This window comes from Periplaneta americana, chromosome 4, assembly GCF_040183065.1.
Source record: "Periplaneta americana isolate PAMFEO1 chromosome 4, P.americana_PAMFEO1_priV1, whole genome shotgun sequence".
NCBI lineage: Eukaryota > Metazoa > Arthropoda > Insecta > Blattodea > Blattidae > Periplaneta > Periplaneta americana.
Window position 1 is genome coordinate 99231658 of NC_091120.1, and position 135702 is coordinate 99367359.

At 33.9% G+C, this 135702-nt stretch overlaps 2 protein-coding genes across 3 annotated transcripts; one reads left to right on the top strand and one right to left on the bottom strand.

The window, feature by feature from the left end:
• Positions 1–26108: 26108 nt before the first annotated feature.
• Positions 26109–27567, bottom strand: LOC138698940 (uncharacterized). Its single transcript, XM_069825138.1, has 2 exons — positions 27159–27567; positions 26109–27048 (listed from the first exon to the last, which is right to left on the bottom strand). Exons 1-2 carry the CDS (start codon positions 27167–27169, stop codon positions 26109–26111), a joined length of 951 nt encoding a protein of 316 aa, XP_069681239.1. The 5' UTR covers positions 27170–27567.
• A 9222-nt stretch (positions 27568–36789) lies between these two features.
• Upf1 (Upf1 RNA helicase) lies at positions 36790–118212 on the top strand. Of its 2 annotated transcripts, none has more exons than XM_069823788.1 (18): positions 36790–37111; positions 37277–37387; positions 61264–61413; positions 67009–67181; positions 67590–67802; positions 68249–68421; positions 69365–69572; positions 74431–74590; positions 75288–75571; positions 82053–82311; positions 88487–88700; positions 88808–89034; positions 90806–91039; positions 93382–93637; positions 96280–96453; positions 96924–97069; positions 97559–97744; positions 115780–118212. In XM_069823788.1, exons 1-18 carry the CDS (start codon positions 36926–36928, stop codon positions 115786–115788), a joined length of 3363 nt encoding a protein of 1120 aa, XP_069679889.1. In that variant the 5' UTR covers positions 36790–36925; the 3' UTR covers positions 115789–118212. The 2 variants fall into 2 exon arrangements, with proteins under 2 accessions (XP_069679889.1, XP_069679888.1); XM_069823787.1 differs by lacking the exon at positions 115780–118212 and adding an exon at positions 102666–102812.
• Positions 118213–135702: the final 17490 nt, after the last annotated feature.

Genomic DNA, 135702 nt, shown 5'->3' on the forward strand with positions numbered 1-135702 from the left:
TATAACAAAATATGTAATTATTTAAAATGATTGAGAGATAGGATTTTTAGTGTTAATGTTTCAACAGACATCCTATACAATTCCAATTTTTAAGTTTGATTGGTGATGAACATTTAACATCGGATAAGCATATGTTGGCTGTCTGTAACAAAATTGCTCCAATTTCTGGTATTTTGAAAACGCTTAAAAGATCTTTGCCTATACCTTGTCTCTTGAATGTATATTGTGCTTTTATCCATTCTCATTTAGTGTATATGCCATTTATTTTGAGACATAACAAGAAAACTGCTTTGAGACTTTTATAAATTATTCAAAATAGAGCTTTAAGAAATTTATTGGGTTTTCATTATTTTATTCCAGTTAAATATCTATATCAATTATCAAATTAGGTGCTGCTACTTTCATGTACAAAGTTATTAACAATTTAATACGTAGTAATATTATATTTCAGTTTAATGAAGATATACATAATTATTTAACAAGACAAAAGAAATATATTTTTTTTCTCAGCATGGCTCAGTAACTTACGGAACGAAAGGAATTAAGCATTTTTCAATAACAACTTTTAACCAACTTCCTTTAGAATACAAAATTTTACCAAATTGCCGGTGTTTTAAAAATTGTTTAAAAAGATGTTTTTGAGAAGATTATTTATTTTAGTTCTCATTTGATTTATTTATTTCATGGTTTCAAACTTTTTCTTCTTTCTGTCCAAAACTTTATGTTATCTTACTGTTTGTTCTTATTTTGCTTTCTTTCTTTAATTCTTGAGATATTCTATGTTTTCCACAGACTGTAGTTTCATGACTTTTTAAATTATAGTGTACAACATATATATGCGTGCGTGTGTGTGTGTGCGCGTGTGTGTGTGTGGTGTGTGGTGTGTGGGGTGTGTGGGTGTGTGTGTGTGCGTGCGTACGTGTGTGTGTTTTTTCCTTGTATATACTCTAATATGAGTTATACTCGTTGGGGCATACTCAATCAATTAAAAAATTATAATAGATAAATAAAAACGTGGTTAAATAAAGCAACGAAAGGGCATCACGCTACTGCACTGCAGCCTAATGCATAGTTCCATGCATTCCGGTTTTCCGACGAATTTTTTACTCTTTCCAGACTTTCTCTCCACGTTAGTTATGTTTTAATTAATTGCAGCTTTCTTTATCTCTGAACAATTATCTTATCCTGTAAAATTCCCTATCTTACTCAAACTCTAGAGCTAACTGCAGGGTGCAACTACTGACTTCAGAAGGTCTAGCTAATAAATAATCTGCAAATACCCATAACACTATTTACTGTGTAGGTCTTATTCATATTTTAAAATAAGAAATTAAGTTCTAGAACTTAAGCAATATACCCTAATCGGCTGTAATGTTGTAATTATTAATTTCATTAAAAAAAATAAAATAACAATAGGCTAGTCGATAGCAGGAACTGTCCACACCTGTGGAGTAACGGCTAGCACGTCTGGCCGCGAAACCAGGTGGCCAGGGTTCGATTCCCGGTCGGGGAAAGTTACCTGGTTGAGGTGTTTCCGGGGTTTTCCCTCAACCCAATATGAGCAAATGCTGGGTAACTTTCGGTGCTGGACCCCGGACTCATTTCACCGGCATTATCACCTTCTTCTCATACAGACCCTAAATAACCTAAGATGTTGCAAATCAAGCTTTCAGGTATAACTCCCTGTATTTGAATAATTTCGAGGGAAAAATTGTTGCTGGGCCGAGTATCGAACCCGGACCTTTGGTTAAACGTACCAACGCTCTGCCAACTGAGCTACCCCAGAACTCTATCAGACACCGATCCAATTTTTCCCTCTATATCCACAGACCTCAAAGTGGACTGACAACCGTCAAGCAACCAACATTGAGTGCACACCAACTCTGTGTGACTTAAATTGTGGTTTTCTGTTAACGAACAGAGACGTGTATTATGCAAATCAAGCTTTCAGGTATAACTCCCTGATTTGAATAATTTCGAGGGAAAAATTGTTCCGGGGCCGGGTATCGAACCCGGGAGCTTTGGTTAAACATACCAACTCTCTGCCAACTGAGCTACCCGGGAACCGATCCAATTTTTCCCTCTATATCCACCGACCTCAAAATGGGCTGACAACCGTCAAGCAACCAACATTGAGTGCACACTAACTCTGTGTGACTTAAATTGTGGTTTTCTGTTAGCGAACAGAATTCAAATCAACTTTACAGGGAGTTATATCTGAAAGCTTGATTTGAATAATACACGTCACTGTTCGTTAACAGAAAAAAGCAATTTAAGTCACACGGAGTTAATGTGCACTCAATGTTGGTTGCTTGACTGTTGTCAGCCCATTTTGAGGTCTGTGGATACAGAGGGAAAAATTGGATCCGTGTCCGGTAGAGTTCCCGGGTAGCTCAGTTGGCAGAGCGTTGGTATGTTTAACCAAAGGTCCCGGGTTCGATACCCGGCACCGAAACAATTTTTCCCTCGAAATTATTCAACCTACGATGTTCATGTAAAATAACCTACTAAAATAAAAAACAGATAGCAGGAACTCAGAAAAACCGTTCAATCCTTGTGAACTTACTTTCCTTGTAAACACTTCTATTTAGTACTGGTACTCATGTAATTGATGCCTGCAAGTACATACGCAATTTAAACCCTTAAATAGCCTACGTTTAAATGTTAAACAGAAAATTTTATTTGTTACTATTTTAAGATAAATTGGTCTTTACTTTATGAAAAAAAAAAAATCCTTCACTCTAAAACCATCCTTATTCAATTTTCTTTCTCCTAACCTAATAGGATTATAAATTATATTCAGTACATAGTATTTCGTTTGAATACATTGAACTCTTAGCTCATTTATATATGCCTACATTTAATCGTACAACATTTTCATTTCATTACAGATTTATTATTAAAAAAAAGGACGTAAGGAGCAGTTTTAGTTTCTATCGCAGTGAATTGGATGTACTCAAACTTTTGCTGGTAGTGGCACAAATTAACTAATCAGATGATTCCACTAGCCAACCAGACAATAATGTGTACAGAACCCAAAATAGGTTTTAAAAATACATTAACATGTACACAAACGTACAAATATTCATAAATACTTACGTACATGCATGTATAGGCTACTCATATACATAAATTTATACGTGCATACATATACATACATACATACATACATACATACATACATACATACATACATACATACATGCATACATACATACATACATACATACATACATACATACATACATACATACATACATACATACATACATACATACATACATACATACATACATACATACATACATACATACATAATTCATTCATTGCAGTACTATAATATGCTATTCTGTAATGTAATTCATAAATGTATAATACTGGTATTTTTTTTCCTTTTTATTCACTATGCTCCATTTCAGTAATTCAATACTACACACATTTATTGCTACACTATTTTTACATTATGTCTGAACTTTAAAAAAAAAAACTAATAGTAAACTATTTGTAACAATGATAGTGCTTTGACTATTTACAATGTTTACAAGGATGTAAAGTCTGCTGACTGAATAGAGTATATGAATTACTTATAATTATTTTAGCATATATGACTTGAATACTAATACTAGTAGTAATACTAATACTAATTTTAACCAGAGTAGTATTTTCACTGTTTACAATAATTACACTGCTGTGAAGTCTATTGACTTAATAAAGTTCATAATTATTTTGAACTTTATTAATAATACTTGTATATAATACTAATACTAATGATATATATAATTATTTATTTATTATATATAATACATTAATAATACTGGTATATACTACGAATAAATTGAAAGCAGTAAATTCTTGATGGGATTGTAAGTGTAAGTCGATATGCATGCAAATATGATTGCAAACAACTACATGGTAAATACGTATGAGAGTAAATTACGCTCCAATTCAGCCACGAAACAGACATAAGAAGAGTTGACGTCTGTTGCTGTACGCCAAGCGAGTCGCAGACCGTTGTCGCTTGCACTGAAGCAGCAACGTGGTGTCTCCTACGCTAGCGTCACTAATCGCTAATTGGTCGTCACGACAGTCTGGTGATTACATTCCAGTAGTGAGAGGGAGCGTGCACCCATACCAAAATGTAAATTTGTTCGCTTTTTACAATCCGCATGTATATAACATCAACCACAAAATAATCTGGTTACTGGACAGAAACATATACCTGAAAATTATATAACGATTTCATCTTGGTTTTGTGGTTTTTCAAGAAAATTTTGAAAAGGTCCATGACAGACCTTTACGTGTAAGAACAGGATTCACTGTGATAATTCCATGTTTTTGCAATACGTACATATTCTTTCCTGAGCTACTTAATGTGATACACTATGCCAATGAGAAAATTAATGACTAGAAATTAGTTAATTTATGACCGTACATTAGATGTTAAATCACTAAAAATGCTTTTCAAGCACCTAAATATGGATCCGCCTTCACTTCCCGTCATCCTGTGGGTCTTCACGGCCTGTAATGGGGGCGACAAAAAGAGAGAGAGAAAGGAATACGTGCTTAAAATGAGACAAGCTAATTAAATACAAAACATATGGGTATGGATAAGCTAACATTGTGAATAAACCATGATTCACAGATGAAGTGCGGGAATTAGCAAAAGGAAAAACAGACATATATATATATTGGTTGCCATTTAATACATATATATAAAGTGACATAACAATAAAACTAATCAATCATTTATTGATTATAGAACCTTAAGGAACAGAATCAATGCAAAAATGAAATTACTAAAACAGAATATTGCCAGTCCTTCTCTAAAAGTCTCGAGAGAGAGATTTTTATTGACTGCAAAAAAAAAAAAAACTGAAACATGATGACTCGTAGATAATTTTGAACTAATAAATATGTACAATTCAATGAAACTGATACAACTCTGGACTGAATATTTTCAAAAGATATAGACATTCCGAAGGATACATTAATCTAGAAGAAATATTCTACGCATCACGACCAATTTAGAAATAACAGAAAATTATGTAAAAGTAAATATAACAATGCTAAAAAATAAAAAATCGCCAGGGCGTAATCAAATCGCGAATAAGTTATTAAAACATGGCGGCACAGAACTCGTGACATAAAAGTACAGTATTAGCAGAATTGCTCGAAAAGATCTTCATATTCCAACAAATTCCAAATAAATGGAAAACTAGTATTTTAACACCAGTATTCAAGAAGAAAGATTACAGAAAACGAGATAACTGGAGGAGAATATCTCTTCTAGACAATATTTTAAAGTTATTTATAAAATAATCGTGGAATGATCACATGAAATTAAAGTACAATTAGGTGATGACAACAACGTTCCAGAAGAGGTAGGTCCTGTACAGATGCTATATTTGTACAGAGTGATTTATATAGAACTCACACATTTCTTTCATTAATTGTTTCAAAACGAATTGTGCTAGCGACAACTTATTATACCTAAAATGTAGAGGAATTTTGGGAGATTATTTACCTCTATAGCAAATGTTGAAAATGTCCTCCATCCTGCATAAGGCACAACTCAACACGTCGTTCCATGTTACTGGCCACTCGTTGGAGGACTCTGTTGTCAATAGCTTGAATCTCCTGTGTGATGTTGTGCTTCAGATCATCCAATGTCTGGGGACGTGTGGCGTAAACCCTGTATTTTAAGTAACCCCATAGAAAGAAGTCCGGCGTTGTCAAATCCGGAGATCTCGGTGGCCACAGGTTCCTGGAAATTATTCGGTCGTCAAAGAAACTTGCAATTAGTTCCATGGATTCATTTGATGTATGGCATGTAGCGCCATCTTGTTGAAAATATCCTTGACTCAGTTCTACATCGTCCAGTTGCTCAACAAACTCCATGAAAATCAGTCCGTACTCTGCAGTGTTCACAGTCTGGTTAAAAAAAAATTGGCCCTTTTCACTCACCAGAGATCCAGTTGTTTCCAATTTGTTTACCAGTCCCAGTATTGTGTTTCTTTTGGGAGGATTGCGAACACCAAATTCTCTCTGGTATGCCCTTTGAGTAGCTGTAATTGAATTCGTAATCCAGTATTGCTTCACAAGGAAGAGTCGTTGATTTAATGTGTACTGAATTTTCACGTTGACACAAAATGTCGAAAACAGCTGCCAACAATAGGAATAAAACATAAACATCTGCGCATCTAGTGATAAGGAATCGAAACTCCAGAACATTCTGCTTAATTTGGTGCTAAAATTGGGTCATTGAATGAATTTCTAACGGAATAATTAAAGAAATAAATGTGTCAGTTCTATATAAATCACTCTGTAGTTAAATAACAGAGAAAGCTTTATAATTAAAAAACCTGCGTGCATGTGGTTTATAGATCTTAAAAAAACATTTGACAGAGTATAACTGTATGATATAAAACTACTAAAATTGCACAAAGAATTATCCACATTAATAGTAGATACTCAACAAACCAAAAACGCATACAAGTAAATGACAAAGAACATGGTCATATTCATATTCATTAACATTCGTACTGTTAGAGGAAATGTAATATACATGCAAATATGTCCTTAAAAAGCACAAAATATGCCAATAAATATGCACTAATAAATCAAGAGAAATTATATTTCCTCTAACAGTACGAATGATAATGAATATGAATATGACCAAGTTCTTTGTCATTTCTTGTATGCGTTTTTGGTTTGTTGAGTATCTGTTATTAATGTGGCTAATTCTTTGTGCAATTTTAGTAGTTTTATATCATACAGTTATACTCTGTCAATTTTTTTTAAGATCTATAAACCACATGCTAAATTATGCTATATTAAATGGTAAAAGAACTGTTGTAACCGGACGTGACCGGCTATACTAAAACTCACATTATATTATTTGGAGAACTTTAAAAACAATATTTATTTCAATTGTAATATATGAGAGCCTCACAACCAGAGTGGACCAAATACACCAGTGGTCAGTTTTTGGATTAATACAATCTCAGATGAAGAAAACTTAGATTTATTCATGCCATAACAAACCAAGTCCATAACTCATTTGTTACGCCACAGAGGGCAGCATTTCCTATGGAAGGTGATTGTTGCTAAGCATGAGCCAGGAACTTAAAGACTCAATTTCTCAAAATTATTCCATAAGGACTTGGTCCACTCTGATTGGGAACCCCTCATATAAATCCTACTGTAAGGAGAAAAATATTTGACAAACTTAAAATTCTATTTAAATTAGTAAGAAGGTACCTGTTTCAACAGATTCCATGATTCACAACATAATAGATCAGTAACAATTGGTCTCTTTCACACACATGCTAAGCCTCTCTGTCTACGACTAAACAGAAGTGTTAGAAAGAACTTATTGTTCATACCCTTCTAAAAATATCTTGCTGCTGAAAGCAGTAAAAGCTATTTATTTATTTATTTGTTTTGCAAATAGCTAGTACATGACCAATGGAGTAATTGACTACAAACAACAAAAACAGTAATAAGAAAATTACAGTAAAAGCTATTCCTCACAACATTCTCCAAATATTAAAGAACATGAAAATATATTCACCTATGCCTAACTAAACAGTCGAAATTTGATTTTTGTCCACCTAGATTGGGAAAATTGCACACTGTGCGATGGTGGGCTTATGTGAGGGCGGCAATGAATCTCCGGGTTATTTAAAAGCCATTTGTAAGTAAGTAAATTTTATTTGGGTAATGCTTTCGATGAAAGCTGTAAATTTCAATGGTATCTACACACTTCGTTTAAAACAACCTTACTTACTTATTTACTTACTCACTCACTCACTCACTTACTTACTTACTTACTTACTTACTTACAAATGGCTTTTAAGGAACCCGGAGATTCATTGCCGCCCTCACATAAGCCCGCCATTGGTCTCTATCCTGAGCAACATATTCCTTTGCTATGATAGTGCCAAAGATTCAGTCTCATTCCGAGGCTTACCGGTATTTTGGGGTTCCGTAACCAGCTCTTTTTTTACGGTGATGGATTATTAGCCCTTTGCTCAACCCCCAAGCTGGAGGACTACCCCTTATCGGCTGTTTGCGATTGCTTATTCAATATATTCACAGTTACCGTCCATACCTGGAGTCAGTCTCCACTACCCTCAACCCGAGGACGCACCATGCCGTGCTGATAGGGCATTTAGGTTAATACAGGGACATTTTATTTTTACTTCAGTTTTTATTGTACCTGAGTTTTTTAATGTACTTCACTCCCACCCCTTCTGCTAATGAAGTTCAACCGTACTCCACACAGATCCAAGACCGCATATGCAGTCATAGTAGTCTTACGGTCATAGTAAACAGTAGGCCTACGTTCCAAAAATATGTTCGCGTTTTCCAGTGACGAAAGAGCTTTCAATATTGCATCATTTTCCAGTTGCCTACGTCGCATCCCGGTTTCCCCCACCTGCTTGTATTCGCCTCTCTGTAAATGCTAGTAGCTGGGCTGTCTTAGCTCTTTTCTGAGAACGTTAATTTCTGTTAGGGATTGGACGTCTACGTAATACTATACCCATACAATTGTTTAACATAACTTAAGTAAAAGGGCCTCGTTAAGTAATTAACTGTCACGTGATTTTCTCCCTTTCTACGACGCTGCGAGTAACCACTTGGACGGACAGTAGGTAGCATGTCTGAGTAATTTTATCTTTTCGGATCGGGCAGAAGTGAAGATTGAATTTATAGTACGTAAGATGCGTACTCTTTTATAGAGTAGGTACAGAATTATTTCAACATGAGTTACTGATGCGAAGTACGAACCTGGTAATTGGAATTACGTACAATAGTCCATAGTGCGATAATATGCACATTAGAACTGAAGCCTGTATCGAAATGAACAGCCACCATTTTCAAAAATATGTTTAAATATCCATATTATAATTATTTTTCAATTTAACTTCATTCTCTATAGTGTATGCTAATGTGCTGTAGACAGTATAATATACACTGCATAATGAATACGTCCGCATGGAAAGCTCAGTTCGTGAGTAAAAACACTCATTGTTAATACTATACTGTATTTTGATTCAAGAAAAACCTAATGAAAATTATCAAACTCAAAAGCGTGATATTTCCTAGTTTACGTAAATGGATGAACTACTTTTCTTCCCTCCTATACCTAGTAAAGTGATTTGTTTGTATATTGCGCCAGTATCATCGAACTCCAGTCGTGGAAGAGGTAGCAAACGGTGTTTCAGGTTCTTAATCGTTGATCCAAAGGTATAGCCAGGTTAATATTAGAAATGTTGGTAAAAATGAAATGATGTCCCTGTATTACGTGCGATTTATATTGCACAAAGTTGATACCTATGTTATTACTCAACCAAGGCGAGGGGAGCCCTGGGCGTAATGTGAACTATCGCGATGCGTTATTACGCGAAAGCAGGAGCAGTAGCGCCACGGCTCCGGGTTGCAGGACTCCACTAGCCTTGGTGGAGTAAAAAAACAATCTACAGTGGCTCTGTTTAGACAGTGGCGACAAGGCAGCATAAACTCCGCCCATCGTCATATTGTAATAAATTCAAGCACAGGCGATAGGGATATAATTTTCTATATCTGGAAATGGAAGCCCTGTTATTTAATTTCAGGTAATAGGAGATTCTGGAAAGAATATTTCGTACCTCAGAAACTTTTTTTGAGAGGTCTCTCCATTTTCAATATCTTTAAGTACTTAGACTGAGCTCGAAAAATAACATAAAATCAACATGTAACTTCTACGTTTGATGAAAAGAAGATAAAATATTAGTTCATATACTCTTCTAATATTTTTATTGCCGATGCATTTTTATTGTCAGTACCAGTTTAAACACTGTGAATGTGTACCTGCAAAATAACGCTGATATTGCATTACTACATAGTAAATTGTGTATATACAAACTCAGGCCTATACAAAATTTTCCTTTTAACAGTGCTGAGCACTACTAAAACAAACCTTAAGCCAAGTAATTATACGTATTCTGTTCTCTGCTCATAGATCTTCATTTTTATACATTTACCATTTTTAAATTTCGGTACCATCATACTCGTATTTTCAGTATGAATGTCTAAGAAAATTAATACTGCACTAAAAAAATATATATGTATATATATATATATATATATATATATATATATATATATATATATATATATATAAGCATACATATAAGCAGCAAAATTATATTTCATAAATTATATGAAAAGAGCTTCTGTAGAAGTGCTGAACACTTACAAAATTAGAAAGTATGGCCTAATGACATTTCATAAGAAGTAATTTATTATCATAATTCTCTTGCCAAACACAGCATGTATGTACTTTTTAAGTAAATTGTAAATGTCAGTGGTACCTACACACTTCGTTTAATACAACTATTTAGACCAATATTACGTGCGATTTATATTGCACAAAGTTGACACTTTGTTACAGCAAATTATTCAAATGTGCCACTTACCACTGGATTTTGCAACTACATAAGTAGATTGTAGAAATTGTAGTGACTGTATTAAATTTGCTGGGCGATAAGCTCCAGATAAAAATTCAAGGTTTTTGCTATCAATGAAAGTTATTCACAATAACATGGACTGGCATTGCTTTTGTGTAAATATGAATAGTAAGATTTCTTTATTTGCGCATTAATCTGAAATAAGTAACACCGTTTGTGAAGAAGGCAAAATATCTTGTTCCAATTAGCTTGGTGACAGTTGAAGTAAGACTTTCTTTTAATATTTTCAAGCATTTCTAAATCGATTATAATTGATTTTACTATAACACTGTAAAACTGTTGCATCGCGGTAGTCCCTGCAAAGTGAAGAGCCCTTGCTAGAAGAGGCCCTAAAATTCCCGTCATTCCTAATTTAATCATATACACTTAAATTACTCATTATTTGTTGTACTATAAAACTGATGTTGTCTACATGATTAAGAAAAGGCAACTTAGATGTCTGCTAGTTGGTAAATTAAGGACGCCCAAAAGATAACCTCAGGGGTGTAGGAGGAGGAGGAGGAGGAGGAGGAGGAGGAGAAGGGCGAACGTACTGACGTAATGATATATAGGTCTACAGGTTTACACTTATTACAATTTCTAATATAAAGAATGTGTTCGAAATCTTTTTATGGTAAACAATACTGTATTAACAAAACTTTCTACGAGTGTTATTATTGTTACTATTATTTATTTATTTATTTATTTATTTGTTTATTTATCCATTCATTTATTCATTTATCCATTTATTTATTTATTCATTTATCCATTCGTTTATTTATTTATTTATTTATTTATTTATTTATTTATTTATTTATTTATTTATTTATTTATTTATTTATTTATTTATTTATTTATTTATTTATTTATTTATTTATTTATTTATTTTGCTAATAATTGTAACATGAAATATAATATAAACAGAAAGCTTTATCTCGCCCCTGAAAGAGTAGAACTCGTGCTCAGGGGCGGATTCCTGAATTGAAATTAAGAAGTATATAATACAATTTGTCTTATGTCTACTAAGCAATAAGAGTATATAAATTTAAATTTACAATTTTTCTTTTTTTATAAAATCCATACATAACTTTTTTAATTTAATACTAGAACTATTAGAATTGACAAGATTAGGGTATTTAAATATAAATTTGTTATATCTGCAGTGCTTGGGAAAGGTGACATAAGTCAGTTTTCACAAACCTTTTTTGATAGTTTATTGACAACTTACACTGGTTTATGTCGATTTGATTGTTTTCTGTATGAATTATTGTAATGGGAGGAATACCTATGTATTTTTTTCCAAGCGAACAGATGTTCCGTAAGTTGTCAATAAATTATCAAAAAAGGTTTGTGGAATCTGACTTGTGTCACTTTTTCCGAGCACTACAGATATATTCTTGGGCCTAAATTACTACTATGATTAAATACTGTAGCAGTGTTGCATTTTGATTCAAGCAATCTTAAAGAATTCATACCTTTTGTTTCATAACTATGAGAATACAATTCAAAATTATTTTGATTTTATATATGAATTTTATTAATACAATATAATAATTTTGTCTTATTTCAAGAACATTAAACTCTAAAAACAATTTTGAGATGGAAAATCAATAGGTTCATGAAGACATACTTTAATTATTTTCTTATGTAATAAATAAAGTGGATTGAAATTGGATTTAAATAAGCTACCCCATTCTATAATTCCATACATAATTACCGATTGAAATAAAGTTAAGTATATTGTGCGTAATAAACTTATTGCAAGTAATTCCTCAATAAAACAAAATAATATATTATTTTACGTAATTTATTACAAAGGTTATTATTACTATTGGCTAGCGCATTGAAATTAATAATTTAAAAAAAAATAATACAAATAAATAAATTACTGTTATAGATGCTATTATCAATAGCAGTATTAACATATAATAATAATAATAATAATAATAATAATAATAATAATAATAATAATGATATCACCATCAACATATATTTTTACTTTATTCTTTAAAACCACTGCTGATTGAATTTTCTGTTCCACCCCTCCAAGCCCACCCACTCTCAGTTTTGAATTTCAAATTACATCCTATCTTCACACAAACACAGTGTTAGTGGGAATGACAAACCCTATCCACATTCCAAAAAAGAATTAATTCAGGCCATCCGTTTCTGAGATAGAGACGTAATGACACTTTTTATTTTGAAAGTAGTAGTGTCAATATTCCTATACTTGAATATAATATTGTTTTTCTGGTGAATTTGACAAAAATAAATTTAAAATGTTGTGAGTCAGCTTTGATGGTTCCAGATGTTGGATTTCAGTGCGAAACTCGCCATTAAACTGAGGCTTATTATCTTCCTTATTATAACAAAACGAATTAAAGTAAAGTAATCAGTAATCACACTTCATAGGAATGAGTTTACAATACGGCACATTAGAGTTGCCGCCATTTTCCTCATGTCTCTTACAAAATAATTCACTGCTCATCAAAAATGTTACATTAATCTACCCATTTATTTAAAGAACAGGTAATATTTATCAGTTATTATCAGAGACCGGAACTTTGGCAGAATGCCTTTTTAAATGTGTTAAATCTATCTTCATTTTGAAAGTAAATCTGTACGAATTATACCTTTGTGATTGAAACGTCACAGTTTTATGTTGCCCTTTTCTGCCTTTTTTTAATATAAATGCCTAATTTACAAAATAAATGTTTTTTTTTTGCCTTTATTTGATTATTTGTCTATTATTTATTAATTTATTATTTAAAATTGCCTACAGGTATATTTTAATTTATTTCTATAACCGCTACACTGAAAATGACTTCACCGAATGTGTATTATTGTCTTTCAGTCAGTTCATATTCTCTTTGCAACAATGAGTGCTGCCGTGCAAAAATGTATAACAGTAAGCGTTTTAATTATCGCTTGTGTTTATTTGACAAGGCAACAATGAGTTATTTTTTACGGTTATTTTTCTTTCAGTTTTCATTGCGACGTTGTTGTAACTGGCAGCAAGATTCCGAAATTCAGTGTTCCTTTACGCAGTAAATTGCAAAGTTACTTTAATACTTTTGGATCCGGCAGTGAAGTACTTACATGCAAAATATGTGAGCAGTCAGTGAACTACGAAAAGAAATATTTCATATCGCAACATATCAGTACAATTAAACACAAAAATTCACTTTCCAAGGCTACTGGGAAGAAGATTTCTTTGCTTCCAACAGCAATTGCAACATCGAGTCAAAAATCTCAATTTGCATTCGACTTATGTAAAGCTTTTCTTGCTGCAGAAATCCCTTTGTGGAAAGTGCAAGGTTGTGTGTGGGTTTAGTGCAAGATTTTTGTAATTGCCTTTTATTGCGTATTTTAGCTATTTATAATGCCTTTTTGCCTGCCTATTTTAGCTATTTATGATGCCTTTTTGCCTATTATTTTAGCTATTTATGATGCCTTTTTGCCTGCATTTTAGCTATTTATGATGTATTTTTGCCTGCCTATTTTAGCTATTTATTATGCCTTTTTTGCCTGCCTATTTTAATGATTCATAATGCCTAAACTTCCGGTCTCTGGTTATTACATACGTGAGCCACAGCAAGAGTGAGGACAGTACATATTTCTAGAGGTATCTATAAGCATCGTTCAGGCAGTAATAACCAAATTAATCGAGCGTGTGTTCCGCATTGTTCAAGTTGTTCACCGTAACCATTGAATTTCTCACTCGAAGCGTAACAAAACTGATTGAGCTGCTGTGTCGTTTCTCTCCTCATAATAACACAGCCGGATAAAATGTGTTTCCTCGGTTTTCAAATATAATAAGTGAAGAAGATCGCGCTGCATGACTAGAATCTTTTGCGACGCTTTCATGTTGATAAATTTATCTTAGTAAAGAGTGACCGTCCGAATCACCTCGTTCAAGCCAATACTCTCCATGCATCATTACACAGATAACACCTACATTTACGGAAGCAGTTGATGCGATAGTTCTGTCTATACCTGAGTGACAAATTCGACACATCTTAACGTGATGTGAAACCTGACAACTCTATCTGCTCGTTAATATCCATTGTTGAGATTTAGAAAGTATTTTGTTTTAAATTGATTTTACATGCATGTAATATAGCTATTATTTTCTACAAATATGAAAACAAACATATTTAAGTAGAAAGTTAAGTGCATTTTGTGATTATGAGTTGTGGTCTTTATCACTCGACTCGATTTCTCAATAAGGCTTTTCCTAGAGAAATGTAACCGGAAGACGAATTACGTAATAATTGGAGCCCGGATTTTATGTAATTAGATATTCTGTTCCTATATACGGAGTGTCCCAAATTGATGTATACACTCTTTGAAATACTATTTCACAGCAAAGAAATGAGATAGAATACAGTTTATGATTCAGAAAGCAGTGGAAAGCATGGAAACATGAATTAAATCCTTCGAATAAAATCCCGCCAAAAAAGTATACCACATAAAGCAAAATTAGAGATACATAAGCAAGTAGAAGTTAAAGACATTTGAAATGATATACAATATTACCTATAAAACAAACTACATACTATTGGAGTTAGGGGTATAGTTTTAAAATTATTCCAATCATATTTTAGTAACAGAAGGCAAATGACCAAAATTGAAGATCAATTTAGCGAATACAAATATATTGATATAGGTGTACCGCAAGGAACAATTTTGGGACCTATTTTATTTCTAATATATGTTAATGATCTGCTAAATATAAATTTAGAAAAATTTAATGGATCTATATATTCATATGCTGATGATACAGTAGTTATTTTCAGTGGTTTTTCTTGGCAGGAAGCATATAGAAATGCTAATATAGGTGCTAACATTGTTAAAAAATGGCTTAATTCCAACTTCCTTTCTTTAAATATATCTAAATCAACTTTAGTTCCTTTTTCGTTAACAGCTGCCAGTGTTCAAAATTTAAAATTTAGCGATAAATATAGACTAATAATACACAGTGAAAATTGTTTAGATCCCAAAAGTTGTAAATGTCCACCTTTGAAAGAAGCCACGTATGTCAAATATCTGGGTATCATTATTGATCAGAATTTAAAATGGCCTCATCACATTACTTATCTTTGTAAGAGGCTTCGTAAAACAATTTATAAATTCGTTAATCTTCGATGCTACTTACCTATTAGAGTTCTACGAAATGTTTATTTGGCCATTATTCAGTCTATCATTCAATATGGTATAATTGTTTGGGGTGGAAGTACAAAAATTAATCTTAGTCCGTTAAATTTACTACAAAAACGAATAATTAAAATTTGTTTGAAGAAACGTTTCGATTATCCAACTAAATTAATTTATTCTGAATTTAATGTATTTAATATTGAACAAATTTATAAGTATACGCTCTTAAAATTTTATCATAAAAATCGTAATAAGTTTGTATTACAGACACACAATTATGACACAAGACGAAATATTAATTCAACATTAGTAGAACCTAAATGTCTCACATCTGCTGGTCTAAAGCATAGCATAAATTTTGGCCCTCGGTTGTACAATGCTTTAACTAAATTACACCCAGAACTTCTAACATGTAACCCACTAACATATAACAAGAAAATTAGAAACGTGTTAATATCTTCAATTTGATTAAATAAATTTATAGCCTATGTGTATGAATTAATCAACCTACATTATATTTGTATTCCATAATTTTGAAATATATTTTAGTCCTACTTTTCACGTGCGATATTATTCTTCTCTAGTGTTAATATTATATTATATACTTAATTCCATTGCCGCTGTAATTATATTTTAGTTCCTATTTTATTTTACTTATTTATTTATATTATTAGTATTATTATTATTTTATTTTATTTTTTTGTTTTTATTTATTTATTTTTTTTTTATTTTAATAATATATCTGAACTGCGACCGAGCACGAGCGCTGCTCATTCGGTCTCAAATTTTGTTAATACTACTGTATCTTCTTTTTATATTGCTTGTATTATTTTATTTGTATTTCTCAATGTTTGTTTTTGTAATTATATTTCTTTATTCTGTATATTTGAATTTAAATAAATAAAAAAAAAAAAAAAAAAAAAAAACGAATATCTTGAGGATCCTTTACAACATGAATTACTATACCAGCACACATAAATAGTAATGCCTTAAATAATGCATGAGTCAACAAGTGGAAAAAGGCAAAATAGAAAAACCTATAGATAAAATCGCTGCCTGATGGATCGCATCCTATAGCTGCGTAAACTGCCTGCCCAATCAACGGTTATGCGCAAACAGCCGCTAGGTGGCAGATAATGACATTACATATACTGATAATATTAATAGTGGTGGGCACTACCTGCCACCTAGTGGTAAAATAACTTTGATTGAGCAGGCAGTATAAGGAGCCATAGGATGTGATCCAGCAGGCAGTGGATAAAATACTTTTATTAAATCTAACTTCATCTGTTTATAAACAAACATGGCGGTGTAATTATCGTTCGATGAACATAAGTGGATACTGAAATGTTATTGGAAAGTGAAAATGTTGTTGAGGAGGATTGAATTTTTTAACACAACCAACAAGGTTAACTATCAAAGAATCCGAGACAAGTTTGAAGTCGACGGAAGGCTGCAAGATGTGTTGAAATGGCGGTGCGGAAGAAAGAGAAGTTCCACCGATAACGAAAGTGTTGATGTAGTCATGCAGGCTTTCGCATATTCCCCAAAGAAGTCAATGAGGCAATGTTCTCGTGAGATTGGTATCAGAAAATCCAGTGTGCATCGAATTTTGCGAGCTCAAAAATGGAAGCCTTACATTTCGAGACTTGTCCGAGCACTAATGATGAACCGGATAGGGGACAGGAATTTTTTGAGTGGTTCTTGAACACGTGTGATGAAAGGGAAGATTTTTCAAGACTTCGTTGATTTTTGTCAGATGAAGCCACATTTAAGCTTAATGGCACAATTATGTGTATTGGGCTAACGAATGAGTGAAGAAAGAATGATGCTGAAACTGATTAGGAAAAGAAAAAGGAATTGGCTGGTCACTGACTGAGAAGAAACTGTCACTGGAAGGAATGGTAAATGGAAGAAGAGTTCAGGGCAGAAGAAGATATGGGCCACGCTGTGCATGATGTGTATCTGTGGAGAGTTATGTTGTGTAGTAGAGTGAGAAGTTTAGTGCAGGTAACACTGAATAACAAAAAAACACTTTCGGTGGATATCTTGGTATTCAACAAGCGTTCTAAGACAACTGGAACATGCTGATTCCGAATATGCAAACCATTTGTCTCTATTACCCACCATTCTTGAGATATAGGACATCAACCATTATGTTTAACAATTCACAGACAGGAATTTCAGTAGAGCATTTATTGCTAATGGAGTAATAATGAACATGGCTTTAGCTAAGAAAATGGTGCAAATGCGCCACATGGCACATAATTATAATAGTAACATAGTTGAAGGTATAATACACATGTAAAATACATATGTATATATATATATATATATATATATATATATATATATATATATAAATATAGAATATACTTCCTTAATTTAATGTGTGTTTTTGTTTGAATTTCTTGGCTGTAGAATTTCATTTGTGCTGAGCATTTGTCATGTCGTGCTCAAGCGTCCAGCAGTAGTCAGCCAACATCGCTGCACTCCCATCGACCATGATAGCGAGATGTCTTAATGAAAACGTTCATCATGTTCGTCGCTGACTGAACTTAGGTTCTCGAGGAAGAAATCAAGATGTGAGTCGAGGAGATGTATTTTGAGGGACGTGTTGCAACCTAGCTGTCTGTACGCATTGATGCACTTCTGCACAACATTCACATAGTCAGCCGATTTATTATTTGCAAGGAAATTGGCTACAACTGCCTTCAATGCCACCCATGCATCTCTTTGAGTATCACCCAATAAGTCTTGGAAGTGACTGTCAGCAATGATCTTCCTCATTTGTGGACCTATGAACACACCTTCTTTCACTTTCTCGTAACTCAACTTCGGAAATTTGTTACACAGATACCCAAAAGCATCTGAGTCATTGTCTAGTGCCTTCATGAAATTCTTCGTGAGCTCCAGCTTTATATGAAGCCGTGGCATAACTTTGTCATGCTCAACCAACGGCACACGAAGGACGTTTATACTTCCTGTTTGCATTCTATCTCTGACTGGCCAATTTTTCTTTATATAGTGGTTCTTTCTGTCTCTGCTGAACCACTCGCAGATGAAGTAGCAGTACTTGGTGTACCCTGTATGTATTCCCATGAGAATTGTGATAACTTTTAAATCACCACAGATACGCCAATTGTACTTGGAATAGCGTATTTTTTTTAAGAAGTGGAGATATGGTTTCGTACATCCCTTTCAGGTGCGTAGAATATGCAACCGGTACTGAAGCATTTCTGTTTCCATTGTGTAATAATACTGCCTTCAAACTTATCTTATATGAGTCTATGAATAGTCGCCATGCTTCAATGTTGTATTCCACCCCGAGGCTTGACATAAGACCTTGAACGTCCGTGGAGTAGCAACTTCAAAAGTTCTTTGTGTATGTGCCGAAACTGTGAATTCGTTGTGCAAGGAAATTAAATTCTTTAAGACGTACCGAGCAGTTCAACTTGACCTTTCGTTAGTGCCAGGTTCCGTATGAGATCGCATGATCCCGTATGAGTTTAACATTATTCATCAAATGAATATCTTCTTCAGGTTGATAGTAATCAGAGTCTGAGTCGTTGGCAGGAGATGAAAGAGGACAATCTTCATGCGTTTCTTCAGTAACTGTGTATTCTGCAGATGCTGTTGGTATTGGACAAGTGACGGGATCATATGGAATTGGTTTAGAAACTGAAGAAACGTCAGGTTACTTTACAGATGCACGAGTTTTGGAGGAGAAGTGACGTTTGCCAAACAGAAATAACAGTCTGTGATGTGGTTGCTTCATTCACGCCATATCATAGGAACTCCAAATACCAGATGGTTGATCTTCTTTTCCTTACTTAACCAACCGCGCAAGTTGCATGCACAGGTCGAATAGACTGTGGTGCCTACGTCTTACTACTATCCACCTTCGAATCAAAGTATAGTTTATATGCTTTCATCGCAAACGGCGTAAAAGTCTTCCGATGGGATTTGCCTATTACATAGCCGCACACGTAGCAAAGCACTTCTGGTGAATTTCTACAGCCTCTGGATGCCGTAATATCCACCGTCCACTGTCATTGTCAATGAAAATAAGTAAAAAAGAAACAAATGAAAGTATATTAATGCAACAGAACACAAACGACGAAATTTTTCAGCATTACATTAAAAATAACGAAAAATGAAAAAAAAAAAAAAAAAAAAAAATCGACAGTGTTCCATGTAAAAATAAATTTTCGTCGATAATTTCAAAACCTGACGTGATAGAGCAAAACGGTTTTCAGATTTGAAATCAGCATGAAAAACTACATTACAAACAGTAAACATCACGTCAGATATCTACCGCTTGTTTATCAGTGTAATGGGTAAGCATGATGATGAAAAAGGGAGAAAAGGAAACCGGATGCCGGCACGTAGCCTACTCCTGTCAAATAGCACCAAAGGGACTGCCAGGTTTAACCTTCTCATCCGACGGAAGAATAACTATCAACAGTGACATGGGCCTATGCTTTCCCTTCATATGCACTGCGGAGAGATTTGGAATTTAACCCAGGCATATTGGCCCACAATTAGAAGTTGTGCGCGGTCACCTCTCCTAGTCCCGAGGCAGAAATTTTACACGAAAATCTCTGACCCCGCCGGGAATCGAATCTGGGTCGGCTAGTCTACGCTAACACAGAACTAACTCGACAGACTCGACAATGTGTAGACAAGAATAAAAACCAATACCTACCATTGACGAATTTGAACCCGTGACATCCAGTGCAAAGGCCCATTGTTGTAACCATTATGCCAGGAGAACCGCTTGTAGAGATGAATAAAATCACATGATGGGAAGAACTTCAGTGGAATTAAAACAATAACAGACAACATTCCTTTCCTTCTCTTGTGGCCAATAGGCCACTATCGCTCCACAGATTGTATAAAAGAAGGGTGGAGGAAGCGGTACAAGTACTGTGCTACAGAATAGCTGGTAAAAGAGTTGAGGCAGACCATGAAAACGATGGGCAGAAACTCTGCGAAGTTAATTTTAATAGTGAAGTCGGAACGGACTTCAGCTCAATCCATAAAGTGAAGAAGAAGAAGAAGAAGAAGAAGTTGGTTCTTTTAGCGGGAAATATTATGTGCTTATAACCTGTTTCCCGAAAGACGAGATCAAAGATAATGGCTAATTAGTTACAAATCTTTAACTTTATTCCCCCGTAATTTTACTGCTCAATGTGTCGAAAGTTTTGTTGATTTTTTTAAATAAATTGTTCATTGATAAGCTAAAGGATTTAACGAATGTGGACGTACTCGTAGTTCCACTAGATTCAGATACGCAGAACTTGTAATGCATGATATAAATTCGAGAATCTAAGCATTAACACAATCTTATTCGCAAAATAAAAATTGCATAAATTCAGAAAACGATTTGTACTTTGACACTTGCCTCAAAGGATAACTCTCTTGCGTATTACGTGATAAGCAGGCAGCGCATTATTGTGTTCCCAAACGTACAGCGGACCGAGTAGTTTTTTCTGGTACATGTATTACGTCACGTGAATGCATAAACAGGGTAAAATTTATTACAAATAGGTACGCATAGACTATGAATCATAGTACAATACAGGCACTCCATCGTCAGTGATGTTTAGATAAAACATTAAGTTACGACTACATTGTGATCTGATTCTAATACTGAATAAGTTGAATTTCCATTCAGACTTTTGTGTTAATATTATTTTAATTTATCAATCTATGTTAATTGTGTTTAATTTTGATCTGTAGTTTTTAAAATAATTTTCTAATGGGCTCGTTTCTGGACACAAGTTTGTCCCATTCCAATTTCGCTAGAGCCAAAATTAATTTAATCTAATTTGTAAAATATACAATATTTATTTCTTCTTTAATTTCTTCCTTTCGAAAGAATACCTTCAGAAAGATCTACGTTACAGTTGGTTATATTCGAATTTCGGAAGTACTATTTCAGCATAAGAAATGGAAACATATTATTATTTATGTGAAATTATGATCTGTGCTGTGATGTAATGTATTATAAATATGGCCCTGTAATGTCATGTGACATTCCCTCAGTTTAAACAAATTTTATGTGACGTTCGTAAAAGATTTGCATTTCATAACCTCAGAATGTGTGTTTTCGTTCACTGCAACGCGTAGGCCTGTAGGTTTTGGTAAATGAATTATTTGTATATATTGTGTAAAATATAAATATTGTTAAATTGTATATTAATTTTTGTTATTATAATTGTGTCCCTGTAACGTAGGAAGAACATTTTCTTAGCTTAAACAAAATTTTTACTGACAATTATGGTAAAAGATATGAATTTTATAATCTCAAAATATATGTTTTGTTCACAGTAACAAAACTGATTTTGTTACATGAATTAATTGCATATATTGTATATAAAGTATATACAGTTAATGTGTGTCATGTTTACTGTTACGTTGTATAATATATATATTCTATATACTAGTTGAGCATTATTATCTAATTATATTTGCTATTATATGTACCACTAATATATTGTAGAGCGCTAGTTTCGAAGTTTTAATGCATTGATGTGGTTAAAAAGTAGCTGGACAGACCATTTAAATTTAGTAGCAATTCCACTTACAGTTGTCATGATCCATTATATTTATTATTATTATTATTATTATTATTATTATTATTATTATTAGTATTAGTATTATTATTATTATTATTATTATTATTATTATTATTATTATTATTATTATTATTATGTAATGACCTATAATTTTCGTAGTCAACCTGGTTGGCGAGTTGGTATAGCGCAGGCCTTCTATGCCCAAGGTTGCGGGTTCGATGGCATTTAAGTGTGCTTAAATGCGACAGGCTCATGTCAGTAGATTTACTGGCATGTAAAAGAACTCCTGCGGGACAAAATTCCGGCACATCCGGCGACGCTGATATAGCCTCTGCAGTTGCAACCGTCGTTAAATGAAACGTAACTTTTCGTAGCGTCCTGACGTAAGCATTTAGCGTCAGAATTTCAATTCTGAACGGCCAGGATGTACTAACCGATAACTTCCTTCACTTGTTTGGGAACGAAAATGCGCTGCTGCTGATAAGCTATCTTGTAACTTTGTTACCAAATCCGTGACTGCAGCCTTATTCAGGTGAAAACGTTCCTGAATCTCTTCTACACTATATTTTGTAAAGAAATCAACCCGAGTTCTGTACGCTATTGGTCTATTAATATTACATACAATATCGAATATTTCTTCATCTGAATAAGATAAACTTATTCTGAAGATTTATAAAATTGATAAAATTGCTTGAATGGAGATACTCCTGCTCGAGTCTGCTCAAGTTGCGATGTCGCTTACGAAAGCGAATGGACTATAACGTACATTGAGCTTTTAGGCTTTCACGATGACTGTGATTGGAATTCGACTTTTGGGTAATCCAATGTATCCTGACACTTGACAAAACAACTGGTCTTTCTTTCATCGTCCTTAGCAACCTGAACAATGGCTTTATTCACTGCAGTGAATTAGAACTTTTCCCATGACAATCAACACATTAACAATCATACAATCCAGCAATTTTTATATATAATAGTTAATTTGATTTTATTTGAAAAAAGCCTTCGATAGAGTAAACAGAAATAAATTCATTCATTTATAGCTTCTACACAAACACATTACGAAGAAAAGGCGTACAATTTAAAATTGAATTTAAATACCAATAATGACATTTAGATACCAATGGATAAAATATTGTATAGCTCACGAGAGTAAACAGATTTTATGCACTCGTGAAAATTACTTTCTACTCGGACATAAAATCGAATTTTACTCTCTTGTACTATTAATACAGTATTTATTTTAATATTGTATAAACTAGGAAATGTACGAAGTATGAAACAGATCCATAATATACCGTTCAACAAGGTGTGTCCATTAATTTGAGAATGGAAGGATTTGCGGACAGGAAATTCCCAATTCTACAGAACATTTTAGTAACAGAATAAAATTGTTTCAATGCAAAGAAAATTAATTTGTTACATTTCCCCACTGTGCTAACATCGAGATATTATATGCTAAATAGATTATAATTATGCTAGATCTAGCACCAGGATGTTTAATCTGGCAACACTGATCATCTGCAGCTGTTGAGTTAGTACAAGAAGAAGAAAAAAGATCTCATTTGAACTATTTGTTGCTTTTTGTAACTTTCGCGTCTTTTTTTTTTTTCTTTTACAGCAACTGCACTCTCTAACCGGTCAAACTGTTCAAATAAAGTTCCAAAATTATCACACCACACAACTGATAATAATCATTAACTTTCCGCAAAGAAAGCTCGTTCGGATAGATCGTTAGCACTCCAAATTCTTATTGGTATTGGAATTTGAATGAAGGCCCATTCATTGTTGGTAACACAAGTTAAATGTTTAGCAAAATTTTGCATGATACGATTTCAAGTAGTGTGCGGGGGATGTCTGTGGACCCCTAATTCCCAGGCCCGCCTTCATTGCAGGCGTTGCAGGCCCTAACGTCTCGCCATATGTTTACTTACATGAAATCAGGATCTGTACATTAACATCGCTCCACCATTAACTATCTACATAAAAATATAGTCAAATATAATGTTTAATGTATTTATATTCATATGTTGTTATATAGGTTCATCAACGTATGCTTCTCTGTCTATCTAAATACCCATCCATCCATCCGTCCAACCATCCATATACTCGTTGTCAAAAGAAAAAGTGGCCGCTCTTTAGAAGCTAAGTTCCCTTCGGGAATCTTCGTTACAATTCGAAAACAGCCGATGTTACATGTTGTTGGACCACGTTGCCTGATATGACCAGTGGCGGCTCGTGGGTATTGAATTCAGGGGAGCTGCATACAAAAATAAACCATGCAACTTACCTTATTTAAATATTAGTTCCTTGCGCCTTGTCTTGTAGGTTCCAAACTTTTGAATCATCTTCTTATTAAAATCCGATATGTCGTTTAACATAGTCTTTACAATGGAAAACATAGCTAATGCGGTCAGTCTCTCTTCTCTCATCGTATTTCTAAGATAGGATTTTACTCTCTTCAAACACGAAAAGCAACGTTCTGGTTCGGAAATTGTCATTGGTATGGTGATAGCTATGCGTAGTAGTTTCACAACTTCTGAAAATGAGGCCTGCAAGTTCTCAGATAGAAGAAACTGCAAGAGCTTGACTGCGTCACTGATATTTTAGGATTCTTGCCTCTGATACAACACAGTGTGTTCCGTTTTTAGTTTGTCTTTATCGAACATTAGAAAAAGTTTCACACATACATTTAGGTCATTTTCAGCAAATGAGCTTTTATAGCATTCAAATTTTTCTTGACACAGAAGAGAAGATAATATCAGATGATCTATGAACTGGAATCGGGTGTTAGCTTGTGTGATAATGAGGTCACACACTTCCTTGGCTGCCGCAACCCTTGTCTGAATCCCTTCGACCTTACGACGCTTTTTAGGGTTTTCATTTTCACAGATCTAGCTGCTCAACTGTGCACTGTTCCGTATTGTCTGTATGGCATTAACAAAGCTTGATATGCAGAGTCGACCTCAGTAGCATAGTCGGTTGCGGGTTCGATCCCGGCCCAGGTTGATGACATTTAAGTGTGTTTAAATGAGATAGGCTCATGTCAGTAGATTTACTGACATTTAAAAGAATCCTGCGAGACAAAATTCCGGCACATCGGCAACGTTGATAGGGGAAGACCGTGTATATTGGACCACCTAAGTTTGAATGGCCGTAACTCACTTATCATATTGAGAAAAATGTCCCTGAATTTTTTATGATGGTAGATTGCCATAATAAATCTCTAAGTAGAATAAGACTTCACTAATTTTAATTCTAGTACTTCAAAAATAAAATTTAATCAAAATTTTGAAGCCGTGTAACTTGAGCCAGGGTCGTGTAATATGAACCAGAGGATCGTGTAACTTGGACCAGGCATATTAAACACATTTAACTCCTATAATGTTGTTTATTCAAACAAAAATTTGTGTCAAGCAATGATTTCACATACAACAGTAATAAAATAGTTCATCTGTAATTGTTGCACATTCTTCGTGGGCCCATTTTCCACACCGATTGCACTGAATCCAGTCTTTGTTCTCACTTTCACCACAAATAACACAGCGTGTTTTGGATGTCACCTTAACTTTCGAATGAAATAATGTTCTCTTCTTTGCGGTCTTCCCATCTGATTGTTGCTGTAGAGCATTCTTGTGTGGCGTATCGGTCAGCACCACGCCAGATGCATTGTATCTCGTTCCGTATTTTCTCTGTCCAGATTTTGAAGACGAAGGCAAAGGGCTTATTTCCTTCACTGACATATTCTGTGAGACCAGAAAGTAGCTCCACATTGTCTCCCATCTTTTTCTCTGCTGATGCTGCTGTTGTTGCTCCTTCCACTTCTGCTGCCCGAGATGCTGATGGTGATGGCTCACCATTCAAAGGCGATCGGTCACCAAAGAAGGCTCGAAATCAGCCTCTGAAAACACATTTCGGTCGACAGCCAAAGACCAGTGTGCCTGAAGCCATTCATTGCAATCTGCATATTTGCTGCTCTGTGGAATGCCACTCCTACCAGTGAGGCAATGTGCTGGACATTCAGCCGCTGTCCTGGAAGTGCCCTCATCTTCGTTGATATGGCAGCTGACATGAATGTGTTCAGAGGTTTGAAGAACGACACGTGCAGCGGTTGGAGACGGTGCGTGCAGTGCGACGGTAGAGATAACATAATCACACCGAACTGACGGCAGATCTCAATCGCTTTCAGCGACTGCGTATGGCTACTGTGACCATCTAAAATCAACAATACTTTCTCCTCAGGGCTGGGTTTGACAGTTCTAATGAAGTGCCTAATCCATTCACAGAATGTGTCAGAATCCATCCATCCCTTATCCTGACAGCGGAAGATGGTGTTAGGAGGTGCTCCAAATGTGAGAGACTCCATCATTTTTTTCCTAGCGTAAATCAGCATAGGAGGTACAAAGAAGCCACTCGCACTCATGGCATACACTCCTGTAACATTCTGACCTCGCTCACACGAAGAAATGGCTCCAACCTGATGTTTTCCCCTCTGTGCCAGAATCTTCTCTTGGCGTTGAACGACAGTGTGGGATGTCTCGTCCATGTTGAATATTCTGGCAGCAGTTAATTTGTGTTGGTCGACAAGTTGTTCCAATGTGTCAAAGAACTTGCCGACTACAACCCTGTTGAATCCTGAAGCCCTGGCAAGTGATGTGGCTTCTGGCTGCCTAAGGCGAAGTTCGGGATGGCGCTTCATAAAGCCGGAAAACCATTCTTTGCCGGCAGACTTCGTTTCCTTGTTAAACCGAGTGGCAAGTTTATTCTTCTCTGCAATCTCGTATGCTAATTGCATAACACTTCTCTGTGTCAGTCTGAAATTAAAGAATAAGCAGATTAAGTATTAGGCCTATATTAAGTTTGATTGAATTAAGTTGTAGGCCTAATGTAGGCCCTAATATACATTTTGCTGTAATGTATTTACCCATAGAACATTTTTTCTAGCTGCAGAAGATGTGTCACAAGATCATTTTCAACCTCTTGTGACAAGTCAAGTGGGTGACCGGGCTGTCTAATTTTTTAGCATCCTTCCTTTTGTTGTATCTTTTAAGGGTGGCACTAGGTATATTATACCTTCGTGCAGCCTCATTGACGCCAACCCCTTCCGATATTGCAACTAAAGCGAGTTGCAGATTTTCTTCTTTCCACTTCCCATACACTCCCTTCGCTTTTCTTGCCTGTCTTGTAGTCATCTGTAAAGAAATGGCGAAAGCAGAATTCGCTAAAAAGTTGTAATTGTCGACCCACCAAATGAAACGAAGTCTTATTACATAATTTAAGAAATAAAATATTATTAACATTGAAATAAACTAAAGTAATGTTTTATAATATTATTATTTATATAATATTATATAAATAACATTATAATTATATGTCCTTACAAAATTTTCATCCACTGACCTCTGATTTTTGGAAATTCACACTAGTGAAGAAATAATGGACAATTTTATCTTCTAAATTTGTTATATTGTAAGGGCTGGTACATTTTAGCATTGGCTCAAGTTACACGCTTTGTGATGGTTCAATTTACACGCATTGTAAAAGAAACACTTAAAAATTATTTACGTAAAAACTACTTTACAAACATTGATATAAATTTCACTCAACTTACCTCAAACACAGGTATTTCTTCGTATGTATAAGGCAGTCTTGTATTTCTAAACGTCTTCGCACAACACGCTGTCAAACTATTGTGAAAAGATTTGAAGAATTTGGGGACAGAATGTTCGACACCGTTATGACCATGTCAAGCCAACCCTTCATAATGAGATTTATGGACAGTTGCCTACCATGTAGAAGGTTCAAAGCGCTGTATAAAGTACCTTGCAAACTATCCTGGAAATAGTGATTGCATCGGTGGATCAAGTTACACACTGATCCAAGTTACACGGACTTCCCCTATAACCCTTGCAGTTGCGAGTGTCGTTAAATAAACCATAATTTAATTTTTATATGCAGATTTGAACCTTAGAAATATCTAACTGGCGATGTTGTAGTCGGTTATATAATATATCTACATGATACATCAATAAATGAAAAAAACTGAGCCAGAAATTGAATTCAGGATCTTCAAGAGCACACACCAGGGCGCTTGTCTAATTTATTGTGAGATGTTAGATGTTTCAGATTCCATTATGGTTTGAATACATTCTAGCAATGGCTCCTTCTTCTCATGAAGAACATTTATTGTTCTTATTTTAAAACTCCTTCTTGTTGCCCCAGCTGATGGAATTGTCTTTGAAACACATTAATCTAATACGGACTGTATGGAGATCGAGAGAAGAAAGCAGGGATACTGTATAAATCAGGAAAAAATATGCGAGCCTTTGTATTTTGTTTAGCAGCTCTTTCCATTATGAGATTCAACTGATGGGCACTTAATTTCACATTTCTCCTGAATTGGTAAGGTTCTGAACTTAATAGACTGTAAATATTGTATAGAATTAAACATTGTTGCACTTCTTGTTATACTCACAACATTAAGGAAAATATATTTAAAACTGCGCGCCACTGACAAGCTGCTGCAAATTTTGCAGCTTCTGGAAACTGGATTCTTGGCCAGGGGCAGAAGGGGGAGGTGTAAAACTAACGCGCAAAGCATCGGAGACGAGTCTGGCTTCGCTCTGGCAGCACCAGGGGAGGAAATGGCTTCATCCATAGTCCTTATCTCTGGCTTCGCTCTGGCAGCACCAGGGGAGAAAGTGACTTCACTAACGATTGCGTGCATGTCAATGAGAGCGAAATTTTAAAAATTCGAGCCGCTAAATAGAGACTGTATAATAAGTTCTTAAATGTATTTTACAACATAAAGCGAGACAAGAGCCACAAATGTCTGAGGGTGCTGCAGCTCCGCAGCCCCTCTTCGAAAGCCGCCCCTGGTTGTGACCATAGACAAATAAATAGGTTGTTACTACTAGCCTACGTCATGCAGTCCCTGTTCACATTCAGCATAAGACAACTACCTATTACAATGATCTTAAGGAGGGGTGTTATATGAAGGTACCGAGAGTTCAGTTGTTCAGTGCATACAGCGGAAATAATGTGCTCCAACGAATATACAGAGTGAGTTTTAAATCCGACAAACTTCAGGGAATGATTCCTGACTGAAAATGGAGCACAAAGGTTCATATCACCTTGTGTCCGGAAATGCATAGTTTCCACGGTAGATGGCACATGGCACTAACGACATTCTCTCATACATGGCCAACTTGATGTTCCCTTCCCTTTTTTGTATACGGCCTTGACAATAGTAACAGAGCCTTCTTTAGTTACAAGCCGGAGCCATACGTCGGCAACACTGTAATTAACTGTCACCCGGAGGCCGACCATACAGGACACGTGTTTCTGCTAATGCCGATTTTCAATGTAAATTAATGTTACAATATAAGTGTGTGTTGATGGAATTATGTTCGCGGTCGTACCAAACGTTAATTGTTGATGTATTATAAACTAAATGCGAGTTGGTGATAAAAAGACAAGACAATAAATGGAAATAAAATGGCTGCAGCCTTTGGGAATTTTCACGGTTATTGATGACAAAGTAATTGACTATTCTACTAAATATTGTATAACTACATTTTTATAGTCTTATTTGTGGTTTGTGTGTATCAGAATTCTAGTCAAATTGTTGGGTCTCGCCTGCTATATAAATAAAGTTACGCCGTTGGTTTTCAAATTCATTGTAAACAGCTGTGTTGTGATCCCATAAATGTTGCAGTTTTGTTGAAGATTCGGAATGCCTGCTGTACGTCAGAACTACCTACAATTTGTAGATGCATATAATCGCTTTGTTGGTTTTCAAGGTTTGTTTATTAATATTATTTATTTTGTAATAAATTAGGTATAAACATGTTTCTTTTCACTTCGTATTTTTTTAGAGGATTTAAAGTTCACTGAGTTTACGCTAATTGACACATACATGTACTTAATAGATAATGTTGCGTTTTGTTACGTATTATGTTGAAGGTATGTTTTTTCATTTTTTCATAGATTTCTTTACTTTGCTTAACTGTATTTACATTCTCATACTTTTATTATAATAAGTATGTCAATAGTTTCTTCTGTTTACATTTTATTTTAGGCCTATTTGCATAATTTACATTCTTAGCTTGTTTTCTGTAGTTATATTTATTTAAAATTATATTTTAAAAAGTTTATAACAAATAATTTAGGATAACAGTATTGTTATGGTGACTGGCCAGATTCAAACTAAAACTGACTTCCTGGACATCTGAAATATTTATAGAAAAGCACGACATAATCACATGCAATTAAAATGCATGTGATATCCTACACCTTTCACGTCAGAGGTGAAACAATATTAAGCGGCAAAACATTGTCAATTTACTAGCCACAAATTTAACTGAATGGAACTTACGAATACTGAGTAGGAACTTACGTCTTTATTGCATTATTGATTTTATTATTTTCGGTGCAAGGAATATCTTTTTATTTATTTATTTATTTACCTTCGTACTATCAATAAAAACATGTATTTTTTGTAATTATTTTAAGTGGTAGCCTTTGTATGTAAGTAGCCTACTTACGCCGTATTCTGAAGTATAGCTAATTGATTGCAATAAAACACTATTTTCGAACCCGTAATAATTTACATCACTACTCTGAATCTTGATCTTACCTTTGTGCATGAAGTAATATTGAAAAAATACGCGTTACGTATAACGAAAGCAATGAGCAAACACAATATCACTTTAAAATCTCCCGCCTCCACTCTGCGTTGCCAAACCTATCCGTGCTCCGGCTTGTAACTAAAGATAAAGATAATAATATTTTCTTGAAATTGGATAATTTCTCAATTCCACAACGAGGCGCTGTCTGCCAAGCTCTGGTGTCCACAGAAGAAATACTCCATATGAATTAAAATAAATGATTAAAGAGTAATAACACTTACAAATAATAAATAAGAAAATAATAAGTATTATAATAAGTATTATTATGTTTAGTTCTGTTAATTATAGTAAAAGCATGAGTTTAAAAAAAGGGGAAGGTAACACATAGTAATCTGTTCAGTTTAAGTAACATGATGACAGAGGCGTAATTTTGTAATTCATTCGCTGAGTAGCACCCCTAGACTAAACTGCGATGTTTCAAAGTAATCACTTGGGTAATTATTTACCGTAACTTGTACTGAGTTTTATAATTTCACACACTGCACTGATACATTCCACTTGATATTGCAGATTCAAGAATCATAGTTTCAAGATTTTGCGACTCAGTGGATTATAAGCCACATTCTTCGAAGGAACAAGCTTTTCAGTTAAAGCTGCTGCAATGTTCTCTAGAAGCGGCCTAACAAATTTCACAGTAATGATATTAACAAGTCCGTTTTGGCCGTCTTCATCACACATTGGCATTGCAAGAGAGGGCGTCTATACAGTAACGGCTCAATTTCTGAACACAAATTTTTCTAATATATTCTCGTTTGGTATTCTCTTTCGATCATTAAGCAGCTGATCTAGAATCAATTTTGCATGAATACTGCCTTCATCGGCCTCTTTCCATACATTTTCTTGTTCTTTATGTGACGGATCTCTTTCAATTAGTTGGAGTTTTTCGGTTGTTTTCGTTATCTCATCTTGCTTCTCTTGTAACACCTGATTAAGTTGTGTAATTTTCACATGCAATCTGTTAATTATTTCCTTTTAGCTCCACAAAGTTGACAACGTCTGTTTGCGTCGCTTTATGATCATTTTCAACTGGCAAGAAGGGAATGTCATTAACTGATGCTGAGCCACTCGGAACATCTTGTTCAAATAGTGAAAAACCAATATTACTAAAAGATTTGCGTTTCTTGGGTAGAGGGAGATCAGTTTTAGTAACTGTTCGTCATGGTCTTCTGATATGTCACTTATACCTAGGATAATGAGAGAATATTGTTGGCACAGCATTTGGTTTTAATAGTCTAAAGTTCCCATTATTAGAATAATCTTCTTCCCTGAAATGTAAACTACAAACGACCTTGGGAGTCAGTGCCATCTGGCGGGAATTTCATATTTTCTCGATTACAGCTTTAACACAGGGATCAAAATGAATTGTCAAGGCCGGTAAAGGAGAAGCGAAGCGAGCACATCAAGTCGGCCGTGTCTCATAACTTGCAGTGTGCGTTTTGTGTTGCAGATAGTGTGATTTAAGCAGCATAGGAACACAATGGTCCGGTATTCATCCCAGGAGCATAAAATGCAACATGCAACTAATCTAATGTCGAAAATTAAGTTCATACTACGTTCCTTTCTATTGTAGAATTCCTGTTGGTTTACGGCATATATTTGGAGGATGAAACCACAGTCTAATATATACAGTCACGAAGCTTGGGATGATTTTTTACATTTCTCGCGATAGTTGCTAGCCGCTTGGAGCGCTGAGAGTACTAGGAACAATAGACGGTGTCACTGTCATCGTGATCTAATACAGGCCGTAAGGCAGACCATGTGACTTGCTTAACCCGATCACGAAGGGCGGCGTTTCAACCATATAAATTAGTTGGAATGCATAAAGAGTAACATATTATATTTCTTTAAAATGTAGTATAATTGCATTAATAGAATTTAAAACAATGATTATGAGATACTTCAGACATAATTCACTTGCGAGTTAAGGTGTAATATTATTTTTGGTGTGAAAATTACGTTGTTCGAAAGTGTAATACCATTTCGATTAAATATTGCGAAATTCTTGTACATTCATTTATGCACGATTCAGTAATTTTCAGTTGCACCGCACGAATATTTAGATATATTGAAATTATAGGTTATGTTTACTGTACCAGTTGCCCCTTTCTCTCTAATTTTAGTGGTCTCCAATGCCCTGCCCCTACATAATGTATGTTATGTCATATGGAAATTATAGGTTATGTTTACTATATTTAACTTATATTCCTATATTCGCAATTATACATTATAATTAAACATAATGTCATGTATGACATCCCTCACATTCAATTTGTCTGTATTTTAATACTACAATTGAGTATTGAATTGTACTTACTACCTAAGAGACGAAGTAACACAATCGTACGTACCGTACACTAATTTCATAGGAGTGGTATGGTAAATTTTCTGTCTACAATTAAGGAAGGTAGATGTGCTAAATTAAAACCACAATATAAATTATTTTTTATTAAACCTCAAAATAGCTTGAATTCTAAACTTAAAATGTTGATGCAAACAGATTATGTTAACATGTAAAATTCTCTTCATATTAAAATAACACAGTTTTGTAATTATTTCTGCAATATACCGGTAATATGCAACAAGAAGCAAACGGAGCTTATGGACACATTACACTAAATAAAACTTAGCAGCGATACGCAATTAAGTTATAATATTATAATATTTCACTGAGCTACATATACTGAAATAGAAAACCCGAACATACATTAGTTCGAAAAGGCATTGACTGTGCCGTATTTCACATTGCTGTGGAAAAGTTGTGTAAACTGTGAAATGTTTGTTATCGGTTGTAATAACTGTAAATGGCTAAAATACAATAATTTGAATAATAATATGGGACAAGAAGACGTTTGTAGCACTATAAATTGTAAGAAAAAGAGATCAGAGTTACCCTTATTCCGAAAGATTCAGGAAGATGAGTTTATAAAATATAATGTGACAGCGACGTGAGAATCGAACTCACGACCAGCGTCCCGCAAGAAAGCAGATCGCACAGGCTCCACGGAACATTGAGTGACGTCGCGCGGTGATGAGAAGAGAGAGGGTGTATTACGACAACGCGACGAGTCTGCGCGCGCAGCTGCTATTTAACGCAGTGAATGTGGAACGACCTTCCCGAATATTCCAGAAGTCTGTCGTTGTAGAGATATCGAGATAATTCTCTACACACCTGTAGAAGGTTCTCGCAACTATGATTTTGCTATAAAAGAGCAGGCGCCAGCGAGCGAGAGTTTCAGAGTTTTCAGTTATTCAGTCAGTGAGAAAGCCAGAGCAAGCAAGCCAGCCGGAGTTCGACTCGAGTGTGCGTCCGCATCTGCGTCAGCATCCGAAGGCCTGAGTTCGAGTGCAGTGGACCGCAGTTGGAGGGACCTGAGTTCGAGTGCAGTGGACCGCAGTTGGAGGGACCCGAGTTCGAGTACAGTGAACTGTCTCTGAAGGTCTGTGGTTCGAGATACTGTGAACTCGAGTGACTGAGATAGAAGAACTGTGAACTGAGAACTGATAGTTCTGATTTGTAAATAGTGCTTTGTAAATATTAGTTAAGATTAACAGTTAATTGTTGTTCGTACTAGTCCAAGTAAATTGTCATTGTCGTCGGTGGAGTGCTATAACGAATACTGTGTGAGTGAAGATCCAATTGTTGACGAGAGCCTTTAAGGTGAATTGTAGAAAGGAATTATTGTTGTGACGAATAAATTACATTGTTGTTACCAATAAAATTTACAATAATATATGCTTTATGAAAATAATATATAAACCTTATGTATTTCATATTTCAATAGTGGAAGGAAGGTGTTAATTTTTTCAAAAGAATACGATATCAATAGTACAATACATTTTATTGTCTTTTAGGGTAAGAGTCTGTGATGAGGCGATAGTAGCGATTCTGGTGGTTAGCAACTATCTATGGATGCATATTTCAACTGTCTATGTATGCATATTTAGTAAGTATTGACCTTCGTGACTGTATATACTAGACTGTGATGAAACTATTGTCATACCACAGTCTAGTATATACAGTCGCGAAGCTCAATACCTAATAAATATGCAAACATTAGATAGTTGCTCACCACTAGGATCGCTAATATCGCCTCATTACAGGCAATGCAAAATAGAATTGTCACAGTCTATTGTTTCTAGCACCCTCAAAACTCAAGCTTCGTGACTGTATATAGTAGACTGTGGTCATACTCTATCCTGTGACATTTTCTGTTGCACGCACAGTTTTTCCCGCCTTTTGTTCTCTGATTTATAATCAAATGTAGACCTTTCCAATCGTTTCCCTAAATTTTTTCTTTCATATTTTTCATAGAGAATGGATTAATTAACAAACTCTTGACTGAATTCATTTCAGTCCATAGAATAACACTAATAGTAAAACGCAAGAAGATAAGAAAAAAGATAATATAATATATTTGTTAGCCTTAATAATCACCATGAATTCATTGCATTGTCTGCTGTAATAATAATAATAATAATAATAATAATAATAATAATAATAATAATAATAATAATAATAATAATAATAATAAAGGTGGTAGCAGTAGTAGTAGTAGTAGTATTATCTGTTTTAACAGAAGATATTAATGCCATTCAATTTGATTTCTCAGAGAGAGAAAAGTATATCTACAAATTATATACAGTATAGTCACTTTTAAACAATATTTGTTTTTAAACTTAATTGTAAGTTCGGCATCAGCTCGTAGTTATAGCTGACTAGTACTACTGATGCTCTCAACCAACCCCGGTTAAGGGTTCTACTGGGAAAATAGCGCACTGCTGATTAGTTTCTCTTGCTAATGCTGGAAGAATACGTCATTCGCCTGAGAATATGTTAACCTCCGTAAGCAATCAACGGTCGTTCATGGTCCTTCATGGGCTATCGTGCCTCGTATTATTATTTACTCAGCACACTGTATAATTGTTTGCAACCTAACGCCGTCTAAAAATGAGCCGATTCGTAATGTTTTTATAGAATAATATTACTTGCGTTTACAGTATCAACAACAACAACATTTATTTTAACAAAATTACGAGTGTGCTATAGCTACCGCCTGCTGGATCGCCTCCTATAGCTGCTTCAACTGCCTGCTCAATCAAAGTTACTTTGCCGCCAGGTGGCAGGTAGTGTCCACTACTATTAATATTATGTACAAGGTCTCTTGGACCCTTGCCTTTTACAAAAATATAATTATACAAATTGAAATATAAAATAGGTTACATTAAAGAAAATTTATTAATAAGACCGTCAAAGACAGAGGTATTTGTTTGAATTTATGTTATGTCTCTTAGTAAAGGATTGGCATGAAAAAGTAGCTTATTCCTGTATGTAGTCTGTAGATATTGAATATGAGCAACCAGGAAGGGTATATGAAGCATTGATTGGGCAGGCAATGTAAGCAGCCATAACACATTAGGACGAGCCGCCCCTGGTTATATCTCTGTCCTCTGATGAGCCACCACTGATTTAAAAAAGTTAGAAAAACAACTTTGATAGTGTCAATTGGTGTCCTCTAGCGGGAGATTGAGTGACTAATATAAATTGTGTATATTTGCCTTATCAGTACAATGTCTTGAGATCAGTTATGTAAGCATAGACTCAGAAGAAATGCAGTTTAATAATCAGCCATCATGTAATAGTGATTAGTTTTAGTTTTTCCATATACGTCACAAATAAATTAATAATGAGGAATTTGTGTAGCGCATTTACGATTCTCTCTGGTTAACAATATTACTCTTCGAAGAACATTGAATATCAAAGGAAATATTCCACACGAACAGAGACGCCACATGGTGGGTATTTTAGAAACTAGCATGCCAAGATTGCCAAGTGCCAAGTGCTGACGTAATGTAAAGAACTAGAAAACATGGCGCAAGACTTTTAGATAAGCGCAAGTAAAGAAGTAATTTGCCAGGTATATTTGAAGTGACCTGTATAATCCAATCTTCAACTGCATAGTGTGTGTTTTGTTGTAAATATTTTGAGAAACATTATCACAAAATGAGTGTAGATGCTTATGGACCAAGCTCTCAAACGCTAACGTTTTTGGATACGGAAGAAGCAGATTTGATTGGTGCGGATACTCAAGGATCCGAGTTTGATTTCACAGATTTTACATTACCGTCACAAAGCCAGACACAAGCTTCACAATTGGATGCTGGACAAAGTCAAATCACACAAAGTCAGGTAATTTATGTTTTGAAATTCTTATTCCTAATGTATTTTACTTCCGATTTTTAACATAACCTCACTGTGATAAAATGAATTTCTATATCACGCAGTAGTGTCTGTTGTTTTTATATATGAAATATTTTTTAACGCCTAACTTAATTTTGTTCATTTCAATACTAGGTGAATGGCGAGGTTGGTGAAAATGGCATTGATGTTGATATAACTGCAACAACAAAAGCATTAGGGGAACTACAATTTGAAGAAGAAGAGGATGAAGCGTATTACAACAAGGTTCGTTTTATAAGTAAGCTAATTGTATAAAAGGGGCACTGATAGTAGAACTCACAGAAAATCGTGGGAAAATAATATGAAATGTTAATTAATGGAAAATCTTATAATTAAGGTATGTTTTTCCACGTGGAGTTTAATGTAACTTAATACGAAGTCCTAACATAGCATACATTTGAGTTAATCTATCGATTTTGTTTATAAAAGTTTTGCCATACATTTGATAATTTTTATGTTCGGTATGTACTTTTATTAATGAAACGTATGATGCTTATTTATTACAAAATAACATTATAATCACCAGTTTTCTCCTTTCCTTTTGGCTGGTGTAGATTGTATAGTACCATAGTTTATCTACAGTCCCTTTTACATTTAAATTATTATTGTAATTAACTTCATGTGAAAACTTAATTTCTATCAGACAATTTACATAAAACACATAACGTCACCTGTCGCATCACTTATATGATTAGATCACTGAATTTAAAGAACTTATTTTTTAAATACATTTAGTCTAACATAACATGAAATTGTCACTGCTTATAAGGAACTTATTTTGTACGACAGGTAATATAATGTATTACATGGGCAGTTCAATAAGTAATGCACATAATTTTTTTCTGTACTGCTGTTCATTGAAAAATAGCGGAATTTTGTACACATCATCTTTAAAGTTTCCTATATTTCGTCATATAGTTTCTCAGTTTTTCGTTAGATGATTGTGATGTAGGCCTAGTTTAGTTTTAAAATTGAGTGAAACGCGTAGAAAGCAGATAGTTATGATTTAATTTCTCTTTACGGAGCAGGAAACCATTGCAAACATTCACAGGTGCTTACAACATTTCTATGGGGATCAAACAGTGGATAGGAATACTGTCAGTCATTTGTTAGCAGAGTGTCAGCGACAGAACGAGGTAAAGCGAGACTGTCAGATCTTCCAAGCTCGGGACGATCACATGCTGCTGTAACACTGGAGACAGTTGAACGCATTGATAGACTTATTCGAAATGATAGGCGAGTAACATCCAAACAACTTGCTGTTCAAGTCTTCGTCTCTGTGGGTAGTGTTGACTCAATTATCCATCGCGTAGTCTATTCAAAAGTTTGTGCAAGTGGGTCCCTAAGTGCCTAACTGACAATAAGAAACAAGGAAGGATCATTTGTGCAGAGTTGCTTGGATATCACGAGGTTGATGCTCATTTCTTATCCAACATTGTCACAGAGTAAGAGATATGGATTCACCATTTTGAACCTGAGACCAAAAGACAATCCATGGAGTGACATCACAGAAATTCCCCTAAGAAGAAAAAGTTCAAATCCGGAACCTCAGCCAGCAAGGTTATGGCCACAATCTTCCGAGATTCTGAAGAGGTGATCCTGATTGACACATTGCCAGGTCGTGAAATAATAAACTCAGAGGTTTACATCAAAACTCTGAAGAAGTTGAAGAGACGATTAAGCGTGTTCATCCCCATAAAGACGTCAGTAAAATTCTCCTTCTCTATGACAATGCAAGGCCGCACACAAGCTTGCACACTCGTCAAAAAATCACAAAACTTGGGTGGACTGTCCTTCCTCACTCGCCCTACAGTCCGGTTGTCGCACCATCTGACTTTTATATGTTTTGTCCCCTGAAGGATGCGATCCATGAGAAGCGATATCACGATGATGAGCAGGTCATAGGAGATGTCAGGACGTGGCTGAGAGAGAAGACCAGCTGAATGGTACCGTACCGAGATGGCATACAAGTTCTAACATCTAGATGGCATAGAGCCATAGATTTGAATGGAGACTATGATGTGCATTACTACAGTAATTGCATTAGCTGTTATCATATAGCCATAGGCCAGTTTAAAATGTTTTGGTACTAACATGCTATGGAAGATAACATTTTCTAGTATTATCTGCGGTAGTCTCTTAGGCGCAATATAGCATTGTACCTCAGTATTTAAGAACTCCGTCTTCTAGAAAATTTTGGTGGTTTTCTATAGTCTTTGTAAATAGATATATAAAAAGATAAGGGTGAACTACAACTGATTCCTTCCATATCTTCCTGGGATATTCTGTTTACCATTTCATACCCACACATATTATATTACACTCTCAATAGATTTGCAATTGGAAAACATTATTAAAGAACTTACTAGCTGTGAATATAGACAATCGTTTTAGTATATAATAAAATGTTGGTCGCAATAACAGTCCATATCTTTAATAATTTTTTGGAAGCCTAATTTTCAAGCCATAATTTTTTTTCGTTTATTAAGGGGTTAGGTACAGCTTACAGCAGTAAAATTTTTGGAAATATTCAACATTTTTTTCCTCTAGTAAGTTAATGTATCTTGTACAATAATGAAAATTGGTATGTGTAAAACACTGCCCTTCTGCTACATGAAAAAAAAAAAAAAATTACGATTTAAAAAAATTGTTAATATACTTATTTTTTTTAATTCAAAATGATGGCAGTTCACTGTACAGTGATGAAGTGGTTTCCTCATAACTCATAAACTTGTTAAATTTTTCATGTTCTCTCTCTTATTTTATTGCTGAAACTCATGTTTACAATATCATATTCTTTCAACTATATTCCTTAATAAATAATTTTTTTTTTTTTTTTTTTGTGTTAGAAGAAAATACTGATAATTGACCATTTTTTTCATGAATTTATTTTTTATCAGACAATCTGTCAAAGGTAGAGAAGTAATTTTGCATAATATTGTAGATATGACATGCACAAATACACAAAAAATTTCATCACAGAATGTTGGATAGTTTTTGAGTTATGAGGGAAACACTTTAGCACTGCACAGTGAAGTGCTACCATTTTGAATTTTGAAAAAAAAATAATAAATAATTTTTTAATCGTAAAAAATATATATATTTTTTTTTTCATATAGCAGAAGGACAGTGTTTTACACATACTAACTTTTATTATTGTACAAAATATAGTAATGGAGGAAAATAATGTTGAATATTTCCAAAATTTTACTGCTGTAAGCTGTACCTAACTCCTTAAATGACTGATAGGTTATTGGTGAGTGTTCTTTCCCTAGAAATACTTTTCTATTATTTTTATATTGCAGTGTTGCCTTAGTACCTATTGCAATACAGAATGTGCTACGATGTTGGAAAATACTGTTTTTCATATATTTATTTAAATATATTCTGATTATCATCCTCCAAATTGTACTGAATGAACAATAATCCTGCATGCCTGCTTCCACTGTTTTCGGATCTTGGGCGAGTCAAGTCACTGTGAACAGGTTTCAGGAAGTCCGCAGTAAATCTTCCTATAGTTTGTCGTGTAAGGTATTACTAATAAACACTTAAAAAGTAAAGTAGAAGTGATTAACTCACCCATATCAAGCAAGGATTTTTAACTTCAGTTAATAGAGCCATAGGAAATTTCCATTTGCTGAGAAAGATATTGAAGTGATTTTCTATAGCAATTTTTCAAAGCCATGTCCAATGTTTTGTTATGTTTCACGAAATTTATTTACCAATATTTGAATCGAACTTCAATTCGGAACTTGGACCCAGGGAATCCTTGAAATAATCTTCTTACAGCATGAGTCGATTCTGTATCCACGTATGAATCATGCATGAATACTCTTTTAGAAATAGAATACCTGAATTGAGCTATGTTAATTTAATTAATACACTATATTACACACACTGCACTATGTCACCTAAAGAACATGTGCTTATCTTGTAATGGTCTTACTCATAAACAGTGTATAAATATTACACGTGACTTATGCACTATTGGAACACAAAATGTTACCAGTTAACAATGTATTAGCTATCTTGTGTATACACCTTAGGGTGGCCTATTATTTTGAACTTTCGAATTTTCTTTGGGACACCTCTTAAAGTTATTACATATAATACAAATAAAAGTCGTGTGAAGTTTGAAGTCGATCCGACGAAGTAAGTGGTGGCGCATCTTTTCTGAACATTGACAGCGGAATACTTTTTCTCGAATAGAGAGTTTTATTAGAGGTTGAATTTATGACTTAATGTTCTTTGTGGTGTATATATGTGTGTGTGTGTGTGTGTGTGTGTGTGTGTGTGTGTGTGTGTGTGTGTGTGTGTGTGTGTGTGTGTGTGTGTGTGCGTGTGCGTGTGCGTGCGTGCGTGCGTGCGTGCGTGTGTGTGTGTGTGTGTGTGAGAGATTGGACGGTTACAATTAAATTGTCTGGATTCTAAAATAAACATTAGATAGAGATTTCCTGTTTACTCGACTGGAAAAAAAGTGTATTTAGATAAGTGAGATTAGATGGAGAGAACACATGTTGCATAATTTCGAGTAGGAAACTCCTACCTGACAAGAGCTGATTGTGGCAAATGTTGTGGTTTGCTAATGCTGAATTTTTGACAATGAAATCATTCTCTCGCTCTCCAGTATTTTTCACTCAAGAATGCCAAGTGGCTGGGCAGTGTTGAAGATGATTTTGATCTATTTCTTCTTGAAGATCACATAAGGGGCAGAGTGGTGAAGGAGATATTTCAATCCTGTGGAGATGCTTGGCCAAGCAGTCGTGGCCCATAAACAGTCTAAAAATTGCAACTGCATTCTTCCTTGGGTATCCAGGGACATTTTGGGTTGAGACAGATTCCCACCTTTTATTTTTGGAAATTTGGAGATGATGATTTGTTATAATTTTGTGGTATTGTGAAGTAATTATTCTTTTTTGTTGTATAATAGGATAATTGTGTAGCAGGTTTCTGAATAGTACCACAGTCCTTTTTGGCAAGATAATCAGCAGCGTTGTTGCCAGTCAATCCTCAATGTGCTGGTATCCATTGAAAAACTATTTTTTTCTTTAGGTTGCTGAGGTGACATCCAACTATTCCACTTGCATTTCTAAATCGAAACTACAATATTCCACACATGGTTGGCACAGCTTACCTAACAACTTGTGATGTCACAAGGATGAGTAACCGTATCTCTTCTATGGCATTGCATTTCCTTACTGATATCAATTACAGTAATAGTTAATACAAGCATAAACTAATATACCCTCATAATTTTATTTGCTTTCCACCCCCGAGTGGTGACGGGATTTTTCTCGTTGCCAAACTTCCAGAACAGCCCCGAGGTTCACTCAGCCTCCTATAAAATTGAGTACCGGGTCTTTCCCTGGGGGAGGGGGGGGAGGGAATGGCAGTTGGAGCATGGTGCCAACTACACCACCTCATTCTAGTGACAAGGTCATGGAAAGCATGGGACTCTACCTCCATGCCCCCCAAGTGCCTTCATGGCATGTGACAGGGATACCTTTTTTGGTGTTAAAGTAGATGTTAAAGCTAAAATGGCTGCTTTTGAGTCAGAAAGAATTACTGCTTGCTGGAATTGAGCTATTCTGTATAGAAGATTTTGAAGTGTTGTACATATGGCAAATATGTAGGCCTATTTGGTATTGTGTAGGTACAATGTTGTACTGCTAAGATGTTGATGGAGATTGATACAATTTAATGTTTATGGTTGAAAAGTAATAGAAAATGGAAACAATAAAGTCTGATACGTTGTTTCTTTTAGGAGACAATGAGAAACAAATAGTGGGTGCAAAATTTCTTGTAATGGCCAGGTTTTTAAAGTGTTGTTCTACATTATACGTACAGTAAAACTGAACTTACGTTCTAGTGCACATCTGGTTATGAAAGAAGTGGAAGTGTTTTGGGAGAAAGAACAAATTCCTACAAGAAAGTTTGAACATAATGTCGAAAAACTGGGAGTCATTGTATAAAGAGTTCTAATCGCAGATCTCAACTTCAAGAACAACAAAAGTAGGTATTTCTGGAAAATTGAATGATCTCTTCTATATTACACATGCAGATGCTCCTCAAATAGTCACCATTGAAGAAGGTAAATTTCTTCTGAACCAAAGGAAGAAAGGTAGGCCAGGCCCAAAGATAGGAACAGATCACATATTGATGAAAAAGAAATAAAACATAGCCTAAGCAACAAAAAGAATCCAGGTGATCACAGTGGCTCATTAAAATGTCAGTGCAAGGTAACCTTTATTAGAAATTCTTAAAAATTAAAATATTGTTAATTCATTAATTCAGTGTTGGCTCTATAATGCATAATATTAATTATTAGTGGTGATGATAATCACATTCATAGTGCAACTGACACAGTTAAATAATAATTGTTACGATACACTATGCTTACTGTTGAATATAATGAATATTACCAGAATTAAGTTTATATCACATTAACATGAACTTACATGTAATTTGTTCACAAACTATTTAAAATAACTGAATAAGTAGTAAATATTTTTAACATACACTGGTTTTTATTTACAGAGGGAACAGAACATAATGAATCCCTTCATACACAGAAAATGATTCAATTGAAGTTAGAGAACCTGGTCCAAGTAACAGTAAAGTCTCTCAACCTAGTGACTTAAGTCTAACAGATGACCCCATTGCTTCACAAGGAACTGAATGAGCAAATAATCATGCTAAAACGCTTAGGTCATGACTTGAGTGACATTATTATAAACCACAGTTCTATAGTGCGATGTTGTGTTTGCAAAGTGAAATAATTACAAAGCTCTTCAAAAAGTGCAAAAGTTCCCGAAATGCCTCAGTAAATGGAATTACACCATACCTGGATCTTATGCACCACCATCACCTTCGAAATAGTCTCCTTGTGAGTGTATACACTGTTCCCAGTGCTTCTTCCAAGTATTGAATGCCATCTGGAAGTCCTTTTTTGAAAGCTTTTTCAGCACCTCTTGCGATTTTGCTTGAATTTCCTCAGCTGTATGAAATCTTCGACCTTTCAAGTTGATTTTCATCTTGGGAAACAAAAAGAAGTCGCACAGAGCTAAATCTGGCGAATATAGTGGATGAAGAACCGTTGTCATTTTGTTCTTCCCAGGAAGTCTTGCACATGAAAGCTATATATGGCCTTGCATTATTTTGATGGAAAAACTAATTGCCTGTGTGCCACATTTCTGGAAGTTTTCTCCTCACATTCTCCCTCAACCGCCTCAAGATGTGACAATAGAACACCACATTCACTGTCATAGGAGGAGGGACAAACTCCTTTTGAATAATCCCTTCAATGTGCCATATGATAGTCCAACAATGTCGCAGACATCATGGATGGTCTGCCTGCGATCTTACACGATCACAGCCTGAACAGCAGCGACATTTTCAGGTGTAGTGCCAGTTGATAACCATCCAGAATGATGATGATCATCATCATCAACCTATGTTCGGCCATTTTTGAAACACTTGAGCCACTTGTAGGTTTAGGTCTGGCCTGGAGCATCGTCTGCAAATGCTTGCTTTAACATTTGATGTGTTTCTGCAGAAGTTTTCCCGAGTTTGAAACAAAACTTTACGTAGATGCGCTGCTCCCTCGCAATGTAAACAACACGTAATAATGGAAAAATACTCTCAAAAATATTAAATGCGTCAGAACAAAGCTGGTTGGCACACTGCCTCACAAGAGATGTATGAAATGTCACCTAGTGGTATTTTGTCCTACTAACGCTCAGTCGCACACTACTTATGAATTTCAGGAACTTTTGGGTAGCACCTCGTATAATATAAAATGTTATAAAGTGATGGCAATCTTTGGGTTGACGTAATGCAAGACTTGGCATTAAAAAGAATTGGAAAAAGAAAAATCAAATCATTCGAGATGAGTTTTTTATACATCTTGCAAGTTGCACTGTAGTAGTTTAAAATATAAACAATCATACTGCCCATGTCTCACCTCCTGAGCCGAGAACTCCCTAATGCTTATACCTATGCCTCTAAGATCTGTTCGGACTGTCACGGTAGCTGCAGCATGCGACACAGTAGCATATTACACGTTCTGAAAACATTATCCTATGCCATTCCACGGGTCTTTACTGTTTATAATACTGGAGACTAATCGTGATTACCACAATCGCTATTATCTCTGATGGCGATTTCAGAAAATTTATGTGCACACTAGGTCACTCTTCGTTCAGTGTGTACAACTGCTGAATTTTATTACCATAGAGCAGTGTTTCTTAAAGTATGTTGCCGGGGTTCTGTGAGTCCTATATGATTTTAAATTTTATTTTATACTTAGTGGGTACTATAAAAATATGCAAAAGTTACGAAAATTTGAATCAATAATTACATGAAACCACCAATAATAATAATAATAATAATAATAATAATAATAATATGCGTAATTATTATTATTATTATTATTATTATTATTATTATTATTATTATTATTATTATTATTATTATTATTAAACATCTAAAACGGAAAATAATACTTACACTTTCATCACTGGATTCTCTGTGTATGTATCCAGTAAAACAAAATACCGAAACAAATAAAATGCAGAAGTAGAAATGAGACTACAACTTTCTGCCATAAAACTAGATTGCAGGCTTAAAAACCAAACACATTCGTCCCACTGAACAGAATTATTGAGATACTAGCTTTCACTTGTCTGTTAATAATTATTTACAAATGGCTTTTAAGGAATCCGCAGGTTCATTGGCACCCTCACATAAGCCTGCCATCGGTCCCTATCCTGTGCAAGATTAATCCAGTCTCTATCATCATATCTCACCTCCCTCAAATCCATTATAATATTATCCTCCCCAACGTCTTGACCTCCCCAAAGGTCTTTTTCCCTCCGGCCTCCCAACTAACACACTATATGCATTTCTGGATTCGCCCATATGTGCTACATGCCCTAGTATTACAAGGGTTCTGCAGTTACACTTAGGTTAAAAGTGTTTTCACGGTGGAAAAAATTTGAGAAACACTGCCACAGAGGAAAGAGTTTACGGATGTGTACACACGACAACCGTGATCGCGATTAAGTCAATAATGTCGAGTAGATACTGTAGTCTACCACTGATATTAGTGTTTAGTTACAGGAATTGATGAGAAGGACATAATTTGTTTTGTGAGGGGATGCCTATACAGTCGCTTGTCAATGACTGTTCTTGCTCCATAGCTGATGAAAGCAATCCAGAAAAGATCTTTGTGTTGAACGTAGGTTAGTAGGCTACTAACTGCACATGAGGTACACAGAACCTCCCACTCTCCCTCTTTGCATCTTGCCCTACAAAGAAACAGCTCAGGAAGTGAGACATGGGTAGTAAGTTATAAAAAGTTGAATATTTTCAGCCTGAATGAATATTTACAAAATCTTCACATAAACTGATATGAACACTTACAGAGAATTATTTATAATTATAAGCCAGCTGAATGTAGAACGAGAAGAAGTTTCATATGTCTCCTGATCTCAAAACAGGCCACAAAGTTTAATCCCTGTTGTAGATAGTGATAGAACTACAACCTCTGTAGCATTAGAAAAATAGCACAATATTATGGAACATCAGTACTGCACACTGTTGTTTCCTTTTCTCCTACACTTTCAGATGTTCATATGAAATTTCTTAACTTTATTCGTTTTTTTGTGTATGTTGATAAAATGCATTATCTTTCAACTGTTTGCTATAAGTTGTTAAAGAACTCGTGAGTTATTTTTACACATTTTAGCCTTGAGGTTGTCAAGTACAAATTGAAACGTCGAGAAAGAGAAGTGACCTTGGATTTATTATTTGTTTATCATCAGACTTGTATTACTGTACTGGTACTCTGAACTGGGAAGTTTAAAAATTCAGATCTTTTACCTATAATACTTATATTCCTAATATATGCTTTAATCAGAGAACATCTTTATATCTTGCTGGTTATCGCAGTCACAAAACTGTTTCTTATAGTTTGTTGACATTTATTAAGATCTCTTTAGCAGATATTTTTGGATATTCTAATTCTTCCATCTCTTTCGGTACTGGTATACAAACTGGATTCAGCAAGAACAATGTATTCTCTTACAAAGTATGGTATATTGGTACTGAACAAATTTTAACTTCTAGCCTTAACCCAAAATAAAAATATTTGTGTGGCCTGAATCGAGTTTGAAATTCATAATACTCGCAAGCATTCTAAATGGTCAATATTAATTGAAATGGATGTGCAGAACACATTAATATAATAATGTCACGGAACTTCAGTCACTAAAATTAATTGTTCCTGCATGCATATACAGCAGAATTTGATTTTTACGTTTTTATGAGGATCTGAAGGAAAACCCCGCATAAGTGAGAAAAATGTATAACTGAAATGACTTTTAATAACATCGGAAATAACATTTGAAGATAATGTGATACCGTATATGAAGAGAATGAGTTAAGTCAATTTAGTCAAATTTTCACAAGAGAAACACAGTTAAGCTAACTTTGAGTCTATAATACAGTACTCGGATTTATAACACAATATATTCTTTAAGAATGCAAGATTATTTGTAGAAAATCTTGGCTGCTTAGAGTCAAAACTGGGTGATATATTACAGTTCAAACTCCAATCCTGGAAATTTTACAACTTTGACTTACCTCGTTCTTCCAGTGTGATCTTCATTGAATAACATGTGATTATTTTACAAAAAGTCAGTAATGTTGGATTGCTTGCTCCTAAGAAATAAACATTCCCTCAAATTGTGATAATAGTTCCATAATTTGTTCAGTTACATCTCGGTGTGTTAACAAAATGTTGACATACACTATTTCTAAAGCAGTAGCAGCATCATTAAAGTACACAAGATTGGTGGAGGAACCATGGGCAGCTTGGAATTTCAAAGTGGGCCACATCTTAACAATGAATACTTGTTGTATTCTCGCATTTTTACTTTTTCATGGCAAACCTTATTTCGAGAAAAATTAATTTAGAACATATAAATGGCGTTTTGTATCTCCTGAAGTATCTCCTATTATATACGTAAGTTTATTGTTTGTAAAATAACATGTACAAAAATGCTGTCTTAATTATTCCCTGAAGGAGTAAAAACTCGTGCTCAGGGAGTTATCAAAACATATACTTAACACAAACAAAGATAATTATACATCTTGATTACACAACTTTTAACACTGTATCACTTCGGAATATGTATGATAAGAACTTTCTTGTGTTAAATATTATTAACGTACCTTGTTAACATGTTTCGATCTATTTCCGGTCATCTTCGGAACTGGTCTTTGTTGATATTGGTGCCTCTTGTTTCCTGTTTGGGTGCGTTCGTAGTGTAGAGTCAAAGAGTGTATGTGTTTTGAAATTGAGTTGTGTGTTAAGAATATCGTTGGGGGTGTGTTTTCGTGTGTCTGTATATTTCATATTGTTCTAGTGTGTTGAGTTTCTGGCTTTTTGGTTGGATGTGCAGTATTTCCATGTCTTTGTTGATGTCTCCGTAGGTGTGGTTGGCATTTGTGATGTGTTCTTTGTAACGTGTTTGAAATGATCTGCGTGTCTGTCTTGTGTAGAAGTTGTTGCAGGTATTACATTTGAGTTTGTATACGCCTGTGTGGTTGTATTTGTTTGTTTGTGTGTTGAGATGTTTTGTAGAGTGTTATTTGTTCTGTATGCGATGTTGTAGTTTAATTTCTTGAATGAGGTTGCAATTTTATGTGTGTTTTTGTTTTCGTATGTTAGTGTGATGTATTTTTTGTGTTCTTGTGTTTGTGTTGTATTCTTCTGTTTTTTGTGGTTTTGTTTTGTCTTACGTATTATGTTGTCTATTATGTTGGGGTTGTATCCGTTTTCTTGTGCTATGTATTGATTGTGTTTAGTTCTTCGTTGTAATCCTGTTGGTTCATTGGTATGTTGAGTAGTCTGTGTACCATTGTTCGGAATGCAGCTTGTTTGTGTTGCGTGGGGTGGTTGGATGTGTTGTGTGTGTTGTTGTTGTTGGTTTTCTGTATACTACGCGACCAAGGCAGGACCCGTCGTGGCAGAATGAGGAACTCCATGCTCGCTGCGTATGTTTACTGCTGGAGTGTCGTCACATCCAATACCTAGCATTTCAATCTGGTCGCAATGCTGCGTATAGGAAGACGTGTGTTTCGTAGCCAAGCACGGAATGTTATTTATAATGCCATAAAGTTTAGAGATGAAGAAAAGACAACTGATTTATTCCTACCTCTGTTGAAGGCAACAGAGCGTGCTGCAGCTATTGTGAAGGCAAATAAGGAAACAATTAGTAGTCCACACCTGTGGAGTAATGATTAGCTTTTCTGGCCGCGAAACCAGGTGGCCCGGATTCTTTCCCGGTCGGGGCAAGTTACCTGATTGAGGTTTTTCCGGGGTTTTCCTTCAACCAAATATGAGCAAATGCTGGGTAACTATCGGTGCTGGATCCCAGACTGATTTCACCGATATTATCACCATCTCATTCAGACGCTAAATAACCTAAGATGTTGATAAAGCATCGTAAAATAACATACTAAAAACAATTAGTAGGATTAGAAAAGAAGGTAAAGAATGAGAAATGCTAAGGTAAGAAATGATATCAAATGCAATATTGTATAAAATACGGTAGCTACTTTAGTTTACATTACTTTCTATTCATGTTCTCTCCTTTACGAACACCGATGTTGTGATGTTTTTTCTGAATAGATTTCTGTGTGTCTAAGCATATGATAAATAAAACTAAACAATAAACTATAAACTTATACGAATATATAACATATAAAGCGTATTAATAATAACAAAACAAGAGCGCAGTTCAGCATATGCTTCATTTTGCATCTGATGCTGACTTTACAGCTCGGCCTGTGTTGTAAAGCGAATCGCAGCGCCACCAAACAAAACGGTTCCCGCCTTGGTCGCGTAGTACTTTGAATGTGTGTTTGTTGTCTACTTTTGTTATTGTGATGTCTAGAAACTTTATGGATTTGTTGTTTTCAATTTCTAATGTGTAGTGTAGCTTTGGGTGTATTTTGTTTATGTGTTGATGTAGGTTTTGGATCTGTCTTTTGTTTCCTTTGTATAGTAATCGTATGTCATCTACGTATCTGTGCCAATATAGATAATTATTTGACACGAAGTGGGTCAAGGAAAAGAAGAATTATAGGAATAAATTAACTTTAAAAATACAATTTCAATTTTACAATTTAACTCATACAAATACATATACATATTAAATCAATATATATTCTTTAAAAATTAAATTCCTAACGCTATTTTTTAAATTGCTCGTACTAAAATTTTCCAAATTTGGGTATTTTTCAATTATTTTATTATATAACCTTGGACTAAAGTAGGTACCATCGCTAAGAGCTGTGCTTATGAAACACTTTAGTTCCTCTAGTCCAGAACTGTAGCAACTGAGAGCGACTGCTTTACTCCCCTTTCTTACCCCACCCACCTTTTCTACCAGTGCAGTCATGATGTTCTAGTTACGCTCGGCTGCATCAACATTTATTCTCGCGGCGGCAGGTATACAATACGCTATCAAGAATTACAAATGAACAGATAATAAAATCCTTAGGAAATACCTTTAGAAAGTAAGAGAAAAATGAATGAGGGAAATAAATAAATTAAGACATGTAAAATAAATTTTAAAATGTATGTGTGCATATAATCTAAGAAGGTCTACCTATGTATATATCATCCTATTACTAGTAAAGACGATTAAATCCACTTTTTGTGTAAAATAAGTTAAGTACAGTCCCCAACTTGTCTTTCCGTGCTCTGTATTCTACTAAAATGAAATAAGTCCGAAATGTTGCATGCAGGCAACAAACCAATTACTTTATTTGAAGAATTTATTATGATTTTTCGTACATTAATAAAGTTTTAATTCCTGTTTTTACAAAACTTGTATTACTGGTCTTAACTAGTTTTACTAGTAATTAAACGATAAATAAATTGTACGTTGATAAGTGAGTGATAGCAATATGACCAGATGTCAATGCTGTCATTAAACATTGTAACTCACTCCAGCCAAATAAATAAATATTTACATAAATAAATAAGAAAGAAAATAAATAAGTAAATAAATAAACAAGTAAATAAGTAGGCCTAACTAAGTAAGTAAATAAGTAAACAAACAAACAAATAATACGCATATTGCAGTTTAAAGAGAACTGGAACATGGCAAAATCTAAACCTACTACTTCCTAAGAAAATAGGAATATGATTATTTTGTTGTTGAAGACGAAAGAATTGCTTGTTTACTGTGTCCCATCCAATTTATTTCTACTCGTCATTTCAATATTAAACCACATTTCAACAAAGTCCATATTAAGAATTATGGAATGCACAAACTTTCGGGTAAGTTCATTATTACGAACTGTGTATTGATTATTTATTTATATACTGTAAAATTAAGGACATCACTCATTGTGTTCATTTTGAATTGAAATTAATATTGACTTTAAAGGTTCATTATTTAAATGCTATAAATTTATGTTTCCGTAGGTGGTGATAGGAGGAAAGTTTTCGAAAATCTAAAACAGGTTAGGTGCAAAGAAATCTCAAAGAAACTACCGATGGAAATCTAGCATAATTGTAAACCTTGAAACAAGATAACGCATTATAAAAACAATGAATTTCTTACAATCCTTTTTGAAAATTACATGCTGCCACTGATGGACCTTTGACGTCCAGAGAATGTAAATAACTCTATGCGGAAGTCAATCATCCCCAATAGAAGTGGAGTGAGGCTGACGTCATATTTCCCCTACTTACGAGTTCTGCAGGCCTGCTCTAATCATATAAAGTCGGATCTTTTAGTTCCATATTTATGATGATACAATTTAAATTTATTGCGATTTATGTGTAAAGTTTAATAAGGCAATATAATGAATTTGTTTAATTTTCAAAATATTAAAATCAGTGAACAAAGCTCGGATGAGTAATGAATTGTTTTATTAAGGCATATTTTAATTATTATTTTCTGAAGTATTAGTGGAGTGAGATTAGAATTACAAGCATTTCCCCACTCTAAAATTCCATACTGGAGAATGGATTGAAATAAAGCTAAATAAATTAGACGTAAAATATTAACTGGTAAATATGACCGAAGTATAACAAAGATATAAATTGTTTTACGTAACCTATTGCATAAATATGTAATATGTTTATTTCATCGTAAGTGTTGGTCGATTGTAATGCCTAAATATTTAAGTAACTTCTTAGGATTCGATTAATATGGGACATTCACAATTTTGAGAAGAACAATCAGGATGATGAATTTTGAGCCTAAAAGAAGATTGAGGAGTTTTAAGACCACTGAACCTTAGTGAAAATGGAACAACAGTTGTTTTGGATGTGTTTAAGGAAAGAACGTTTGAATCAAACCACTCTTTAATTACATGTAATACATTATTCGCATTAATATAAGTGCCTTTCCAAGGTGTTTTGTTAAAAAAAATTACGGTATCATCCGCATATGAATATATAACCCCATTATATTTGCGTGAATCAGTTAATAACAAATCATTTATATAACTCAAGAATAAAATTGGACCAAGAACAGTGCCCTGAGAGACCCCTACTTTTATGTTTTGAGTAAAACTAAATTCATTATCAATTTTAGTTACATGATTTCTATTATTCAAATATGACTTAAATAAACTTAGAACATGACCATTAATGCCTAACAAGTTTAATTTCTCTAATAAAATATCATGGTTAACGGTATCAAATGCTTTTCGAATATCCAAAAATAAACCCAAGCATTTATTCCGTTGGTCTGACTCACATATGATGTAAAAAATTTATAAATGAAGAATGTATAACTAAAATCAATTAACATGGAAAGTGTATGAATTTTACCAGCACTTGAGTGTGAAACATATAAAATAAGTTTTACTATAATTACATTTAATCAACTAGGCATTAATGGAGCATGCCGACACCTTGATGGTTCCATTCTGTATTGTCCTTGACCAGTAGGTGAAACTAGCATTGAGATAGTTCCGGTGATTTTGGAAGTGAAAATCGTTGAATTTATAAGGGATTTTTTGTGGAGATGCAGTTGATCATATATCCAAGGCACAACAAAAGCTTAAATTATCAAACCCAACCTGTCACAGATTTGTATATACAAGATGTATAAGCGGAGTATGAAGGGAACAACCTCAGCGCTATTATAATTACAAAAACTAATAATTCTACTTACAATAATTTTAAAGTGATTTTCTGGAAGACTTTAATTTGTAGCTGGATCCAGGACTCTTTAACAAGAAACCAACATTAATTAGGAAGCGTGGGTGCAATGCCGGCCCGGGTCGACGATATTTAAGTGTGCTTAAATGCGACAGGCTCATGTCATTAGATTTAGTGGTATGTAAAAGAACTGTGGGACAAAATTCTGGAACACCGGTAACGCTGATATAACCTCGGCAGTTGTGAATGTCGTTAAATAAAACATAATTTAAAAATAAAAAAACAATTCAAAATTTAATTCTAAAGCATGCTGGGTGACCATCTTTCCATATACAGTCCCACCTTTCAATTTCAGATATATCCTCTACCTGTGCTACCTGTACCACCCGTTCCAAGGTTCGGTGGAAAGAAATTTAGATGGTAATGCAGAAACTGGATTTTCAGGGACATATTGCAGCCCATTACCTCAAATAACATTAAAATATTTTATAGCAATTCGTTATAATTATCTGTCCTTCTCCCACCCCCTCGAAAACTTGTCTTTTAAATATTGAAAACCACTCCATCTCTTAAATATTGAAACACACTCCCCCACTTGTCCATTGTTTTAACCATTTTTTTTAAATCAAGTCTAACTTGGTACGAAGTGATGGAAGAATTTTGTTAGGATCTGCAAGTGAATGATACTCCACTTCACACATATTTCTCCAGACACTAAACATTTTCTCAGAACACCCACTCCGATCTTGTAATGATTAGCCTATCTCAACTGCCTTATTCACGCAAAAAAAAAAAAAAAAAAAAAAACAACAGCAAAACTTGGTGTAATCTGGTTGCATTCCAGTTAGAAGTTCATTGACTTTCAGGTTCCAATGTTTTTGCTATTTATGTTCAGAGAAATTCACAATTTTTTGGAGAATATCCATATTCTAATGTAGTCCTTTCATATGATGTCATACTATAGCGACACTTTAAGTAGAAAGATACTTTAATGTTGAGCTATAGAAGTTGCCATCCTTGTACACAGTTGAGAACCTGATGGAAAGTGTCAAGAGTGAGGGAAGGTCCAGACTTAGAGTGGGTTTATCTTGTAACATGTTGGACCAAACAAATTGGATATTTGAACGTTCATTTATCATGAAACATTTTGTCAGCCCAACATATCAGAAATGCTGGGAAAGTTAAGTCATGGACCACTAATTAAAATACTCTGTTCCATGTCATAACAGATGAATACACTGCTTTGTCAGATTTTAAGGTGATTTCATTCATTTCATTTAGTGTTCTGTCGACGGGCAGGTCTTTCACTGCAAACCCAGCTTTCTCCAGTGTTTCCTATTTTCTGCCTTCCACTTTGTTTCTTCATATGATCCATATATCTTAATGTCATCTATCATCTTCTACCACAAACTCTTCTTCCGTTCACCATTCCTTCCAGTGCATCCTTCAGTAGGCAGTTACTTCTCAGCCAGTGACCCAACTAATTCCTTTTTCTCTTCCTGATCAGGGAATCTGGTCCTAAATTATGACCAAAAAAAATTGTTGAAAAAAAAATTGTTCTAATCTATCATTGTCGCTTTTTATACATTCCTCAGCATACCGAGAATACTGAGATTTAAACACTTGTACCAGACTGGCACTCTTTTCTCTTTCAACATTTATCATTCCATAGCATTCCCGAACACCAGCTGGCAATGCACAAAGAGAAGCTTCACTGTTCTTGTATTATAAGTAACTTACCTTTTATGTGCAGTCAGCTTTGATGTCAATTGCCTTAGTATATAGATCTTTAAGATTTATTGCAGTACATTTTTTCCCTATGTTGACAAAAGATTTGTATGAAGTTCAGTTTAGTAGGATTGAGATACAGCTATATGACTTGAGTACTGCAAAGTTAATATGTATGTAATTGAACGTTACTATTTACACTGTTTATGTAGTGTTTAAATAGTAATGTCCGATTTTGAATGCAAGAACTATTATTAACTGAGTGTGTTACCTCAGGTGCTTCTGTTTGAGCGTGTATTCGGGAGATCCTGAGTTCAAACCCCAGGGCCAGCCAATCTGATTGAGGTTTTTTTCTTTTTCTTTTTTTCCTGAATCTATTATTATACTATATATTTCCAGTAATGAAGGTAAATGTTGGGTTGGTACCCAATTTCTACGAAAAACAGATTCATAACCCTCTGACAATAGTATTTTCTCTTCTTGTTTTGGATATTTATTTATTCTTTTTCCGCCTCTTCACATAACTATGCTAAAGCTACTCTATGCGATCCATTTTACACTGCAACACACATCTGTTCAGTTCAATTCCACTAGATGTGAGTGACAACAGACATTTCGATTCTGCTAAGTGGGAGCTGGCCTTATTTCTGCTTACACTCAACAACAGCTTCACAAAATAATATCAATAATAGTAATAATACTAATCCTTGTACATGGAGTATACTTCCATGAATAGGATTTGAGCACAACTTCGTACACACCCAGTATATGTAATTACTAATTATATAAGCATAATTGCGAGTTTTAATAAATTATGATTGATAAATATTATTTCTACAAATAATAATGAGCGACCTGTATGAGCCTACAAATAATGAGTGTTTTGTAGAAATGTCACTAAGGACACTGAAGTTCGATTCCCAGCAATGGTATGATGTGTGGTGAAAGCAGGTTATCCTGGACATTTTAGTATACCTTCTGTAATTTATGTAACTGTTGTTGCACCATTACCTCCGTTTTATGATAGTAATATGAACAAGTTTTATAGTTACAAAAGATAGTGTAAGACTAAATGTTTCTGCCATCATTCACTGTTTGCGATAGTCTTACCTGTAATTGCAATTTACAGTAAGAGTAAGTAAATTGGTTTCATGTGTAGTTCCTCTTGTATTGTTACTTGCATTTGTTTTAGTAGCTCAACCACATTAATTTAATAAGAGAAGTGTCTGGTGATTGTTGTCAACTAGAAAGATTTAAAATTAATATTATGAAGTGCTACAACTATGACAGAAGAAGAAGGTATTTAGAACAGTGGCATGAAATATAGACTTGTAACCTGAGACTGGGGAAGGGAGGATGTGAGGGTGCTGGAGGTATAGAGAGATCTGTTAGCACAATGTTACTTTGTGAGAGCACTGTCTTTTTTTTTTTTTTTCCTCGGAAGAATCAAGAAAAAGATGAAAGGGACTATTTAATTCTAAGGAAAATAAGTTTAAGGAAGCATAAAAAATATGTGTGAAAATTTCGAAAAGTCTATTATTAATTGAAATTACATTTGAAATATCAATTACATATTTAATATTCTGTATTAAAACAATATTTATGTATAAAATAAATAATACAACCGTCTATATTAAAAAAATGTGTAAGTTTCCTAACAAAATTTACATGATAACATGAGAGCTAGGTGGAGAAGAGAGGTAGAGGAGACGCTGTCTTCTTAAACAGTGGAGGAGACTAAGTGCAACCAAACCAAGTTTCATCCTGAGTTAGAGGCAAAGTATCAATCCTGAGTTATTAATTAGTGCATTGAATGACTTCACATAAGAAATCACAATATGGTTGACTCACTAGGTACATTTAGTTTTCGGAAGTTGATCGTCTCTATCCCATGTTATTCCAAATATCTATACACATTAGCCAAATTTCCTAGGTGTGTTGCTTAGACACAGTGCCAGATAATGTTATTTTCTTATAAGCTATCATTCACTTATCAACATACAATTTTGTACATACGTGGAATTATTATTATTATTATAGTGCTGTAATTTCCCTCAGCCAAAGTATAATACATAAAAATTATCATGTTGTTCATTTAATTTTTTCCTCCATTGCTTCCTATCTAATATGTCTGGATTTTGTAGTCCTTTCAGTTTCATATTTTTTCTTACTCCGTCCATACAATTTTCATTAGATCTTCCTTTCCTGTTCCTTCTTTCTGGTTCCCATCACATGATTTCCTTGGTATTCTTCCTTCATCCATCCTTTTAACATGCCCTTACCATTGTAATATTTTTTTCTTTTATGTCTTCCTAAGAATTCTATTATTTGTTCATTTGTAATTCTTGATGTGTTGGCTAATTCAATTTCATAACTAAAATGTAGCCATTCTTTTTTTTTTTTTTTATAAGACTGCATTCACTCCAATCTATCTTAATAGGCCTACATATATATGGTTTATATCTTCTATTTCACTCATGATGCACATCTGTCATTGTCTGTATTACCTCTAAAACCTTTCACACTCGTAATCTAATCCATTGAAAACCAATTCTACCATTTCTATCGCAATTTCTTATATACAGTCGACTTCTGATAATTTGTGTATGGTTAATTGGTTTTGCGGGTAATTCAAAATCCTTTTTTAAGGGGGAGAGGTGAAATAACATTGTCATTTCCGTTTTTACTCGAATTATGTTGCCTACCTCCTCTCAAATGGTTAGTTGACAAGGAAGATCATAGGTACAGACAAGAAAGTGAGGATGATATCATACAAGATTTGACTGCTGTTTGTGGAAGAGATGACAAAGATTGCAAGAATGAAACCAGGAAGTTACGAAAGTTGCACACACCCAAGCTAGTATTACTTCAGACACGCTTTTGTCGTATATGTAAAATTGTGGTGATTTTTCATTTACAGAAATTTGCCATCTAAAATCAGACAAAATTAACAATTCTTTGAGAAACAAAGATGACAGATTAATTATTTTGTTAAACTAAAGTGTCTTATGATATTTTGTAAAACCTGTGTTTCTTGATTCAAGGCTCTAGTCCACTGCAGTAGCTACTGTATAATGTTGTGTTTCAAGATGTTTTGCACTGATTCACATTTTCAGCTTGATTTTGAAGAGTATTTTAGTAATTAAACCTGTTGAAGTAACTTTTACTAGACTTTAAATAATACTGTAATAAAAATGTTGCACATAATTCGCGGCTTTCGATATTTCGCGGAAGTTCATGCATCAATTACCGCGAATTATTGGAAGTCGACTATATATGGTTCTTGATTCCATACCATTTTGACTTCCCTGTAATTTTGTTGTAAATTTTTGTTATTCACGTAACTAAACATTTGTTGTTTTTCTATATCGTCACACCTTTGTCTAATAATATTTAAATTGCTGTTTTCACTTTAGTGATTTTCCCTCCGCAGTTTTCCCAGCCTAATTTTATCCAATTCATTTTTTAAATCACTAGCCCAATTTATTTTATTACCATTCATTACCAAATATCTATAACAAACCATAACAATTTCGTTATCTTCCATTTTTAAAACTGTAAACAAAAACTTTACTATTTCTATTTTATTGCTACATCTATCACATTCCAACATTATTGTTCTCCTGGGTGCCGAATTAGGGAGTAGATAATCTTTTACCTGAAGTCATTATGCATATATGAAGCATATACTTTAAATGAACATACCCTACTTTGTGTAGGGTATTATATAATAAAGAGTTGCATTTTAACCGTACTTCTGTCATTACTTTATTGATAAGAGGTCTACCCATAACACGACATGGCCACTTGCAAATGAATAAATTGGATTGAACACCTTTTATAGCTGTAGTTGAGTGCTTGCATAAAGATATAAAATGTAATGGACCGATTACGATGTTAGTGGTGGAACTGCTTTATTAACACTGGAAATTGAGAGAGCATAGTTTAATTCACGTAACTTGATCAGTGAAAGGGAGAGAAATACTAATGCACGAAAAAAGTCATTTGGGGAAACAGTTCATATGAACAGTTTCTCATTTTTCAAATGTGAATAAATTTCTATTTTTATCTTCGAAAATATTGTTGAAAAATAGCTTAAACACTAACCCATTAAATTATTATAATGCACTGCAAAACTTGGTATGTTTCATTTAGTAATACGATGTTAGATATAGGTACATTTTGACAGATTTAACTGTTCAGTCAATCATACGAGTATCTAGAAACATTACACGTTATTCTATTAAGAACAAATATAATTTCCATGTCATGTAATTTGTTATCAAGTATTAAATTTGTAGTACTAGTACAGTCTGATCTTTAAGTCATTCCACAGTAGTGGAATACGCGAGAATCCATTAGATACGAGAAATGTAGTGGTAACCCTGGCTCTGTGTTAGCATTACAACCATTCACGAATGATTACAAATACCTCTTGGTGTAGGGACAGTGGCAGACTGGTTGAAGTTAATTTAGAGAAATCAATAAAAGAGAGGAAAACTAATAATAATAATAGCAATAGCAATAATAAGCGGTTCACCACTGTGGAGTAACGGTTAGCATGTCTGTTTGTGAAATGAGCCACCCAGGTTCAAATCCTGGTTGAGGTTTTTCCGGGATTTTCCCTTAACCCATTAACAGCAAATTCTAGATAACTTTGACGTTGGATCCTGAACTCATTTCATTGGTATTATCACGTTTATCTCACACAGATGCTATATAACCATAATAGTTGATAAAGTGCCATAAAATAACAGCATTAAAAAATAATAAGTGACCTCACCCTTTCAAGTAAGATGCTGTTAATGTTCCCCATTCTGTCCAAGGCGTAAATCCACACTTTTTGTTTTGTTATGATACACTTCAAATTTTATTTTGCCATTGAATCTGTGTAACTTCTTATTGAAAATTTTAGGTTGTCTTGATATGGCTCGCTGCCGACTTAGCTGCATCCCGAAAGAAATAATTTGGTGGAGTAAGATTAAGGGATCTCGGAGATCATAGTTCTTGAGAAGTTGTTCTCTCCGAAAATGTCTCCTATCAAATTCATTGACTACATGAGCATTATCCTGTTAAGAAAACCATTTAGCAGCTATTCTTCATTAAATTTAACTGTCCAATAAATGGAACATAATATCGGAACAGTAAACTTCAGAACATCAGGCCTTGTAAAAAAAATTGGGCCAATAAATAAGGATTCACACCACATGCCTATTTACTCTTGATCCAGTTTCACTTCTTTCACTGCATACAGGTTTTTCAATGACCAATTCTGCTATTTTGAGAATTAACGTAACATGATAGTTAAAACCAGGCTTCATATGTAAACATGTGAAAATGTTCTAATTAACATTTCAACACCATGGCGCCAAATCTGAAACCATTCATAGTAATGAATATGCTTCCCTTCGCAGGATTATTGTTTGTTCTGTTATAAACATTTTGAACACTCTGTCAATGCACACTTGCATAGTTAAAGAGATAGTCCAACACTGACTGCTGTCTGCAGCCCTTATTACAGTGGGGGAGGGTAAAGCTTTCTTGTCCTTGACAGAGTCTAAAGAAGCTACCAACTTCTCTGTGGATGTACTGATCGCCATACTATCTGCTGTATTGTAGACGGATCACAGTGTACATTTTTTTTATGTTTTTAAATTCAACTACTATTGTTTTAATTTTTATTTCTTGTGTAGTCATACTTAGATTTACATGTTTATGATTTATGGATTTCATTACTTTCAGTGTGACGTCAGTGTTTTATAAAACAAGCTTATACATTTTCAGGACTGAACTTCATGTTTGTCCACAGTTTTCGATGATTATCAGAATTGTATTAACAGAAGTACCGTCATTTCCCATAACTATGGTCCTGGAACACAACTATGATCCACGATACAACCGTTCAAATTTTGTACTTCATAACATAGTACCTCATTTATATTTTTGCTGTACTGTAGTTTGAAATCAAGTCACTGCAGCTATATAGGAACAGTCTATGTTACTTCTGCAATGTTTTTTTAAATGGTTGTATCTTGGACCATAGTTGTGTTCCAGGATCATAGTTGTGGAAAATGTCCTACTTTATCTTAATCTAAATCAATGTTAATGTTTTAAATATATAGTAGGAATCATTGTGATGATTTGTAGGAAATAACTTTTCTTTTCTTTCCATTTACAGGATTTACCAGAGTATGCTTGTAAATATTGTGGCATTCATGATCCAAGTTGTGTGGTTATGTGCAATGTGTGTAAGAAGTGGTTTTGCAATGGGAGAGGAAATACATCTGGTTCTCATATTATCAACCATCTCGTGAGAGCCAAGCACAAGGTAATGAAATGCACCTTATATTTCTTTCATGAGGTTTTTCCACTGTTTTTCCCACAAGACTAGTAGTTGAATTAATTTCATCACGTCAGTTTACACTCGTGAACTTACCTTCTCTCTCTTAAATACATTCTATTATTGTGTTCTTACTTTACCTGCATGTCAGTAATATAGTCTCTCTTTTCCATTTTCTAACCAAACTGAAGTTTTCTCTAAATGCTAACTAACTTCCAAAAGTATTTGCAGTTACTTTGCCAATACTTTGATTCAAACATATCAATGTCGTGCACGAAAGATTTGTTAGCTGAAGAGCCCTCTAAACAACCTGAGTAAAAGTCCACACCTGTGAAGTAACGGTCAGCACGTCTGGCCGCGAAACCAGGTGGCCCAGGTTCGAATCCTGGTCAGGGCAAGTTACCTGGTTGAGGTTTTTTCCGTGGTTTTCCCTCAATCCAATACGAGCAAGTGCTGGGTAACTTTCGGTGCTGGACCCCGGACTCATTTCACCGGCATTATCACCTTCGTTTCATTCAGATGCTAAATAACTAGATGTTGATACAGCATCGTAAAATAACCCAATAAAATAAAATAAAACCTGAGTAAAAGCATTGCTCACAATACTTCAATCAGTCACACTTTGCCACATACCAACTTTCTGGCTTTAACTGCATCGGTATTGACCAACATGAATTCATTAGAGTGTATTATGTGTTTTGATGTTCTGCACTTGTGTTGTTCACAGAGTGTTGCATTGCTAGGTGAACGGTTTGTGCATTGGCTTTGTGAACTGAAGTCCCAAGTTTAAATGTTGATGATTAAATTGCAATTAACAGATATTATCCATACTTCATTCAGTCACAGCTAATGTATGTGTATGCTTTTGACGTTAGATATGAATATTTGAAATAAAGTAGTTGTCTTAAAGTTGAGGGTACTAGTACCACCAATAATTGAATCTCACATGTAAAACTACCTGATCCATTGTCAAACTTTGAAATAAATATTTATTTTTTTCTCTGAAAGTCGAAACCAATACAGTCTGTTGTTGGAAGAGTCTGTTTACATACATAATTTGTATCATTTATATTGTAGTAGTTAGTAAATTAGCTCTTCACTCCTACATCTATAATTTGTTACATTTTGACATTGTAAGTTTGATTTTGGGGTCTTGACAGTTGCTTTGAACTCACGAAACTGATATCAACTAATTTGTTGGTGATATAGCACATGTAGTGCTCACAAGACCAATAGGAATTTTTGTGCACACTATAAAATAATCTGTAATGGTGGCATTCAAAGGATGAGTGATGTTAATTGTGTGATAGAGAGAGAGAGAGAGAGATTTTTTTTTTTTTTTTTACTATCTCATTATGAAAGGTATAGAGTGAGTGAGTATTATTGTGATTGTTGTAAAATCCTGTTTGAGGTTTTTCAAGGAAATACAAATTTTTAACATCCCTTACTCCAAAATATGCTTTTTGATTTCTACGCATATTTGTCTGTATACAACAATTCTATTGACGGATTTTTTTATATTCAATATTTACAAATAAATTCAACCAAAAATGATACTGGTGAAACATAAGTTGCTTAGCTTTGATAAGAGTTAATAAATAGTTTTTATTTTAAAAATACCGTAATATGGGGTGAATGTGATCAAAATTTTCAGTTTTCTAAGTGTTAACCATATGAAGTTACATCGTAGTAAAGTACCAATTAAATTGTATAATCTTCTATTTTTTTAGGATCCTGGTACCAAATGTAAGCATCCTGTATTGTTTTCAACTTTTTTTTTTATTGTTGATCGATGTCACCTCAATAAGAGGAATGAATTCGATCACACATTATTTTATCATTTAAAATCGGATACATAAGGCAATCACCAATTGAAGTTTTAAAAACGTTTTTAAAGAAAGTTTCAATGACAAAATATAATTATAACAAGATCATAAATGACAATTAATATCGTGGACTTTCATATTAAAGAATGTGTATTTCCCATGTCAATAAGTTTGTTGCACCACCTTTCGAACTATCCACCCTTCTTATACTTCAGTGGAAGGATATATAAAAAAATGTATCACCCTCTCCCACCTTTTTTCTGAGAAATTTCTTCTCATACAAATCCTCTGCAATTTTTTTTTTATCCATTCTGCCAGTGAATCTTGGAGAATCTTGTAATAGCGAATTTTTTTTTTATGCGTAATTTATTATTCAGTATCATGTAAGTAGCCCCAAATTCTTCCGAAACCTTTATAATGCTTACTTTTCTTAATTTTAAAATTTTCACCACTTTACAAAGGTACATTGAGTTGCAATTGCACTTTTGGTCCTAGCTTGTTTGTATATACTCACATTGTTGAATTTTACCTACAACGTAATGAAAATTAAGTAAAGGAGCATAACTTGGTAACAAAATTAATTCCAACCATGAATTACCAGCTTCTTCCTTATATATGTGCGTGATTGGAGTCACTTTCCAAAATAACAACACTACATTAAAAAGGAGCATAGGTCCTAAAATAAAAACGAAAATAATTTTATCTCTAATACTTTACACTAACCTTTAAGGAACTCTTATGAAATTAAATAATGTGTTACTTACTCTATTAATAAAACATTTAGTGAAGTACAGCAAAAGTTTTCTACAAGAATTTTCCACCAAAGAAATTTAGCGTACCTCGTACAGTAAGTTCCGCGTGATTTAAATATCCATTGTTGCTGACAAATTATCTTCCTTAGAAACATGAGTGTCAACAATGCTTTCAAATTACGAGTAACATCTGTACACCATTCCTTGTTCAAAAAAACAACTGATCCGTTTGAAAATACTATATCAGATTCACCCCGTTTTATGGAATTATATTAATTGACAGCTCACTCACAGTTTATTCTGGTAATTTTGTTAATAAGATCATATAATTGAAATTATATCTATAGATGTTATGCAATCAAGAACGTTTTTTCAGATACTTTAATTATTATGTACAAAATTATGCCACAAATCTCCAGACAAAATTTAGAGCTTTAAGGTAATCTGTAGCATGATTTTTAAACGCAACATTCTCTAACATAACAGAAATAGATTAAAAAAACATATAGTTTCTGTAAAAATAAATTGTATAGTAGGCTATAAATCAATCGAAAATTTCTTTGGATAAAAATGTATTACTTCAAAATATCTGCACAAATTTGTTTGTAAAATGTATATAGACCGAAACCTAACATTACAGACATACAATTAAATAAGAGAACTTATTTTTCTGTAAAATATGTACTCTTCTGTAGAGGGAGTTCCAAATGTACGTATGCAGTCCGTGTTCATTTTTTATCGCAAGCAATTTTAAGACATATCAAATTGTTATAACTTTTCCTTATGTAATAAGTAAGGAGCTAATATTTCAATATATAAATTTTGGCATCGAAATCCCTTTAATGCGTGTTCCTATTTACCACCTGTTGAACTTTGTTATAGCATCATTGAAATGACTAAAGAAATTGTCACAATAATTGGATGTTGATTTACTTACTTACGACTTTTAAGAAACCCAGAGGTTTGCCACCCTCACATAAGCCCGCCATCTGTCCCTATCTTGAGTAAGATTAATCCAGTCTTTACCATCATATATCACCTCCCTCAAATCCATTTTAATATTATCCTCCCATCTACGTCTTGGCCTTCCCAAAGATCTTTTTCCCCTCCAGCCTCCCAACTAACACTCTATATACATTTCTGGATTTGCCCCTACGTGCTACATGTCCTACCTATCCCAAACATCTGGATTTAATGTTCCTAATTATGTCATGTAAGGAATACAGTGTGTGCATCATAGGTGATATGTGACTATAGTCTTGATTATTCAATGAGGACGGCAAGACCTCATATAATATATATGAGAGAGAGAGAGAGAGAAATAAATAAGTAAATACAGTAGGTAAGTAAAATACAAAAATTTCACAATATTACGTATTTTGTAGAACACTATAATTTAATTTGTAATTTCATATAGATCAACAGTATTACAACTTTTTAAATTCCATTTTTTTTTTTTTTTTTGCTATTTTGAAAAAAATACTATTGCGAATTGTAGAAAATAGTGAAGTATGTAGTAAATTCTATTATATAAAGCAATTAAGATCTCTAACAACTCACAATTAAGAACATAGATGAAGAAATCTGTAATTTTTTTCTGCTTCAGTTTTACAAAATACTGCATCTATAAATCATTTCTATTTTTTTTTTTTAATCTAAACAGTTCACAGCATACATCAGTTTTCATTCTATCATTCTTGGTAGATTTAGGGCCTATATATATAACATCAACTTTATTTTCCACACTTAGAACTTTTCTTTTCTTTGCATCGTGCTGCATTGTCTGTATGTAACACCTGTTTGCAAACAGTGTCTAAAGTTAGTCTGAACTGAATGTCTTGATTACAATGATACACAACTTGGCCTGCTATAGTTTTTAAAGGATTGTTGCTACAACAGAAAAAAGTTTGACATATCCGACACTCTAACCTCTTTTCTTAGAATTCCAGTTCTTGATCCGTAAAATGCTTTTGTCACAGAAAATGAAAACGTTATTTATCACTCGTGACATTACTGCCTACCTACATATCCCTCTTAGCAACATTTTCGATTTAATATATGTAGAACATGAATTTGTAAAGAATTTATGTTGCTACCAAATATTACTATAAACAGGTTGTTTATCAGAAGCTTGTTATTGTTTTGTTGTTTAGTCAACTGTCCAAAGACAGGTCTGAACCTCACGAGTGATACCAACAAGGCACCACTTATGAGGCAACTAGGGCAGGAGATAATGGGGTAGGATGACCAGTTCCTTTCCCCCTCCATTACATACATTGCCTATTAGCTACATGTTACACTAATCAGACTTCAGATCATACAAACAATTATTGTTCTTTCTCTGATACAATCGTCAAGTGAGATGTACTGCGTGATAATAGAGGTGTACATATCAGCCAGAACCTCAATCAGAGGATAAGCTTGTCATTATAAAAATAATAAGTCACATTCGTTTAATATAGATAAAAACTCTACTTCTTAATGACTGTTATTGTGACCAAGGTGTCACACTAACTGAGGTCACTGTAAGCTAGTTCAACTGTATGTTATAAAGGAAAACTTTGTGTTTACGACATACAATACAATATTTTTTAAATGTAAAAATTCTCTCACTACCTTGTATATCAATAATAATAATTACAGGCTTACTATCTCTCAGTAAAGTAATGAAAATGTAATAATTGTAAGCTTTACTTTTGTTCGAAGGTCGGTACTTCTTATTTCAACTGCTCATAACTTCTTTAGTTCAATTCCACATTGATCAATGAGAGATCAATATTAATAATGAAATATGATAAAGTTTAATATTTTGATTGGTGAAAAGTAAATTATCCCAATTTAACTATAATGAGGAACACAGCTACTTACGGAAATTGAAGTTGGTTGTTTTGACTTTCAAGTAGAACATAGACCCACATTGGAAGAGGATGATTAATTTTATATTATAAAAGATTGAAATAAAAATTTATAGTTACGTAATTTGGGACTATTAATTTCCGTTGCAGGAAGTGACTTTACATAAAGATGGTCCACTGGGCGAGACTGTTTTGGAATGTTACTCATGTGGTGTGAGGAATGTATTTGTGTTGGGTTTTATTCCTGCCAAAGCAGATTCAGTTGTGGTATTGCTATGCCGTCAGCCTTGTGCTGCACAAAGTTCTTTGAAGGATATGAATTGGTAAGTATTCCAAATTATAAATATAAAATTGGTTTAGTTCCATCCTTATAAAATAATTCTGCATCTTTAGTCCATGAGTTTCGAAGTGAAAATTAACGCAAATTTACATTGTGCAGTCATTAACTGTTCACTTTTATTTATTTCTCTCATGTTGAAGGCAAATCTGGTCTCTGTTTTATAGTACTGTTATACTCTTACTCCCATATTTAAATTTATTACACACTCAGTATCAAATTAACACAAACATTTCAGATTCGTATCTAATTGAATTAAAATTTGTTGTATGTTATTGCAGGTGATCTGCAAGTATTATTAAATATGTGTCCTTTTGTAAATATATTCGCTTGTGAAATGTTTCAGGTTACCCTCTCCTCTCTCATACATTAATATTTTTATTTTAATTTTCAGGGATCAAGAGCAATGGAAGCCTCTTATTGCTGACCGTTGCTTTCTTACTTGGTTAGTAAAAATTCCATCTGAGCAGGAACAGCTGCGTGCAAGACAGATATCAGCAATGCAGATCAATAAGCTGGAAGAACTTTGGAAGGATAATGCTGATGCTACCTTTCAAGATTTAGAGAAACCGGGTGTTGATGAGGAACCACAACAAGTATTGCTCAGGTATGCATTTTGTGTTATGAAGTAGTGTATCCCACATCTAGCTGCATGTCTAAGGTATCATGCCTTGAACTAGTGATATGGAATAAGCGCTAGTTCAAGTCCTCGTGGGGGAGAGGCAGAATTTTTTTTATGAAATTTCGACCAGTGTATGGGACCAGCGTCCACCCAGGATCATGATGAATTTTTATAGCTACAGTGAGTAGCAAAATTCGGTTTCATAAGTAAGCTATAAGATCTGGGGCGGGGTATTATGCTGACCATACTAATTGGATGATAGTTCACCTCTGCTGAGGTTGAGACATGAGACCAGCAATCGTCTGATCAGTCTTGGTCCTTCATGGGCTGTCGTGCCACAGAAAAAACCAAACATGTAAGCTTTTTTTTTCTTTCTTTTTTTTCTATATTAGATAAAATATAAGACACATAAAATGAAATGTCTGTTACAGATATGAAGATGGCTATCAGTATCAAAATATATTTGGACCATTAGTGAAGTTGGAAGCTGACTATGACAAGAAGCTGAAAGAATCACAGACTCAAGAAAATATCGAGGTTCGCTGGGATGTTGGCCTTAATAAGAAAACAATTGCGTACTTTACTCTTGCAAAAACAGATGGAGGTAAGGTTACAGACATTCCTGTTGAATGTAATACTTACTTACAAATGGCTTTTAAGGAACCCACAGGTTCATAGCCGCCCTCACATAAGTCCGCCATCGGTCCCTATCCTGTGCAAGATTAATCCAGTCTCTATCATCATATCCCACCTTCCTCAAATCCGTTCTAATATTATCCTCCCATCTACGTCTCGGTCTCCCCAAAGGTCTTTTTCCCACCGGTCTCCCAACTAACACTCTATATGCATTTCTGGATTCGCCCATTCGTACCACATGCCCTGCCCATCTCAAACGTCTGGATTTAATGTTTCTAATTATGTCAGGTGAAGAATACAATGCATGCAGTTCTACATTGTGTAACTTTCTCCATTCTCCTGTAACTTCATCCCTCTTAGCCCCAAATATTTTCCTAACCACCTTACTGTATTTTTCAAGCACCCTTAACCTCTGTTCCTCTCTCAAAGTGAGAGTCCAGATTTCACAACCATACAGAACAACCTGTAATATAACTGTTCTATAAATTCTAACTTTCAGATTTTTTGACAGCAGACTAGATGACTACTAATTATAGTTGAATATAATTAGTAGATAAATATTTGTATCTTATTTTAAAACCCGAAATGAACTGTATTATTGTTATAATTTTCAGTTTTAGGGGAGAAAACTATTTACACTAAAAACAAATAACTGTTTACAACAGTATTTATTCTGTGCAATATTTCCTAATTCACCAGCCCAACTGTAGTCTACAGCTTTACTTTAAGATTTTTTAATTAGACATTAAAAATTCAGATTTGACTACTTCAGTGATATAAATACATTGGTAAATGTGTTAGTACTTTGTCTCACCCTGTAGTTATATGAAATATACAGTAGTATTTCATGAATAATCTGTATGTTTCTTAATTTCCATATAAATCTATGTTTAATTGAATCTTGTTTCAAGATATGAAATTGATGCATGGAGATGAACTACGTCTGCGCTATCTCGGAGAGCTGCACAAGCCATGGTCAGGAGTTGGTCATGTGATCAAAATCCCTGATAATTTTGGAGAAGAAGTTGGTATCGAACTGAAGAATAATAGTGGGGCTCCCACTGATTGCATCTCACACTTTGTTGTTGACTTCATCTGGAAATCAACTTCTTTTGATAGGTTAGCGTATAAACTGAGTACTTCTACTATCTGGATTTACATACTGGTAAAGTAAATTATTTCATAACAAATCAAAGTGTCTCAATATATGCATTGCAATACACTTTCTTTCTAATAGTTAATGTTATGAGCTAGTGTCCGGATATTTATGTAATTACATATTTTTTCCTTAGCATGTATGTCTGAAAACTCAAAATGTTGTCGAATTAGGCTATTAAGACCAATATATTTAATTTTAATACTACATATTTTTACATGGTTCCCACAATACTACATGTTTTTAAGATAATCACATATTTCTACATAAAACTGATATCCATGTCAAATGTTGTCTAATTAAACACTTTGTAAAAAATTATCAATACAGTATTTCAACAAAAATTAGAACGGAATTATAAAAACATTTATATAATTTTAAACTCAAAATTGTCAGTACCTAATGGGATACACATTTCAGCATTCAGGAGAGGACAATCACTGAAGTATATACTGGTATTTTCCTGCTAATCATGCCATTACACATTGTTCTTAAAAAAAAAAAGTGATTGACGGATCTCGCTACATAATGACTTCATGACACACCACCTCCTGAGGCAGACCCTCAGTAGAGAAACGTGAAACTCTCCAGACATTGTTGCCAGCCACATCCATTTTGTTTAAACATGCACCAATAATCGCATGCAGGGACGAGAGATCATTTTCAGAGAAAATACGGAGAAATATCTTGTGGCACATTATGCTTCATGCCTTGATTAACATTAGAATCGACCCAAATACTGTATATAAATATGTAATTTGTATGAAATTATTATTATAATTTATCTTTATTTAAAACAAAACTATTGTTATTTATCTTTTAAATAATTTGTAACTCCTTGTGCAATAAAATTGTGCTATTACGTATATAGTACATATTTTGAGGTTTGATGTACATATTTTTAGAATTAATATTACATAAAAATCCGGACTCTAGTTATGACATACAGTAAATGTTTATGTTGTTAGGACTTTACATTTCTCATATGTGATATGTGGAAATTGGCGTAAAAATTTGAACGTTCTCTTTTACAAAACTTGTGTTTTTAATATTCATTGGCATTCCAAATTTATTGCCTCAGTTACTTTCTGAATAAAATGTAATTACTACGTTTACAAAGCCTTTTACAAATTGATTCTTGCTGAAGTACAGACCATAGTTTATTGAAGATTCAGTATTATTATCTGAAAAGTTGAAAAGTTCACAATAAATATATTCATCTCCTTATGTAACTATAGTTGTTTTCTAATGCCAGGCGTTTGACAATAAAGTCATTTGACCTCTTGCACTCCAATATTGTTCAAAGATATTATCATGGTCAGCCACTATTTAATAGTACAATATAGACCTTAAGTGCAGGGTCGCTTATTTGTCACTTTCGCTAGTTTGCCAGAGGAAGGACAAGCACATGTTCAGATACATATGTACAGTGGATGTAAAAAATATTAATTTAAATACTTCTAAAAGTTAACATTCAGATTTTATAATTAGACCTATGAAAAAATTGTTCATATTTTGATTAAAAAGTAGAAAATTGCGTATAATTTGGTGAAAAAGTGGATGCAGTTATGAACTCTGATTATGATAACACATTTGCTTCAGAATTTATGCAAATATTTGCCTTCCACATGAAAAAGCAAATATAAATACCGATATCACAAACTTCAGAAAATACATGTACTGGTACAATAGATATTCGTACTGTAGAATTTACAACAGGGTGAGTGAGTGTTCAGAACTGAGTAATATACATTGGCCTAGTTTGTTGCCATGTGCTGCATCACAGAAGGCTTCAATTACATGTCTAACTCAGTACATTCAATTTGTACTTAAAATAGGAAGCAAGGGATCTGAAACAACTGAGAAAGAGATGCAATTTGCCTTCATAATCATTGTAGAAGTTCACGTGAAATATAAAAGCAGTAAATAGACCTAATTCAGCTGTTCAAGGAATAATAGATCATTGTGGTGAAAGAAAGTCGTTTCAAAATAGGGGAGATGTAAATGTCCAAGCAAAATAAGTGAACTAATTGCTGTAGTTGAGCAGTTGTTAGAAGTATGTACCTATTAGACAAAGTCCACATCTAAGCGTCCCTAAAATAAACGCAGAACTGAAATCACATTTATCTATTTATGTTTATCATAGCATCCTTTGCAGTTATATAAGAAATATTGGGCGTCATGGAAGATTATATCACAGAAAGTTTTTCATATGTGAAATTATCCACTACTAAGATCTATTTAAAATCATCCATCCTCAAGTGAGATTGATCACTGGAATCCGGAATTACGAGCATCAAGATATTGCAATATACAAAACAGTACTTCCATTGCATATAAGAATTTTGAGAGAACGTCATCTTCACAGATTAATATTTTAATCATATTTTGTGTCCCGACAATTAAGTTATTTTATCGAGTATGGTTACAAATACAACATGCTATCAGCAAAATCCAGTTTTCGTGTTGCAGTTGGGAATGCAGTTATACTACAGTGTACTAAAGTCTATCCCAGATAACCTGATAGGGACTCCTTCCCTTTTTCTACCGGCAGAGGGGAGGACACTACAGTCTATTTAAAAAACATTGCCCATATGAATTCATTACTTTTGTAGCGTGTATGTTATACTGTAAGAACAATCATACTAAAATATAAAAATAAGGATGTAAGAAGTACTTCATAATATGTTCCATGTACGAAAGTTGAATTAATCTAACCAAAATAAAAATGTAGCCTACAGATGAAAAAACAGCATTTAAAAAAATATTCAGAAAATAATACAGTAGGGATATTTATATTTAATAACTAGGCCTAAGTACCTTTTCAATCACTAATATTAATTGAATCTGTTTTCCCATCATTTCAGCCAGTTCTTCAAGAGTCCATAGTAGAATATTGTTACTTCAATGAATTAAACACATTTAAAATGCATCTCTTCTCTCATTTTTCTTAATGCTTTACCGGGTTTATGTTTTATGATCGAGTTTTTTAGACCTACTATACTTTTTAAACTGCACTGTTAACACTACAATTCGGTAATATATTTATATATTGCTCGTAGATCTATATATACTATATACGGTACACTATTTACACATACACGCACTAAACTATATACTGGTATACAATTTATTATTACGCAAACAGTTGGGACAAATTACTTTGCAAACACATTCGACTGCAGAAACAGTGTTTTCTTCAAGGATAGTTACCACAACTCTAGGGGAGCTACCGCATTCCTAAGTTTTCTCACACCCCCCCCCCCCCCAAAGTTTAAATAAAGAAAACACCATTAATTAAAATTAAGGCTATTATGTATTTATTTCATGATTGGGAAAAGGACATCTAAACACTTTTATCTATATTCATATTATGATGATTGCAATTCAAAATCTGTATTTTTTAAAAGTAAGTGAATTATGGCAAAGCAAGGGGGTAGAACATAGTAAGAGGAACAGCAGTGCTCATGCTGGAGACACGAAGAGGCTGCAAGGAGGGGGTGGAATTTGTTTTGCTTCCCTATCAGGTTACCTGAGATGGACTTTAGATATATCGAAATAATTTATTGCGTCTGTAAAATAATAATTTTGTTGAAAGGTGATGTACTTCGAATCTATTTAACAGTAACCCATATATATATATTCAGTAACGTATTTATAATTTTGAAAGGATATTGTACTTATGTATCAGCTAATCCATTGTTTTGCGATGTTTTTGCTGTGTACCTTAGTTTTCAACAGCGTTGCATTAGTGACATGATCAAATGACAGATACACTGACAGTGGATTGGTGTTGAAATTCAGAACTATATTTTACGTAATGATTATATATAATGGATTATTTGTATTTGCTACTATGTCATTTATTAAATTATCTTTCTGATTGTCATATTTGGCTGTGTAGAATGATTGTTATTAATAGCACTAGGTAGGCTCTTATTCTCTACCCTGTAGTCCATTTCAAGAGAGTCATAAATCAGGCAATGGAAGTTCTCATTGAAAAGAAGACCATCTATGAACCTTGCATATCCTACCTGTCTGAAAGATATCATATACCTCCAAAACAATGGTCTGTCATTGATCTTCTATTTGGTAGTAAGAAGCTGTCCCAAAAATAACATGCAAGCATCTTAGAGAGCTGAAAATTACATTTAAGATTCTAATGCGTATTATCGTCAACATTTTAAAGGACTCTCTGAAGATATTGTATCATCATCTCTATTTCAATTAATTACATTATTGTCTAATCTATTTCACATCCTTATATTTATATTTTAACTGATTCAATTGTTATATTTCAATTAATTAAATTGTTGTCACTTCATTACATTTATATTATACCTGTAATTGAAGACCTCCCCAGAATAAGGGTGTAACAGCAAATCGATGAAATACGTGACTCAGGTGGAAAAAGTAATTTTGAAGCATTTTTACATAACAATAAATGATTGCATCCAATAGCTGAATAAATTTAAATATTCTTGGTTAGTCAAATGGTTATGCTAGTAAATATAAGCCTAACAAAATATGCTCCAGAAATTAGTTTCCTTTTTCCTGAAACCTGTATTACAGATTTGTTGGTTAGACCCTTATTCCAGGGAGGTATTCAATTACACTCCACTGAAATGCTCTACCTCAACATATATTTCATGTATTTTAGTTTAAGGACCTCTGTAGTCATTTACATTCTGTAAAATGATGTATGTGTTGGAATTAAAAAAAATGATATGAAGATTGATGTAAATAGAGTATATATCTGTTCAGTAATATTTTATACTAAGATTAGTTAAGAATTAATTTTCTTCCTGATGTTTAATACAGAATGCAGTTGGCCTTAAGGAAGTTTGCTGTTGATGATTCGTCTGTATCAGGATATATTTATCATAGACTGCTTGGTCACGAAGTAGAGGAAGTCTTGTTTCGTTGTCATTTACCCAAACACTTCTCAGCACCAAATCTTCCTGATCTGAACCGTTCTCAGGTAAGAATAAAGGAGCTACATTCTCTTGTAGTAGAGTATTAGATATAAACAAAATATTCCTATAAACTGAATGTTATTTCATGTACTTACTTATGGCTATGGAGAAAGGAACTAGTCACCCTACCCCATTATCTCCAGTTTTAGTTGCCTCATGAGTGATGTCTTACTGGTGTCACTTACCAGGTTCAAACTTTTCTTCGGACAATTGACTAAATAACAACTTATGGCTATAACCACCAATAAATGTGTTAGAAAGCAATATTATACAGTAATACTAATGACTAATAAATTCTATCTATATACCGTAAACTGGGGTTACTTTGAACACAGAGGAAACTTATAAAATCATTCTCATACCAAATTTACCTCCATCTATAACAAGTGCAGCATGTAGAAACCTAAATATGATTTTCTGAAAAAATGGTCAAAGTTTCCTCTGTGTTCAAAGTAACCCCAGTTTACAGTATTTTGTTTACAATTACAGCAGTTTATGCGATAAAATATGGTATTATAATTTTCCAGATCCAGTGATGAATTTTCAGTTCACCTTTTGTTTGGACAGCTAAAATGAATTAATGCATAGTACTTAAAATTAAGATAAAAATTATCTTATTGTCTTAATAAAGAGTATCTTCATAAAATATCAATCCATATTCAAATATAAATATTTAATATTTTATGTATATTTATATTGTAGGTATATGCAGTAAAGCATGCAGTGCAGAGACCACTTTCACTAATTCAAGGCCCTCCAGGAACAGGGAAAACTGTAACGTCAGCTACGATTGTTTACCATTTGGTGAAGCAGAGTGGTGGTTCTGTCCTTGTATGTGCTCCATCGAATATAGCTGTTGATCAGTTGACTGAGAAAATACATCGAACAGGACTGAAAGTTGTGCGCCTTTGTGCAAAATCCCGTGAAGCCATAGAATCCCCTGTTTCATTTCTTGCTCTTCATAATCAGATACGCAATATGGATTGGTGAGTATTTCTTATTACCTATTTTATGTGTGAAACTAAAATATAATTTATGATTCTTTATCATCATTTATGATGGTGAATATGTGGTATAAAATTGTTTCCTGATCAGAATGCTGTTTTTCATTGTTACTGTCATTTTTATTATTGTCACCATTATCTGCTATAGGTAAACCAATATTTAAATGATATTCTACTTTTCACTTGACATTCCCTTTGCCATTGCAGTAGCTTCAGAGTAATATATGTAATGTTAGATTTTTTAATGGTTTCTTTTCTTACGAGGGTATACCAATTTACATTAGTGTCCAGATTTGTCATTCATATTTTGAACATTGCAAGTATTGCCACATTAAGTATATTAAACTAATGATTTATTTTTAATGGATCTGTAATACCTCTGTATTCATAATTCAGTAAGATAATACAGTGTGATCCATATAAACCTTTACCATTTTAATCAGTTATAATTTCTTTTTGGGAATTAGTGTAAACTTGAAATTTAATATGATATCTGTGCTTCTGGGGAATTCATATTGGCACTATTGTCGTCCATTGTTGATATTGATATTGGCTATTATTGCAGAATGTATGTAGTGATTAGTTTGCCATAATATCATAAACATGCAGTACTCACTTCGACAGCATGTTATTGTGTTAAAAGTGTGCTGCGTAACAAATTCCCTGGTTAAAACGCAGTAGATATTTCGAACAGAATTCAGTGTGTGCAGTGTTTCAACCAAGTCAGCAATTTTGTCGAAGTGACAAAACTAGAGACAAGTGGCTCGCTTCTTAGCAAAAGTGGAAAACATAGACCTGCTCTGCATGTGTGGACAATGTTCGAAAATGTTTACTGAACTCATCAAAGAAATTGTTGTGCTGATTAAGCCAGAAGACAGGTTATGCATGTGACACACACCAGAGAGCTGCAAAGAAATCGCGTTTGCGAGCGTAGGAGTACATGTGGAGCAAAAATGAAGAAACCAGACTTGCAAAAGCAAGTGTGTTATGCCAAAACACAATGTCAAAGTAAGTACTGTATGTTTGCGATATTACGGCAAACTAATCATTACATACGTTCTGCAATAATAGTCAATATCAATATCAACAATGGATGACAGGGATACCAATATAAATTCTCCCAGAATTAGAGAGATCATAATTTTCAATTTAAAGTTTATACTAACTTTTTCTCGTGAAATTTCGGCCAGTGTATGGGACCAGTGCCAACCTAGCATCGTGATGCACTTGGGGAGCTACGATAGGTAGCAAAATCCGGTTGCGAATACCAGCTATAACGGCTGGGGGGGATCATCGTGCTAACCACATGATACCTCCAATCTGGTTGGATGATCGTCCACATCTGCTTCGGCATGTGGGCGTGAGGCCAGCAGCCGGTTGGTCGGTCTAGGCCCTTCACAGGCTGTAGTGCCACAGATTATTATTATTGGGTCATTCCATAGTGATACACGTAACATTTTTTAAGTACCTAACTATGATCTTCAAAGGATATTTAATTAAATACTTAGTAATTCATGAAAAAAACATTATTGTCTTTTAACATAAGCATTCCTAAATATAAACAAAAATTCTTAATGAAAAGGAATAATTAATAATGCAAAAAATATTAAATATTGTATGGTGTGACACACGAACATTTTCTTGCCACTAGATTTATTACCAAAATGGGAAATGTTCATATTATTGTGCCAAATGACATAAATGCATTCAGTTGTTTTCCAAACAATTAAGACACTTGTGTAGTACATGTAACTGCTAAATCACGAACTTAAAAAAAATTAACAGTGCCATTAAGAAATAAAATATTGCAAATATGTTGTGACACACGAACGTGACACACAAACATTTCTGTCATGTTGGTTATTAATTGTTTTAAATGCACTATAAATACATCAGTTCTTGTGGAAGATTTATACACTATGCCTACAGTTCTTATTATACAAAACAACACTAGATTACACTAAAATACACTTTTAAATTTAAAGTATCCACGGTTGTTTACAACCATATGTGGTGATATTTCCTTATGTAATGTCATGTGACGAATATACCAATATGTCAGCCATTTGTAGTACTTCCCTTCGTTGGACATCACAGACACTTTAAATTCTTCGCCACCACAAGATTTTGTAACTTCACATGTAGCCTATATTTGACGTCTTTTTTTACTTGGTCATTTAACAACACTGTATCAACCACTAGATTATTTAGTGTCAGTGGGATTGGTGATAACGAAATGGTATTTGGCGAGATGAGGCCGAGAATTCGCCATAGATTACCTGACATTCGCCTTATGGTTGGAGAAAACCTCGGAAAAAACCCAACCAAGTAATCAGCCCAACTTAAATTCTTGAAAATACTATAAAAAAATGTTCAAAATGTATTAATATTTATATCAATAGAAAAACTAATAGAGATTTAAAAAGGCCTAACTTTTAGAATTTCTAAATGATACCAAGGGTAAAAATTAATGTTATTAAATAAAACGATTTTAAATTAATATCAGAAATTTAGTACCGTTTACCTAATGTGCAAATAACTTAATTACACCAATTTATTTATATATAGGCCTAGTATGGTGGATACGTATTTACGATGTAAATGTACTGCATAAGCTTGTTTTTTATATGAAATAAATTAACATATAACAATTTTTAAGTTTTTAATTCAAGGAATTAAAAAAAATAATAAATATTTTATACGAACTGTAGGCATAAATTGTTTTATGCTAATTTTAGGCCTACACACTATATTTTTACAACAGTTGTTGTTTAGTCTGTCCAAAGACAGGTGTGAACCTTACAAGTGATACCAAGAAGGCACCACTTATGAGGCAACTAGGCCAGGAGATAATGGGATAGCGTGGCCAGTTCCTTTCCCCCTTACAACAGTTATGGAACACATATTTTCAAGAGTGTTTAACTTACAGTTTATATACATTGAAAAAAAAACGCACAGGTGCGTGTGCGCGCACACAATTATCTAAATCAACAATAAGTATTTGAAATTCCACTACTAATTATGTTTAGACGTAAAGACTTCCAATAACAACAAAAATTTTAACTGGATTTTAGGATAAACTTTAGTAACACACGAACATAACATTTTTGTTCGTGTGTCACAGTCATTGTGTTACGTGTGTCACGTGTTTTTCTGTAGAATACGTACATAAATCAAAATGTTTTCCATATAAGAAGTGATTGTTATGTGATGTTTCTCACTTTTACATTTATGAAACATGAAAAAATTAAATGGTTTTGAAGAAATATAAACAAATGTCCATTTGAGCGTGACACATGAACTCTGAACCTTTCTTTGTAGTAATTGCAATCAAGCACGAAATAATCATTTTATTATGGTTTCTATGCATTGTAATTATTAACAAAGGTCCGCACTTCATTATTAATTGCATTTAACATACAGAAATAATGATTTATTTGCCTTAAATGTGCATTCAAATATGTGATTTTTAGTAGATAATTTCGCGCTCTTAAACCACAGACTTCTTGGTGCTTTTTCTCCCACATACGTGTTGTTACACAATGAATGTTAACAGATTCAAAAAATTCGGATCATAACGAAAAAAATGACATGTAACAAGCAGAGATTCGTGAGATTTTTATTTTTCGTGAAAATGCCGCAGTTTCGTGGAATAACCCATATTATTATTTATACTAACTCCCAAAGAGAAATTATAACACATTAAAATTATAAAGTTTATATGATTGCACTGTAGTATTGAAATAGGTATCTTTTTCTATTAAAAGTGTACATTGCAGCATGCATTTACATTTAGTCCCTGTCATGTACATTTATATTAATTCTATATAGTGGCTATGTCACTGCACCTAAAATACCTTTCTCAGTGTGAATCATTGTCCTTTTCACATCTTATGTAGTACAAGGTACTTGTTTATAAACTGTGAGACTGGTTGTAATTGAAGTTCTTGCATGATATCCTCATTTCTTTTGCAGTCCAAGTGACTATATCCAAAAGCCATGCTTCAGTACTGTCCTCAGGGGAAGAGATCTTTGAGCTGTCCAAAAAAAAAAGATGGACCGAGAATGATTCACTTAGACTGTAACAGACCTCTTTTCGATAAAAGAATAAAAACCAACTTACATTAAAATACAATTGTGTTGTCTCATTTCAAAAAAACGTCATCTTTTTGCCGGACCCTGTAATTACTTGCAAAATACAGATCTCAATTGACAAATCTATATAGCATTAAGGATTGTGAGACTGATTTTAGTCAAAGATAGCATTAATGTCCAGCCCAACCTGTTCCTGGCTTAATATCACACATTAAGTGCCTCTATATTCTTTTGACCGATTATGATGAAACGTTTTTATTAGAATCAGACAAAAGAGCTAGTCATTCTGTCCGTGATTTTTGTTTTTCTAAGACAAATGTTGAAATTCTCTCTGAAATGAATAGACTTAGATATATTGCTATGCCCCTCTTTCAACATAAAAATTGCTTCATATTGAGAATTAATATATTATCAGTACCACCAGCATAGTTTTAGGGAAGGTTTCTCATGTGATAGTCAAATTTCGTCTTTGGTTCGGGATCTAGCTGAAGAGATAGATAGAGGCGGAAGAATCAATACAGTTGTGATTGATTTTTCGAAAGCATTTGATCTGGTGCCACATAACAAATTAATACATAAATTAAGTAGGTGGAATGGATAAAAGAGTGGTGCTTTGGATCCAAGAATTCTTAAAAGGTAGAACTCAGAGAATTAGAGTAGGTCACGAATTATCAAAAATTGGAAATGTAAGTTCAGGGGTACCACAAGGTAGTGTTCTGGGGCCATTACTCTTTATAATATATGTAAATGACTTATGCTAAAATATTATGTCCAAGGTGAGACTATTTGCAGACGACTGCATTATCTATAGAAAAATTAGAAATAGTTCATATGTGAATGCTATTCAAATGGACTTTAATACAATATTTATAACTGGCTTTAATGCACAGGATGAAGATAAATGGTTGTAAAAGTAAATCTATAACATTTTGTAAAACTCGAGAGGCAACCAGTCTAAATTACGAATTCAATAGTGGTGTAATTCCGCAAGAACAATGTTTTAAATAGCCATCAGCATAGCTGAGGTGCTTGGATTGATTACCTGGTTGGGTTTTTTCGAAGTTTTTCCCAACCATAAAGCGAATGTCCCAACTAAAAAGAAAAGAAAGAAAAAATTGTAAATACTTAGTATATTTGAACTCCAAACTTTCTTGGGAAGAGTAGGTTGATAATGTTATGGGAAAAGCATGGAGGACACTTCATTTTATTGAAAGAATCATGAAAAAGGCTAGCCCCAAATCGAGGAAAATGGCATATCTAAATGTTAGTGTGACCGTTAATGGAATACGGAACTACATGTTGAGATCCCTATAGAATATATCAGATTCAAGTCCTAAGAAAGAATCTAGCATAGGGCAGCTAAATTTATTAAAGGTAAAAGAGGACAAAGGAATGATATAACAGAACTTAAATGGGAAACTTAGGAAAATAGATATAGAAAAACTAGAATAACATAATTGTATAGAGCATATAATATAGGTCAAAAAGCATGGGTAAACATAACGGCTTAATTAGAGAAGCCAATGTACTGTGGTAGGAATGATAATGATTTTAAAATCAAATGTAGGAAACAAAGAACGGATGTGTATATATTCTCATTTTTAAATCGAACTGTAAATGATTGGAATGACCTATCTGCAGTAGTCTTTGAGGGCTATTCTTCCATAAGGAGATTCAAAAATAACTTTAAAAAAGTTGTGCATAATGTGTAAATATTACAGAAGATTTGTTACATTACTTAAGGTGACATATATTTATTAAGCCTGACGAGTTATTCCTTTGGTTTGAACTGTAAATTAGTTTAAAATAGCTTGGAAGAAGGTCTTAAACTAGCAATTTTCGGTGAATATAGTTTGTAAGTATGATTTCTACAGAACAATAAAGGTATCATTGTTTGTTTTATTTGAAGTGTTATATCAGTAAAGTTATTGTTTACAGTGGCAGTAAATAAGTATCGATCAGTGATAATTTATAGCGTCAGTGAAATGTGTTCTATAATGTCAATGAAATGTGTCAGTGCCAGTCCAGTGAGTGAGATGAGAGTGAAGTGAAGTAGTGAAAGAATATCAGTGCCAATGTGCATGTCATAGTTATGTGTGTGTGCATGCGTGTTGGAAAATTAGGTCCACTTGTTAGATTATTTTCACTATTTTAATTAATTGTAATTATTGTGTGTAATTAAGTTACCTCTGCCACAGGGTGTTTGCCCATTTGCAGTGTAAATGCATACATACAGTTTTTAAACACAGGCCAGATACTGTTTAAGACAGCATGACAAGTAATTATTTTTAAGCACTAGTACCTGTTGTCTCTTGAGATAAATGTTACAGGACAAGGTACATGTATGTTAATATTATTTTCTTTACAGCAATACTGAACTCCAGAAATTGCAGCAGCTGAAAGATGAGACGGGTGAACTTTCTTCTGTGGATGAAAAACGATATCGTATGCTAAAGAAAGCTGCAGAAAAAGAACTTCTGGAAGCTGCTGATGTAATATGTTGTACTTGTGTTGGTGCTGGAGATCCTCGTCTGCAGCGTTTGAAATTCCATTCAATTCTTATTGATGAGAGCATGCAAGCTACTGAACCGGAATGTATGGTTCCTGTTGTTTTGGGTGCCAAGCAGGTAATATAAAAGTATATTAGAAATGATAATGATTAATGAGTCTGACTATGCATGTCATTTATCTCAGGCATAATAATCTCACCTGAAGCACATTCTGTGCTCTTTCTCGAAACGGTACAGATCATTTTCTGTTCATTGTGTACGCTGTGTACGGATGTGAAAATAGCTTGTAAACATACTAAAAAAAAGTTCAAATCTTTTGTCACTAGTGAATGTTTCCGGAGTTCAGAAATTCTGTAAGTACCAATCATTCCCCACATGCTTTGCCAAGCTTAAAAAGCTGCCATATTAATACTTAATAAAAAGTTTATAATGAATGTAGGTCAAGAAATATTTTTCCATTCAATTTGATGTCTTACTGTCCTCTCTCCTCCCTGCCTCCCCATATAAACATCAGAAAGTGCTGAAAGGTGATCATTTGTAAAGAATACATTATTTGTATTTATTTATTTATTTGTCATCAATCCATCTTCTCACCAATAACCAACGCCGTACATGAATTTAAGTTCATAAACTTAAGTATACTTAAAAAATGTTTATGAATAGGGGATGAGAATTTTATGTTCTAAAACATGCCAAATATTCGTATAAATATTATCTTAAAAAACAAAAATAATTTCTTTAAGATTGAATTTAAAATAAGTGATACATTTTCGCCATATTCTCTTCTGGGAGTCTCAATCTTCTGTCATTTAACATGAATTTAAAGACTGAAAAAGTCTTGTACACATGACATGATGTCTCTGGACACATTTTGTAAAATGGGATGTACTTTGTTTCTAACCCAACTTCACTCTCCTTATAACATCTGTGATACCGTTTTGATATGCTGCACTGCTTGTGACTTCTACTCGCATTTTAACCGAAATAAAGATAAAGACAATATTATATGTTAAAATCTTCTCTGTGGCATAAAATATACGAGATATGGGATTAGTATTTGTTGCATAGGAAATTACATGTTTCAAACTCACCTGCTTATTGCATGTATTGCAGAATATTACTTGACCACCACTGGTTAACAACTTGTTCTTTCACCAACTGATTTACCAACCAGATAAGGCCAACTTTCCCAGTTTGTTTTCAAAGACTCTTCTCTCACAACATTTTATTAAACATTACCACACCAGGGCTATTGCAAAGCAGAAATTTATGTTGTTTCTGTAGTCGGTAAATTTAAGCACGACTTGGACGTGCCTTGATCAGACCCAATGCCTCTCATATTGATGTGATAGAGGTATGTAGCATTAAGAGAGATGATTATACATCTCATGGCCTACACTTGAATTCTAGAGGCAAGAAGAAGCTTTCGCATCTGATTGCTAATAGAATAAAGGGTAGGATTCCAGTGATTACCAATATAATTCCTGCTGTTCATCATAGGGCATCTCCTTTTTTAGGGTAAAATATAAATTAGAAAAAGAAAATAGGCCTACAGGTAATCAGAACAGTGAAGTAAATACAAATCATAAATTCTGTGGAGTTAATTCAAATTCAAAAACAAAAGATACCGGAAGTCAGTTTAGTTTATTTCATCAAAACATACAAAGCCTTAGAAACAAGTCACCAGAGTTATTAACATTCTTAGAAATAGAACAAATAAACCCATATATAATATGCGTCACTGAACATCCTATGAAACAACAGAAATTATCGGCACTTTCACTGGAAGGATACAAACTAGGAGATAGCTATTGTAGACAGAATCTACAGAACGGAGGTGTGTGCATATTTGTTCGAAACGATATAAATTTTAAAAATATCAGCCTTTCAAAATTTAGCAGAGAAAAAGATTTAGAGCTGTGTGCAGTAGAATTAGAATTAAAATCTGGTAATCTTATAGTTATAGGTATAGACAGGTCGCCCTCTGGAGATTTCAAACATTTTCTTCATCTACTAGAAAATACATTACAACACATACATGAAAAAAAAACAAGAATACATATTTTGCGGGGACTTAAATATTGACTATCTCACTGAGAACACTAAAAAAGAAGAATTTAACACATTATTAGCAACCTTCAATTTAATACATACAGTCAATTTTCCAACTAGAATACAAAAAGGATCGATTTCTGCAATTGATAATATAATTATAAGGGGAGATAGATAGTTACCGCACAGTTCCCATTATAAATGGTCTTTCAGACCACGATGCTCAACTAATAAGAAGAAATGATAGCATTCCTGCATCAAAACACCCGAATAAATTTAGGTTAAGGGTCATAAATGAAGAATCTTTAAGGGACTTCGAAGCTAAACTAAAAAATGAAACATGGGAATCAGTATATGAAAATGGTGATATGAATAGTAAATTCAATGTGTTTCATAATACATTCTTAAATATCTTTGAATCCAGTTTTCCTGTAAAGTACAAAAATTCTCAAACATCTAAAAACAATTGGATTACACAAGGCATAAAAATCTCTTGTAAAACTAAGAGGTCTCTCTATATTCAAAGTAGAAATAGTAATGACCCCAAATTAATAGCTCACTTTAAAAAGTACTCTAAAATATTACACAAAGTAATCTTAAAAGCCGAAGAACTTTACTATAACGGAATTATTCTGAACTCGAATAATAAAATCAAAACAACTTGGAACATAATAAAAAAAAGAAAGTGGAAAGTGTAGAAGTAAAGAACAAGGTTACACTCTTGTAACAGATAATAGAAAAACATCAGATGCAACAGAAGTTGCGAGCATATTCAGCAATCATTTTCTCTCAATAACTGATAACCTAAACATCCCACAGAATAATAATAATAATGCCATCGATTGTTTGAAAATATCTATTCCTGTAACTTTCCCAAATATTCAAATTTTTCCAACAAATTCACGAGAAATAATTACAATTCTAAAGCAATTAAAGTCTAAAAATTCCTCTGGATATGATGAAATTACTAGTAAAATATTAAAAGCCAGTTCACAAATAATAGCCAAGCCCCTGTCTTATTTATGTAACTTTTCAATGTTTAATGGTGTATTTCCAGAGCGACTGAAATATTCAGTTGTTATTCCTTTATTCAAGAAAGGGGACAGAACCTTGCCCGAAAACTACAGGCCCATATCCTTTCTACCAGTCTTCTCAAAGGTCTTCGAAAAAGTTATATATAAAAGAGTATATCATCATCTTGATAGATACAACATTCTCATTCCGGAACAATTTGGATTCAGAAAGAATAAATCAACTGAGCAAGCGACGTTTAATTTAACTGATAAAATTCTGGAAGCTATTAATAAAAAATTACAAGTAGGAGGGATATTCTGTGATCTCTCCAAAGCTTTTGATTGTATTAACCATAAAATTCTACTACAAAAATTAGAATACTATGGTATTAAAGGCATAGCATATCAGTGGTTTGAGTCATATCTTCTGAACAGAAAACAAAAAGTAGAAATCAACGCATTTAATAACTCCTTTAAATCTACTTCAACATGGGGAAATATTCATACAGGGGTCCCACAGTGGTCTATATTAGGGCCTCTTCTTTTTTTAATTTTTATAAATGACCTTGGCCCCATAATAAAAGGAATAGGTTATCCTATACTATTTGCAGATGACACAAGTATCATAATTACAAACAATAACTTTGTCACATTCAAATATAAAACAGAAACAATTCTCCTTAAAATTTATGACTGGTTTACAACCAATAAACTAGCATTAAACATTAATAAAACTAACATAATTCATTTAAAGCCACTTCAAATTTAATCTCTGAAACATTGGACACAACTATCAACAATATACTCTACTAGAAACATCAACAACCAAATTTCTTGGTTTGCATATTAATAATACAATAAATTGGAAAAATCATATCAAAGAAATAACCCCCAAACTTAGCTCAGCATGCTTCGCAATTAGGTCGTTACAACAATTTCTAAACAGAAGTATCTTAAAGACAATATATTTTGCCTATTTTCATTCCATTATGTCCTACGGAATAATATTTTGGGGAAATTCTGTAGATAGTAAAAATATATTCTTATTACAAAAAAGAGCCATTAGAATAATAGTTGGAGCAAAGGCTAGAGAATCATGTAGATTATTTTTTTAAAAATTAGAGATTCTAACCTTAACAAATCAATACATATACTCTACAATAAATTTCCTCTTATGTAATAAAGAAAATTTTCCAACTAACTCAGCCATACATAGTATAAATACACGCAGAAGGAATGATTTTCATACGCCATCATCAAATTTATCATGCTTTCAAAGGGGAGTACGTTACATGGCGATAAAATTGTTCAATAGTCTTCCTGAAGACATTAAGAATCATAGCCAAAACCCGTCATTATTTAAGACAAAACTAAAAAATTACTTAATATCTCACACTTTCTATTCTGTAGATGAATTCTTGACATTTCACAGTACTGTGTAAATATTATAATAATATTAAATGGTAAACATATTACATTGTATAAAATATTATTGTTATTAAGGTATTAATTCTGTACATATTTCATATTTGCATTTTATACGTATTGCATTTTATTGTTAAACGTAAGAATTGGACATGTTCTTTATTCTATGCTGTAAAGCAAATGTAAGAATATTATGGAACAAATAAATCTATCTATCTATCTATCTATCTATCTATCTAAGCACAAGATGGTCCACTGCCATGCTGATGTTTCCAGTAGCAATAGTCAAAAGAGCGACATTTCTTTGCTATAAGCATAAGTTCGTGTAAAATGTTTGAATTTAATATTACACTGTGTAATATGGACATAATTCCACTCGAAGTAGCCAGTTGAGCAAACGAACAAGAATTAGTAAATAAATATATCAAATTAACAAACTCGCAAACAATTTACTTTGAAATATGCACTTATATTATTTGATACATCAAATATTCCTCAAAACTTGAACTATGCATCTATTTCCTTTATGAAATTTTATATTCTGAAAACATTTGTGCTGAAATGCCGTCATACTGAAAGACAGCAATGTTTGTACTCTCAAATTATGTTTATACATAAAATTCTAATCCTTATTTATGACCTTTCACTTCAAATTTGCACAGAATTGTTTTTCCTCGTCATAACAATGGAAGTTTGTACCTTTTCTGTATATCGTTGCTGCGCCTCCAAAATCCGCTATATGTTTTTAAAAAGATTTTGCAGGACAAAGAAAAAAAGAATTTTCACGTTTAATTCCCTTTACTTTGAAAGCTACTTTCGGTATAATATCAATCATTACAATCAATCAATCTTCTTAATGTATCCAGCTGTTTGCTGACAACATGAAGTCCACTGTAGTCTATTCAGTTTTTGTTTTTCATGAGAAATGAGGGTTTTTTGATCAGTGTTCATTATAGATGCCTGTTGCTAGTAGCCAGAGTTGGGATGTAGTCAATATATACTGCATGGCTGTGTCTTCTGCAACTGGTACTGATGATTTTAATTTACTTCTTTTGTGGTTCATGGATGGGCAGTATAGAAGAATATGTTTCAGATCTTCATCATGATTATTACACCACAGACAAGTAGGATTATCAGAAAGGTGAAATCGGTGTAGGTACAATAGTGTGACAATGTGACCTGTTCTGGCTCTTGTTAAAAATGTTTGAACACGTCTCGGAAAGGTTTTGTACATTTCCAGGTCATTTGGTTTTTTTGTGCGGACTGTAAAATTTTTTCTTTGTCAGAAGAAAGCCAATTGTTGATCCATAGGTTTATAAAATGAGATTTTACTGAAGCAAAAGCACTGGATAGAGATATCACTTGAAGAGGTCTTGGTTGCAAATATGTTGCCTGTTTGGAATATTATCGACTTTCTCGTTTCCAGGTATACCAAAATGACTAGGTATCCATTGAAATGTTGTATCCTTTTGGAGTTTTTTTAGTTAGTTGTTTCTGAATTGAAATAATTCTATGTGTGTATAGGTTTGGTACATATTTAATTGTATTAAATATAGCTCCCTTGGAGTCGGTAAGTATGCAAATAGATTTTTCAGAAATATCCATCATTACAAGAAAAATGATGAAATTATACCGAAAGTAGCTTTGAAAACCAAGGGAATTAAAAGTCGTAGTGTGTTTTTTGTAACACATAGTGGATTTTGGAGGCACAGCAACGATACTGTATGTATTGTGTGCCATTATATGTGTAAGTTATTATTTATCATCTTCTGTTTCTATATTAATTCCTTTATTTTTTTCAGTTGATTCTGGTAGGTGATCACTGTCAACTGGGGCCAGTGGTAATGTGCAAGAAGGCTGCTCGTGCTGGCTTGTCACAGTCACTGTTTGAGAGATTGGTTGTTTTGGGAATTCGTCCATTTCGATTGGAAGTACAGTATCGAATGCATCCTGAATTGTCTCGCTTCCCTTCAAACTTTTTCTATGAAGGCTCTCTCCAGAATGGTGTTTGTGCAGGTTGGTGTTGTGAATTAATACGCTTAGTGGTATTTCTGCTGTAGTTTTAATCAAATGTAATTGTTTTAAATGTCTTCAATTCGTTTTTGTTTCATTTTATTCCACAGAGGAGCGTAAACTCACCAAGATAGAATTCCCATGGCCACAGCAGGAGAAGCCAATGTTCTTTTATGTGACACAAGGACAAGAGGAAATTGCAGGCTCAGGAACATCTTACCTTAACAGAACTGAGGCCTCAAATGTGGAGAAATTAACAACACGTTTCCTGCGCTGTGGAGTTAAGCCTGAACAAATTGGTGTCATCACTCCTTATGAAGGCCAAAGAGCATACTTGGTAATTTTTTTACAATAATCTAGAAATACCTTTTAATTAAACAGATATTTAACAATAATCATATATCTTCATCTCTCATAAAAAAAATTGCAGGACTGATTTATCCTTTTTCCTTTGCTGTGATAAATGATTATATTGGCCCTGTTAAAAGAAGTGTCCCTGAAAATTAATTTTTGAAAGAGTCTGCTTCCATAACACCAACACCACCATCTTTAATAGCTAAAGAACAAGTACTAGTCACAATACAGTACTCCACATATTCACCATTACTAACAATTCATCACAATTGATGTAAAAACTATTGCCAGTCTGAGAAGATGGTAGATGAATGTGGGGAACCATAATGAACTTAAAAAATGTCAATGTATGCAGTGGCGTAGCCAGCGGGTGGGACAGGTGGGCCCAGACCCACCCAAATATTTGCATATTTTTGCGTTTTTTTTAGGGAAAACACTCAACATTAAAAATAAACCATGGATCCAGAGCAATAGTTACAATCGATAGAATTAAGATAAGAAGTCAAAAATGCATTAATTTCTTCAAGAGTCAATTTAAATGTGTTAGGTTGGGCCTAAAAATATTGTCTTGCATCGATAAAAAGAAGGAAGCTGTGGAAGCTACTGGATTGTTACATCAGCTAGAAAAAATTGGCACCTTATTTTATTTGGTATGTTTAGACGATTTTCTTACTCTTGCAAATTCATTAGTAAATGTTCGTGCCTCATTAAATCAATGATATAAAACTTTTCAAAGCTTCGAAACGAAGAAAAATTAGAAGAATTTTATTCCAGTTCTGTTTGTATGGCAGAATTTTTCGGAATCAGTGTGTCTGCACAAGAAAAATCGACCCCTCAGTCTCTGGTAACAGATTATTTCATTACTGATGGTGGTGCTATGCTGAAGAGTTCCGATTCTGAGCAACATGATAAGATTTTGCTGAGAGCAAGTTTATATAATACACTTGATAATGCCATATCTGAAATGAAAAGATGGTTTGAAGAAAATTCTGTTTTCTGTGAAGCAGCACCAACTTGTGATCCAAAGTCTCCTGATTTCATGAACTTCAAGACGCTGCGAGAACTGGCTGACTTATATCGATCTTCAAATTGTGTGTTAAACATAAACCAGAAACTTCTAGAAAAACTGTGTTTCCTAGTGAAATTAATTAATATTAAATCAAAACATGTGTGTGACCTATATTTTAAACTACAGAACATGAGCATGGGCTTGGTATTCCAGGACATACTGTACTCCAAGTTTTACAAATTATACTGATCTGTCTCATCACAACTGCAACCACAAAAAGGACTTCTTTTGCATTACGACGAATAAAAACTTTCACCAGGACAACCATGTCAAGCATAAGGCTTGGTAATCTAGCAATTTTATCCATAGAGAGGGAGAAAAGTTGGGAATTGTTGAAGGACCCATCCCCAGTGATCGAGAGATTCGTTGCTAGGAAATCTCGACAGCTCCAGTTCACCTTATGAAGTGTTTGTATAGGATCGTCTTGCATGATTGTTTATCATAATTTTGCATGTTATTAAATAAGACTCTCGAGAATGAGTTTCAAGAGAGTTGACGACAGCGGCATTGTTAGGAGATGGGTCAAGTACTTTCTAAACCCTGCATATTTGGCCCTCCCAAAATAGTCTGGCTACGCCACTGAATGTATGCAACAGACAAGCTCTGAACCGATTAAGACAATGATAACAGCAGTGACCAATAAATGTCCTGTTATTTTAATAATAATTTTTGTGTTTCCATACAGGTGCAGTACATGCAGTATCAAGGCTCCCTCCATGCCAAACTCTATCAGGAGATCGAGGTAGCAAGTGTTGATGCTTTCCAAGGACGAGAGAAAGATCTTATTATAATGTCATGTGTCCGTTCAAATGAACATCAGGGAATAGGATTTCTCAACGATCCACGCCGTTTAAATGTAGCATTAACACGTTCAAAATATGGCATTATAATTGTTGGAAACCCAAAAGTGCTATCTAAGGTAATTTGTTTACTGTTTTACAGAGTGTACACTATTCTACCCCCATTCTGAGATCCTAATATAAATGCAACTCATATAGCTCATCAGTAATTATGAAGAAATATTGATGGAATTGTCATTATTACATGATAAAATCTACCTCCCTTATAGGATTGAATCCATATATTGTTTCATGTGTAAAGTGAGTCAGTGTGTTTAATATATTGCATCTTCTAAGAGTAGTTGTGGATTCTTATTTTTGTGTCTCATTGCTTAAAGACAGAGAGTTGAAAATTATATACTTTTTTAACATTACTGAGTAGTATTTCTGTTATTCTTGATGTAGTTGCTGAGAATATATGAAAAATTTTAATTCATTCACAAGCTTGAACACCTAAATTTAACATTGGTACTAGAACTTCTAGTTTTATTGATTAATTTATTTATTTATTTTATTATCTATTTTACTTTCTCAATAGGAAAGTATTTTGATGTTGCAAGAAAATTATTTCGAGATTTCCTCAGAAATATGCTTTTTCAGCATGAAAGAGTCGGTTTGGGTATGCTGTTTTTCTGCCTCCCCATAACTTCTGCTGAACTATTGGATGGATTTTGTTGATACTCAGCATTTATGAGTCAGTTGATGGGAAAAAGATACACATTAAATATAATGCACTAATTATAGTAAAAAATAAACTGAAACATAAACACAAAATGATGAACTTGAAAGGGGTCCTAATATTATTATTATTATTATTATTATTATTATTATTATTATTATTATTATTATTATTATTATTATTATCTTCAACATCATCATGAGATAAATGAAGTGATCTATCCATTATGAACCCAGACGCCTATGTTTCATATTAATAATTTATATGAAGAATATTTGTACTCTTTCTTGCGAAGTTCTCTAATCTCGAGTCCCAATAACACCAAGGTCACAACCATTTCTTCTAGAATTAGCATCCCTTGTCATATTGTATAATTGTTACACATGAGGGAACCAAAGCTAAGTTTAATATATATTTTTAACATTCATATCATTTTTAAAAGCAGACTTTCGTAAGTATAAAAGCAATACCAAAATTATTACAATTTACATACATCTATTTTATGTAAATTTGTGAAAAATTAATTAGTATAAATTATGAAGTTAAATGTCTTTATTTTGGGATTGTAGAGATGCCTTTTTATGTAATTCAGAGAACGAAAATTTATCCTCTTATTTGGGTGCATATTATATGATATCTCATTTATGTACAGACTTAGACACAAAAAAAAAAAAATACTTTCTTTATGCATTGGAGGGGGATAGGAACTGGCCATTCTACCCCATTATCTCCTGGCCTAGTTGCCTCATGAGTGATACCTTGTAACTTGTGGGGTCTAGACCTGTCTTCGGACAGTTGACTAAACAACAACAGTGAGAAAATATGTGTTATCTTCTTGTTACTACTGCTATTGATGGAATTTAATTTAAATAATTAACACTCTAAACTCGAATTAGCAACAGCTACAATGCAGCAAGATTAGTCTGAAGGTTTTTTATTATTATTATTATTATTATTATTATTTACTAATGGCGGATATTTCACTGTTAGTCATTCACCCATATGAAGCCACTTGTGTGGACCAATTTACCTACAGTGTTGCCTGGGAGTGCCATAGGAGGTTGGTGTATGCTACACATGAGTTGAAATAATGATGATGGAGATTTGTTGGGATGCCACAGGGGAACTGTAGCTCCCAGAGAAAACTGCTGTGTTACCTGAACCACAGGCTTGCCAACACAAGTTATAAATTGGGGATAGAACCCGGATCCACAGAATTATAAGTCCAGAGCTGTAGCACTTTAGTCTGAAGTAGAACAAGTGATTAAGACAGTTTTGCACTTCGTCAGATACAGTGCAAGTTACCCTCGTTGATTAATTACTAAGATGTGCTTGCCATTAGTTTCGAGATTTTGTGTTTTTAACGACAATTAAAATACTCTGTTTTATTTTAGAAGAAAAGTATAGCTGAAGCTCCCATGTCATGAATATACTACACAATTTATAAAAAAATGTCCTATCCATGAATGAAAGAGCTCCAAGCAGTATTTACCAGCCATCTCTCACACATTCAACTCTGTTAGTCAAAATTTTTGTCTATCTTTTTATCATGAGAGATAATGAGTACAATGTTACAGGTATCCCCATCCCTGGTGTAAATTCGACACACTCAGATTAGCAGAAGTACATGAATTCAGATACTGACCATGAGGCACTTTAAATCAACCGGTCAGATCTTAGTTTTTAAGACAGTAACCACTTTTACTGTAACAATTCATAAATCTGTTATGTCTTAATTTTCAGCAACCTCTTTGGAATCATTTGCTGAACTTCTACAAAGAACAGAAAGTTCTTGTAGAAGGACCATTAAACAACTTGAAAGAATCTTTGATTCAATTTTCGAAGCCAAAGAAGCTTGTAAATGCAGCTAATCCTGGAACGCACTTCATGTCCACATCTGTTTATGATGCTCGGGAAGCTTTGGTTCCAGGTAGTGTGTACGACCGAACAGGCCATATGAATGGCACTACTGCTCCCTCTCACTTCTTCCCGAGACCAAGTAAGTATTTATGAATGAACTATGATTAGTATATTATCAATAAATTGTGTCAAAAAAATTTGATTGGTGCACAATTTAGTGATTAGAAGTTGTGCACTGCCATCTCTCCTAGTCCCAAGGTAAAAATTTTACAAGAAAATTTCTGACCCTGCCGGGAATTGAACCCAGGCCAGCTAGTCTGGAGGCAGATACGCTACCACAGAGCTAACTACTGTACAACTGGCGCAACACCTTCATAATAACACTCAAATTGGGTATTGCCTCCTCTAGCTACAGTGATACCCTTGAAGGTGTTGGGGCATACTGCACACAAGATCCCTCATCGACTCCTGGAAATGACATGCCATTCTTCATACAAAGCATCGTTCAGCTGTACCAGGGGGTCAATATTATGGCACAGAACATTTCATGGTAGCATATTCTGCACATGCTCCATGGGATTTAAGTTAGGGCTGTTTATGAACACCATTTTGAAAACAAAAAAACCACAAAATCTGTCACGAAAACATGTTTAGTGAGTAAAGAAATTGAAATTTCCTAAACAATTTCAAACTGAGCTTTTTTAGCCAGTCAGTGTAATATTTTCTTTGTATATGTCCTTTTTATGGCACTTTAGGTATTTTGTCCTTGTGCTGCCTTCTTCATTAATTCATCTGCAGGTTCATTTCTGTGGATGACCGACATGGACCCTTGCTTATTTAAATTCTATTGTCCAGTTGATTGTTTATAAGGTTGCTACTCTTTTCGTGATTTCTTATGTGAGGTAATTGTGCTTTTGGTGTTGCTAATTGAGTCCAGTGTTGTGTTATGGCTACTCCTTTTGGGTTCGTTATAGTCGGCTTGTAGTGTACCTAATGCCTCAAGTATTTTCAGGATAGGTAGTTGCTCAGCTTGATTATTTATTAGAGCATTCATTCTCATATTTTAATTCGAGTTACCTGTGAGGATTTTCCTTGTGAATTTTCGACTTGAGTTGTTGATGCTGGCTATGTCTGCAGAATGGAGCCGGTTCTTATTTTCTCTGGTTAGTCTGTCACGTATTCTTGGTTACTTCTGCCTCTTCAGCTTTGATGTTCATGGCAGTCAATTCTGTCAGGATGTAGAGTGTATCATGTGATATTGTGTGATTCGAATGCTGATGAATCTGCTCTTATATAATACTTGGCTTTTTGTTACTTTCCTCTTCAGTTCTACCCTCATTGCATCTTTGTATATTGTTTTTAGTATCTTGTATTTAAATCCAAAGCTGATTTAGCTGACTTTGATAATCCACTTATGAGTTTTATATCTATTAGTTTTATGCCTTGTTCAGTTATGTAATTTATGTGGTCATTGAATTTAAATTTATTGTCTATGATTAATGATTATGTGTAAATACTTCATTTTCCTCACTTGTTCAAAATGTTCGTTGACTTGATTACTTTCTCTTATTTGCATCTCCCTTACATCAGCATAACTTTTGAATTTTGGTAATTGAAACAGGTTTTTTTTTTCGTAAGTTTACGATCTTGTTCATTTACATATTTGTTAAGTTTTTTGGTTCAAATATGGTTTCTGATACCATGATTAGTAAGTTTTCAGAGAATACCATACTTTAATCCTTTCCCAAAGTTTATATTGTGCAGTGAATTTTGTCCAGTAGCCAGATCCACAGCAGGACCTTTCGGGACATTGTGTACTGCTGTTTCTGTTCACAAACTGTTAGCATGATAGCAGATTTTTCACTGAAGGAGCTTTTGACGAAATCATATAAGTTTCTGGGTGTTTGTGGCTATTCATGTACAGTTTTTCATTGCTTAATTGCAGAAAGTTCGGATTATTATTATTATTATTATTATTATTATTATTATTATTATTATTATTATTATTATTATTATTATTATTATTATTGTTGTTGTTCACTTGTACCCCATTACCTTCAAGTAATTTGCTATTGATAATAAAATCATGTAGATAACTTCCCTTAGATTCGTTATTTTTTTAAATATGTAATTAACCTTAACAATGTTTGCTTTCTTAGAGTTATAAAAACATTTCAACATGTGGTAGGGACTCGTATTTGATAGATTATTGGAACACTTTCCAAAAGTTCTTGTATGGTTTTTATTTTAACAGCTTGATTTTTTATTTTACTTCGTTACTTTCAGTTCAGAGAAAACATGTGCAGATGTCCTCCACATCTTCCCACTTTTATGTCAGTAATGATGAAATTTAAGTCTTCATTCAGGGATTATTTGCAAAATAGTGAATTTGGAAAAACTTTTTGAAAGTGAAACCATGACATATTTCTCACACCTTTTACAGAATCTGTCAGGAAATTATTAAAACTGTCAAAATGTTTATCTTTCCATTTTCACCACAATGAACTTAGGGCTTGTTCTTGCTATTACTGATACCCAATGATTAAGAGTGAATATGCAGGGAACTTTCACTTACTAATTTCTAAAGTTAATTAATTATTCTTACGTAATTTGTATCCCTCAGCATAGAGAAACGAATTTAAAATAAGATTTAACTGTACCTATTCTATTCTGAATATTAGAAGGTTACTTGTGTGAATTTGGCTATTGTGGTTTCTGCAGCTGTAAACACATATTTTAAATTATTTATGATCTTATTTTCTCTTTCAATATTTGTAATAGATGGTGGAGGTGTTGCAATGGATTTGTATGCAAGGACCCATGATCCAATTAGTTACATCTCACCAGAGAGAGCACAGGCAGCATTATCGAATCTTCCTGTACCTGTAGGAATGTTCATGAATATGGCACATGTTCCACCTCGCTTTTACAATCAGCATCAGCAGGCACTTCAAGGTAATTTTTAAAAATGTATTTGATTACGATAATACATAGTCATTAAGAGGGATGAAGTTACAGGAGAATGGCGAAAGTTCACAATGCAGAACTGCATGCATTGTATTCTTCACCTAACATAAATATGAACATTAAATCCAGACGTTTGAGATGGGCAGAGCATGTAGTACTTATGGATGAATCCAGAAATACATATAGTGTTAGATGTAGATGGAGGATAATATGAAAGTAGATTTGAAGGAAGTGGGGTATGATGTTAGGGACTGGGTTAATCTTACTTAGGATAAGGACCAATGGCGGACTTACATGAGAGTGATACTGAACCTCTGGGTTCTCTAAAAGCCATTTGTAAGTAAGTAATACATAGGCATGCTTTATTTATTGCACTTCTTTACCTATCGACCTCACACTAAACTTTAAGCAGGTGTTTAAGAGGCATATGTAACATATTATAATATTTTGTCTTGCAGCTCGACAAAATCAGAGAAATCGTGCAGCAACTCGCAATAAGGTGAAGAACAGCCGCAATGTTACAGCTAAGAATAACCTTACTTCTGCACAAGGAAGTCAAGATGCTACACAACCATACAGTCCACTCACACAGGGAATGTCCCAGGTAGGATCTACTTGTTCTAATTTAATTAATTAAGACCTCTCAGCATTTGTGAATAAAGACAGTGTTTAAGATTCGGTTTAATGAAACATTGTATATTGTATGTTTTTACTTTTTCTATTTCAGTTTATAATTTATTGAAATGTTTTAGTTTAAGTTTAGTAGCTGATCATTGCTACCAAATGGTGGATTATAAAATATTTTAGAGTTTTAGGAATACCGTCAGTTGTTGCAGAGACATCTAGGGAATAAAATCTACAAAATTATGATGTTTTAGAAAATATTATTATCATAAATACATAAGAGAGACGCTTCAGATTACAATGTTGAACAGTACCTGGCAGGTTGTCATAAATTGTTCTGTTTTAATTCTGATGGTAAAATATCTCGAGACTGATTATATAAATAATGAGTTTCGTTTTAATATTATTAATATTTAAAATTTAATTTAATTTGTAAGTTTTTTATATTTCGAATGTACCAATGTTGCAGAGTATGTCACAGCCTGGGTTCAGTTTATCTCAGCCTGGCCTTTCCCAGCCAGAACTGTCTCAGGATAGCTATATGGTGGGTGAATACCAATCACAGATGGATGGACTTCTCTCACAAGACTCTACATATCAGGGAGATCGCTCTAATTATTTTACAAACCCGGCACAGACGGGGCAGTTCTCACAGGTAAGCTGAGATACCAATCATTTTATTTATTGGATATAATACAATTATATTATCTTCTGAGATTGTGTAGCCCAAGCTGGCCTCAGGCTCAATATCCTACAAATTTCTTTTCCCAAACCTCAGGATTACCACAGCATTTTTTCTTTGAAGATACTGAAGCTCTTAGACAATGAGGATCCTACAAATTTCTTTTCCCAAACCTGAGGATTACCACAGCATTTTTTCTTTGAAGATACTGAAGCTCTTAGACAATGAGGACTTCTCTAGAAATGTTATATAAAATAGGGTTAGAAAAATAGATCGAAAATGGTCCAGTTCTAGGGTAATTTAATACCCACCCTTATTAAAACACAAACTCAGTATAACTATATTGGCATTAATATCCACATTCTGCACCTTTTCCGAATTAAAATAGATTACACTAATTGTTGTACATAATCTAGTAGATTAAATAATAGTAATAACAAAATTCCATTTCAATTTGTATATGGATATTTCTCATTAGAAATCAACATTTAATTTATGTCAAAAATTCTGTATGTTATATTTCACAGTATAAATCTAATTAATTATGTGTATCTTCCAAGGATTTTGTGATTAGAATATCAAAATCAATAAAATAAAACTGCTACTTTACGTAGCCTTGAGTAAAATGTACAGCATGCACCCACAGGTCTGAGCTTTGTTTATACCTAAGCTCTTATTGGTTGTGTATTTCAAATGAAGCCAGCAACAAAAGCATTTCTAAAAATTATGTGTTTGTTGCAAGACCTCTGTTCTTGTTCATGTTAATTTACTCTCCAGTAACATGTTCACTAGTAGTTATCGCTTCTCAGAACTTGTAACATTACTATTACGGAAATACAGCCAAAGATATTGGACAAAGAACAAAAATTGATCACGTATACATAACACAGCATGTAGAAACTCTTAAAAAGATAATGCACATCTAATTTATATAAATGATTTAGTTTTAAAATATTTAAAAGTTCTTTAAAAAGGTAATGCAAGTAAAAAAAACTCAAGATAGCTGTGTTTATAATAGATTTCCTGAAAATACGTAATTTACATAATTTTTTTATGGGAATATGTGTTTTTATGTGAAATGAAATTCGACTTTTACACTTAAAACTTGACATTTGGAATTATTTATGCATTTATAATAGATTTACTGGAATTATGTATTTAGGCCTACATAATTTTTTTGTGAAAATTTGTGTTTTTATGTGAAATAAAATTCGGTTTTTACACTTGGAACTTCACATTCGGAATTTTTAAGTTTGTTAATTGTGTTTTATTATGTACAAAAAAATATTTAATTACTTAAAAATCTGCTCCTTAGTGATTAATGATTATCATTACCGTTACTATTATAACATCCCAGTAATGAACCTATGTAGTGTCTCACATTAGAGACTATAGATCAAATTCTGGCAGATTCTTTAAGATATTAAAGTGTACAAAGTGTGTTCTCTGTTGCTTAGATTTTCTCTGCCTTTGTCATTTCACTATTGCATCCTTATCTTCAAATCATTATTTACTTCATTATTACAGTTACGTATTTTAAGTATAAATCTTTAAGTTTTTATGCACGTTTCGGATTTATCTTCATATGTAGGCATTATGTGAAGACTTTGCATGAAAAACCAGTTATTTAAAGTTCGACATAAAGCTCACAGTCGCTTGCTACATTGAAAGGCAAGAGACTAATTTCCTTCCTCACTCTCAGGATGAAAGGTATTGCATACTGTTCGATCCTGTGTAAAGTGGCAGACAGTACAGTACATGTTCGTGAGTGTTCATACTGCAACATGGAGGACAACATTGAAGGTTACGTGTTGCTAAAAGAGAGGAATGTAGGATCTAAAAAAAGGAAGTGCAAAAAACACAACTGAAGGAAAACGAGCATAAACATAACTAAATAAACCATGTGGATTTTCTTTATTAAAACACATTAGGTTTTAGGTTTGAATATTCAGAGAAAAAAACAGTTCGTGTGAACTTTCTAATGTGGCAACACTGATGGCCTAAACAAAACTAAATAAACATAAACACTGTGTGGATTTTCTTTATTAAAACACATCACATAATACAAATAAGACACTAATTTTAGATTTGAATATTCACTGAAAATGGAAGTTTGTGTGAACTTCTTAATGTGGCAACACTGATGGCCCGAACATAACTTAATAAACATAAAAGCTGTGTGGATTTTCTTTAATAAAACATCACACAACACAAAAATACACTAATTTTTGGTTCGAATATTCACTTAAAACGAAAGCAAATATTCACTGAAAACAAAAGTTTGTGCTAACTTCCTAATGTGGCAATACTGACGTCCCGAACATAATTAAATACACATAAAAACTATGTAGATTTTCTTTATTAAAACACATCACACAATACAAATAATACACTCATTTTAGGTTCAAATATTCACTGAAAATGAAATTTCGTGCGAACTTCCTAACGTGGCAAAACTGACAAAAGTGTCGTTTTGGTATTGCCGATTATTTGGGTGCCAGTTACGAGGGATTTTACTGTATGTTTTATACCATTCCTTCAGATATATAATATACTGTTTATGTGTGATGTATATACAGTAAGGGTCTTACTAATAAGAAGTCTTATACAGATGTTTAACTGTTGTATACCTACACAGCAAATAGCTCATTTATAAGTCGTGTGTAAATTTCTGACTAATAAATAATCATTACATACTTGTATAACAATATAACTGTTACATAGCTGTGTTGTAGTTTCGTTATTGTTTTATTACGAAACGTTACAAAATAACAGATTCTCTGCTGTGTCTGATAGTGTGCACTAGTGTGCCGCACTAAGTATCGATAATACAACTGGGCCTGATCGATTACTATGCTATATTTTGATCAAAAAGTACAGGTATTATTCTAATTATTCTGTGCTCTTTCTTTTGTTCTTCTGTGGTTACAAGGCAACCATCATCATAAAATGATAATCGATACAAATAGCTATTAAAAGCAGCCATTTATTTTCCTCTATGAACAACATTTAAATGGGGTATTGTGTGTATTAACTACTGTGAAGCAATTCCCATGTATAGTTACATTCTGCTTATACAACCATCACTTTTACATGGTTTATTAGTAATTTTTTCTGTCCCAACTTTGCATAAGTCTTATATAAAAATTATATACAGTGTATTAGTAAGACCATAATAGTACAATGTATTAAAATATATTATGTTCGTAACAATCAGGCACACTGAGTAGAGCATCAAATTATGATAGAAGTTACTGCAACTGGAGACATTTATTTTCAATATAAAGTCATAAGATGCATGAGTTAACTACAGATGTAATTATTATTTTTTTTTATTCAAATAAAGCAAAGTTAATTTTTGTTTCACTCCAGCTGCCATTGACCGATATACACTCTGACAGGATGATTGACAACCATACTGTCTATCCTCACCCCTTATTCAGGTATCCCTTGTGCATATGTACTTCGACCATCCTGCAGAACTGAAATAACTGGTTTTGCATACAAAGTCTTCATATTTGACCCAAAAATTAACCATGTTATTAGGGCTGTAGAGTCAGTCAATCAAAGTCAGATTCGGAAGTAATTTTTTGGTGAAGTCAGTAAAAATTTTCTGACTCTGACATTGAAATATTTTATAACAATGCTATATTAATGTTAATGCTACTATCAGATTTTTCAGTGACTGTTTGTTTCGGGAGATTTTGTATTGGTTGGGGAATAATGCTTCGGCTATCATACTTAAAAACCAGTTTCTGTAATAACCTACATAAAATAATACTTAAATTGGCCTATAAATCTATAATGTAATGTGATGATTTTCATAGTGATGATGAAATATTTTGTTGTATCATTAACCATTTCAGTAGGGTTGCCATTAATGTGTGTTTCGAGATTTTTGTGTGATGACTGCTGTTATGCATGTGCTGCAGAATGACTTATAAACACTAACATATCTTGGGATCTAATGGTAAGTCACCCTCGATAGCGTAGTTGATATAGCACTGGCCTTCTGTGCTCGAGGTTGCAGGTTCGATTCCGGCAGAGGTCGACAGCATTGAAGTGTGTTTAAATGCGACAGGCTTATGTCAGTAGATTTACTGGCATGTAAAAGAACTCCTGCGGGACAAAATTCTGGCACACCGGTGACTCTGATATAACTTGTGCAGTTGCGAGCATTATTAAATAAACCATAATCGTTTTTCTAATGGTAAAGTATTAAACGATGTCAGCAGGTTCACATACAGATTTATAAGTATATACCACCACCCTTTTGAATTAAAATTATATTAAACATTAAGTAAAAATAAAAAAGAACGCAATTATTGCAGCACACTAGCCTTACACAGATATTTCTTTGAAACACTCCTTAAAATTTAGGTTGGTTCAAGGAAATCTAAACATTTCTAAACAGTGGTAATTTAACTCTTAAATATTTCAGTGGATTGTCATTGAAATTATCATGTATGCAAGATCATTCATAATAAGGAATGGTTACATTGCTTCTGTCCAGGCCCTATAACAAATACAAGTTTATATATATATTCTGCTAACAGCCGCTTTAATAGGTCCCTACAAATGATTTTATTTCGCTGAAGTTAGATTTTCATTTTGTCAAATTTCCAACTTAGTCTGCTCCCAGATAGTAGGAATTCTTCTCCCAAAAAAGCAATTAAACAATTGAGAGTGTGACACAAACCAATCTCTGATTTGTAACTTTAACTTCTGAAGTTAACGAAATACTGATAGCTTTTCCTACCTCCCCCTTTAATAAATTCGTGAGTTTTGCATTACTGTAGAATTACCTTTCTGTGAGATTGCTAGAGATCATTGCATAATATATTATAACAATGCATTTTCCAGTGTTAACTTCAATAGAACTTTTTTCTTACAGGACTCCCTCTACAGGAGCTAATACAAATTACTTCTTTGCATCGCAAACTACCAATAATTAGCAAAATCCATGGTTTTATTGTTATGAAACAAAATTCATAAAATTTAAAGATCATATAAAGTTCTGGCATCATTTGAGCATTCTTACATATTGTCTGCTATCAGGAAGACACTACCAGTCTGAGCCATTTCTTGTTCGTGTTGATATAACTGTAGATTGTGCTCTGTGGATCAATTCCTCATCCTAAGCCTTCTCTTTTAACCACATCCGAAGTCCAACTCACCTGCATGGAAAAACACCTAACAACATGAAGCAAGCATGGTCACCTTTTCAAGATAATGGTTTGTAACCTTCATCTTCATGCTAATGACATATTATATTGTATTATTTGTATAATTCATACATACACTTACATACACTTAAAACAAAAATAACTGTGTACATACCAGATAAAGAATTGTGCATTAGAAATGTGAGACATTTTCCAAATTCTGTACAAAGTACTTTGTAACCATTATTGGATTTATCTCATTCTCTGAATATACTTTGTGTTTTTAAAAAATGTTTAGTATTTTGTGTTAAGTTACAATAACAATTAAAATGTTCTTATTTCTCACCACTTAGAAGAAATTACATGGAAATAAGAGGTGTGGGAATAATCTTAGTGTTATCTAATAGAATGTAATAAAAGGTTGAAAATCTTTTGTAGGATCATTCCACGAAATTCAGGACAAAAGCATTGAATTTTAAAATTATAATTTTGTTTGAAATGTTCATATTTCCTTGAAGTACATGAAATGAACTTTCACAATGTTAATATGTTTTCTTCTGGAAATGCGTTTTTCTTATATTTTCTTATATTTTAAAAATTTAGTAATTATTAGCACTTGCTTCGCCTGTTTACAAGCAACTCTTTCAGTGTGCAAAATTGTCTGGCTCGGAGATTTATATTATATACATATTATTGTAAACAGAGAGATAGTGGCCTCAGGTAAGTTATGACATGTTTAGACTTGAATATTACGAGTCCATTTTGCTTATAATGAGAGTTAAAAACAACCATGTGCCAATAACGTCACTTACGAAAATCTCTTTTTTCCACAGATGTGTTAATAATCACATCTGTCTCTTCAGTTGTTCAGCACTCTTAGTATTCATCCTTACCTTCAATTAGTTAAAAGAAAATGCATTGTTGGTATTAAACAAAATATGATAATATGTAACGTGAGTTGCGCATATGTAACGTTAGTTACGACATTTAGATGAAATTTTCCTTAAATATGTAATGAGATGTTAAAGTTCTTGAAATTAGAAAGCAAGAAACAAAATTACTTCCAATTTGTGTCAGCCACAAAGCTTTTAGGTTCGACCTAACAAGTATGCTGTTTAAAAGTGACACAACCAATAAAAAAAGATAGGCCTAACACATGTACATTGCGTTAAGCCTGCAATATAAAAAGGAAAAGTTGCTATCTTCTTTTTAAGCAAGGAGGTCAGATATCACCCCTTTGACTTCAAAGTCTGTTTCTAAGAATTTCTTTGGTGTATGGTGCAGACACTGTTGTGTCAACAGATAGAGTTTGTTTCAAGAATAGGAGTGAATTAATGTCTACGGATATTGAAGTAGAAACTTTTGTATTGTCAAATTTGGTGATAGTATAGGGTCATTCCATACCAAACCAACCAAAAAATTAAAGAATTCTACTTGACCACCTTGGATTTTAATGAAACTTTCAGGAATCATTCTCTCTAAAGGTCTAAATTAAAATACGTTTTTAGAAAAAATGTTAGGTTTGATGTAATTTATTTTTAAAATCTGAAAAAAAGAAAAATGTTTTTTCATTTGCACTAATGTTTCCAATCTTGAATAACTTCCATTCTATAAGTCCTCAGAGTTGATTTACACCTCATTTTAAAGGGAATTTCACGAGCTTGAATTTGATATGTAACTTGACTCTTTGGTGAAATAGAAAGAAAATGGAAGAGATCAAAAATCTTCTTTCAAAAAATTTTTGAGATAGTTTTTTTTAATATGTTTTCAGTGTTGTTACAAACTACAAAACCTGAAACTTTTGTTACAGTGGGGTCTCAATGGACTCAGGAGATAAAAAGTGTATTCTAGGCCTAATATAATAATGATTTACAATTTTAATTCAGATAAGTTACAAAGTGTTATATGTCAGAAACTTACGAAACTTACATATTATGTTGTTGTTGTTCTCTAATGCCAGGCGTTTGACAATAAAGTCATTTGACCTCTTGCACTCCAATATTTTTCAAAGATATTATCATGGTCAGATTTTTTAGGTGTTCCGATTACATTTCTTGCACAATGGGCAGTTAGGGTACGGATATATTCCAATTCTATGCAGATATTTGGCCAGTTATGGCCTGTTGCCAATCTAAATGCAGCTACAGACGATTTGCATGGTAAATCGGAATTAACTGTGGATTATGATGCGGAAAGCATTCCATATTATAAATTAAACTTAAAACAAGTTAAAATTTTTACCTAATAAAATAAGTTTTCTAGCACTCTGTACTTATCAAACCTTCTCATTTCTTCTCTGTTGATTTTAAAAGTAATTTTTCATTTGCTTTGTTGAGTTTCAGATTCTGTTAGCCAATAAATTTGTTGTTGTTCGATCCACTTTGGTCAATACTGCAATTTTGTGCACAACTAATATATCAGGAAATTGGGGATATTTGAAGAATGGAGAAGGTCCATGTGGTTCCAAAAAACTTATTTTACTTCATTGCCTTCTACCCCTAATACACAACCTATTCATAATTAATTCCAGTATTGGCATGTAACAAAACCAACAATGATACCTACGTCATCATCAATGTCATCAACTGTTACCATTATTTTATACTCTTGAGTCCTCTGAAAATGAGTAGCTTTTCACGAAAACTCTAGTCTTCTCATTTACAGCACTATAACTATCTGTCTCTTGGTCTCATGGAATATAAAAAATTAATGTTTGCCCAATTATACAGTTGGGAGGGGTCATGATTTGTTCATTATAGATCATAGGAAAGCTTGTCAGTGCTGCTAAACATTTTACTGTCATCCCACACCATCACACACATTCTTACCATGTGAGGAAGCAAAAAAATTTTTTTTTATTTTTCCTTAATGTTAAATTCTTTCTCATGATGACAAAGATTAAGGAAGTTGGACTTATTTTTGTACTGAGATGCTTCTTCGTCTGAAAAATAATTAAGCTTTTCAGGTTTTTGAGGCAGTTTTATTTTTAAGAATTAAATGATGAGGCAATGGAATAAATGAACAGCAACAGTACTATGAGCCATATAATCAGAGATAACAAACAAGCTTAAGTGCACCAGATTTTGATATCCTCATCTACATAGTATATAACAAACATATGTATTGTTGCTTGAGCATTGTTCCAATGAAATCCTTGCACAGCATCTTAAAGTGTACATTAATAATTCTCAACAAAATCACAAACTACAATACATTCATTTTGAGGTAGATTTTCTTTCAGACATCGCAATTATGCTGATTGTTGAGTACGGTAGTGTTAAATGAATGTTTTAAAAGTTTTTGTAAACTGAAACAAGTAATCTAAAACTTCTTTATTATCAATCTGCATCCATTGCTTGAAAATCGTATTTTCACTACATCAAACCTTATAACTATTAGAAATTGGAATAAAATAGTCATGTTGATGTAGGCCTACAACATTACATTTTTGATCACTACTACTGTTTTTTTGGGCGGCTGGGTAGCTCAGTGGTAGAGCAGCTGGTTACGGACTGGAAGATCCAGGGTTCGTTCTTAGGTGGTGACAGGATTTTTTCTCGTTGCCAAACTTTCAGAATGGCCCTGAGGTTCACTCAGCCTCCTATAAAATTGAGTACCGTGTCTTTCCCGGGAGTAAAAGGCAGTCAGAGTGTGGTGCCGACCACACCACCTCATTCTAGTGCCAAGGTCAAGGAAAGCATGGGGCTCTACCTCCGTGCCCCCAAGTGCCTTCATGGCATGTTAAGGAGATACCTTTACCTTTTTTTTTTTTTTTACTGTTTTTTTAAGCAGTATCTTAAACATTTTTTGAAAAAAAGTTTGATCTCTCTCATTTTCTTTTTATTTTACCAAAGATAGTCACATTACATATAAAATTGAAGCTCGTGAAATTCTCTTTAAAATTAAATGTAAAATAACTCTGTAGGACTTACATTATCAGATTATTGTAGATTGAAAATGCTGCTGCTGTTGTTATTTTCTAATGCCAGGCTTTTGACAATAAAGTCATTTGACCTCTTGCACTCCAATATTTTTCAAAGATATTATCATGACCAGCCACTGAAGCACAGATTTTGAGGTGTTCCGAATCCATTTCTTGGTTTGACTTGCACAATGGGCAGTTAGGGGACTGATATATTCCAATTCTATGCAGGTGTTTGGCCAAACAATCATGGCCTGTTGCCAATCTAAATGCAGCTACAGACGATTTGCATGGTAAATCTGGAATTAACTGTGGATTTTGATGCAGAGAGTTCCATTTTTTCCCTTGTGATTGTGTTATCAAATTTTTGTTAAAGTCTAAGTATGTAGATTTAATAAATCTTTTCACAGAGTAAAACGTAGATTTAGTAACAAGTCTGTAAGTAGTAGTGCTGCCCTTCTTTGCTAAAGCATCCGCAAGATTGAAAATGTTAGCGCAAACGAAAATGTGTTCTTTTCTTTTTCTTTCTTCCCCCCCCCCCCCCCTGCAGATTTTAAAAATGAATTACATCAAAATCTAACAAGATACAATTTTTCTAAAATCATATTTTAATTTAGTAATAAATCAAAAATAAAAACTTCTTGGAATTTTAAAAAAGCAGATTGGTCCAATTTCCAAAATGAGATAGAAGGGAGGTGTAATATAGTGCTAGAATCAGAGTTCAAGTCAACAGACGAAATGAATAAAAAAATTTGTGAAATATTATTGACAGCAGCCAAAAAACATATTCCCAAAGGAAAGTTAAAGAAATATAGCTACTTTTGGTCTCCATCTCTATCTAAGTTAAAACACGAAAGAAATATAGCAAGAGTCAAAGCCGAAAGAACCAAGTGTCCAGAAGATGTACAAAACTGGAGAAGAAAAGCAGCCGCTTTTAAGATAGAATTAATTACAGCAAAGAAGACCAGTTTCACAAATTTTGTAGAACATATGGACTATAGGAAAGATGGAAATAAAATCTACAAATTTCTTAATAAAACAAAATTATCAAAAAATACAACAGAACCATTACACTATAATAACAAAAGCTTAACTACAGATAGGGAAATAGCAGAATCCCTTAACAAATTTTATGCTCAGTCTCAAAGAATACCCCAAGCATACAAGAAAGAAGATAAAACTATCCAAAAAAAAACCATCAGAAAAACTAACAAACCAAAAGATATACAAAATGTTATTTTCAATCAAGATTTTAACGACACAGAACTGGATCTAGCAATAGAACAATTACAGAACAAAAAATCTCCAGGACCTGACAAAATCCACCCAGAGTTTATTAAACACCTTGGCAGGAAAGGAAAAGAAATCCTACTTAAACTGTATAACACATGTTGGAAAATGACTGTACCATCCGACTGGAAAAAAGACATTATCATCCCGATTTTAAAGAAAAATAAACTTTCAAACAATATTAATAGCTTCAGACCAATATCTTTAACCAGCGTTATTGCAAAAGTGATGGAAAGAATGGTAGCATTTAGACTTAACAGGTTCCTAGAATACTACAACCTACTTAATAGTTCACAGACCGGCTTCAGACAGAATCATAGTACAAGCGAAAATGTACTACTAAGCCAAGACATCAAGGAAGCTTTCAATAGACAAGAGGACACCTTAGCAGTATTCATTGATTTTCAGTCAGCATATGACTCAGTCTGGAGAAATAAATTGAGAAGTTGCAATCAATAGGTGTGAAAAGTAACATGCTGAAATGGATAACCCAGTTTATTTCACAACGATTTTGCGCTACAAAATATAATACATACATTTCCAAATATAAACAAACACACCGAGGACTTCCACAAGGTGCTGTTCTGAGCACAACGCTCTTTAATATTTATATAAACGACCTTCCATCAATAATACAAACTTCAGAAACCAAAATTGCTTTATTTGCTGACGACGTAGTCATTTGGACTCCAGGCTCTCCAAAAAAACCTAAATTAATTAAAGACAGAATAGAAACAGCCCTAAACAAGGTACATGAATGGAGCTCCAAAAACCTCATGACTATTAATGTAGAAAAACAACTTATGAATTATTTACACTAAAATATAAACCAGTGAATGTTACCATAAATTATAATGATATACCACTCAAAGCAGTTGATGATGCCAAATACTTGGGCATCACTTTCGACAGAAAACTTAGTTGGAAAAAACATATAACAAACATCTCAGAAAAGGTTGAAAAGAAACTACAAATCCTGAAAAGGTTAGCTGGTGCTAAATGGGGCTGCTCAAGGAGAGTCCTTAATACAACATACAAAATGTATATTAAACCAAACCTCTTGTACTGTTCTGAAGCTTTAATAACAGCAGCAAATGCTAACATCAATAAACTTGAACAAATACAAAATCAGGCTCTTCGCCTAATCACTGGAGCAGTTAAATCCACACCTGTTGATGCCATGCTTGCCTTAACACAGATCCCATCAATAACAACAAAAATAGAAGAACAAGCACTGCTCCAACATGAGAAAATGTTACGACTGCCAAACTCTAAATGGACAGAAAAGAACCTCCCTTCAATCCTTAAAACTCATAGTAGTTTCCTAGAAAAGGTAACACAGATTAAATCCAAATTGAGCATTCCTAACACAAGAGAAAATTTACTTATAAGAGAAAATCCATTGGAATTATTGCAACCTACTTTCAGTTTGGAATTAACAGAGGAGATAAGTAAATCAGACACACCAAAAGAAATACAAAAACTTCTAGCACTGGAAACGATCAATACTAGATACCCTACAGAAGAATGGCTACACATATATACTGATGGATCAACCACAGAAAACCTTACTGGAGCTGGAGTTACATGTACACATTTTTCCTTTTATCATTCTGTTGGCAAAGACATAACAAATTATGATGGTGAAATAGAGGCTATACACATTGCTCTCCGACAATTATTAAATCTTCCCTTAAATAAATATAATAAGACAGTAATTCTTTCAGATTCTAAAGCTGCAATTCAGGGAATATGTTCAAATGCTATAAAGAAGTCAACAAAGATAAGAGAATGCTACAAAATGTTAACACAACTCCAAAAAGTTAATAAGATTGTCCATCTCCAATAGATTCCAGCACACTGTGGAGTCATGGGGAATGAAACCGCAGATACACTTGCAAAGAAAGGCACAACAATAAAACAGAAGTCTAAATTTAATTTCTCATATTCCTCAATAAAACGCTTGATCACTACAAAATTTTCTCATTCATACCTACAGGAAATAGAATCAAATGCTAAAGACAAAAAATGGATTACACTACTTTCCAACCCAGATGTAATCCCCCAGAGACCAAGGAAAACAGCAGTTGCAGCCTTCAGACTATTGACAAATCATGACTGTCTAGCAAGTCATCTCTACAGAATAGGTATCTCAGCTTCACCCATATGTGTCCTGTGTAACAATCCAGCAGAAATGAATGAAGACCACTTGAAGACCTGTGAAGCATTAAGATCAGAAGAAACTACAGTTCAAAAGTATTGGAAAGCACGGCTGCTAATGGCTTCATTGCCAAATGCAAGGCATTAGACAACAACAACAACAACATATTTTAATTTAGACATTTGAGGAGAATGATTCCTGATAGTTTCATAAAAATCTGAGGTGGTCAGGTTAACTTGGTTTCTTTGGCATGGAATGACCCTATAACCGAAGTTTCAAATAGGTTGCAAAGTTCTGTAGATGAAGATGACGTTATAATAATGTATCTCAAGAGTGGTGACAGTTATGGATTTACTTTTTAAAATCAATGAAGAAGACATAACATATGTGAAACTGAACCAAATTTTATGCACACTAACTACATCAGTTGTTGAAATGAAAGGGGACAGAATGTTTTACAAAATTGATAAGAAACTTGATATATCCAAGAACTGCAATTGGATTTATATTATATATATAACACATTTGAATTTAATGTTCTTTTGAAATAAAATTATCATTTGTCATTGTGTATGCAGTAAAAATGTAAAATGATATAGACATCATACACCATGTAATGAAATTAGAAAATCACCTTGGGTGGTAATATTATAAAAGACAGTCGTTAAAAAAGTTTATTTTTCTATATTTTCCACTAAGATTTATGAATCACTGTGTAACAAAACGTAATGGTTACAAATTTACATTTACGGACAAAATGTAACATGAGTTACTAGCACTTCCTAATACTTATTTTCTTTTATTCCTCATTCCTTTTTTTGTTATCCATGGTTCAAGAAAGTGGCTACATAATACTGATAAAACTGGAAACATGTAAAGCTTTTACTTTCAGAGAGATTTGAAGTGACATTATTGTCTGCTTGGAACGTATTTTTGTGGAATGTAAGTTACAACAACTGTTTTATCAGTAAATCACAAATAATTAATTATATTCCCCATTACTGTTAATGCCATAAAGAATGTCCCTAATTGCAATAAATAAGCCTAAAAAACTATTTTTTTGTTTTAGTATATCTAATAAGTTCATAAAACTGTCTGAATATCATATGAGTTACTGTGGAATGACCCTGTAGATGTTGAAAAATATAAATATGGAAGAATTGGTTTTGGTTCAAACTTTATTCAGCAATTTTATATTGTTTTTACTTTTCCATTAGACCAAATACAGATAAACTGTTAGGAGGCAGTAATTTCAAAATTTCGATTAAAATAATGATTGGTTTCAGCTTCCCCACTACTGAAAGATGCTTTATAAATAATCGCTGGGAAGAGAAGCTTCACCATCTGAATTATAAGATTATTCCCACATTTAATATCCACGAAATAATTTACAATGGAAGTATCAACGAAATATTGAATCTTGGTTTGGCTTGACTCAGCTTGGCTCTCATCTGCATACGAGTAGCCTGATGAGCCCCAAGCTTTTCTATATCAGTATTGGAAACTCATACAACCCCCGAGACTTCACCTCAGCCTATTTTTACTATTGCAGATGATAGATGAAATGAGGAGGGAGGTAAAGAGTGTTGGTAGAATGATAGAGGGAAATGGGAGTACCCGGAGAAAAACTTTGCAGTATCTGCTTTGTCCACCACATCACGGCCTGGCTAGGGATGGAAGGCCAACATGCTAGCACTGTAGCCACAGATGCCCAAAATTTAATCTTTCTTCATACAAACTACTATAAAAAAATAGTAATTTTCTCAGACCTTGTATTATTCGTGCCTGTTATGTAGTTTGTTCGTTCTTTAATTATTGAAATACAGCATTAAACTGGGTACCATTTTGTAGTTTTATGCGTATAAAATGTATTTCAAAATTTTAATTAGTTATGTAATGACACAAAATGTCGTAGTCATTTATTGCATCGTATGTAATTGAATGAAAAGCTTGGGAATGTTACGAAAATGTATATGGAAGGCTTCTTTCTCATGGTAAGTGCACCAATTCTTGTTATTAATTGATTTGACCTCTAATTTACCAGACAAACTTTCACTAGTACAGTAGGTGGAAAATAAAATTATAGCATATATTTGGCACACAGTGGAACCTCAACAGTTGTCGTTATCTGTGACAGTTATTGAAATGTCAATGATTGAATCATTTAAAGCCATTTAAAGTGATAATTTATTCCAAAACTACAACATACTCATGTAATTCCCTCCCCCCCTTTTTCCTCTCAAAATTCGGAGATGAAAAATCGAGAAGGGGGAAATTATACAATGAAAACAAAATAAATGGTCATAAATAACATGGAACGATTCAGGTAATAAACAAATTAATGTTTAATACTGAATAATTACAATAGCTAGCAGTAACATGAGCTGCTGCCAGGAAGTGACAAGGATAGCAATGCCAATGAAAGCTTTTAATAGAAAAAGGAGCATCTTCTGCAGACCTCTCGAAAAAGAACTAAGGAAAAGACTAGCAAAGTGCTTTGTATGGAATGTGGCATTGTATGGGGCAGAAACATGGATATTACAGTGAAATGAAGAGAAGCGAATAGAAGCATTTGAAATGTGGATGTAGAGAAGTGTGAAGTGGACAGACAGAATAAAATAAAACATGCTCCATAATTTTGTCTTCCTGTACATAGCATATAAAGACAAGCATGATAGCTTTGTTTGTAATATTGATGGTTTCATCAATTTCCAATGAAAGGAAATTGCCAGCCTGGATCCTTGAAATAAAAGTCTGTTTTATATCATCAGCCATATCACATATTCTTTATTTGACTGTGTTGTTTGAAAGAGGTACTTTGTTGATTTCCCTAGATGCTGATTCCTCAAGTACTCCCAGACTACACAAACAGAAAGAATCACCTCCTCGCCTACATTATAAGTCATTACTCCAATAGATTAATCTTAAAAAATTTTACTGATGTATTTTTATATTGCAAGTGTTTATTTCCAAATGTCGCCTGAAATTAACAGGCTTCATAGATTCATTAGCCAGAATATCATAACATAAAATACACCTGGATCTTGCATCTGAAGTAGATTTTTGTTTAGCTTCACTGAATCTGTACTTAAGATAATCATCACTGTATTTATGGATTTTGCATTTTTCCTGCACTTGAGGAATAACAAAAGTAGATAAACTAGGACAAGTACTACATTCAGAATCAACACTGACAGATGACACCTGTTGAAAATTTTCTGGAGTAATAAGTAGCACAAAATGAATGTAACTGATGAACTTTTCAACCACTTTACTGTATTATTTTTTAGGAAATTACCTGGCTGACTAGTTTCGTAGTGTTGTTCTTCATTGTCCAAAGCTTAGGCTAATCAGCCAGGTATTTTCCTAAAAATTAACACAGTAAAGAAGTTGAAAAGATAATCACATATATAAGTGTTAAAAGTGTATATAGAACAATAAATGTTGTTGTTGTTGTTTTCTAATGCCAGGCGTTTGACAATAAAGTCATTTGACCTTTTGCACTCCAATATTTTTCAAAGATATTATCATGACCAGCCACTGAAGCACAGATTTTGAGGTGTTCCAAATCCATTTCTTGGTTTGAGTTGCACAATGGACAGTTGTTGCAGGTGTTGAACAATAAATGTAACTGTATAATATGATTAGGTCGTGATGATTATTAAGAACCTTTATTAAGATTTTGCTAGAACTGGAAACTTTCACAATAATTCCAAATGGCTACTGAATTCGTTGTGAGAGTTAACGAGCTTAAATATTTATCACTAGAGTTCAGGGGACAGTTCGAGACAATTCCAGAAGTTCACCACTAGAATTCCTGAGAATTTGAGACAATTCAAGAAGCTTTTACAGCTACGCTCTTTACCAACAGAATTTGAACTAACTAGTTGAAGTTCGTACTTTCACTGACAGATGGTTGACATAATGGTACTTTTTAATATGAAAGAGCGTATTATAAATATAGGTATTGAAAAAAGTGAATGTAATTTTAAAATTTGAAAGTTTGTTGTATATGATACCACACTCTAGTATATGCAGTCACAAAGCTTAAGTTGTTGAGGGTACTAGGAACAATAGATTGTGCCGGTACTATTTCACATTGTCTGTGATGAGGCGATAGTAGCGATCCTAGTGGTTAGCAGCTATCTATGGATGCATATTTCCTACGTATTGAGCTTTGTGACTGTTTATACTAGACTGTGATGATACCATGGACTTCCTAAATTGGTTCCTTGGACGCCAAGGGAAAAAATTGACTTACCTTTCTCATACTCAGATGTTACAACTTCAGTTTTCAATTTACAAATTGCCTCAAAAAGTAGTAGTTTTTTTTTTCTAAGTACTAATTGGTTCCTTGAAATATTCTACTTTCCCATTATGTGAAGTACGAGTATAAATACATTATTATTCTTTAATAAAATTACTGCTCCTGCTTTACTAACTAGACATTCATTTGAAACTGTTCTTTCATTTTGATATGTATGTGAAACATTCATTTCGAAGCATATACTGTATTTGTCTCGAAGCCATTAACATTGCTATCATAATAATTGTTATTCACTATTATTGACCATTATTATTGTTTTACTTGTTAGTAAAATTTATGGACGAAGGCTGTTTCATACTTAACCTTAAAAAGTATTTAATACTCATTGCAACTCACAGCTAGCATTGTTGCATTCGTACAGAATTTGCCAAATTAAAATGTTCCTTTTTTTATGTAAAAAAATAAAATTGTGACGGATTGAAATGGCTTGGTAGTATCACAGTTAAGGCATTGCGCTGCAAGGCAGAATGTCGTAGGTTCGATTCCCAAAGGGGTCATGGATTTTCTCCATTGATCTAATCCTTCTGTCCATGGTATGGAATCACTTAGGATTGACATCCCTACTGCTACTAATATTGATTGAAAGCCCTAATCTCCTTCTACCCTCTGAGTCTTCATGCTCTATAATAGGATAACTTTACTTTGAGATAGCATTAGCATGTGGAACTCGACCAACTTGTTCTTTTGTACGTACTTGTACTTGTTCTTTTGTCTTTAGACAGGTTCATTTTTCGTTTAGTTTTACCGTATATTTTTGTTCATTATAATCGAAAACAACCTGTTCAATGGAAAGTGTACACGCAACCTTTCGTGAAAGATACCATTCTAGTTTTCTTTTCATCGCAGCTCACCAAATAATACTGGGATGCCCGCAGGAGAATGGAAGAAATTCAAGATCCTTAGCATTGGTCAATAACAACAGTTTTTGATTTGATGAATGATCAATTTATCTTTCATATTATTTATTTTCCTGAATTCAAAACTAATGGTGCATGATTTATGATTTTAACGAAGATAGGTAATGTGGCTTAAATGTCAGAATTCATCAAAATTAAATACACTTACCAGACAGGCAGAACTATATTCATTTTGAAATTATTTATTTTTTTTTATCGAATTTGTAATTGACATTTATTTCCATAGCCATACTGAGCACATGGGCGGTGACTGGTTCGCGGAGCGTCGCGGGAGCGGCACGACACGATACGACAGAACAACCCAGGCCAGCGAGGGGCGACATCTGACCCGACCTGCATGGGTGAGAGAGGGAATCAAATAAATCAGCCAAGCACGCCAGTAAGTGGCTGCTGCAGAAAAAGCAGGAAGAGGGATGACAATCGCTACCCACCGGAACCGGAAACCGACCCCGGAGAGGAAGAGAACAGACCTACCAGACAACTGCAGCCAGACCAATGTACATGGAGGCACATGCTGCCTTCTTGTAGGCAAGCAAAGCTAATGAGAAATATCAACAACTCTGCACTCCTGGTATATGGCTGCAGTGCAGGAAGCCAGGCTGCAGAGTTTGGCTACAGTTCCCATCTCTGGCAAACTGATAGCTGTTAAAGAATATGTTAGAAAGAATGGCTTTGTTGCATGGAATTGGAAAATCAGCTGAGTATGTCTACTTTTAGAAGAGTCTAAGAGAAAGTCTTCATCTTTGATAAAGTACCATCCTTCACAGTGAGGTTAACCTTGCTAAAATTTCTGTTTTAAAATTTTATTTATGTATAATTATAATAAAGTTATTGATTCCTGAAATCACAAAATGATGATGGATGGGAGTTATAAATTGTTTTAATTTTTTTCTGCATAAAGTGGTATATAATAAAGCTTATATCATTATAATTTGGCACACATTTTCGATTTTTATTATAAATGTGGACATAATTTTCTTATCCACTTAGACATTACAGTGGGCTCCTAGATAAAAGTAACTGAAGAATTTTGGTCATTCAAGTCAGTATCTCATGATTTCATATGCCCTATTAATGAGGTTGTAAGATTTTTAGTTACAATTTAAATTTTTTCACATTATGATAATGTGACTCTGAAATAATAGAAGTGTATATTATAAAATAATTTTCTTTTTTCTTCCTCAGATTTATATATTTTTCATCAAAACTATTTTTTTTGGCAAAAATATGTGCATATTATTTCATAAGTACTTTTGTGCATATAATTTACTATTTGGCTTGTGTTTTTTATATACACATATATATAATTACTGAAAGTAAGTGATTATATTATAACACTTTCATAGTACAAAGTAGATTCATAGATTCATATTTATAAAGTCTACATTTTAGTATTTGTTGTTTTAAGAAAGTGGATATTGTGTACTTATCTATTAAATATTAAAAAGTTTTATTTTAAAATACAAGAAGCACATAAAATGATAAACGAAAAACACTTTGTTTCAGATTTCCCTTTGTCATTTGTCGTTATCTTTTCACTGTTAAAGTATCAGTAATAGTTTTTTAGTTTCACATACAGTTTATAGTGTTGATGAATTATCTTATTGAATTGAAAATTCGTAGTTATACAACGTTCAGTATCTCTCCCCTTCAGAATTGAAGTATGTCACTAAAGAATGTTAAACAATCTTTTGTTATGCTGATATAAAAGATTTTTGTCATGAGATTTTTTTGAGAACTGAAAGAAACATATACCAGGTGAGAAACTTGAGTTTTCTTCCCAAGTACTATCCCTCCCCCTCGCAAATATATGTATGGTTTTAATGTGTACTTTGTACTGACTTGAGTGAACAAAATTCTTCATACTCCAGCTACATTTCATAGTGTGATATTTCATTATGTTTGTTCTATGCAAGTATATTTATCATAATCCTGATTCTAATAAGAATTGTTTGCAATTACAGTTTTGTTACGGGGATGGGCTTTGAATTTTAATTAAATTAACATGTTAATAAGCAGATTATTATAATATAGAAAAATGGTGTCCATTTTCTTTCCCGAAGTTCATTTCGTAAAATATCACTTGCCAAAAAAATGTAATTACAGTGTATTTTCTTGTTATTTTAACACTTGGTAATATAATTCGGTTATTCGTACTTGTTTTTTCACATCAGGCATTGAAAATGGACTTCGTATATAAATATGTATATTTTTTGTTTGGGTCATTTATTTCTCGTCTTCAGTAATTATGCCAATCTCAGCTATTTAGATGTGTTTAAAATTGATTTCTTCCTGGGATGGCATTTCTTAATTCATAATATTTTACTAATGATATATATATTTGTTGTTGTATGAAAAGATATCCTTTTTGTTTGAAAATGAAACTGTTCTGTATTGCTTTCGGTTCAACATGGAGATATTTGGTTACAATATGTGACTTATAATTCTGCTACCTTACTCTCCTCTGCTACATTAACAAACCATTTTGCAATTATATTTTAGATTGTTACACATCTCCCTATAGGCTGTAATTATTTCATGCATAGTATTTGTATGTCTGCAATAAGAACTGCAATATAGTAATGGCATGTACATTTGCAAGTGGGGCCTATTGGTATCCTTGTTGCCAGCATTATAAATAAAGGTGTACAGTATGCAACCTAATTTCTTTATTAAATGCCTCAATACAAATAAGAAAAAAGTTAAGACATTTAGTATCTGCAAATTTTAAAATACGCACCAAGCACATTTCACCTTACACAACTCCAGAAGTCCATTCCTTTAGAGATTCGCTCTTCTGTTTATACTTAAAATTATCATATAAAAAATATCCACTTCATACAAATTCAGTTTCAAGTATTACATGCCATTGTGAAGTTCTGTTATTTCAACGTCACCAAGAAATTTCGTAATAGAAATCATGGACTTTTCTTCTAAATGTATGACTTCAAAAGATATTCAACATTGTATATTCATGGTCACTATCCTTAATAATGCTAGTTTTCACATTATGTATGATAGTTTCCAGTAATATTCAGTGAAACAATTCTCTTTGTCAGAGAACTGAATTTAATGAAAACTGTTTATAATGTGATTTGTAATTACAAGATTTCTCCATTCAAGGTCATTGTCTGCAGTACATCTCTCAACATTACCTCAAATATTCCTCCAAAACCCATATTTATTATACTTTAGTGTTAACAATCCCTCAAACTTAAGAGTGAAACCTGAAGTCAACAAATAGGGGAAGTCCGTGTAATTTGGACTGATTGAGTTTTGAGAGAACGTCGATAGGTGGCAGAACCTTACTGACACTAGCATCAGCGCCACTGTGAATAACTTCTTCCCTCCAATTTTCACCATCATAGCGTGTGTAGTCGACAAAGGAGGTGGTATTGTTTGTGAAGAGCCTTGTCGATATAATTCTGTGCTGGTTTGAATATAGTGTTTTCTTGTATTTATCTTGTTAATTAGGAAACGAAGAGACACTGACAGAATCTTCACTATATCAAGGTAAAGTATATTATAGGTTAATGTTATATATTCCACTTACTTAAAATCTGTATCATATTAATTATTCTTATAACATTTCGTGTAATTTGGACCGGCGAAGAACGTGTATTTTGGTCCGGGCCAAAATACACGGATTGTTTAATAGAAATAATAAATACAAAATTAACATAGAGAATGATTAATTAAACTTATTATATTAGCCGTTATTAATGTGTGCAAGCATAAATAACACAAAACACAACAATTACACCGACTTTCAGATGACGACAAGGGAAGCTCGTAAATCTAAGGGCATCTACTGTAAGTGGACTAAGGAAAACTTGACTAAAGCTCTGAAGGCTGTAAAGGATGGTGTCCATATTAATGAGGCGGCACGGAGGTTTAATATACCTCAAACCACTCTTAAGAGGTACAATAAGGGAGAGGTTTCAATGCCTATTGGACGACCGACAGATCTGCCAGCTGAAGTAGAGGAAGATCTTGTGCAGCATCTTCTGCATTTGGAGAGAATGTTCTATGGGTAAGTTGTTCATAATTATATTCAATACTAATAGTGATGAAGATAACAATAATCTAAATTCATGTCTAGTTATTTTGCAGTTATTTATTTTCAAAAATTATTTTCATTTTCCAGATTAACACGGAAAGCTGTAATGAAACTGGCATATGATATTGCGGTGCGGAATGGACTGAAAACTCGCTTCTGTCATGAGAAGAAAACTGCCGGAAAAGAATGGTTCGCTTGTTTCATGAAACGCCATCCTGAAATAAGTTTACGGACTCCAGAAGCAACCTCTCTTCCTCGAGCTTCTGGATTCAACAGAGTTGTTGTAGGAAAGTTTTTCGATACTCTAGAGAAGCTTGTTGCCGACAATAATATAACGGCATCCAGAATTTTTAATATGGACGAAACATCACACACTGTTGTTCAGCGTCCAGAGAAAATAGTGGCGCAAAGGGGTAAGCATCAAGTTGGATCCATCAAAAGCTGTGAACGTGGGCAGAACGTGACTGGTGTATATGCCCTCAATGCAACAGGGTTTTATGTCCCACCAATGCTAATCTATGGGAGGAAGCGCATGAAGGACAGTCTTGCCTTTGGAGCACCAGCCGGCACCATTTTCTGTTGTCAGGAAAAGGGCTGGATGAATGCTGATATATTCTGCGAATGGATGCGGCATTTCATCTCCGTAGTAAAACCATCGCCTGAAGAGAAGGTGCTACTGATAGTGGATGGACACACCAGTCACATCCAGAGTCTGAATGCCATAGAAATAGCACGTAAACATGGGGTCATCATGTTATCACTCCCATCTCACTGCACTCATCGCATGCAGCCTTTGGATGTGGGGTTTTTCAAACCACTAAACACCTTCATGGGGTCAGCAATTGCAGGGAGATTGAGAGAGAAACCAGGGCAGCCTCTGACGACAGAACACATTGCGTCGTTGGTCGGAGTGGCGTTTCCAAGGGCTGCAACGATGTCGACTGCAATAAATGCATTTCGGGCTGCCGGGATATGGCCAGTAGATCGACATGTTTTCTCCGACGCCGACTTTGCTCCTTCTGATGTCACAGATCAGCCTCAAATATCTCAGGCACAGACGGAACCTGCCACAGGTCATCAAAAAGCTCGAACAGAAGAGCCCATCCCAAATGCTGCAGGTGAAAACTCTACTGAGGCAGCAAGTTCGTCTCAAATAACTACATTCCCGTCCAGCAGATTAGTCCTCTTCCGTCCACATCCGGTGAGGGCTTGAAGAGGAGGAAAAGGACGAGAAAATCAGCTTCGAGTGCGGTTCTGACAGGATCACCTCACAAAGAATCTCTGCTGATGGCAGCCAACAACTCAGGGCCCAAGCTCAAAAGGAAAAATCTTTTCCAGAAAGAAGGAACAGCTGCTCGTCATACAATGAATAAGGACCAAGAAACCATCTGCATCATATGCGGGGAGTCACAAGAGGAGGACTGGATCCAGTGCTACAAATGCAAAGGATGGGCTCACGAAGAATGTGCCGATATTAATGATGAAGTGTATTACTTCTGTGATAAGTGTTCGTAGGGGAGCTGTGACGATGACGATGTGACAAATTGGTAGTGTTTATGAGAGAACTGTGAGGATTGCTTTCGTTACCTTTCTGGAATATGAATAGTTAATGAATAAAAACATTGTTATTGAAAAGGATAAATAATTTGTTTATCAGTATTATCTTTAATATGCTTAGAACATTATTTCAGTTTATAAATAAAAACATTAAAACGTAGGTATTAGGTTTATATTACATTTATAAGAGCAGTCCAATTTACACGACATGCTAAACCAAATTACACGACACCGGTCCAAATTACACGTCTTTGGAAAAATTACAAATTTGATTTTGTACGATTAAGTAATAGCAATTAAAGATTAATTACATATATTATGAAACATGGCTACTTTTATTGTTACTATGAAGTAATTTGTTACCTCTCACAGGTGTTCCCCACAATTTTATAGGCGTCCAAAGTTAAGTGGTCCAAATTACACGGACTTCCCCTACACATGTTGTGATGTCTCAAGATTGGCTGTCTACCACAGTACACCTCTCAGCATAAATAGAATCTGATATATTTATGTTTTGCCAATTTTTTTATTTTCAAATTAAATAATGTTATGAAATAATATCTATGTTAAATAAATAATTATATTCTAATTTAAAATGTATTTACCAAAAGATTACAGCATTCATAAGCCACCTCTTGTTAACCAACACATTCAATGGCTGCCTCCAGAATGACATCTTTCAGAAGAGAAATACAACTTACTGTAAAATATCACAGTTCATCACAGTGTAATGAGTAGGGGGAGGATGTTGATGACCTAAAAATCTACTTAAAATGATCATTAAATTGTCCTTACACTAATGGAAAAATGACGTTAAATTAAAAGAAAATGACATTTAAATATTATTCGCCGTACTCGCACCACAACTTCTTAAAAATTAGTCACCTTGTTTCAATGACTGCCCTGCAAATCTTGAACAGAGGAGGCAACTTTCTGGATTTTGGCTAAGATAAAGGAAAAGAATATGCAACAAAATTAAGGTTTTAAGGGAAAATTATAGATTTTAATGAGGGTTTACAATATTTTTCAATCAGGGATAGTCCATGTCAGTGCCTTCATTTTCTGTCTCCTCCTCCTTTCGCGCTTCACTTTTGTTACCAGACCTTCCAGGTGAGGGAGTGTGAATAACAAAACAAATTGTGGGCGCAGCATGCATTCTTGCAATCTTTGTGTTAAAAATACTGTCTACTACAGTAGACATATCTTCCGAACCATGTTGAGGACACAACATCCCAGCCAGGACATGGTGAAAGTTTGTCCCTCTTCCAAACATAATTCTAAAGACACCCTCGTACCGACAAAAGAACAGTAGTGGTCAAAGTCCTCACTTAAACTAAGCTGCTGTCAAGCATTTTATATTACTTCCGTTATGTGAAGTGAAACCTTCAGTGGAATGAGGGATGAACTATAGCATCTGTTCCAAACTATAAAACTCAAACTTCACTGTTATGCATTTATTCAGTAGGTAGTTACTACTGACCTATTTCGTTAGAAATTATCTAACAAACCTATCGGTAAAGAAGAAAGTAAAAATGCATTCCAAATGATCTAAAAGTTCTTCACAATGTTAAAAATGACCATAAAATGTCGAAAAAAAAAATATAAAAATGACCTATTCAAAAATGTCAAAAATGCTATATAAGAAATTACTTTTTTACGTTGATATTAACATAGAAAGGATTTCTATATTAATAGGCATCGTCCTAATGTGAAAAATAAGATGACTTTTCATCAACATCTGTCCCCTAGTAATGAGTGATGTAATCTTATGGTAAATATATTTGAAATTAGAATATAATTATTTATTCTTTCGTTATTTTATAAGATCATTTATTTGAAAATAAAAAATAAATGGTAAAATATAAAAACAGACTATATTCTTTATGCTAAAAGATGTACTATGGTAGACAGTCAATCATGAAACATCACAATACGTGCATTTGTTGACAACAGGTTTCATCCTTGAGTTAGATTATAATAGGACTTTTCCACTCTCCCCCCCTCCCTTTCTCTCCCTTTCCCTCTCCACTCCTCACCTCTCTCTCTCTCTCGCTCCCCTTCCCCTCTTTCTCCCTCACTCTTCTTCCCTCTCTCTCTCTTTCTCGGAATATTATGGATTGCCATCCATAACTTTATATTTTTAGTTTTACCATAAAATGTTATATACAAAGTTGTTGGAAATAAATAAAGTAACATTTTGCCAGTGTTTTAGAAAATACAGTAAATTAGGTACACAGGATGTGACAAAAACATTTTACATTATACATCTTGATTACACAACTTTTAACACTATATCACATGGAATATGTAATATATATCTTTCTCGTGTTAAATTTTACCATACCTGGTTAACATGTTTCAGCCTGTTAACCAGGTACAGTAAAATTTAATACAAGAAAGACATATAATACATATCTCGTGAAAAGCATTTTAATGATTCTCTAATAATTTTTACTTTATAGTATTTGGATTAAGTAAATGGGTTATTTATGAAAGGGTCTAAGTCTTGAATACTAAATTGTTAACAATTTCAGAAAAATTGTTTATAGGCCGAAATTTTGAAATTTAAGGCTGGAATAAAAATTGTTTCATAAATTCTAAAAAGCATTAGAGTGTGATACTTAATCCTCTTCATATCTAAATCGATGTATTTACACCCAAAGAACAGTTATTACATTACAAACTCATTTTCACAAAATAATTACTTAGGCCCTTTCATAAATAAGCCATTCAAGTGTAAAATGTTGTGTATGAAAACATAAATCTTTCATTCATGTCACTGAATATTCCTTTAAATATTAATGAAGTTTATTTCAGCAGCTTTGAAATCTTATGCAAAACAAGTATGTACCGGTATATTAATGTAGAGTAGGCTATGAAATTAAACAGCAGTGGCGAGTGGTGACATTTTTCAGGGGGGACCAGCAGTAATGGAACGTCATGACACTATTTAACAAATCTACACAGAAAAAAGTATAAAAATATGTTAGGTAATACGTATTACAACGAAAATAAGACTTATCAGTTACCACCTTCATGTGTACATCAACGGAATCATCCTCTCACCTTTTTGGGCAAATTTTTCTGTGATGTCATCATAAAAATGTCTTTGGCTTTGAATTTTGTTCAATATAGCCTTTTCGATCGATAACAGTGAAAGTCGCAAAAGCCTGTCTTCACACTGAGTGTTCCATGCGTAACTCTTTATGCATTTTAAACAGGAAAAAGTATGTTCCACTGTGAAGGTGCTCACTGAAATTGTAGCTATTAGCCAGCATAATTTATAAACTTCTGGAAATGCTTCTTCTCCTAACTTGGTGTCTTTCAAAACTTTGCAATCTCAGTCATTGTTCTGCCTGAAAAGTCTGACAACCTATAAACAACCACTGACTCTCTTCGCAAATTATCGAAATGAAACAAATTTTTTATCTTGATTTAAGAGACAAACAAAATTTTGGGAAATCTGGTTTTGGAAGATTCAAACTTTCTCGAATCAATTAGCTCGATAAATTTTAGTTCTTCTAAATCACGAAATCTGTTTTTCATTTGCCTATCTTTTGTGTCAGTTATCTTATTGTAAAGATGCAAATACCTCATTCTGGGATCGTCCTATTCACCTTTCCAATAGCGCTTTCTAGGTTCATTCTAGGTTCATTCTCATTTGTATTATTTCCTTCATCAAAATTGTTTCGAGATTCTGAATGAAAGAAATGGTCTCTTCTTTCATTTTGGTGTGCAATAATTTACATCAAAAGTCTTTGTCTGGAGAATATTGAATATGAAAATGTTGCAGTCCCATCATATCCTTGAGCTACGAGCTTGTCCTCACATTGAAAGTCCGAAAGGATTTTAAACACATGTTCACTTAATGCAACTGTAGAGTTATTATTGCTTACATCTATAAAATCTGAACATCTCTCCTAAATTTCACCCTCTTTTACATAACGAATGACAATGGAAGGTTGAGATAATTTTGCAAAATCCATTGTTTCATCCAGCATTAAAGCAACAAAAAGGTGCATCTTTTACTTTTCGCCTTATTATATCTAGAGTTACATCACTAATACTTTCAATAATATCATTTTGAATTCGACTTGATATACCTTTGAAAACTTTAGCGCTTTGTAAGTCTGTGTCTAATTTGATACCATACTTGGATAGCATGTGCAAGAACTCAGTATACATAGTTTCCCCGATTAAGGAATGACCTCTGAAAAGTAGCTTTTGCTTCGCCAATAAGCAAGTTACATTGATTAATCACTTCATTATTTCTCTATTGGAGTCAACTTCGGCATTGTGTTTAAAAACATCTGTCCTGCGTTGTTCCCTTAGCTGAAAGTCTATCCTTGTTTTACCGAAAGTGTTACATTTCGTTATTGCAGATAATGTGATTGCATCTTCTCATAGTGAATCTTTGTTTTGTGAAAATTACTGATATCAGAGAAACTGTACTATTCCATACTCCTCTATCAATTCCAAAAAGAACACAAGGCAGCAAAATAATTTATTTTTCGATTTACTTGCAGTTAGCCATTTTGAAGATTTGTAGTATTTAATTTTGAAATGACGCACATAGTTTTTCATTTTTGTACTCATAAAAACGTCTGGAGTAGGCCTAATTTTTACTATAATACAGTATGTTGCTTTCCTGAAAACTTTAAGCTCCAAACGAAATATCAATGCTTAACAAACGATCCAAAACACAACATTGTGACTGTTGGGAGGCGTGATTGGTTCCGTTCCCAGATGGCGACGATTCAATTGGTATGAGATTCAATGGACTTGCATTTTGAAATGAGTCCATTTCCATGTTTACTAAACAGCATAAAACACACAGTATTGTTTCAATTCATGTTACACTTCATAGGCACACTCTCAATACTTAACCGATAATACACAACAACAATAAACATACTAATATATTCTTTCTAACAAGAATGGAGACACGGAAGTTGTTTACCAGGGAACGCCCGACTGTATGAACTCTTCATGTATGCTCTGGGAACACTCTTAGTACTGCTAGTCTGATGCAAGCTGATTGGTTCCCATGAATTGAATTTAATGGAGGGGGGCACTATGGCCCAGCACTCCGACCTGTTAAGATCTATTGCGCTGACCCTGTGGTGACGCATTCCCAAATGCACACCGGCTGACCATACTAAGGTTCTCTGTGTGCCCAGGTTTCGCAGGCAACCCCCCTTGTTCCTAGGCCAGCACCCTCCATGCATTACCAGCCGGCGTTCGGAGAATGATAACGAAATGGAGAAATGGTGACTGAATGATGTAAATGCCTAATCTGGGGAAAAACAGGAGAACCCTGGGAAAAGCCCCAACTACGACCTTGTCTGCCACAAGTGTCACTATGGATTTTTTTTCAATGAAAAAATCCCAGATCTGACCAGGAATCGAATCCAGGCCACCTGCATGACCATTCAGCCACCGCAGAGGATTGGTTCCCATGGGCTGGGCCAGTCCAATTCTACAGATGCTGAGCGCTGATGGGAGGATACAGATTTATGATGTCACTTGTCATGCCTTGAAACTTTTTAAAATTTAAACATGAAATGTAATATATTTTATAACTTGATGATACTTAGAGGACTAGGCTAGTCCTACTAGCCCATAGATGGCATTCCATTGCTAACCAGAATACCAATAATATGAACAGAAAAATCACTAAAATACTGTAAATCAACGAAAATTTTTCGTTCATAATTTAATGAAACGAAATGCATTGTGAAATGCGTTGTGAAAGATGGAGGAGGATTACAGTAGGAGAAAATACCATTGACATGATGTTACCTAATTTTGTTCCCTTGAATTTTTATACTGTCTTCGAAACTATTATTATTATTATTATGTTTCTGTGTGTACTTTATTAAACAAGTTACAGTTCCCATTCTTTTCCCAAATTAACCATCATTAGGACTTCTATTCTTGTCCTTCCCCGGAGGAAAACAATAACGAACGAATTTCAGCTCAGTTGATTTATTTAGTAATTTTTTAATGATGAATAACATTATTAGAGGGTCACTAGGATGAAACAGATTTTTGCGCAACATTGACGTAACTTTCTAAATACTCTTTTATAGCTCAGCATAAGCTTATATTTTTACTTGTGTTTTATCGTGCCCTTTCACAGAAATAGCTTTTCCTTGTCAGAGATCGCTGGTTCTCATATGTCATCTGATGGGACTGATCCACATGGGAAAGTTATAGTGATGGAGGGGGAGAGTTTGGCACACCCATATAAAATTTCTGACTGTGCCTATGTAATAACGTAATATCTATGGTGTATTTATAGGAACATGTTATATTTAAATGAAGAATAAAGATCGATCTATCCAAAAATGATGTTTTATTCCCAAAATAAAATTGTACATTATTTAATCAATAACTCAAAAACATATTGTACACTGTGGTAACTACTCCATTTGCACTTCTAAATCGAAACTAGAACATTTCACATGTGACTGGCACGTGTATACCATTCCAGATCAGTATGTCCAAAACAAAAATGTACAATATAAAAATGTCCAAAGTGCAAAATGTTCAATACAAAAATGTTCAAAGTGCAAAATGCCCAATAAAAAATGTCCAATGTGTAAAATGTCGAAAGCAATAATGTCCAGTACAAAAATGTCCAAAGTGCAAAATGGCTAATGTGTAAAATGTCCAAAGTGCAAAATGTTCAAAACAAGAATGTCCAAACCAATAATGTTTAAAGTGCAAAATGTCCAAAGCAATAGTGTCCAACACAAAATTCTCTGAAGAAAAATGTATTATTCTTTAAGAGAAATATCCAATGTGTAAAATGCTGTGAGGGGTTTCTGTTCTAGCTGCATCTATAGTATTCCTTCATGCAAATGTGCCTCAGTCCCATTGTATAAAATAGTTATTAGCTCATAATTGTTATCAATTGTGCAGTGCGCATTGCATTCATTTTCTTGTATACTACGCCAGTAAATGTTGTTATAATGAGAATACTTGTGATATAAATATCTACGGTAATGATTGACCTTTTTGAGACAATTATTTGAACCAACACTGCTAACCTTACTCTGTTAAGAGTCAAGAGTCAACAAATACTGTTAAAAATTTAAAATGTGTAACTGCAACTGTTTTCCGAGAATTAAAAATTAATTTGTTCCATTGTTGAAGAATTGCCTCAGAAATTTCAATTCGCAGCTAGTGTTAAATTTTTGTTGGTAGTATTTAGGTAGTATACCGTAAATTTTCGTTTCGAACATTTTTGCTTTGGAAATAGTTTTATTATATTTGGACATTTTTGTTTTGTACTTATTCTTATTACCTCATTTAATGATGGGCTACTTAATCACTCGTGAATGGCTCACCTGAGTACCGTATGTAACATGTTACTTAAGTTTCTTTATTTGGCCCATTTTCGTTTGGACGTTTATCCTTTGGAAAATTTTCGGTTTGGACATATTTTTATTGGACATTTTTGCTATGAACATTTTTGGTTTGGACATAATTTTACTGGGACATTTTTGCTTCGGACATTTTCATTTGGATATTTTAGCTTCGGACATTTTAGCTTTGGACATTTTTGTGTTTGGACATTTTAGCTTCGGACATTTTTATGTTTGGACATTTTTGGTTTGGACATATTTATATTGGTCATTTTTGTGTTCGGACATTTTATACTTTGGGCATTTTTGCTTCGGACATTTTCATTTGGACATTATGACTGTGGCTCGTGTATACATATACAGTATAAGTACATATGTGTATAAGTAATGCAGTATCATGGCAACAGCAATGGTTTAGCCAGGAATTTAAAAGGGAGAGGGGGACTAAAGTTTTGCGATCATCACTTGGCAAGTTTGCCCATAATTACTTGCAACATATTTAAAATCAATTTAGACTCGCCAATAGTTATAAAGCAAAATCCATTGTCCTCAACAATGATCCTAAATAAATTACTTAATACAGCATTTCTAGTTATTATGTTGAGAACGGTAACATAATTTCTTTGGAAAAAAACCCAGCAATTTAGAACAAATCGGCAAAAATATAAATGATTTGTTATTCTATATATTGATCATTGTCAGTAGAAGTCAAAGAACATTCATCTCTCAGTGTCACACTCGCAATGCCAATGGTGAATTGTGTCTTCATATTTTAAATCTAATTTAAATTTGAAAATATTTCCTGAAAATGGGGGGAGGAGAGGCTTCAGCCATGTAAGCCTCCACTGGTGTAAATTTCCCAGAAAACTATTACAGTAGAAGTGATAGGAAGTACACTAGAAAGAGGGTGGATTACTTAGAATCTAGTGTGGTGGTCCCAAAGTAGGGGTCACGACCCTCAATGGGGTCGTGTAAAGAGCTGAGGAGTTGCGAGATGATTTACAAAATAAAACTAAAATTCCTTATTAACATACATTTATTTTGCATTTAAAAACATGAACAATGTTGAACATAAAACAAAAGCATCTTTCAGCAGTTATAGAATAAAAAATAACTAATGTGATAAGTTTTTCGGAATGTAATCTCTCAAATCTGGACAAAGTATTTGATACACACACAGTGATATCATTTTCAAATTCGAGATTTCTCGCTTTTGTTTTGATGACAATCATAGATGAGAAACTTAATTTGCATGAATATGAGGTTGCAAATGTTATCATAAATATAAGTTTCTTCTGCAACTCAGGTATTCTTTTGATGCAAATCTGTTCAACACTCTTTGAAAAAAAAAAAGGGCTAGTTTCAACATTCTCAGTAGGCATTTATTCCAGTGAGTTTTTTCTTCATATTTTTTTGGATTTTCAGTCAGTTGAATGCAATGGATTTAGTATCTATCTGTGACTGTTGTAATTCTTTTGAGTTTCTTCCAGAAAATACTCAAAAAGCTGTTGTTTAAAATCGTACTTCGAATGGTATCCATTGGTTTTGAGTAAAATTATAGTTACTTGCGATTTTGCAGAATTTGTATTTTTGGAATGGAGTCAAGAATCAATACAGTAGTGAGGAGTCGCAAACTGAAGTTGTTCCCAAAAGTGGGTCGCGCCTTCAAAAAGTTTGTGAACCACTGGTCTAGTGTAATAGTTTTCCTAATTTTACAGACTTTCAACCACTCACTACGACTAAACCATAAAAATTAATCAGCATATATTGTGATTGAAATACAATAGTAAATGCGACCTTTTGAAAAATGCAATTTGTTTTGATTCATCTCTTACGGTGTAGGAATTAAGACAATTTTTGTTTGGCTTACGCAACTACTATGCTGAGAGCATGACATGATAACCTTAACAACTCGAAGCATGTGATATCACGCACAGATAAACATGTATGAAGGAAACAGTTGTGTAAAATGTATGAGACGTTATAGAAAAAGAAAACTTTAATTCGTAGTAATCCAATCTCATAGTAATGTACCCCAACAAGAAAGACTAAAGCCGAATACATACATGAATATAAACATTAAAATTAATTTTAATGCCAAGGTAAAGTGTTACAATATAAAAGCAAATGTATATAAGGAAGATGACATTAAGTCAAGATCCAGCCATTGGAAACTAACAAAAGCTAATATTCAAAGTTTTTCAGCGATTTTTATTAGTGTTTTGTGTAGTTAGACGGCTGGCTTTATACAGGGTGTTGCAAAACTCCATACTCAAACTTCTAGGGATGGTAGAGGAGCCCAAAACAAGGATTTTTCGTTAAATAACCATAGGTCAGAAACCAATAGTTATGTCAGTCGTCACCTTCAAATGCAGACAAGTTACGTCAGTCGTCACCTTCAAATGCAGACGAGTTACGTCAGTCGTCACCTTCAAATGCATCGCTGAAACAAGCATCTCTATGCATCACAAACGTCACAATTAGCAGACTGCACATAGCTTTTATGTGGAACATTCGGTGAATATTGGATTGGCCAGGGTGGGCCCATTACCGTACATAGTCTGCTCGTTCTCCTGATTTTACCCCACTCAGTTCTTTGTGTGAAGACATTTAAAGAGTTTAGTGCATGAAATGCCAATTTTGTCAGAGGATGACCTCGTTGCTTCGAGTTTTGTGGCTGCTGATCACAACATCAACTTGTAATATTTCAACATATGAGAGACGCATTATCATGTCGTTGTACATCATGTATTGAAGCAGGAGGCCGAACATTTGAACAATACCTGTAAACAAAACGTCACCAAAACCATTTTAAATGGTTACCACACTCTCATTGTCTGTCAGCAATATCTGCATTCGAAGATGATGACTGACATAACTATTGCTTTCCGACCTATGGTTATATAACAAAAAATCTTTGTTTTGGGCTCCTCTACCATCCCTAGAAGTTGCAACATCCTGTATGGATGGGCCTACACCTATTTTAAGGTTTTAAGACAGTTGAAAGAAATTTCAGTAATATTTAAAATAAATTTAAAACTGGATATATTACTCGATTTAATTCCAACAACTTTTGTGTATATATAACATTTTATGGTGAAACCAAAATTATGAGTTTTTTTACACCCTATGTACTTAATTATAAATATGTAGGCACACAGATACACAAATGATTTGAAAATGGTCACAAGTCTCCACAAATTTAACTTAAGCATTACAACAGTAGTACAGTAAGACCTCGATAAGACGTGCCCGCTTATTATGCTAGCCCGTGTAATACGCTTTTTTGTCCGGTCCCTGCTCGTTTCATATATAACGCCTTTATAAAATACCCCATTTGTTGCGCTCAAATCCCGCATAATACGCTGTTTTTGTGGAATATTTTCGATGTAATTTTCAGCAATGAAACATCTTGATCATTGAACTCACTGATGCCATTAACCTGAAAAGTATTGGTATTCGACCCTTTACCTGCGCATTTAAACATTCATACTTCATACCTTAGTATATTCCACCCTCTTGTTATGCTTTCTTATTCGACTCTTCACCTGTGCACTTAAATTCTACATACGGTACAGTTACAATACCTCACCCTCTTACTAACCCTCTCTCTCAAACAGCATTCCTCACTCGGCCGTAATAAAATTCTGGAAATTTTTCCTGGCCAGTTTGTTGTCCTTTAGTGTATTGGAGCGTCTGTGAATGTGATTACAATGAGTATTAAACGAAAAGTGCTTTCTGTGTCGGAAAAATTGCAAATCTTACGAAAGTACAATGAGAACAGTACTTTAATCAGAAACAACTCTCTGATTCATTAGGAATCCCATCATCGATATTAAGAACGATGATAAAAAATCGTGACTCAATCACTACAGCTGCGACATCGAGAGGATGTAATAGCAGAAAACTGAAGTGTGGTACACATGAGGACTAGGAGAACACGCACACGGCAAACACCTATAAATTACTTTTTTTTTTTTTTTCGAAAGAATTAAGTACAATACATGTAAATGTCTTTGAAGTACAGTACAGTAATTACATAATGGAGTAGTACTATAATACCTTTCATGAATCATGTATTTCAATAAAGAAAAATGCTAATAGATACTGTATATAAGTCAAAATTGTATACCTACCTAATACGCAGTCCCGGTTAATACGCAGTTTACACCCGGTCCCTTGAACAACGTCTTATCGGGGTTTTACTGTACATACATTAACAGAAATGAACTACCATTACCTCATCATCATCATCATCATCATCATAAAATACCATCTGACAGATGATAGAGCAGAATATAACACTACAACACCTGAAGGGTCTTCCAAATGCAGAGAGATGCTGGAACACATCATCATCATCATCATCATCATCATCATTATTAGGTATTATTGCTTATTTGTAATTTGTAAAGTATAAATTGTGAGCTTTGGTGTATGCAAACTTCATCAAAGTGAGTCTCCCTCCCTTCTTTGCCACCCATTACAATTATTATTGAGAATGTTTATGTCGAATATTGGTTAATTTTTCATTTGTGCACTGCCTAGACACGAAACAAAGGCAAAAACAAAATAAAGCTAAAATGTAATTAAGATTAATAGATCAAAGCATTGCACATTGTCAATTTACACATAGTAATAGGAGAAGCTGTGAAGTGATTATTAAATGTAAATTATGAGTTAAATACGAGAGTGATTAAAAAATAAGGTAACAAGAGCTCTCACAGGTGACGTATTCTTCCTCTTGTTCAAATTTTCTGCCAGGACCACAGCTTTATCATATCACACGGCCATTAAATGTCGCAAATTTTGCTTCAGACCCTCGCAATATCAGTTGTAAGATGAGTGCGCACATTGAAACATGGTCCAAAGAAGTACATACTGTGGTCTGGTTTTTGCTTCTGAAGGGCACATCGCCAGCAAAAAATTCATCTCCAACCTGACTGAGGTTTACAGTGCGGATGTCATGTCACGGAAATAGGTGTGGGTTTGATGCACTGAGTTCGATAATGGCAGACAAATGATGCGGCCAACCAAGCACGTCCACCACAGATGACAATGTGTGCTATATTGAAGGTCTGATTCAGGAAGATGGTCACATTCAACTTGGCGACATTGCTAAGGAACTCAACATCTCAGCGGACAGTGTGCACACTATCGTTCATGAATAGCTGGGATAATGAAAGACGTGTTTGTGCGAGATCGTGCGTATTTGCTTGGTTTCCGCACAAAACCAATCCGCAGAAAGTCTAAAATTCCACATTCAGTATTCCCAACCTAACACACATAACAATTTCCCTCTTCTTACCGCTTAAGTGACATATTGATTTTACTGCTTTAGGCTTTTAACATATTATTTTTAGAGACGTTCAATATAGTAATAATTATAAATTGGAAACTTACCACTGCAATTTCACCTAAATTGCACTGTTAATTATTGTTTTTAAATATTTGCAAAAATTAAGTAAACTCTACAACTCCACTAAAGTTACTGCATTCGTGATGTAAGTAACATTAAGGAAGCCGTGAAAAAATCAACAAGATTCCAGACTCATCATAGACTAGGGGAAAAAAAAAAGACAGACGTATATCACGGCCTGCTGGAGTATAGTAAACACAGAAAACATTTTAAAGCAACAATGTTGAAGATAGGTATTTTTGTTTTGCAAATTTGCCGTCATTGAACAGAAACCAAGATGGACATTTCATTGCAACTAATTAGAAATTCCTCTTTCAGGTATGTAATAAACGATCTTTCACAAAATATTGTACGATACACGAGCGGTATGTTTTCTTTCAATTCTCGGAAATTAAAAAAGCTCAACTACGTTTCGCTTTTTCAAACTTTTCCTCGAACATGAAAACTTCAACATACCGCTCTTGTAACGCATATTACTATTACGGTGTGTGCCAAGGCACCTCACAGAAGATTACAAAGCCACTCAGATGGGATTGTCTCTCATGCACTTGATGCTGTTTTATGAGGAAGGAGTGCCATTCCTGCATCATATCATTACAGCAGATGAAACGTGGATGCATCATGTAACACTAGAGATGAAGCAAGCATCCATGTCATGGAAACCTGCATCATCCCCACCTCACAAGAGGTTCTGAATGGCTTCTATCCACGAAGAAAGTTATGGCGACAGTCTTTTGGAACCACAAGGGCGTGTTTCTGGTTGATTTCATCACTAGGAAAGGGACAGTGAATGCTGCCAGTTATTGTCACTCTGGGGTGTTTATAGGAGGCAGTTCACAGAAAACGACCTGGACTTCTCTCAACAGGCATCATGTTGCTGCACAACACCAGACCACACATAGCCAACAGCATGCGTGAATTGTTACGGCACTTCCAGTGGGAGGTACAAAATCATCTCTCTACAACCTCGACCTGTCACGCAATGATTTCAACCTCTTCAGGCCATTAAAGAAGCAGCTGGGTGGTAAGCGATGCAACATTGATACAACCATTCAGCAAGCTATCATGACGTGACTTCAGGGACTCGACACAGATTTCCTTAATGCCGACATCAATTCCTTGGTCTACCATTGGACAAGCATAGTGATCAAGAGGGCTATATATAGCCCTCTTGATGGTGACTATGTTGAAAAGTATTGCATACCAGTGCCCTACTACTGTGTATCAATACAGCTGCCTGTGAAATAAAGTTTGTCCATGAGAGCTCTTGTTACCTTATTTTTTTAAGCACCCTCGTATAATAATACCATTAATTTAAAAAAATTAAATTGAAATGAATGTGTTCTGAAACAAGTTTCAGTTTCACTTTTCAGTAGGTACCTATAATATGTATGCTGTGTGATGAGAAACACTATCCCACTAAGACCATGACTGAAACTGTCTCTGTAAAATTCAAATTCACTCAGTATCATCAGTGGTTTTGGTAATAAAATGCGACAATTATCAAAATAAAACAAGTATCCTATATCATCTACGAATTTTAATCACTGTATACATAAATCGGTATTTATACTGCGTACATATGCCAGTGCTAGATTAACATCAGTGGTGAAGGTAGCTATGCTACAAGCCCCGCATTTTCAAGGGCTTTCAATAAAAAAATAAAACAAAATAAACAAACTGAAAGTTAAAAAAATAAAATGCTTGTAAACTGTGTGGTGAAAATGGCATGCTGATCAT

Excerpts from the sequence above, each read along its gene's own strand:
- Upf1 (XM_069823787.1), top strand. The coding sequence starts at position 36,926 with ATGAGTGTAGATGCTTATGGACCAAGCTCTCAAACGCTAACGTTTTTG. Across the intron at positions 37,112-37,276 it reads GTCAAATCACACAAAGTCAG|GTGAATGGCGAGGTTGGTGA; the intron begins GTAATTTATGTT and ends TTTCAATACTAG. Across the intron at positions 97,745-102,665 it reads AGACGGGGCAGTTCTCACAG|GACTCCCTCTACAGGAGCTA; the intron begins GTAAGCTGAGAT and ends TTTTTCTTACAG.